This window comes from Salvia splendens, chromosome 15, assembly GCF_004379255.2.
Source record: "Salvia splendens isolate huo1 chromosome 15, SspV2, whole genome shotgun sequence".
Taxonomy (NCBI): domain Eukaryota; kingdom Viridiplantae; phylum Streptophyta; class Magnoliopsida; order Lamiales; family Lamiaceae; genus Salvia; species Salvia splendens.
Window position 1 is genome coordinate 25863048 of NC_056046.1, and position 144179 is coordinate 26007226.

General features: G+C 38.1%; 4 protein-coding genes and 5 long non-coding RNA genes across 14 annotated transcripts; 5 read left to right on the forward strand and 4 right to left on the reverse strand.

The window, feature by feature from the left end:
• The first annotated feature begins 21270 nt into the window (after nt 1–21270).
• LOC121767508 (SRSF protein kinase 2-like) lies at nt 21271–24373 on the forward strand. The gene is made up of 4 exons (XM_042163792.1): nt 21271–21643; nt 22326–23120; nt 23464–23511; nt 23592–24373. Exons 1-4 carry the CDS (start codon nt 21455–21457, stop codon nt 23841–23843), a joined length of 1284 nt encoding a protein of 427 aa, XP_042019726.1. The 5' UTR covers nt 21271–21454; the 3' UTR covers nt 23844–24373.
• Nucleotides 24374–24487: 114 nt separating this feature from the next.
• LOC121767509 lies at nt 24488–25092 on the reverse strand. Its single transcript, XR_006043128.1, has 2 exons — nt 24821–25092; nt 24488–24740 (listed from the first exon to the last, which is right to left on the reverse strand). It is a non-coding gene; the product is annotated as an uncharacterized LOC121767509 (long non-coding RNA).
• Nucleotides 25093–53330: 28238 nt separating this feature from the next.
• LOC121766922 lies at nt 53331–54009 on the forward strand. Its single transcript, XM_042163150.1, has 2 exons — nt 53331–53627; nt 53701–54009. Exons 1-2 carry the CDS (start codon nt 53331–53333, stop codon nt 54007–54009), a joined length of 606 nt encoding a protein of 201 aa, XP_042019084.1.
• Nucleotides 54010–56261: 2252 nt separating this feature from the next.
• LOC121766923 lies at nt 56262–57374 on the reverse strand. Its single transcript, XM_042163151.1, has one exon. It carries the CDS (start codon nt 57372–57374, stop codon nt 56262–56264), a length of 1113 nt encoding a protein of 370 aa, XP_042019085.1.
• A 22182-nt stretch (nt 57375–79556) lies between these two features.
• Nucleotides 79557–81419, reverse strand: LOC121767377. Of its 6 annotated transcripts, none has more exons than XR_006043081.1 (4): nt 81025–81419; nt 80124–80821; nt 79913–80030; nt 79557–79806 (listed from the first exon to the last, which is right to left on the reverse strand). It is a non-coding gene; the product is annotated as an uncharacterized LOC121767377 (long non-coding RNA). The 6 variants fall into 6 exon arrangements; XR_006043082.1 differs by having other exon boundaries at nt 80124–80829; XR_006043083.1 differs by having other exon boundaries at nt 80124–80338; nt 80668–81419.
• Nucleotides 81420–82132: 713 nt separating this feature from the next.
• LOC121767367 lies at nt 82133–83812 on the reverse strand. Its single transcript, XR_006043075.1, has 2 exons — nt 83066–83812; nt 82133–82367 (listed from the first exon to the last, which is right to left on the reverse strand). It is a non-coding gene; the product is annotated as an uncharacterized LOC121767367 (long non-coding RNA).
• Nucleotides 82374–84691, forward strand: LOC121767368. The gene is made up of 3 exons (XR_006043076.1): nt 82374–82743; nt 84069–84137; nt 84655–84691. It is a non-coding gene; the product is annotated as an uncharacterized LOC121767368 (long non-coding RNA).
• A 4335-nt stretch (nt 84692–89026) lies between these two features.
• On the forward strand, nt 89027–90439 carry LOC121767822. Its single transcript, XR_006043210.1, has 2 exons — nt 89027–90104; nt 90184–90439. It is a non-coding gene; the product is annotated as an uncharacterized LOC121767822 (long non-coding RNA).
• An 11929-nt stretch (nt 90440–102368) lies between these two features.
• On the forward strand, nt 102369–104739 carry LOC121767352. The gene is made up of 5 exons (XM_042163609.1): nt 102369–102617; nt 102687–102731; nt 102801–103034; nt 103148–103314; nt 104414–104739. The coding sequence occupies exons 1-5, from the start codon at nt 102458–102460 to the stop codon at nt 104654–104656; spliced, it is 849 nt and encodes a 282-aa protein (XP_042019543.1). The 5' UTR covers nt 102369–102457; the 3' UTR covers nt 104657–104739.
• Nucleotides 104740–144179: the final 39440 nt, after the last annotated feature.

Genomic DNA, 144179 nt, shown 5'->3' on the forward strand with positions numbered 1-144179 from the left:
GTTGTTGTACTGATTTCCTGGCCCTTGATTCCCCTGGTAAGTGGTTTGGGAATTCTGATAATTTCCAGGGTTGTTCCTTTGGTGTGGCGGTACATAAGAGTTCCCCTGGTGGTTTTGATTCATGTTTCCTCAATTCGAATAATCTCCCTGGTTCCGGTTGCTCCAGTTGTTCTGCCCCTCCTGATTTCTCCCAGACCAGGTAGTCTGCCTTTCTGGTTGATGTGTCAACTGGGCGTTCTGTTGTGGAGGTGGCTAGTTCGGATCGTTGTCAGACCATCTAAAATTGGGATGATTTGTCCATGGCCAATCCCTCTGTCTCCCTTGATTCCAACTTCGATCTGGGTTCCAACTCCCCATCGCGTTAACTTAGGCCTGGTAATCTCCCTCTTGAGGGCCATAATATTGTTGGGGTGAAATTTCTCCTGGACCATGAGGCTTCTCTTTCTCTTGTGAGGCTAGTGGGTTAGTCTTCTCGATTGCATTCAAGAGTACTTTCTCAAGCCTATCTATTCTCGTCTCGACTCTTTCGTCATCTTGCTCTCGCAGAGCATTTGCTGACCCTCTCCTCACAATATTCCTCGGGCTGTCGTATGCCTTTTTGGCCTCTATCAGCTTTCCCAAGATCTCTCTCGATTCACTTCCCTTTTTCTTCGTTAAATCTGCCCCGCTCGAGGAATTTATCAGATCCTTGGATTCAGGGTTTGCCCCTTCATAAAACAGATAATAAATTTCTGCCTCGATCATTCTATGATTCGGGTAAGCATCCAACAATCCCTTAAATCGTGATCAATATTGACTCAGAGATTCATCATACTCCTGTTTACACTCTACGATTTCCTTCTTAAGAGCGTTTGTCTTGTTTGAAGGGAAAAAGTAATCCAGAAACTCCAACTTGAAATCTCTCCATGTCCGGATGGAATCCTGAGGCAGCCTTAGCAGCCATGTGTTAGCCTCTCCCTTGAGAGCAAATGGACTTGCACGTAGGCGATAATCTTCATCTGTTGTGTCGTTGGGCCTTTTCTGAATACTGCACAGCTTGCTAAACTCATTTAGAAACTCATATGGACACTCGTTCCTATGCCCGGAGAACGTTGGTAGAATGCCTAGCACATTTGTTTTAATATCGATGGCCCTCTGACGCGGATTCATAACTATAGCCTGGGCTGGCTCACCATCTAAGTGGGCAGTGAGCGAACCGATCTCTGGATCTGGATCGACTACGTGTGCCATGTCTCTGATCCTCGCCTCCTCTGTTTCTATTTCTGAAGACGACGTGGGATCTTCCCTTCCTGACGAACTCCAATCCTCGTCACTTTCTGAACCAAACGGAAATGGATCTCCCGTAGATAATCTCGATCTGGTGGTGACTGTAGATCCTGTCTCTCTGACTTGCTAAGTAAACCGATCGTTCCTCCACCCAGATGAGTTACCTCAGTGTCCAAACCGTGAGCCTCTGCTCATAAACTGAGAATAAAGAGAAAGAAAAAAAACAAATCAAAACTATTACGCCAAAATCTCTAAACACAATCACAAACTATGCCATCCATCCCCGTCAACGGCGCCATTTGAAGAGTCCTCCGAGAACTGTGTGTGCTTTTGTGCTAGGTCAAGCTTCGCAAACCCAGAGAATCTACTAGATCACGAGGTCTAGGAACTCAGAGGATCTCAGAAGTCTCGGTCCTCGGACACACAATTTCCGCCTTCAAAACCCTCAACCCGCTATACTATGAATTAGTACAGGGAAGTAGGGATCGATCCCACGAAGATGGATGCGTATGGATGCATTTAGGTGATTCTGGAAAGGTGAATTAGCTGTTGCCACGCAGTTTTGGGTTGAGTAAAGCTATTACTAGACTTAGGAATAAAATTTAACACTAGACCTAGGAAGCTGAAAACATCGTGCAAACACGGATCATCATCTCAACCTCAACACCTCGAGCAAACTTCCTTGACCTAGTAAACGACTACCTAATTTAGCTAGTGTCATGACCGCCCATACTAGGGATAATAAAACGAGGAGGTCGTGACCACGGGAAAGCAATAAAGGACAACATTTCAAGGACGACAGTTCATATGAAAGACCCAATTAACTTAAGAAGGAGAATATTTTAGTTCATTGAAAAGTTAAGCAATGGATTTTAGTTCAAAATACTTAATGTCATAATTACAATATCAAATAGTGCGGAGATTTCTAGTAAACAATTTTTCAAAGAAAACAGCGGAAAAATAAATATCAAAAATCCAATTAACTCCTAAAAGAACATTTGTTTTAGTTTACGAAAACCATTTTAGAGTAACGAAGTAAGCAGCGGGTTAAAGTCTCAAAGTATTTGACAAGACAAAAATCGTACGAAATAAAATAAATTCTTGCGACACAGTTTCAATATAGCAGCGGAAATAGGTTATCAAGAGAGTCATAGGATGATGCCTATGTATGGAGACACAACGCATCCAAAATTCCTAGGCCGACTCAACATCCATCGCAACATCCCGCTCAACCTGCACATAGGGAAAACATATGCAGGACTGAGTACTTGTTGTACAAAATGGGCTCATGCCGAAAACATTTTATAACAGTTATGTCATCCATACCAGTGATCTCTAGTTTTACATATAGTTAAGAAATATCATCGAGAACACAAAAATGTTTCATAGACTGGCCAGTCAAACAATCTCCCCATTTTCTCAACAATCCATCAATCACAATCATCGTTCCACAGTGCGACGAAAGTGTGGCCACACTATTCGCCCACGAGACCGGCCGACTAGCAAGGACGGCTCACGATCCCACCAGTGTACACAGCCTGATAGGGTTTGCGGCCCTACTCAGACCCGAATTCATTTCACAACGAAGCCATATAGCTTAACGGAGCAAGCTCATACGAACTAGGCATCAGGCAACAATCTCATAAACAAAACATCTTGGCATGACATAACAAGTTAAACCACCCTTATAACACCACATCATGATTTCAGAAAATAAAAGATTTGTAAAAGAAAATCCACCTCGTTTGCTTAAACAACACAATACCCAAGTCAAAGAAACCCTCGTTCCTTGTGCTCACGTACACACAATCCCCTTGCCAACACCACAACACAATCAGCCTTCCATCAATACAAATTATCATGCATGTCCTATCGTTCCTTTCATCGTTCTCTTAAATTACCCACCCCAACATTCATCAACATAAGGAAAAACATGTCATAATATTTCTCAACTTATCACACATAATCACGTCATAAGATACATTCCTTGATCATACATGCATCATATAATTCACCCAAACTTGGCAACATGTATTATTTTAACATAACATAAATCTAGCAGAACTGCGCAGTCGTTTTGTAAATATCACCAAAATTCCGTCCGACCTCATATGAGCTAAATTTTGGTCACTACACAGTAGACACATTCAAGCACGTCCATTTAAAATTTCACACCGAAATCATATCATTTGGTCAGTCAAAACAACAATGCAACCCTCTGGTCAGAACATAAAAATTCTGGCAGTATTGTGCAGTTCAATTGATAAATTTGTCAAAACTTCATCCGATGTCCAATGAGGCTGAAATTTTCACACAACACAGAAGAGACTTAAAATTTCATCCGTTCAAAAATTCACATCAAAATAAGGCCACTTGGTCGGTCAAATCAAAAACGAAACTCTCTGGGCGAGAATACAAGTTTCTGGCAGAATTGCGCAGTCAACTTCAAAAATTTATTAAAATTCATCTTTCGTCAAAAGGGGCTGAAATTCATACACAATACAGATGACATCTCAAAATTTACTCAGTTAAAAATTCGTATCAAAATAAGATCGTTTGGCTGGTCAAACACACGTCGGAATCCACTGTCCGAACACCACAGTTTTCATGCTTCACAATTTCGAAATTAGGGTTTAGTCATCATTCATCCAAACACATTTATTCATGCTTCCAATACATAATCATGCTTCAAAAAGCTCACACACTCATGTTCTCATATATTCACACATCATTCACCAATGAATCATCCAAACTTCACACATATTCATTCAAAATCGCACATCCACAAATTTTCTCACACAAACATAAATTCCCACCAATTAATTTTGCGATCTATGATTCCTTCACTCACTATATGCATGAGGGATTCAAGAACAACGATTCAATGGAAAGGATGAGGAAAAGATTTTAAATTATACCTTCTTGAATCAAAATCAAACGGTAGAAACAAGGATTGATGCGATTCCTCAGAAACTCTTGAAATTCCAACTCCAATGGATGTAAGAACAAGGATTGAAGGAGAGTTTTTGGGAGGGGGGAGGAGGCGTGTGAGAGTGAGGGTGAGAGAGGTAGACGGTTGGGAAGGGAAAAAATATGGGGGCTAGGTTAGGTTTAGGTGATTTTATAGTGGGTTTAATCCCCAACTAAATTTATTTATTAATTAATTGTGGAGGAATAAAATAGAGGCCAATAAATAAAATCCCACAATTAAAAGAAGGAATAGGCGTGTGATATGGGGGAAATTAAAAGGAAAATATTCACATCCCCAATTAATTAGACATAGGTATTAATTTGGTATTTATTTGAATAGAAGGAATTCTACAAAATAGGAAACAAATATATTTCATCTACAAATAGGGAAGGCCGAAAATTGGCTTTAATTGCCACAAGGAAAATAATTCAAATCCTAATTTAATTAGGGTGAGGAAACAAAGTGTGGCACGATTTAATTGGATTCAAAATTAAAAGAAGGGAATCAACAAGGCACCAATTAAATCAAAGAAAATACTTCATCCTCCTAATTAAAATAGGGGATTTTCGAAACTCACAAGATTAGGCTAGGATTCGAATTTCATGTAGCACAAATTAGGGATAATTCGATTTGGATTTAATTTGGATAAATATCCCAAAACAATCAATTAAATCCAAGAAGAAAATATTTTCAATAATTGAAGGGGCCGAAAATTCCCAATGAATTTGGCTAGGACAAAATGCATGATCTCATTTAATTAATTCCCCACATTGTAAAATATAATGTATATAATATTTCATTCCACATCGCTCATAACAGTTATTTCACATAATCAACTCAATCACATAGGAACGAATAATTTCATAAAAGAAAATTTTCCACTCGACATCCATATTAAAACAAAAGTCGCAAAAAATTTTGGGATGTTACAGCTAGACATAAAGTAACATGCAGTGGGGACCATCTTCCAAAAATAGCAAAATACGGATTAAAAGCTGCAAATAACAAACTATGAATTTAACTAACAACGACCTGCATCTTGTTACCTGAATTAAACGCGAACATGGAGAAAATAGAGTAATAATCCAGATTCAAACAAAACATATAGATTCGGTCGTCGGAAACTGACGATTAAACGGAAACCAACAGAACTACTTCTACTAGACGAAGTAAATAGAAAACAGAAATGAAACATCAAACTCATGCACAATCAACCCACTCTGCTTCAGATCCAAATGACGGACGCTTAATCCACTCCGGATCCAAGCAATCCGAACCCAATTACGACTAAAATCAACTCCATAAACTTTGATCCAACAAATCTGCTTCGATCAACGATAATCCATCCACGATTCTATCTCAACTCCACAGATCAAGTACGAAAAGCATCCATTCAAGCAAATAACTATAAACTCAGAAACAAACATCATCCGTACTCGAAATCAACATCGCCTTAACAGAAAATAGAAATTGCATAGAAAGGTTCAACAGTAATTCGACAGTCAAACAAGCCGAGCGAAGCTGGGTGAAATTCGCAGCAACAAACGGAAATGAAAGCAGCAATTTTTTCTTCGCCCTACGTGAGGACGGTGTTACACAACAACTAACTGAAAGTAAAACCCGTACCCTCCTGAATTCTGAAAACCAAATGTGTAGAAGTGTGCATGTGAACTGAGAGACGAAAAAGATTTTTTTTTTTTTTCGAGTTGCATGCTCTCTCCCTTATATAGATGCGGAGTTGATCTTCTAGAAGCCTTCGCATGAAATCTCTGTTCTGCCCTTCAGCTTTAGCGATCTCCTCCGTCTAATCATTTTTTCTTCATAATGTTCACTTTATCGCCGTATTTCCTTCGCCTTGTAATTATCATCCTTTCTTCCTAGGTCTGGCGATACCTTCTACACACCTGGCTCAAAAAGATGTGTTAGACCCCATAAATGCACGAAATTAATCCCCTAACCAATGCATGAATTTAGCCTTATTAGTTCCGCATTTGCTGCTACTAATATGTTCACCGTTTCCTCCATTCGACTACTCCAATCGTCAGGTACAGCTGCCTCCTCGTCATCCGTCTCTGTCAAATCGTAGATCTCTCTGATGGGATCCTCTTGGGGCTCCCTGCTGACCACGCATGTAGGAGCTTGTAGTGGCTTTCCCAATTCCTATGTTTCTATTGACTTTCCATTCCTCTTCCTCTTGATTTCATGCATCTCCCGAATCACCTCAGACGCGACCTCTTCAAATGTTCGAATGGTTCCCTTCTTCCCCTGGTCTTCCTCTGCTTTGCTTTCACAGTGTGTGCTTAGTCTGGGTGGGGAAGACGATGTAGGACAAGTGGTTTAGGTGTCCGATAGGGTTGCGGCTTCACTTAAACTCTCGATAGAGTTTGTCTCTCCCTCCTCAATTTCGTCATGATTGGGCTTGGCCATTGCCTCCTTGATGATCCTCGAGTACAAATTGCCTGCGGACGTCTCCGGTGGCTGAGATGTACCGACCTTTTGGAGTACCGTAGGTCATGAGGTGGGAAGTGCTATGCCCTCTGGCCTGGGAGTTGCGGGAATCATCCGAACTCGACGTCCGGTGGAAGGTTTTTGTTATTGACCGGATGAGGAGGATTTTTCCATTTTTGGCTGAAAAGATCGGTTGCCAAAGGTTGGGAGAAAGGGATTAGGGATTTGAGATTCAGTGGTCAGAATTGGCTAGAATATGAAAAAGTGGGAGAAGTATGTTTAGATAACAGTGGAGGGGGAGGAGATGAAACGGTAGCCATGACATCAGTGACTGTACGCCTTCCTGCGCCAAATTTCAAATTTCGATAGTTATTAAAATTCCTTTTTCTCTTTTTTACTTCTCTCGGTTAAGAGACAAAAGTACACAGTAATTTTCTATTTCATTTATTTAGCTAAATCCATGCTTAAAATAAGATAGAATCAACAAAATAAAAGGATTTGTGGAGTACTGGTCGAAGACTTCTAAGATTTTGAGAATATTGGGTTGAAATTAAGATCCCTCCCAGATACATCCAAAATTTTTGAAAAGTATTTTTGCTATTTTCTGAAATTGATTTGTTTGGAAGTTTTCTTATAATAAGAACAAGAGGTAAATAAAAACTTTATTCCAAGTTGTGGGAAACTCTCGAAATCCACTTGATCAAGTGCCTTGCTCAAACATGTATATTGAGCTGAGTAAGTGAATCTTCGAGAATTGTCCAGCGACCATTTATTTACTTTATCAAGCTGAGTGTATGTAGTGGGATTCCTCCTGCTACACATACTGCCGATTTATTTACCAGTATCCCTTTTAGGTGGACTAATAAGAAAAAGTTATAGAGCAGGATACTTCCCTGAAACTTTGCGATTCTTAGGATGTGGTGGATTGATTCACTTGCAAGTTGTTCCTTGCCTGTCTGAGCTTGATTTGCTTTGATTTCCATCAAGACTGGAGGAGTAGTACTTTCTGCCCTACTTGTAGCCATCGCATCTTCGTGCACACTTGTCGGCAGCTTCCTTCCTTCTTCACAGTCATCCATCATCTGGTTCTCGTTGCCCCTTTCACAGTTAACTAGATCAAGTGATCTTGAATTTCCTTTCAACTTGATGAGTTCAGAGGTTGACAAACTGTTCTAGGAACAATTCTCAGATGGAGATCTTGACTTAACTTTTCTTCTAGCAGTTCTTCCTGTCCACCGATTTTTCGGAGGGTACATCACCGTCATGATTGCCCGCTTTTTCTTGGGAATCTTGTAAGTTCCCTGAACTTTCCTCTTTTCCTTGGGGCGTTATCCAGAGTTAGGAGGCTTTCTGACCTTAAGCGGCTCAGGCCAAGATCCCGGCTGCTCGCAGTAGGTAAATCTTGCAGCTCCTCTTTTAGGTCTCCCATCTTTCAGCTCTGGTCCTTCTTCTTCGTTGCACCCACCCATCCGGTTTGTCTATCATTGGAGGAGGTCTTACTACAAGTGCATTCTCTCCTCCCACTCCAGATACAAATCTCTTCATTTCTTCTTCGAAGACATGCCCTGTACTTGCTTGGAGATAGAATAGTGTAGCGCCGAGTCCCTCACAATGATTGATTACTTCTTTTTCCTTCCCTTGAGGTTCATCCTTTGCCCCCTCTGAAATTTTCTGTGACATTTCATCCTTGAGAGGTGCGGCGGTCAACTCGCTTTCAGCTTGGGATTCCTCTTCTGCTGGTTCTCCCTTAACAGCTCCTACCTCTTCTTGCTTCTCCAGTGGTGCCTCCAACTTTTCCTAAGTATTTGATGGTTCCAATTGAAACTCGCTTACACCTTATTCATCTACCCTTTTCTCATCCACCCTAGGCTTTGCTCTGTCCTCTTGTATCTCCTTCATAATATCAGCTAGTAGGGAGACCTGCTTGATCATTTCATCCATGTTGGATTTCTGCTCATCATACGTGTGCTGCATTTCCAGTGTCAGTCGTCATTTGATTTCAAGCAACGCCTCATGCTCTGGTGGGATGCGATCAATCCATCGATCCTTTCTTCTTTAGAATTTGTATGCCAATCCCTGTCCAGGGGTGACCCATAATCTTGTTGAGGATGACAGTGATATTGATTTTGACTGAGATGGATTTGGTTCTGTTGAGACTGATGATTCTGAGCTTGCCAGTCCTCACTTGACCATGGTGGATAGATTTGATATTGAGAAAAAGGATAGAGGCTGGGGTAGTTTGCTTGATAAGTCGGTTGACGGGACTCATAGTCTTGAAAGTCGGGGTAAGGTTGGTGGTCTGGACACCCCATTTACCATGTGGGTATTTGGGTGGCAATTGGATATGGTTCTAACTGGTATGGGAAAGGTGGGTATCCTTCTGTTTAGCTCCATTCTCCGTAGTGTGGGTATTCTTGTTGGTGCACCTCTACTTGCCCTCTGGGATTCCAACTCCTGTTTGAATTCCATATCTCACCCGTATTATGACGATGACTCACTTGATCCGTCCGCATGTGGGTTTTTATTGGAAAGGTTTGTGGCTGACTTGACTCAATCACTGAACTGAACGCTTCCTCAAGCTTGTCGATCTGGCTCTTCAGCTGATTGTTGTTATCCATCGTGGAAGTACTCATCACATTCCTTTGGGGTAGAGCGATTGATGCTTCATCATGTTTTCATTTTGCACTTATAAACCTTTCCATGACAATCTTGGCCTCACTCAACCTGAGTTTGGAGAAACTTCCCCCGCTTGATGAGTTCACCAGGTCCTTGTTCTTTGCATTCATCCCCTCATAGAATCTTGAGTAGATCTCCACTTCTAACATGTTGTGGTTCAGGCATGCATCCAGAAGACCTCTGTATCTATGCCAATATTTACTCAAGCTCTCATCATACCCTTGAGTAGCTTCTTTGATTTCCCTCCGGAGTGCATTTTCTTCGCCGCTGTGAAGAATTGGTTTAAAAATTCTCCCCTGAAATCTGACCATGTCTTGATGGTGTTGGGCTCCAATCCCCTAAACCAAATATCCGCTTCCCCTTTTAATGAGAGGGGAATGGCTTTTAGCTTGAAATCCTCCTCACTTGACCCGTTCGGCCTTTTTTGCACTCTACAGATTTTGCTGAACTCATGCAAGAATTCAGTTGGGCTTTCAGCACTAGCTCCCAAAAACACAGGTAAGATGGCTAGTAAATCTGGTTTTACATATACTGTTTCCTGTCCCCCGGTGCCGGTTATAGCAGGTGTTGGTTCATTCTCCGAGTGGGCATAGAGTGAACCTATCTCCAGATCATCTTCCTTATCACAAACCATGGTGGTCTCTTTCTCGTTTGGGTCAGCTATTGATCCAGACGGATTATTGAAGGTGATGTCCTGACTTTCTTCACTGCTAGCATCCGAGTTGGTTGGCGGATTGGGAAATGATTTGGATTGGGCAGTGTTTGGTTCCACTCCCTCTTCTGCTTGCCTCCTGAACTCGGTGCTTTCCAACTGGGGAAAACAAAAAACAACAAAAAGTTTATTCACAAAATTTACACTAAATTTTTTAAGTAAAACCTGAGACGCTCCACCCATCTATGTGTTCTTTTGCTCCTGTAGCCCACTTGGTCCACACCATCGGGTAAAATAGTTGATCCACACAGATAAGGACATTGATTCTTTACTGTTGTCTCCCTAAGCTGTCTCTCAACTGAAATCAAAAGGAAGAAAATATTAACAATATTTACACCAAAGTGTCTTGCAACAAATGTATGATAAACGCCATCATCCCCGGCAACGGCGCTATTTGAAAGCTTCTTGATTTGTTGTGTTTCTCTCCTGTCGTTGTGGACTGCTCAAGTTAGGTTGTCAAACTGATCCAACTGGTTAAATGTATGCCTTCTACCTGCGAATGCCGGTGAGTGGATCCAGTGGAAATTCAAACTAGTCAACTTGACTTAATCCGACTTGAGTGCGCCAGTGGAGGAACTCAGAGCGTTTCAAAACCTTAACCCACAATACTGTTAACTAGTATAGGGAAGTAAGGATCGATCCCACAGAGACGATGTGTTTTACATTTGTTGCGGACAAGATGGGAATGGCTACTGCCACGCTTTACAGGGTGGGTTAAGTAAGCTACGAACTGAAAGACTAAACTAACTAAACTGATCCACTTGCAAAACGGGACTAAAATCTACTTGATCAACTCATACTGCAACTTCCTGAAATGGCCAAACAGAATAAAGCGAACGACTGTCAGTCTACTGGAAAACTTACGATAAAGTAAAACTTTTCTAACAACTTCATCTTCTTCACCACATCAAAAGAAAACAGAGTATAATTAGATCTGAACATTTCCAAACACTCGTGAATAACAAACTTAACTTAATAAACTTGTAACTTCAGATCTACGCTAAGGAATTAAACTACATCTACGTAAATAACTACCCAACCATAATCATGCAGAAATCACAAATCAACCTAGATCTATTCTACGACACTACGAACAACCAGATCTAAACAACTTATCCATAATTTCTTCGCAATCTAGCAGAAATCGTAAGTTAAAACTCAGATCCAACAGATTTACCAGTAGTAAAAACACTCAGCTAAGCCATGTAACATACATCAGAACACAAAGGTGATCAGAAAATTTATGCATGGTAAACAGAACATTTCAACTTGTGCAAAAATCATAACACTAAATTTACTGAATTAAAAACATCCAGAGTCTGCAACCAAACACAACGTAAGCCAAAAGAAAACAAACTAAAACAGAGATTGTTTCATCGTCCCTTCTCGGAATAGAATTACAGAACCAAAATGACGAAAGTGCGGAAACCAACACCCAACATGTAACACCCCGAAAAAAAAAGAAAAAAAAATCAAATTAATCTAATAATATATTTTCCTCGTTGACTTGGTCACCAATTATTCCTTAGTCCAAATTTAAATAAAGATTCTGTTGAGATTTTCCCCTCCTCCGGTGATCAGCAAATAAATTCGAAAATAATTAAATTAATGAATTTCACGCACAAAAAAAAGAGAACAGATCGTCCCACCCCTTTCCCCACGTTGAAACCGCCCTCCCCTCACTCCATGAATCTCTCCCATATCTATAAACTACCTTCTCTCTATGATATTCCCTTCACAAATCAGCTTCCTCATTCTACCAAAAATCTGGAAAAAAAATAGAGAGACATAGCTGGAGCTTGAAGGAATCTCGGAAAAGATGGGGCAGGTCGTGAAGAAGAAGAAAAAAGGGAGACCGGCGGAGCCACCGCCGCCGCAGTGTGAAGTGTGTCTTCGACCTAGACGACTACTTCGACGAGGACGAAGTGTTTGCGGACGAAGAGGACCAGCGGTGGAGGAAGAAGAAACTGAAGTATCTGGCGACGAGCCGGAGCAGACTAATCGGCGCACGCAGCAGGCGTCGTGCTCCTCCGACAGGGAGCCATCAAAGAAGCGGAAAATCGGCGTGAGGGAGTGAGCTGTGGAAAAGGCGATGTGATGCGACGATGCAGGAGAAGAGCAGACATGCGGCAACGGCGGAGCGAAGCTGATCGGAATGGCCAGCGACTTAGCGGCTTTGCGATTAGAAATTGGACACGGCATGTATCCTCAACGGTGGCTGCTCGGCAACGACGACACAAACGGGCAGAGGCGACGTCACCGCCTGTGCGTCTCCGGCAGTGGCAGAGAGGGCGACGAGCAGGGGATGACCGCGACTTCGATGCGGTGGCGCGACGGGCAGAACAGCGGTGGACAGCAGCGATGATGCTGGAGAATTTAAGTGAGGCAGCGCTTTGACAGCAGTGGAGCGGAGGAGACGGCAGCGCCAGCGGATTGTCAGAGAGAGAGCGAACAACGACGAATGCCCCGTGTGGAAGAGCTGCTCGACGGAGAGCTGTAGAAGAGTGTGAGAGAGAGATGACAAGGTGTGCTTGTTAGAGAAGAGGATTTCAATTCCATTTGGAATTTCACGTTAGGTAGGGAAGATTAAGGTTTTGGAGCCTTGTTTTATTTAATGTTTTGGGCCAAATGAATTAATTTAAATTTGTAGGCCCACTGTTTTGATAAAGGAGATGGCTTGGAGTTAGTTTGGTTTGCTCCAAATTAATCGAATGGAAGATTGAGTCGAAGTGGGTGACTTCACGCACGCTTTTCAAAAACCGGACGAAAAAAAAGTTAAGGCTTTAAACGAACGAGGTGGGCTTTCGAACTAAAGTGTTTTCAAGAGCTTTCAATTTAATATATCGGTTCGAGCATCATGTTATGTGTGATTGATTTATTATATTTATTCCAATGAAGAGGCGAGATATGTGATCAAAGTGAAAGTGTTGTTACGCATGTTATGTGGTGCTATGTGTTGATTTATTGGGTGATTTTATAAATTGCTTGGCTTTGTTGATGTGATGTGAATTGATGCTCGACCTTGACAGAAAAATGATTTATGTTTCAAATACGTTTTTTAGGAAAATAAAGTTTGCAAAGGGAATATCATGCCATGTTTTTGTTTTGAGAAATGCCTATCTGTTTGTTTAGCAAGGGAGTTGTCCCTACTAGACCTATTGAAATTGAATTCGGGTCTGACTAGGGAGTAAGTCCCTACTCAGGCTAGTGTACACCAATGGGGATCGTGAGCCGTCTTTTGGGTCGGCCGGTCTAGTGATCGAGTTTGCGGCCACATTCTCGTTCACAGGATGTTGATGTTGAGGAGATTGATGTTGATGTTGATGTTGATGTTGATGATGTTGAGGTTGATGTTGATGTTGATGATTGATTGGTGGGGAGTGAGTCCCTACTATGAGTTTAATCGAATTCGGGTCCTAGCAAGGGTGCGTCCCTACTCGGACTAGTGTACATGATGAGGACCGTGAGTCATCGACCGGGTTAGCCGATTTTCGTGCTCGTGGGAAGTGGCCCCCTTACACGGCACCCTAAACAACAGATATGGCAGTTTCTTAAATAATTCAAGGAGAAGTGGTTGTGTTTTGAAATGATGAGGAAAAAAGGATTTGAAGTTGAGTTGAAAGTTTGTGTTTGAGATATTTTAGTGTCTCGGGCCTTTTCAAGTTAAAACCCTGAGGTCGCTCAATAGTGGCATGATATAACTGTTTTTTTTAAATTGCTTTGGCATTTGTTCACTGAGTACATCAAGTACTCAGCCCTGCATGTGTTTTCCCTATGTGCAGGTTGAGCGGTGACGAGCGCGGTGGGTGTTGAGCATAAAAGTGAAGAATATCTATCAAATGTCTAGAATATGTTGTGTCTTCATACATAACATTATTCTACTCTTGAAATGCTTCCACTAAATATTGTTTCTTTTGAGCTCGTGTATTGTTGAGATATTTTCATTTGGAGTTTTGATTGTCGAAATGATACTCCGATTTTTATTCGAGCTATTCCCATTTGTTTCGAGCTATGGTCGAGTTGTGTTGTTTTCCCCTTTCTTCCCCGCTTCTTTAATCCTCCCTAGTCGCGATCAACTGTGTTTTCTATCCTTAGAAAATGCGGGCGTGACAAAGTGGTATCAGAGCAATTTTTCTTTCCGCTCTGGACCCGAATGTCTTTTTCTGTCTTAGTCTAGACTTGTTTCGCTAGACTAAAATAAGGTTAAATTTGGAAGGCTCAACATCCCGCTTCGCCACGCTCAACCAAGAAAGAGGTAATATATTAATATGTGAAAATTTTTATGAGAAGGTTTCAGAGATAGGACAACGAAAAATTTTTGAGAAAGAAAGAGGAGAAAATTTTTATAAGAATGAGGAAGTAGAATCTTTCCGTAAGGGATTGATTTCAAGTTGAGAAGAGTATTTGCTGATGTTTGAGAAAAGAACAAGTTTTGATGAGGGACGATGGATTGTTTGTTTTTACATGAAAGATGAAAGTTGATGTTCAAGTATGTTTTGAGTTTTGAGTCAAAACTTGTACTTCAAAGTTGAAAGTGTTATGTTGAAATTTTTGAGAAAAGTGTGAGTTTTGAAGAAAATGTTTGTTTTGAAAGTAGATGTGAAACGTGAAAGCATTGTGTTTGGGATGTCAAAATGTTGTGTGTTATACTTGGTTATCTTTAAGTATGAATGATGATGAAGTATGTTGCGAACATAGAGTGCTTACGTTGTAGACTAGATTGAATACGCTCGAACCGTAGTTTTAAGTTGAGATAATCTATCACTTTCCTGAGTGACGAAAACGAACGACAATCTGAAAGTGCGGGGCGAATCCCTAATGTGTCAAGGCACGACGAGGCAAGGAGAGCAAGAGTGCGAATGGAGGTCGGTGGACCATGAAACTTTTCTTGGAATGGAGCGAGACGTTGGAGCAAGCTTGATGTGTGAACTATTTTACAATTTCCTACGTTTTCCCTGAACGACAAGAACAAAAAGAATAAGAGGAAGATTTCAAGAAGATGAGGATAGAGAAGACGAAATGAAGCTTCAAACACGAAAAAGGTGCAAGACAAGAAGAGTTGATGCTAAGTGATGTAGCTATACAATGACAAGAGATCATACTCGCGATGCAAATTAATATAACATTATCTTGCATAATTTTGCTAAAAGTGGCGACATGATGGAGACGACCTTTATAGCAGACAAAGACGCACGAGGATTAAAATGTTTTACAAGAAACGCGCTTACAACATGCCAAGAATATTATTAAAATACAACTTGCAACTACAGTTATTAATTTTAGCGATACGAGGAAGCTGCTTGGAAATTAGAAGACAAGATGATAGAGAAATTCTATATTCGAAGGACGTAAGCAAATTTCAGGACGAAATTTTTGTTAAGATGGGTAGATTGTAACACCCCGAAAAAAAAAGAAAAAAAATCAAATTAATCTAATTAAATATTTTCCTCGTTGACTAGGTCACCAATTATTCCTTAGTCCAAATTTAAATAAAGATTCTGTTGAGATTTTCCTCTCCTCCGGTGATCAGCAAATAATTGAAAATAATTAAATTAATGAATTTCACGCACAAAAAAAAAGAGAACAGATCGTCCCACCCCTTTCCCCAAGTTGAAACCGCCCTCCCCTCACTCCATGAATCTCTCCCATATCTATCAACTACTTCTCTCTATAATATTCCCTTCACAAATCAGCTTCCTCATTCTACCAAAATCTGGAAAAAAAATAGAGAGAAACAGCTGGAGCTTGAAAGAATCTCGGAAAAGATGGGGCAGGTCGTGAAGAAGAAGAAGAAGAAGAAGAAAGGGAGACCGGCGGAGCCACCGCCGCCGTAGTGTGAAGTGCGTCTTCGACCTAGACGACTACTTCGACGAGGACGAAGTGTTCGCGGATGAAGAGGACCAGCGGCGGAGGGAGAAGAAACTGAAGCACCTGCTCAAGCTCCAGAGTGGCGACGAGCCGGAGTAGACTAATCGACGCACGCAGCAGGCATCGTGCTCCTCCGACGGGGAGCCGTCGAAGAAGCGGAAAATCGGCGTGAGGGAGTGAGCTCTGGAAAGGGCGATGTGATGCGACGACGCAGGAGAAGAGCAGACATGCGGCAACGGCGGAGCGAAGCTGATCGGGATGGCCAGTGACTTAGCGGCTTTGCGATTAAAAATTGGACACGGCATGTATCCTCAACGGTGGCTGCTCGGCAACGACGACACAGACGGGCAGAGGCGACGTCGCTGCCTGGGCGTCTCCGGGTGGCAGAGAGGGCGAGGAGCAGGGGCTGACCGTGACTTCGATGCGGTGGCGCAACGGGCCGAACAGCGATGGACAGCAGCGATGATGCTGGAGAATTTCAGTGAGGCAGCGCTTTGACAGCAGTGGAGCGGAGGAGACGGCAGCGGCGGCGGATTGTCAGAGAGAGAGCGAACAACGACGAACGCCCCCGTGTGGAAGAGCTGCTCGACAGAGAGCTGTAGAAGAGTGTGAGAGAGAGATGACAAGGTGTGCTTGTTTTGAAAAGAGGATTTCAATTCCATTTGGAATTTCACGTTAGGTAAGGAAGATTAAGGTTTTGTGGCCTTGTTTAATTTAATGTTTTGGGCCAATTGAATTAATTTAAATTTGTAGGCCCACTGTTTTGATAAAGGAGATGGCTTGGAGTTAATTTGGTTTGGTCCAAATTAATAGAATGGAAGATTGAGTCGAAGTGGGTGACTTCACGCACGCTTTTCGAGAACCAGACGAAAAAAAGTTAAGGCTTTAAACGAACGAGGTGGGCTTTCGAACTAAAGTATTTTCAAGAGCTTTCAATTTAATATATCGGTTCGAGCATCATGTTATGTGTGATTGATTTATTATATTTATTCCAATGATGAGGCGAGATATGTGATCAAAGTGAAAGTGTTGTTGCGCATGTTATGTGGTGCTATGTGTTTATTTATTGGGTGATATTATAAATTGCTTGGCTTTGTTTGTGTGATGTGAATTGATGCTCGACCTTGACAGAAAAATGATTTATGTTTCAAATACGTTTTTGAGGAAAATAAAGTTTGCAAAGGGAATATCATGCCATGTTTTTGTTTTGAGAAATGTCTATCTGTTTGTTTAGCAAGGGAGTTGTCCCTACTAGACCTATTGAAATCGAATTCGGGTCTGACTAGGGAGTGAGTCCCTATTCAGGCTAGTGTACACCAATGGGGATCGTGAGCCGTCTTTTGGGGTCGGCCGGTCTAGTGATCGAGTTTGCGGCCACATTCTCATTCACAGGATGTTGATGTTGATGAGATTGATGTTGATGTTGATGATGTTGAGGTTGATGTTGATGTTGATGATTGATTGGTGGGGAGTGAGTCCCTACTATGAGTTTAATCGAATTCGGGTCCTAGCAAGGGTGCGTCCCTACTCGGACTAGTGTACACGATGAGGACCGTGAGTCATCGACCGGGTTAGCCGGTTTTCGTGCTCGTGGGAAGTGGCCCCCTTACACGGCACCCTAAACAACAGATATGGCAGTTTCTTAAATAATTCAAGGAGAAGTGGTTGTGTTTTGAAATGATGAGGAAAAAAGGATTTGAAGTTGAGTTGAAAGTTTGTGTTTGAGATATTTTAGTGTCTCGGGCCTTTTCAAGTTAAAACCCCGAGGTCGCTCAATGGTGGCATGATATAACTGTTTTTTTTTAATTGCTTTGGCATTTGTTCACTGAGTACATCAAGTACTCAGCCCTGCATTTGTTTTCCCTATGTGCAGGTTGAGCGGTGACGAGTGCTGTGGGTGTTGAGCATAAAAGTGAAGAATATCTATCAAATGTCTAGAATATGTTGTGTCTTCATACATAGCATTATTCTACTCTCGAAATGCTTTCGCTAAATATTGTTTCTTTTGAGCTCGTGTATTGTTGAGATATTTTCATTTGGAGTTGTTGATTGTCGAAATGATACTCCGATTTTTATTCGAGCTATTCCCATTTGTTTCGAGCTATGGTCGAGTTGTGTTGTTTTCCCCTTTCTTCCCCGCTTCTTTAATCCTCCCTAGTCGCGATCAACCGTGTTTTCTATCCTTAGAAAATATGGGCGTGACACAACCACTGCTAAACTAAAAGTAAACTAAAAACCAAGTGTGCATGTGACGGAAATCAGGAGTTTGGAGTGTTGGGAGCCCCCATTTCAACCCTAGAAGAGAGCTGAAATCTAAGTGAGTGCTAAGAGCTAGAAGCTGCCTCCTTCCTCCTTCTCTATTTCCATTTATAGGAAAACGTGAGGTCTTGATCCCTAGGGTAACTGCCCTTCGAAAAGTCTTTCTTACCCTTCACCCTTGGGGTTCTTTCTTGTGTGACGCTCAATCTTCTAGTCGGGTGCTCCTGCCGCATGTCATGTAGTCTGACTTGAACCGTTTGCGCAGCAAATTGACTCCTTCTCCTTGATCCGTTCGTCTGCCCAACTGATCCACTCGTTTTCAGAATATGGCGGACTTTCACACACACCTGGCTCACAATTAGACGTTAGATCACAGAATTGGGTGTTGTTTTATCACAGAACACATGCATGAAATGTGCCTTATCAAGGACGTCTCTGATCGTTTGGAAGATCCATAGCCGCTGCAAAGCAATTCCGCTTTTCAATTCGTTATGGATCAAGGTACGCTTCCGTTCTACAGTTTAAGCTCCCACTCCATCATTCTCGGTTAATCATCATTGAGAACTTTATGTAATTGTTCATTCAATTATTCCAACCAAGACTTGTTAGGAAATAAAATTTAGCAGCTTGGCTTAAATTTTATAGTCTTATTGTAAAATCCAGTTGGTCTAATGTAAAGCTTATGACTGATATGTTTGTATTTTTTAAGGGTGCACCCTATTTATTTTAGTCTTACATAGGCTTTTGTAAATCTATCACTACAATATACGGAGTATATATCTGTTCTATTCTTCTAAAGCTGTGATTCATCCTTCAATGCAATTAGTCCCTGAACAGATTAATAGTATATTAGTATTCATATTTAAAACTTATCATGAATTATATATTTGAAATTATAAATGAAAATCGTTTTTTAAATAAAAAGGGAGAGAGTGGGACAACCTATTAAATACAAAAATCTTCCTGCAAAACATTTAGTAATTAATTAATCTGTTTTCAATGCAATTTATCCCTCAGCGAAGGTAAATGTATATTAGTATTGATATTTAAAACGGATTTTTGTAAATAAAACTGTAGAAAATGGGACAGCCTTACAACAATCTTGAACTGCAAATCATTTAGGAATTAATATTTGCAATAACATATATTAATGTTTATATACTCAGTTTCATGAAATTGAGTAACAGAATGTATTGTTGATGATTACCTGCAAACTTAAAAATCTGTTATAAATGCAATCCTACTGTACTAAATAAAAAACCTTGCAAGTACATAAATTTTAAATGCAATCCTACTGTACTAAATAAAAAACCTTGCAAGTACATAAATTTTAAAATTTATTTATTGAATTTGTTTGTGTAAAAAAATGTGAGATAGAAAAGATCCTATTAAATATGATAATTTTATTTGCAAAGAGTAGTAATTGTAATTGAAATCTGACTACATTATCCTCATTTAAGTCAGATATGAACTATGTTCTCAAATATAGATATAGATGATAAAATGTGTAGCTTATTACAAATGGGTCATTCACCTCTTAAAAGGCCTTATAAGGGGAGGGTTATCCACACTTATATAGATTAGATGGGATCTTCACCAAGTTGATATGAGACAGAACTGGTATAGGAATTAATATGTATCCATTAGAATGACATTCTAAACCTATTTATGAAAGTCCTTTTGCATTCATAATTTGAAAAGAAAGAATTACATACTTTTTTTTATATCCTGATATCTTGATGCATTACAGTAGGTGTTGTAGCTGCCCACGCATACCATGTCATCTTTTTCACTATGTAATCATAGTATAGTGAAGAGAGAGAGACGATTGTTGATTTTTTTTTTTTTGATCTTCCTTTCCTTCTTCTCTCTCCTTTTCATAAAGTGTGGAGAGTGAGAGGCAGCTATAATGTTTTTAGGATTAAGTTTGTTTTTTAAAACTCAATAACTCACATATATATAATACAAGAATAAATTGATAAAAAACAAACTGAAATGAAGTTATATGATTGCAAACTTATGAAACTAAATGGGCCGAATTTATGTGAATATGATTCTGTAATATTTAACTTATATTCATGTTAAGTTCCTAAAACTAAAATATGAAATTATTTATTTTTGTTTCTTAACTTAATAATTCTTTATTTAATTTAAATTTTCAATTTTATTCCTGTAAATAGTCACTGACCTCTTTTTACAGTTTATGTTCAATGAATTTCCTTTTTTGTCACTTCTACTTGATATCTATTAGGATCATTTCCTGAAGGAAAAAAAAAGCAATTAATATAGTAGATAATAATGATTGCAAAACAATCGTTTAATATCAGGAGTCGATGCCAAATTTTAATGTGTGTCAATACACAATAAAGGCAATAAGAAAAATGATTTGTCCTATTTTACACTAATTATGACTCAAATCTTCTTAGAAAAGATTGTTAAGAGTGTTGTTGTAGCATTAGATTTGAATTTTGCGAACTGCTACTTCGTTTTAAAACTTCTAAACTTTTTATTGAGGGGAGTTTAATCGAAGATAAGATCAATCTAGTATTACATACAAAAATTATTGAACAATTTGTTAGCGTTCGATTCATTAGACAAAATAGTAGTGAGATAAGCCACAATAAGATTTGTTTAGTTAGAAGATGAATTGAAGAGGGAAACATTTATTCCATTATAAATGTTAATTGATGGTTTGGAATTTCGTTTAATTGATGGTTCCAAAATTGTTTAACCGAATCTCATGCAATAATAATACTCCCTAAATGATATATTTTTCTTTTTGGGATGTCCCACTCGATGATACATTCTAAATATAGAACATTGATCTTTCTATTTTTTTGATTTTTCTTAACTTATTCACTTCAATTTACATAGTACAAAATAGGATGAACGTAGTAATAATAATAGTTATGAGTGTTATGAGAACTCAAAAAAGAAGAAGTAATCCATTGACAATTCATAAACCCAAAAAAATAATCATAATATAAAACATATACTCCGTAAATAATTTATGAAGAAATGAAAATACCCAAAGAAGAGGAAAAAGTGGAGATAGTTATGTGATTAGAGACACATCTCAAAAAAAGTAAATATGATTATTAACATTCCTTCTCCACTCCTCCCTCCATTGCCTCCCAATCTCAACATCTCCCCTGGCTTCGGAAAAATCCTCTAACCAATAAAATTGTTTTCAACCGATCTCCCTTGTTGCTAACAAATTTTGGATTTCAAATTACCTTTGGATTGCCATCATCATGTCTGGCTCCCCGTCGTCGTCGTCGGGATCGGAAGATGAGGATGAAGGATTCGAATCCTACCGTAAAGGAGGCTACCACGCCGTCAGAATCGCCGATAATTTCTCCTCCGCTCGCTACATCGCGCAGAAGAAACTTGGTTGGGGACAGTTCTCCACCGTCTGGCTCGCCTATGATACTCAGTCCTCGGTATGCACACTGTAAACCTCTTTTTTTTTTTTTTTGTGTTTCGGATTTCATTAGCGTCTCGTCTCAATTTTGTTTCATTCTTCTGTTGATGCGCTTCGTAGGTTTCATTTTGGTTGCTGTATTTATTTATTTGGATAATTGTTGAATGGATCAATGTTTAGCGATTCATGACCGGATCATAATTATTAATTATCTATTCAAAATGATTCACTTAGCTAATAGCTTGAAGATTCTTATAGTCAATAACTCTTAGTTTCTGCTAAAGGAAAACCAAAACAAGTAGAGCATTCAGTTTGAACACTATCTCAGGAGGGAAATTCATTTTAACGATTGATGAATATAACGATCATTTAGTGCATCAGATTTAGTTCAAATGAAATTAGTTGTTTCTGGTGCCTCCTTTGCATAATTGAAGCAAATATTTGTTTTTCAAGCTACATACTAGTATACAAGAAAGCATGCCTTTGGCATACAGATTATTCTCTCCATTATATACTCTCTCAAAAATTGATAGAATCCTGACTCTTTGGCATGTTCGTTTGGCTCTAGTTACTTCGAAGAGTGCTAGAGCTTTTCCTAATTAATGCTCTCTCAGATGATTGCTGTTGTCATGACATGCTCATTTCTTACCAAACTGGTGGGATTTTCGTAGTGTCTTATTTGTGATTTGTTTGGTTTTTAGAAATATGTTGCCTTGAAGATCCAGAAAAGTGCACCTCAATTTGCTCAGGCGGCAATGCATGAAATTGAAATTCTTTCTGCTATTGCTGCTGGTGATCCCTTAAATAGCAAGTCAGTTGTACGCTTAGAAGACTCCTTTAAGCATGCAGGCCCAAATGGGCAGCATTTATGTATGGCTCTGGAATTTCTTGGTGATAGTTTGCTTCGTTTGATCAAGTATAACCGGTATAAAGGTCTTGAGCTCCATAGAGTTAAGGAGATAAGCAGATGCATTTTGACTGCTCTCGATTACTTGCATCGGGAGCTAGGAATCATACACACTGATCTAAAACCTGAGAACATTCTTCTATGTTCCACCATTAATCCTTCAAAAGATCCGATCTGGTCAGGATTGACTCCCATCCTTGAAAGGCCTGAGGGAAACCCAAATGGAGGAGTCTCAGTTATTAGTAAAATTGAGAGAAGACTAAAACAAAGGGCAAAAAGAGCAGTTGCAAGAATCTCAGAAAGGAGAATTGGTATAGGAGACGGGGTAGGCAGGACTCCAAAGCCTCCTAGAGACTTGGATGGTATAGATTTCACATGTAAGGTTGTGGACTTTGGAAATGCATGTTGGGGTGATAGGCCACTTGCTGATGAAATTCAAACAAGACAATATAGAGCACCAGAGGTTATACTCCAGTCTGGTTATTCTTTTGCTGCTGATATGTGGTCATTTGCTTGTACGGCTTTTGAACTTGCAACGGGAGAGATGATGTTTGCTCCCAAGAACGGACAAGGTTTCAGCGAGGACGAGGTAGTAATCTACACTTCATTTCTCGTCTCTTCAGTAATGCTTTAAATTTGAAATCTAAAAGTTTAAGATATACAAATATGACTTTTAGGATAAATATTGGTGATTAAAATTAATTAGTATTCCTATCCCACCTCCTGATTTGATGACAACACCAGTTAGCTATGCCACTATAATAGTACTGTATTTGTGCAGTTTTAATTACAAACAGTTTTAGGATAGCAAAGTAGTGGCTATTGAGCAACCTCAAGCCCTATAATTTCCACCTTTTTGGGGTGCTTTTACACAAGTAGTTTGCCAGAAGTGGTGTCAATCGATGTGTCATATGACAGATTTCCTTTTACAGGATCACCTTGCTATGATGATGGAGCTCCTTGGAAAGATGCCACGCAAGGTAAAGATGCACATCTCATGTCCCTATAAAAATTCAAGTTATAAGCAATATTTGCTGACTCTCATTGGTTAATGCTTAAGATTGCTACTACTGGTGCACGATCGAAGGAGTACTTTGATAGATATGGGGACTTGAAGAGGATTAGAAGGCTGAAGTATGGGTCCCTTGATCGATTACTTGTTGATAAATACAAGTTCTCTGATGATGATGCACGTGAATTGGCGAGTTTTCTATGTGCCATACTTGATTTTGATCCTGATAAACGACCAACGGCGCAGCAATGCCTGCAGCATCCATGGCTTATTGCTGACAGTCAGACAAGTGAGGTGTAGAAGTGATGTAGGAACGAGGGAAAAGTTCTCCACACGCATTGAGTTTTGTTTGCGGTAGTTATTTGATAGATTTTGATATGATAAGATTGTAATATAGTAGTAGAATGTGAAGAAGTTGAGAGTGGGGAAACTGCTCATCAAGTGCCCGGTGCTGCAGATTTTAAGCGTTGACATTCTTTGTCGTGCTTTTCCACTCATGGTAGAAAAGTGAATGGAATAGGTGCAGGCGTGTGCTCCATCTCCATCTCCATCTCCATCTCCATCTCCATCTCCATCTCCTTTTATGGCATGGGGAATCTCCAGCAAAGCGAAGTGCTTAAAGGAAGAAACACGACTATCGTCAACAACTTTGAAGCTCAAGTGGTACGACAGCTATTCCATAACTGATTATTTCGGTCTAGAAGTTTTAAGTTTCTCTCTTTGTTTGCTTTTGGTGCTCCAAGAGTTTTTTTTTTTTTTTTGGAACTAATCTTGTATTTTGATTTTTCTGAATTTTTAACTCTGCTCCTCTTTTGCAATTTTCTTTTAAATTCTTTTGGATTTCGCAAGTATGGCTACGTCTTACTAACATCTACTCCCTCCGTCCCATTGAAGATGGGAGAAAAGGGAGAAAACACAGTATGTCGAAATTGTTCTGAATCGTATACAACACAAGAAAACACAGGTGTCCATTAGGATAGACAGTTGTGGTTCGAAAACATGAAAGATTGAAAATATTACAACCCAAAAATAAAAGATTGGCTAGGAAATCAAGTACGTGGACAATATATTAAAACCTTCAATTCAGAAAGAGAGCAAAAAAATGTTAATGAGGTATGAAGCAAATGCAGCTCTCAGATTGTCGTGAATGTGTTTTGTATGGCGCAAAACCTTTTCTACAATCAACCACATGCTGCTCTGCAAAAGATAATACACAATTTCCTCAGAATCAATCAACCATTCACTAAAACACCGGTGCGGTGCCAATGGCTCCTTACCTTCAATTTTCCTCCACCAAGTTTCAAGGCCTCGAGGAACCCCTCTCGTGCTCTTCCTCACTCCATCTTTCCCTTTGTTAAGAGAAAATTCGAATTTTGAAGGAAAAAAATCCGACTACTATATCTCATTTCCTCTTTTGTACAAAAAGTGAAATATGAGCAAAAATATTGGAAACTAATGAAGGAAATGGTGATTAAAGTGAGAAGAAGCAGATATTGTTGCTCGGATTTCAGGTAAAGATGAGAAAAATTAATATGTGGAGAAGAAGAATGAAAAGAGGAGGTTGAGGCCGCCACGTCAGCGTGAAATATAATTAAAAAATTAATGTGGCTGGAATTCAACAAGCGGCGTGGCATGTAGATGCTTGCGTCTACTCACCAAAAAATTTCCACCCACTTGGCGAATTTCTAGTGGAATTCTGAGTGCAACATATATGTTGACCGATTTCATTTTCACAATACTCATGGATGACCAATTTTATATTTCATCGCACGTTTCATTGCTCACTTCCGACCATCCATAGTTGGGATTAGGGATATCAATCGGGTTGATCTAGTGGTTTCCGGTCAGCCTTATGGGTACGGATCAATTGGGTGTGGGCTATCGGGTTGTGATTTTTCAAGTTATAAAAGTTCAATTCTAACCTTAAAAGCTCGAGTTTTGGACTAGCCCAACGAGTTAATCAGATTGCCAACGATAAAATTATCATGTGATCAGCCCAACAAATAATGATAAAAATTAGTTATATTTATAAGATGTAAAACATTTAATTATGGTAAATTTGAGGTATATGCTTAAACTAAACATAAACATGATCAAATACTAATATTTGAGATTTATGCAAATAAAAATAAACATTAAAATTTTTTAAAGCTTGTTTTAAAATTTAAAATATTTTTTTAGTGAATTTTAAATTTTAAATTTATTTATCTATTATTATATTAATTAAAGTTTAATGTATAATTTGTATTTAATATAAGATTGAAAGTTACATTTTTTTAGTTATCTATATAATAATAATAATAAATGAAATGTCGAATTAAGAGTCAAACAAATAGAATAATAGAAATTTTACCATGCTTTCAGGTCAGCTCATCGGTTTTCGGGTCTAACTTAAACGGGTTGCGGGTTAATCGGATTGTAATTTTATCGGGCTATAATTTTTCAACCATAACCCTATTAATTTGGCGAGCTATTCGAGCCAGCCACGGGTTGCATGCTACATTAACATCCCTAGTTGAGATGTTTCTTTTCTGTATGAAAATTAAGAAAAAATGTTTGTTGTGTTAAATGAAGAGAAAGAAAAGTAAAAGAATAGAAAAAGTAGAGAGAACAAAATAGAAAAGCGAATAAAGTAGGAAAGGAAAAGTGAGTTAATTACAATATAGGGAAATGACTCAACTATGAAGGAACTTTTCAGAATGAAAAAACGACTCAATTATGGTTCCACGTACTTCCCCAACTGAGAGCCATGGACTTGATTGTTCAACAAGCTTACTACAACATTTACCGAGTTGCGAGATGGGATCCTAACTTTGCTGGTGCGGGACACTATAGAGACGTGTATCGGCTGGTCACGGATCCCCAAGATTTGGGTACCCCAAGAATGCATGACTCCACCATTAACCCAACGATGATATCCTTAAACACCGACTACTACAAGATTTCAGGCATGGAGCCATCACCTCCCAATGAGGCTACGAACTCGCCTGAAAAGGGGAAGGGAAAGTAAAGGAGGTTTCACCTAGTTGGTTGCAAGGTCTATAACCTAGAGGAGATGATGGTACAGACTAGATGCTGCGTCAACATCCCCAATCTTTGCGAACAACCAAAAGGTCAATAAAATCTAGGGTTGTCTCTTGAAGAAGTACCACTAGCTGAAGCTCGAGTGGGGAAAGGAGCACAAATTGGACAACCTCCGCAAGCACTTGAGCAGGGTCCAAATGGATGTCTCCAAATTTATCGCCATCTACCACAACACCAAAAGCATGTGGCCCAACTTCCAAAGTTTGGAGACATTCCGCGGCATAGTCACGAAGACGTACTCCAATGACAATATGAGTCTCAAGTTCAAGTACAACGGCGTCTTTTTCCTCGTCAAGAATTTTTACAAAATTCTAATCAGGTTACGAGTGTAGCAGCCTGAAGAAGACCAAGGTCAGTGTCAATGACAGTTGCACCATCAGCGGTGGCGATGCCTTCGACTTGACTCTCCTATGGTGGAGAATTTTGGCACACAAGTGCTAAGATAAAGTTGTCTCATGGCCTAAAAGTGGCCAATAGAAAGTGGAAGGCCAAAGCGACCGAGCCACACGAAGCAAGTCCACATCCAGGGGCGGCTGATCAATGCACTATTGTCGAAGACGTTGCTCGCCACCAAGACCAACTTCGAGGAGACCCGAGGCGAGGGTATGAAGAAAATGTATCAAAAAATGATCAACATGCTTCACCCACGATTAGGTTTCTTCATTCTATTAGTTTTTTTAGTTCCTATGTAATGTTTTTCCTTTTACGTTTTTTTAATATGTACTCCCTCCATCTCTTTTGTCACACTTTGACGGGGCACGGATTTTAAGAAATGTAACGGAAAGTGAGTTGAAAAAGTTAGTGAATAGTAAGTCCTACTTTTATGTATTAGTTTTATAATAAAATATGAGTTGAAATGAGTTAGTGGAATATATAGTCAATTACCATAAATGGTAAAAAGTGAAATGTGACCAATTTTATGGACGGACAAAAATGAAAAATGTGGCTAAAATTTAAGAGACGGAGGGAGTGAGTTTTAGTATTGTGTTTAATTTATGTTATTTTGTTGTTTTTAATTTTTCATTAAATATTAAAAATAGTGAAAAAAATTGTGGCTGATTTTGGGGCTGACGCTATTGCTGGGGTTAAGATTGGAATTTTAAATATTGACGTGGCAACTACAAAATAGGTTGCGGAGAATCTGACGTGGCTAATATCACGAAATCTGATTTTTAGCAACTACAAAATGTGACTTTAGAATATAACCTAAAAAAGATATCCAAATCTTGAAACTAGAAAATATAGAAAATTAAATAAGACACTATAGGTAGATCCCAAAATTCCCATGCAGACATTCGGTAATACATGTATAGACATTACACTTTCACTACTTAGATAATAGTTATAGAAATTAGAAAAAAGTAATCCTTCTATATATAATGCCCGAGTGTAAAAAAAGTTTAAAGGCTCAAGAGCAGTCGATAATATTGAAGAGGATATTTCTCAATTGACAAAATAAATTAGTAAGTCTCTCTCTATTTTTAAATGGACTAACACAAAGAATAAGAAATACTTTGTTGTATACAGTGACATATCTTTTTTTTTGGTGAATCAATGAATGGAATATAAAAGAAAGAGGTACAAGCAAACACGGGTATACCCGAGGGATACAAGCCTAAGAGCCGAAGCTATATAGGCCGATGGGGAGGAAGTAAACTCTTGGGTAACGGAGCCCTAAGAGTTGGTATTACAGCTCAGAAAACAACATGTAATATAAATACATCCCCAAAATAAAGCTATACTTCACATCGGTTGATGTCTTCACGATGGGATCCACTTGATCGGCTTCGATGCTTGTAATCAACATGGTGTGCTTGTACTCGTCGCTACCGTCCACGTTACCCCGATGGAGGTAGGGGTAGGGCCTCGTTAAAACCTCCTAAGGATAAAACCAAGTGGGAAAAAATCCCTAGGAGGAAAAAGAGTACCCCCGTGGTCGAGTGCAACGCTAGACTCCCAAGTGCTCGGTCACTAGCTCATGCGGATAAAGGGAGTATAATATTAAATATGTTACCTTCTTCACCTCAAATACCAAGTGCTTGGGTTGAAAAGCTGATCCGTAAAAAATGAGGGCATTTCTGGCTCGCCATGCTGACCATAAATAATGTTATTGTTGGTAATTGTTGGTACTTTGGATTTTATTGGCAGTGGAAGGTGATTGATGAGTTGTCTATTATTCTGTCTCACCATAAATATGGGTTTGGCCAAACCTTTCTGCTCTTTTCCGCCACGTCACAATCCACCCTCCTCCTATTTCCAGATGCTTCGATATAAATTATAATTATATTTTAATTATAATTAGGATATTTATTCATTCTTAATTACGCCCTGCTGTCATGAGATCAATCTAGATCACAATATTAATTTGATATTTAATTTTGAAGATATATACTCCCTTGGTCCATTCACTAAGGATTACTTAATACATTTACTAATATATTTATTAATACACCGTTATAAACTACACAAGTATATATCGTAAGTAACTCTTCTTTTAACACCTCTCTCCTCCTTTTTCTTTCTTATTTTTTCTTTCTTTCTTTTGAAGAAATATATAAATTATTTTATATACTATTTTTATTTATATATCTTGTTTGTATATAAATTAGTTTTGTTTTTATTTCTTGTAAACTCTGTTACAATGAATTACTTTTTTAATGTATAAATTATTTTTTATATATCTTATGTTCTTTTCATCTATAATTTTTTTATTTCTTTCGGTATTCCACCATTCACCTTATTATTTTATAAAATTTGTTATAAAAATATAAATATTACTACCATTAAACAAATGTATAAATGTAATTCATGTTTATCACTTATTTAATAAATTTATCGATATTTATCATTGAAAGTAACAATTTTAAATGTAAATACAGTATTTATGAAGTAATTAATCTTAATAATTAATTATAATCAAACAATTTGTATAAAACAAAATATAAAGAGTGAAATGTCTCATTAGTCCCTAACGTTCGGGGTTGTGACACCACAGACCCCTAACAAAAAATAATAGCGCCAGATGATCCTAACGTTTATTATAATCATGGATGCAGTGTTTTTAGCCACTTTTTCAGACGAAAATGCCCAAATGGCTTGAAGGGCAATTTAGTCAATTTACCACCAACCTGCACTCCTACTCTGCACACACCTGCGCATGACCTACAGACTTTTGTTTAGAAACAGGTTCTCTTACCACATCTGGAGCCATTGTCTGAACAACATCGTTTGGATCCTGGAAATCTGGCGCAATCATGTCAGCAAGCAAAAGACGCGTTATAGCAGGGAATGGAGCAACTCCATCGAATTGTCGGGCAAGCCATAGCCAAACTGTTGAAAAAGTAATTTGTAGTAATGGATCTCAGTGAAGAGACATGTACCTTCTTGAAGAGTCATATACTTTGATGAAGAGTCATGTACCTTATTGAAGAGTTATGTCCCTTAGTAAAGAGTCATGTCCCCTTAGTGTAGAGTCATGTCCCTTAGTGAATAGTCATGTATGTATCTATAAATACCATTGTAATCTCCACCATTTTAATCATCCAATAAAAATATCATATTCACTATTTAGTGAAATATATCAATATTCATATTCTCTCCAAGTATAAAAGTGTCACAACACTATTATCAATTCTCATACCCAACAAAGTGGTATCAGAGCCTTGATTTTAACATGACATCAAGCATTTCCATGTTTTGTTATACTCCAAATCAAGTTCCTATCTTCGAAGGAGAGCACTTTGATTATTGGAGTAATCAAATGGAGACTATATTTTTGTCTCAAGATCTATGGGATATTGTGCAAGATGGATTTCAAGAACCACCACAACAATAAACTAATGGAGAGGAATGGAGACAAATTCAACAAAATGACTTAAAGAAAAATGTGAAAAGAAACGCAACCGCCTTGAGATTTATTCAACAAGGGCTGAGTAAATCCATATATCCAAGAATTCATGGTATCAAACGATCTAAAGAAGCTTGGAATATAATGAAGGAAGGATTTCACGGCAATGACAAGGCAACTTCTATCAAACTACTATCTCTTTGGAGAGAGTTTGATAATTTATCAAAAGAAAGATGGTGAAACCATACAAATCTATCTTACCCGAGTTGCCGAGATCGTGAATCAAATTAGAAGTCTTGGAGAAGTAATTGAAGAAAAGAAAATAGTTAAAAAGTCCTTCGGAGTCTTCCACCAAAATATGATTAAATTGTTGCCGCTATTGAAAAGTCTAAGGATTTATCAACTTATACTCTACATGATCTTACATGCTCTCTTCAAGTGCATGAAGAAAGAATTGGAAGGTCTTCAAATCAGCCTCTAGAGCAAGCATTTGGGTCGATGAATTTTTCAAACCCAAAACTACAAAGCAAAAGAAAATTTCGAGGACAAACATTTCAAAATAAGGGTGATCATTCCAAGGAAGAGGAGGAGATCAGTCGAGGAATTTTAGTCTTTATTGCAAAATTTGCAAAAAGACTAATCATAACACAAAGAGTGTTATTTCAAATGCCAAAAATGCATGAATTCAAATCATTCCAGAAGGAATGCTACCATCAAAAGAAAGAAGAGAAGCAAAATGAACCACATTTTTCTAAAGATGAAGGTGAGCAACTCTTCTCTTGTATGATTTCCCAACATCAATCACAAGAGAAATGGTACATGGACAGTGGTTGCAACAGTCACATGACCGAGAACATAAATATCTTGTCGAACTCGATCAAGATTTCACCTCGGAAGTAAGGCTTGGTGATGGGAAGATCCATCATTGCGAAGGAAAAGGAACCATCGTCGTTCACACCTTAAGTGGTAACAAAAGATTTATAAGCGATGTACTTTATGTTCCAAATCTAACAAGCAACCTTCTGAGTGTTGGACAACTTACACAAAGAGGTTATTCCGTCGTGTTTGATATGGAAAGTGCAACATATTTGACAGGAATAATAGTCGCTCTGTTGTTTCCGTTCCAATGAGTTCAAACCGGGTTTTTCCCTTATTCATGCCTATAGAAGAAAAAGTGGCTCTTGCTGGAGAAAGCGTTGATCAATCTGGAATATGGCATTTGAGATATGGACATCTCAATTGGAAAAGATTGCAACTTCTGAAGAAAAAGAATATGGTGATTGGCCTTCCGGAGATTGAATCAAACAATCAAATGTGTGAAGGATGTATCTATGGGAAAATGCATCGATTTCCATTCCCAAAGACTTCGTGGAGAGCTAAGCAACCATTGGAACTCATTCATGCAGACATTTGGGGTCCTTCAAGAACACTTTTTCTCGGAGGAAAGAGGTACTTTATTTTATTTGTTGATGATTTCACAAGGATGATGTGGATCTATTTTATTTGTTGATGATTTCACAAGGATGATGTCTGCATTCCTCAAGTTCAAAATCCTTGTAGAAAAGCAAGACAATCATCAAATAAAGACACTCTGAACTGATCGTGGGGGTGAGTTTATCTTTACACCATTCATGGATTATTGCAAGAATAATGGCATTCACAGGCAGCTCACTATTCAGAGGAGTCTCCAACAAAATGGAGTGGCCGAGCGGAAGAATCTCACAATCATCGAATGGCCAGAAGCATGATGATTGAAAAAAACTACCAAAGATTTTTCAGGCCGAATCTGTTCATACATCTATCTATATTCTCAATTATGTCCTACAAAAGTTGTTTTGGATCAGACTCCATTTGAAGCCTGGCACAAGAAAAAGGCTGATGTAGATCACTGGAAGATTTTTGGGAGCATTGCGTATTCTCATATCTCTACTCCAAATAGAGATAAATTTGATGAGAAAAGTGAGAAACTGATATATGTTATAATCCGATTACTCGATAGATCGTGGTTGAAAGAGATGTTATCTTTGATGAAACAACATCATGGAGTTGGGAAGGAAAATCAGTTGAGCATCTATCTCAAGATGATTTTTATGAATCATCAAATGTAGACAATGAAAGACTCGTTCATTACGAGAAATATAGGAGGTATCCGAATTTGCTCTTTATACTAGTGAGCCTGGAAATTTTGAAGTTGCAAACAACAAAGAAATATGGAGGAAAGCTATGGAGGAAGAAGTTGCCATGAGAGAAGAAGAACACTTGGGAGTTGGTCGATAGACCAATACATAAAGATGTCATTGGATTGAAATGGATCTATAAAACAAAATATCAAGAAGATGGAAGCATTCAAAAGCATAAAGCCAGACTTGTGGCGAAGGGGTACTCGCAATAGCCGGGAATTGACTTCATAGAAACTTTTGCACTAGTTGTGAGGATGAAGACTATTCGTGTTGTACTTGCACTTGCAGCACAACTTGAGCTTCAAGTATTTCAACTCGATGTCAAGTCAGCTTTTCTAAATGGAGAGCTAGAAGAAGAGGTGTTTGTTGAACAACCTCAAGGTTTTTGTGTTGAAGGAGAAGAAGCCAAGGGGTACAGATTAAAGAAAGCTCTATATGGCCTTAAACAAGCTCCAAGAGCCTGGAATAACAGAATTGATGGATATTTTCTCAAAGATGGTTTTCATCGTAGTCCCAATGAGCCTTCTTTATATGTGAAAAAAGAGAATAATGACATGATGATTGTTTGCATCTATGTAGATGATCTTATCTATATGGGTACCTACACACATATGATAGAAGATTTCAAGAAAAGAATGATAGAGGAATTCAAAATGACAGATTTGAGAATCATGAAGTATTTTCTTGGAATCCAAGTGAAGAAATCTGGAGGAGAAATACTCATATCACAAGAAAAGTACATTGAAGATCTCTTGAAGAAATTTCACATGGAGAACTGCAATCCAGTTTTCTCTCCTCTCCTCTAGAATCAAGTGCTAAATTACAGAAAGATGATGGGTCTGAAAAAATTGGTGCACAACTCTTTAGAAGCCTTGTTGGTTCGCTTATCTACCTCACCAACACAAGGCCGGATTGTCCATCCTGTGAGTAATGGTAAACAAAAACACCGAAAACCGAATATCTGGACCAAACCAAATTGAAATTTTAAAATTCGGTTTGTTTTTTCGTTTTTTCGGTTCGGTTCGGTTTTAAAAATACAAAAATTTTGGTTTTTCATTCGGTTCGAGCGCAATAAAAAACCGAAACACCGAATTATATTTTAAATAAAATATTATATATATTCTATTAATTTAATATTATATATATATTCTTTTTTAATATATTCTATATAATATGTAGTATTATATTATACTCCCTCCGTCCCGCACTACTCGCACGTATTTCCTTTTTGGGCGTCCCAAGTTACTTGCACTCTTTCCATTTTTAGTAAAAAATTTCACCTATAGCCGTCATTTTTTACTTTCCTATACACTCATTCCTTAATCTCCGTGCCGAAAAGGAAATGAGCGAGTAGCTCGGGACGGAGGGAGTATTATACTATTAATTTTATATTATGTATATACGTTCTATTAGTATATAGTATAAATTAAAATATTAATATATATAGGGGGCGTTAAAATGATATCCATATTTATGGTGATAACCTAATAACCTATCATTTTATGGGTCAAAAATATCATTTTTACTAAAAATGATATTTATACACTATAAAATTATATTTTTTCAGCATGCATAGAATGATACTTTTAATCTATAAAATGATATTTTATTTTATAAAATGATATATTTCGTCCATAGAATGATAGGTTATTAGGTTATCACCATAAATATGGGTTATCATATGATCACATCCCTATATATATATATATATATATATATATAGGGGAGCATTAAGGTCCTATTGCCCTGTTAGTGTTAAGTTCCTACTTAATATCAACCATTAGATTGATGGAATGGACAGACTAGATTAAGAGGAGATATGTGATCTCGTGTTGCATTATTAGTTCAATTTTATACATTATAAGGGTATAACTGTAAACAAACAAGGGATTCCACACGTTTCAAAATGGAAGGCACGATAATTCAGTGGGATATTCATTGAAACCAATTGACCTACCATCCAATCACTCTCTCTCACACAATACCTCTCTCATCCCTCAACCCACGATCAAAACCCTTTCTCTCTCATTTCTAAACCCTAACCGCTGCAAAATCGGAGAAACTTCACTGGAAAAGTCGATTTCTGCCGGATTAACGCCCTTCGTTCGAAGCAGCAACATTTTAATCGATGGAAGATTTACAATCGACAACAAGGCAGGGTTCCAAAGTTTCGACTTTCGGTAATAGAGCAATCCTAGAGTCGATTTTATCCGTAAAAATACCATAAAGTCAACGATTCAGAGTTTTCTACTAAACGCGGTCACTATTCTGGCAAACAGTTGGTCGATTTGATTGGTAAATCATAACAACTTGTTCATTTGTTATAGGTTTCACTTCATTATTCACCCCTTTTAGTTCATTGTTGCTTTAGATGTGTGTATTGGTCGATTTTCGTTATCCGACACACTCTTACAATTTTTTAACATATGCTGTCGATTTTTCTGTAAAGCATGAAATCGTGTGCATTTTTGCTAGGGTTCTGTCCATTATTGAAGTTTAGGTAATTAGTAGTTTACAATTGTGTATTGGGCGATTTGGTAGAGAATATCTTATCCGGTTTTGATTTTTGGTTCGTCTCACAGATCCAGAATGACGAAAAGAGGCCGACCTTTCAAAAGCCAACCCACCCAGACTGCAGGGGAGCAATCTCTTGCATTTGCCTTTTGAATTCTTGGAGTATTTGTACATTATTGTAGGGAGTGGTGCACATTATGTTTTTTGTTTGAAGTTACATCAATCGGTTTCATAAAATGCCTGTAATTGAGTTAATGTTATAGTCATTTGTGCATTATTTGCTGCCATTTGTACATTATTGTAGGGAGTGGTGTATATTATGATTTTTGTTTTAAATTACATCAATCGGTTTCGTAAAAGGTCAATGGTTGAGATAATGTTATATTCATTCGTGCATTATTTACTTCATTTTGTACTCCCTCCGTCCCATACTACTCGCACTTTTCATTTTAGGCCGTAAATTTGGGATTGATTTTTTTGTGTAATTAAAAAAGAATTTTAGGTGTAATGAGACATCACTTAATAAAAGAGCTCTTAACTTAAACTAACATATTAATTAAATGCATTAATTCTAACTTAAATTATAAATAGTGTAAGGACTTTGTGACGAACCGAAAAGCAAACGTGCGAGTAGCACGGGACGGAGGGAGTACATTATACAGTTAGTAGTGTGCATTATATAATATTAATGCGATACATTATTAATTTTTGGACAATAACGAAGCAGCCTAGGTTGGACATTGACGAAGCGGTGGATGATGTTCTTCCAATTGCGATTGCGCAAAAGTTCAGGTAGAGATTGGCTGAGCAAAGGGCCGAGACGAGTACCTCTCATGAAGACACAGAGAAAAGGAAGCTGAGGGGGAAGAAAGTCAACCATCTCTACTGTCGACGGACCCCAACCGAGTTCCTGAACTGTTTAAAAAGCCTAACTCCACGGCAGAAGGAAGTCGTTCATGAACTGAGTTTCAGAGCTATCCTCTATTTGAACATAAAGGAGATTCCGGGATACATAGCCGACTTGTGGTGGATGATGTTTTTGATAACTCATGTTAGAAGGGAAAATAGCCAACTTGAGGCTTGGTCTGTTTTGAACAATATCTAATGTGCTGAACTTCTTGCAAAAAGAATCATAATTTGGTACTAGTGTATGATGTCATTAACACGAAACATATAATGGATGTAAAGTACCGAATAATGTCACATTACTGCTTAATAATGTAAAAAAGGAAGAAAATAATGTAGAACAAGTTAACTAGATTTTAATATTAATGTACAACAAAATGAATAGAAATTGTATAATGGATGTAATTAACCGAATAATGTACAGAATGTGCTTATTAATGAACTATACTTGAATAATAATCTACAGTAAGTTAAGTCCTTGTGAACAATAATGAACAACTTCATGAATAATAATGTACGTTAACAGTTTAATAATGCAATGTTATTATGTATAATGTATAGAATGTGTCTAATAATGAATTATACTCGAATAATTGTGTACAATAAGTTAAGTGATTGTAAACAATAATGTACAACTTCATTAATAATAATGTACATTAACAGATTAAAAATGTAAAATTATTATGCATAAAATGTTGACAGTGGTAGGACTAATAAGACTAAGACAATGAATTGAAAAATAAGACTAACCGAAAAACAAAATATATCAACATTTCCTTCAACACCTTAAAGGTAAGTGTGGGGCCTATATTAGCCTTGGAACAGTCAAGAATGAATTTATGATGTACATCATCCAACTTTCGATTAAGTTCCATAAAATGCTGATGCTCTGACTCGACCATATAATGGTTATGAACCTCGTTGAACTTCTGAATAATATAACCTGGAAGTCCTCCTTCGGAGAAGAACTTGAACGATATACTCGCTTTACAACCACAACGCTTGGATAACCGTCTGCGTTTCATAGAAAAACCAGAACGTGCATTCAATTGGTCATCCTTGTTCGACTTCTTGCTGTCTTCCCTATTGCATACAACATAATACCAAGTGGTAACACCGTCCATCTTCCTCATTCCTTGTTTGCGCGTATCAAAACCAAAAGCGCAGGCATATACATCGTAAAACGCAAAAGCAAAATTTAGTGATTGGAATTTCTGACCAACGACGGGCTTCAATTATGGAGAACATTCAGGTACAACCACCACTGTATAAAATCACAAAAAAAACGGCTCAGCAAACATATACATTACAGATCAGAAATCGTCCATTAAAGATTCAATAAAAACCATTACACAGTAATATATGTACATTATGTTTATCAGTTAAAACTACTCCCTAGCCGAGATGATATCTAAACCCTAGAGGAATGACTGAAATTTGTTCACTTTGGCGACGGTTGTGTTACTTACTACGTACTACACCCTAGCCCTAAGAATTGCTAAACCCTTGGGGAATAAATGAAACGTGCGCCAAATAATCAAAAACTGCCAATCTTATATTACTCAAGAAATTGTGTAACACAACCAAACTAAACGAATCATAAAACATATACATTGCAGTTCACACATCGTCCATTACAGAGTCAATAACATCCATTACCCAGTAATATTTGTACATTATGTTTATCAGTTAAAACTACTCCCTAGCCGAGATGATATCTAAACCCTAACGGAATGCCTGAAACTCGTGGACTTTGGCGACGATTGTGTTACTTACTACATACTAGATCATAGCCCCAAGGATTGCTAAACCCTTGGAGAATACATGAAACGTGCGTCGAACAATCAAACTGTCACGACCGCACTTCCTAAGGATAGGAAGCACGGGAAATCGCGACCAGTGGGGGAATTAAGAAGCGGGAAAGAAGGGGGAACAATCAAGGCAATACAACTTATAACGATTTAAGGTGCAAAACCATTTATTTAACCAACGTTTAAAATCCGAGTTACATAATGGAAACAACTAGAGTTCGACAATAAGGAAAAATAACAGAGTTCTTAGGACTTTGAGTAGCGGAAGCAATTTGAGAGTTAGCTACTACTATGTATGAAGACACAATAGTAACCAGATCATTTATTGAATACTGTCTCTGTCCAATGCTCAACATCCTCGGTCCTCCGTCCACGCTCAACCTGCACATAGGGAAAACATATGCAGGGGCTGAGTACTTGATGCACTCAGTGAACTCATGCCCGAAATACATTTATCATTTAAGACATGTCAAGCCATCATCGATTGAATCTCGGGTTTTACTTTAAAAAGGCCGAGAAACACTACATCATTCCTTTAATAAAATAGTGCCTGCGCAGGCAAACATCATCCCCCATCATGTACCATATCTGAGCTATCATGTGAAACGAGAATGTGGCCACAAACTCGATCACTGGACCGGCCGACCTAGGGGACGGCTCACGATCCCTATCAGTGCACTAGTCCGAGTAGGGACTCTCTCCCTAGTCAGACCCGAATTCGTTAACTATCAAAGTCTAGTAGGATATTATCCCAGTAGACAATCAGATGGCAATTCAAAACATAAAAATGGCATGACATACTATTTTAAACCACCCTTATTTCACCATAAACATATCATTTCAAAATAAAAGAACTTAAGTAATAAAGCCCACCTCAAAAGCTTAGGATTTCCGTAAAATTCCTCGTTCCGACTTTGGCTTGCGTGCGAACCACCTTTTCAGTAAATACATAAAGTACACATCAATCTCGGTAACGAAGACATTTTAGAATGGATGCACTCTATTTAAAATCTTTTAATTCTCTTTCTCGGTTTTTTGTGCATTTTTGATTATTCGGCGGCCGCCCAAGGCGTCGCGTGCGATGCCGGTCAGCCGCTTACGCTCGTTCTTTCCTTCGTTGGCTCCTCGTATTTTCCATAACGTCGAAAATAATTTCTAAAAATTATTTAAGCGTATACTTTAATTATCGCAATTATTTCTCCTCGAAATTATTCCATCCTTAGGATAAAATTATTCATTCTTCAAAATTATTCCGGGAATTAAATAAATAATTTCCCACAATTTCATTAAACCCATTCTTTGCGATTAAGTTATCGGCCCACACCTTAACCACATTTCCTCTTTATCTTCAATTAAATTTTAAAAGCCTCAAAGAAAGGCCCAACTCAAAACAAAACACTTGGCCCAATCTTTTATCTCCCTCTCTATCACACTCTCTCGGTCAACTCTGTCTCTCTCCCTCATTTTAATGCATCCCCAAACATTTCTTTTTCCTTTCTTCTTCATTAATTCGAGATCCCCAATATTTCGTCGCCTTTCGTCGCACTCCGTCGCCAGTTTGCTGCCCTCGGTCCAAACATCGCACCGCCGGGAAGTGCGGTTGTTGTCAGACGGAACTGCTGTCTGGGTCAGCCTTCGCTAGCTTCGCCAGGTTCCGTCGCGCGCTGCTGTACCGTCGCCAGAGGGACGCTGCCGCTGTCGCCGTTGCTCGCTGCTGGTGGTCAACGTCTAGCCACCGTCTCGGCTGTCTGAAGTCAGCCGCTGCTGCTGCCATTGCACAGAGCCAGGCTGCTGTTCGTTGCTGCTCCGTCGGTGGTCGTGCAGCCCCGAAACCAATCCGAACCACCCCGAAACGTTCCGGAACTAACCCGAACAGCCGCACAAGCCCGAAACAACCTTGAATCACCCCGATTCAACCCGCAAGATAAGTTTCTTTTACAATTATGTTGATTCGATTATTCACAGCGAGAGTTCCATTATTGATGTCCGATTGGTGTGTTCGATTTGTTTGAATTATAGGTGTATGATGTACAAAATGCTAAAAGCATGACTTGCAATTTGGGAAAGGATTTATACCTCGTTGCTATGAATTTGGTTGTGAAATTGGCAGGAAAGAATAGCTCCTTGAATTGGCGAGTCTGTTTCTGTCGCAGATTGTACAGATGTTTTGAAATTGGAATGGAATTGAGTAGCTTGATCTATGAATTTGTGAAAGAAATTACCTTGGCTTGGCTTGTATGAGATTGAAACAAAAAGGCAGCAGTTCCTCCCACTTTCTCTCTCTCTCGGCTCTTTCTCTCTCTTTTTTTTTTCTTGCTTAGATTGTAGATTGTGTTAGGGAAGGAGAGGAAGTGAAGGAGCTAATGTATTAACTTGGGTGACCTTTGATTTGCAGAATTTAATCCGGAAGATGGAGGGTGAAAGGTCACTTGAAATGGAGAGTCTCCATGGAGTGGCGTTAGGGAGGGAAAGGAAGAAGAAACTTGTTCACGTGAAAAAGAATTGGGTTCAAAGACATCTCCCACAATTTTAATTAAATTGTTTGGGCTCATTTAGTTTGGACTTTTGTTTTTATTGTCATGGCCCAAAGCCATTTTTATAAAAACATTTAGACTCAAATTTTAATTTGAGAAGCCTATATGTATACATACTTTACATTCTCGCATTTCTTTCAAATAATTAAAATTCACGGAACTTTAATAAATTTCGTCATCTTGTTTCCAACAAAGAATTAAAATCGCCCAACGCAACAATTAATATTTGGTGTTGTTCCAAATATAAATTCCTCCACCGATCCTTGATTTAAACGCGCCAAGTACTATAAAAAGTCCGGGTGTTACATTCATCCACCTTAACAAAAATTTCGTCCCGAAATTTGCTCATCTCTAACGAACAACTCCGGGTACTTCTCTTTCATTTTATCCTCGAGTTCCCACGTAGTCTCCTCATAACCAAGTCGGGATTCAAAAACATTTCCTCATCATCATCACATCCAACATCAAATGCATAAACCTTTCTCATTTCAAAACATTTTACCTTCTCTCTTGTTGAGCGCGGCGAGACGTCACGCCCGCATTTTCACCACATTTTGTTGCTCAAGATCCAATATCTAGAGGTATAGCATAATGTTCGATCCCTTAGCAACTCGCTATTAGCGGTATGTAAAAGCTGAAAAAAAATTTAACACCTCGTGTTCGTGGTTATATCGTTGCCTCTAGTTGGTGTATCACTTTTACGCATTTCTGATTATGGAAATTTATTCCCCCGTGTGCATTCGAAAAGCTCAACCTCACTCTTTCCTCCAATTCTAGTATCAAGAACTCGAAAATTGATCAAACAGTCTTACTTGGATATAAACTGATTTCAAAATTGTAGCAACACTGCTGAAAGTGTCTTAATCAAAAAAAGCTGCAGAATTGATCAAGAAAACAAGAACAACATTTCTAGCTCGACTCTTCTTAATCTCATCACCAACTTGAGAAAATTGGTTTGTAAACAAAGCAAGGACTAAAGCCATTGAACTTAACACATCCATTCTGAGATTTAAATGGTTTAAACGGTATCAAATAAAATCCATAGAGCTTGGGAATTTACTTCTGATAAGAGCTCGAAAGAATATGAGATAGGTCATGAAAACATGATGAAACTGAATTAAGTCTCAAATTCCATAGTAGGCTGCCAAATAAGATATTCAATAGTCAAATCAATGTGCAAAATATCAGCATCAATGAATGATGGCTCAAACATGTCATGACATGAGATGATCAATCGTGGGAGGGTTTAGAAGCATAGACAAATGTCATGATGTAGCACTGATCATGGTTCGACGACATCAGGTTATTGAATAATGAAATCACATCAATGGATTCACAGGTTTGCAACCAACGTGAAGTGAACTTTTTAGGAAAAACGGCTAGATCAAACATATTAAGGAAAAAGAGAACATGATAGCCTTCACTTGGTGTTGCAGAAAGAAAAATCATTGAGCATGAAACAATATATGTAGTGAAACTGAGCAAAAAAAATTTCACCTCTGCAAGAAAGAACTTGCCGCATTCATAGTTAGGAAATAAAAAGGTGTACAAAAGTTCCAAGAAGAATATTCCATCTTTTGAAGAAACATGTATGGAGATGTGATCATACTGAAGGTCATAACTGCAAACAACTTTAGGAATGAAGTTCAATAACGAAAGCTCATAAGGTCAAAATATTGTCCTTACGAAAGATGAATCAAAGAAGACTACTAATCAAGATGTCCAAAGTTACAAAGGCCAGCACCAATTTTTAAGAACTGCAAGTGAGTCATGACTCGATATAGGAAAAGAAATAATGGGCATTACTTGCGATTTGTGAGTCAAACAAGGTCTTAAATAGACAAGGGCTCTCCGTTAATTGAAAGGTTCCAAAAAAAATATTTCTTAGAATCCAAGTAAGTACTGTTGATTAAAATCATTCATTCTAGCTACGAAAGTCACACTCCCTCGCTCGTCTTTCTGAGGCCGAACATGGTAACATCGTTTTAAGAAACCGTGGATTCCAAGTTGACATTCATCACGTCATTACAACCGAATAATTGTAGTCAATCAAAGGCCATATCTTCTTAATATTCTTGCATATTATAACAACCATTCTCTTAAAACATTTTCATCATCCGTGTGCTTCTCTGCCTCCAATATAGGTCGTCTCCATCGTGTTGCTACTTTTAGCAAAATTCTGCGAGGTAATGTTATATTAATTTACATCGCAAGTATGATCTCTTGTCGTTGCATAGCTACATCACTTAGCATCAGTTCTTCTTGTCTCCCACCTTTTTCGTGTTTGAAGCTTCATTTCATCTTCTCTATCCTCATCTTCTTGAAATCTTCCTCGCATTTTTTCCTTATCGTTCACGAAAAACGATAGAAAATAGTAAAATGGTTCTGCTCTAACGTTTCGCGTCATTCCAAAGAAATAACAAAAGTTCACTGGTCCACCGACCTCCATTCGCATTCTCGCTCTCCTTGCCTCGTCGTGCCTTGACACATTAGGGATTCACCCCACACTTTCAGATTCTCGTTGGTTTTCATCGCTCGGGAAAGCGATGGATAAATTGTCAACTTACAACCATGGTTCGCGCACGTTTCATCTAGCTTAGTCTTAGGCACTCTAAGTTCACAACACATTTCACCACCTCATAGATCAACAAATATCACATTTAAAGTCATTCATACCTCAAATAACAAGTATAATACATAACATTTCGCTTCCCAGAACCCAGTGCTTTCACATTTCACATCTACTTTCAAAACAACCATTTTCTTCAAAACTCACACTTTTCTCAAATATTTCAACATCTCACTGTCAACTTTGAAGTACAAGTTTTGAATCAAAACTCAATATATACTTGAACATCAACTTTCATGTAAAAACAAACAATACATCGTCCCTCATCAAAACTCGTTCTTTTCTCAAACATTAGCAAATACTCTTCTCGAAATCAATCTCTCACAGAAAGATTCTACTTCTTCCTTCTTATAAAACTTTTCTCCTTTTTCTTTCTCAAAAATTTTCTCGTCTTTCTTTCTCCAAAACTTTCTCATAAAAATTTTCACATAAAAAAAATATATTACCTCTTTCTTGGTTGAGCATGGTGAAGCGGGATGTTGAACCTTCAATACACAATTATTACTTTAATTTATTATCATTTTCGTCTAGCGAAACAAGTCTAGACTAAGACTGAATAAGACTCTCGGGTCCAGAGCGGAAAGAAAAATTGCTCTGATACCATTCTGTCACGACCGCACTTCCTAAGGATAGGAAGCACGGGAAATCGCGACCAGTGGGGGAATTAAGAAGCGGGAAAGAAGGGGGAACAATCAAGGCAATACAACTTATAACGATTTAAGGTGCAAAACCATTTATTTAACCAACGTTTAAAACCCGAGTTACATAATGGAAACAACTAGAGTTCGACAATAAGGAAAAATAACAGAGTTCTTAGGACTTTGAGTAGCGGAAGCAATTTGAGAGTTAGCTACTACTATGTATGAAGACACAATAGTAACCAGATCATTTATTGAATACTGTCTCTGTCCAATGCTCAACATCCTCGGTCCTCCGTCCACGCTCAACCTGCACATAGGGAAAACATATGCAGGGGCTGAGTACTTGATGCACTCAGTGAACTCATGCCCGAAATACATTTATCATTTAAGACATGTCAAGCCATCATCGAGTGAATCTCGGGTTTTACTTTAAAAAGGCCGAGAAACACTAAATCATTCCTTTAATAAAATAGTGCCTGCGCAGGCAAACATCATCCCCCATCATGTACCATATCTGAGCTATCATGTGAAACGAGAATGTGGCCACAAACTCGATCACTGGACCGGCCGACCTAGGGGACGGCTCATGATCCCTATCAGTGCACTAGTCCGAGTAGGGACTCTCTCCCTAGTCAGACCCGAATTCGTTAACTATCAAAGTCTAGTAGGATATTATCCCAGTAGACAATCAGATGGCAATTCAAAACATAAAAATGGCATGACATACTATTTTAAACCACCCTTATTTCACCATAAACATATCATTTCAAAATAAAAGAACTTAAGTAATAAAGCCCACCTCAAATGCTTAGGATTTCCGTAAAATTCCTCGTTCCGACTTTGGCTTGCGTGCGAACCACCTTTTCAGTAAATACATAAAGTACACATCAATCTCGGTAACGAAGACATTTTAGAATGGATGCACTCTATTTAAAATCTTTTAATTCTCTTTCTCGGTTTTTTGTGCATTTTCGGTTATTCGGCGGCCGCCCAAGGCGTCGCGTGCGATGCCGGTCGGCCGCTTACGCTCGTTCTTTCCTTCGTTGGCTCCTCGTATTTTCCATAACGTCGAAAATAATTTCTAAAAATTATTTAAGCGTATACTTTAATTATCGCAATTATTTCTCCTCGAAATTATTCCATCCTTAGGATAAAATTATTCATTCTTCAAAATTATTCCGGGAATTAAATAAATAATTTCCCACAATTTCATTAAACCCATTCTTTGCGATTAAGTTATCGGCCCACACCTTAACCACATTTCCTCTTTATCTTCAATTAAATTTTAAAAGCCTCAAAGAAAGGCCCAACTCAAAACAAAACACTTGGCCCAATCTTTTATCTCCCTCTCTATCACACTCTCTCGGTCAACTCTGTCTCTCTCCCTCATTTTAATGCATCCCCAAACATTTCTTTTTCCTTTCTTCTTCATTAATTCGAGATCCCCAATATTTCGTCGCCTTTCGTCGCACTCCGTCGCCAGTTTGCTGCCCTCGGTCCAAACATCGCACCGCCGGGAAGTGCGGTTGTTGTCAGACGGAACTGCTGTCTGGGTCAGCCTTCGCTAGCTTCGCCAGGTTCCGTCGCGCGCTGCTGTACCGTCGCCAGAGGGACGCTGCCGCTGTCGCCGTTGCTCGCTGCTGGTGGTCAACGTCTAGCCACCGTCTCGGCTGTCTGAAGTCAGCCGCTGCTGCTGCCATTGCACAGAGCCAGGCTGCTGTTCGTTGCTGCTCCGTCGGTGGTCGTGCAGCCCCGAAACCAATCCGAACCACCCCGAAACGTTCCGGAACTAACCCGAACAGCCGCACAAGCCCGAAACAACCTTGAATCACCCCGATTCAACCCGCAAGATAAGTTTCTTTTACAATTATGTTGATTCGATTATTCACAGCGAGAGTTCCATTATTGATGTCCGATTGGTGTGTTCGATTTGTTTGAATTATAGGTGTATGATGTACAAAATGCTAAAAGCATGACTTGCAATTTGGGAAAGGATTTATACCTCGTTGCTATGAATTTGGTTGTGAAATTGGCAGGAAAGAATAGCTCCTTGAATTGGCGAGTCTGTTTCTGTCGCAGATTGTACAGATGTTTTGAAATTGGAATGGAATTGAGTAGCTTGATCTATGAATTTGTGAAAGAAATTCCTTGGCTTGGCTTGTATGAGATTGAAACAAAAAGGCAGCAGTTCCTCCCACTTTCTCTCTCTCTCGGCTCTTTCTCTCTCTTTTTTTTTTCTTGCTTAGATTGTAGATTGTGTTAGGGAAGGAGAGGAAGTGAAGGAGCTAATGTATTAACTTGGGTGACCTTTGATTTGCAGAATTTAATCCGGAAGATGGAGGGTGAAAGGTCACTTGAAATGGAGAGTCTCCATGGAGTGGCGTTAGGGAGGGAAAGGAAGAAGAAACTTGTTCACGTGAAAAAGAATTGGGTTCAAAGACATCTCCCACAATTTTAATTAAATTGTTTGGGCTCATTTAGTTTGGACTTTTGTTTTTATTGTCATGGCCCAAAGCCATTTTTATAAAAACATTTAGACTCAAATTTTAATTTGAGAAGCCTATATGTATACATACTTTACATTCTCGCATTTCTTTCAAATAATTAAAATTCACGGAACTTTAATAAATTTCGTCATCTTGTTTCCAACAAAGAATTAAAATCGCCCAACGCAACAATTAATATTTGGTGTTGTTCCAAATATAAATTCCTCCACCGATCCTTGATTTAAACGCGCCAAGTACTATAAAAAGTCCGGGTGTTACACAAACACAGCCAATCTTAAACTAAACCCTGAAATTGTATAACACATATAAACAAAAAGGCTCAAAAAACCTTATTGCAATGAACGATTACTCCACCAAATCGGTTTTTAAGTGAACAAATCAGTGTAATAATCAACATAGGAACAAATTAAATTACCTTCTTCCATTGTTGAAGAAAACGAAAAGGATGCACCACTGCTCCAATAAAAGCGATTTTTTACAGCGGAAAGAGAAGAAAGATTTGTGTAATTCCAGAATGGAGAGAATGTGTAGAACAGCGGTTGTCTTCAATGGAGAATGTTTGGAGAAGAAACGATGAAAGAGAAGAAAGATTTGTGTAATTCCAGAACAAAAACCGCTGCAATCTTTTGATGGAGAAAATCAAGCAACTTACCATAACCAACTCAAATGTGTATACCAAAAAGGCCCTTTTCGATTTTTTTAATCATTTAAATTAAATTCATGAGGCATTATTTTCGGCCATCAGATCTTGAAAATGAAGGGCAGAGATTCAGTTGGACAATAGAACAAAAAATAGAAAACGAATATGAATACATCCCTATATATATATATATATATATATATATTTTGGTTTTTTTCAGTTTTTTGGTTATTTCATATAATTTCAGTTTTTTCGGTTTAGTTCGATTTTTGAAGTTTGGTTTTCGATTTTTTGGTTTTGGTTCGGTTTGGGTTTTGAACTAAATTCGGTTTTTAGTTTAGGCAAAAAACCAAACCGATACGTGAAGCTCACCCCTAGCTGTGAGTATGCTCTCACAATTCTTAAATGAACTAACTAAACTTCATCTTGCAGTAGCCAAAAGAATAATGAGATATTTGCAAGGAACAAAGAAGATGAGCATCAAATATGTGAAAGAAGTTGATTGGAGGCTGATTGGCTATACAAATAATGACTGGGGAGGTTCTTTGGATGACCGAAAGATCACTTCGGGCTACTTATTTTCACTTGGAACTAATGTAGTTTCATGGAGCTCAAAGAAGCAAAAGTCAGTGGCATTATCATCTGCTGAAGCCGAGTACATAGCCGCTTTAGATGCTACTTGTGAAGGAATTTGGTTGAGATGGATATTGGAAGATTTACAACAAGTTCAGAAAGAAGCTATAACAATCTACTGTGACAATATGTCAGCAATAATGATGACAAAAAATCTTGTGTTGCATTGAAGATCAAAGCATATTGATTTGTGTCATCATATCATCTGAGATAAGGTGAACAAAGAAGAAATCAGTTTGGAATGTGTTGGAACAAAAGAGCAGCTTGCGGATTTCCTTACTAAAGCAACTCCAGTAGAGAAATTTGAGAAGTCTCGTGATATGCTCAAGATTGCAAATTAAGAGAGGGTGTTGAAAAAGAAATTTGCAGCCATGGATCTCAATGAAGAGACATGTACCTTCTTGAAGAGTCATATACTTTGATGAAGAGTCATGTACCTTATTGAAGAGTCATATCCCCTTAGTGTAGAGTCATGTCCCCTTAGTGAATAGTCATGTATGTATCTATATATACCATTGTAATCTCCATAATTTTAATCATCCAATAAAAATATCATATTCACTATTTAGTGAAATGTATCAATATCCATATTCTCTCCAAATATAAAAGAGTCGCAACACTATTATCAATTCTCATACCCAACACAAACAACTCGGTGAAGGGATCTCCCAATGGTTAGTGCTGGATGATCTGGTAATGTGTAGGACTCCTTTTTTCGATTTGAGAATCGATGATGAAAGATTGGTATTTAATTCTTGATGATGGAAACATGCAGACCATCTAATGCAGGAAATTTTGCAGGCAGCTCGAGGGCTTCTTGCTTTGGGTGAGTACTTTTCAGCGTCTCCGGGCATTGAGCTCGCTTTGGTCATATCGGCCTCGTGAATCATCCTATGTGTTGGTGTGTATAGTTAGCTACCAAACCTCACTTGTGTCTGTTTGCACATTTTTTATTTGCTCCCTGTCATTCAACAGTTGTAAATAGTACATGGTTTATAAGGAAAAAGTGTGTGGTTACATTTTTTTCTTTTCTTACGAATAGATTTTTTTTCCTTTATGAGGTAGATTCAATATATAAATTTAGAGGCAGGTTTTGTGGATTTGTGTTAGGAACAATAGAAGCAGGTTTGTGGTAGAGTCGGCAGTGTCATCTTTTTTCGTGGATTAACAAAAATGTCCTTTTAGGACCTGAGGATGTTTTAGTCCAAAAAATCACATTCGTGAATATACTAAATGTTAGGATTATATGGCGCTGTTGTTTTTAATTAGGGGTCCGTGGTCACAACCTCAAAAGTTAGTACTAATGAGGAAGTTCACTCAAATATAAAAAAATATAACAGTTAACTCAAATTGAATAAGGTTACTTATTCATAAATTAATTAATACTATTAGTATATGGTTATTAAAAAATAATATAATTATTTAGAACAAAATAAATAGAAAAACAAAACAGGCAGAGAAGATGGAGGCTAAAGATTGTGTTGGAAATGGTTTCTTTTATCTACATAAGATCCACTAGTCTATTTTATAAATCATGTATTAGTATATGTTGTAGATGATCCCTTTGATATTTTTAGTGTTAGTTTTATAATGGATTATGAGTGTAAAAAGTTAGTGGAATATGGTATCCACGTACTAAAAGTGAAGAAAAAATAAATGTTTTTTTAAATAATGAACAACACAAAATGACAAAATGACTCTTTAAATGGTGGATAGAGTGTGTAGTAAGAAATTGGAAAATGAAAATAGAAATCTGTAAATATAGAAATGGGGAGTTTTGTAAAATTATGGTACGTGAAGTACCATTAGAATAAGCGCACGAGAGAAATGAGCTAAATAAGTGTGCATGGGAATCAGGCACACGTGGATCGAATGAGATTAAATCACACCGTAAGCGCGAAGTAGAGGATAGATAGTTAGTTACTTGTTGATCGGTTGTTAGATCTAGCATGCACACTCCTTATATGAGCTGCATTTTGGATGTATTGTTTTCTCAGATTATTAATTAATGCAATTGTCTTCTTCCCCTTCTCTCTCATCTGCTTCCAATAACTCTATTCATGTAGGTGCAATTCCGGTCTCCGTTCTGATCATCGGAGACCCCAATTCGGCACCAAGTGGTATCCAGAGTCCTCTGATTCCTATGGTGGACACATGCTCCAGGGACTTGCGTCGCATTGAGGAAATGTTCGCAGCGGCCATGGCTGATTGGTCGACGCGAATGTCTGAGGCGGATCGCCGTCGTGATAAGCTACGCGATCAAACAGAGGCTACGCGTGATCTGACTTTCAAGGAGCTGCGTGAGGAGTTTTTAGCTCTTCAAGTTCAACAAAATGAGATAATGTCTCACTTCATGGCGAGTGGATCCAATGCTGCTCCGCCAACTGGCGGATTTCAACAACGTCCTCAGTATTCTGCGACGCGACAATCGAAGGTCAGCTTTCCGATCTTCAATGGAGAAGATCTAGCTGGATGGATCATGAGATGCGATCACTTCTTCACGATGGATCTGACACCGGAAGACTCGAAGGTGCGGCTGGTGATCATTAATTTCGAAGGTCGCGCGCTACAATGGTTTCAAAATTGGTCTCGATATCAGGATCAAGCTATGAGTACACCTTGGTCTCTGTTTCTTCAAGCGTTGGAAGGCCGATTTGGTGACCATCTACTGGGTGATCCAATGACAAAGTTGCTCAGCCTTAAACAATCAGGTTCGTTTGCTGAATACCATGATCATTTTGAGTTGCTCCTAGGTCATGTTTATATTCCAGAGTCGTATGCTATTAGTAATTTTATCAACGGATTGCGTCCCTATGTGCAAAAAGTTGTCTGTCTATTCATGCCACAAACACTTGTTCATGCATTGCTAGACTCCAGGAAATGTCTACACCGTCAAGGGAAGGTTTTTCTCAGGGTCCTAAAAAGGTTAACTCGACTGCAGTGGTGAGTGAATCCACTGGATCCCGTTCCTCTCCGTTGCTCCCTACTCCTATGGTACCTAAATTTAAGAATAGGCAATTTTTGACTCCTGAGGAAATGGCTGAGAAGAGAGCTTTGGGAATCTGCTATGGCTGTGATGAAAAATTTGATAGGGGCCATAGATGTGTTAAGAAACAACTCTACCTACTAGAAATTGATGATGGAATTGTGGAACCAGATACTAAAGTTAGTCAGGAGGAAGTGGATGAAACTACAGAGGATGAGAATCCTCTCATATCAATCCATGCTATTAGTGGTTCATCATCTAGAGGGTACAAAACCATGAGGATCACTGGTAGAGTCGTCCGGAAGGCTTTACATAGCCTCATTGATTCTGGGAGTACACACAACTTCTTAGATATTCAGTTGGCTAAGAAGTTGGGACTTCAACTCACAAGGGTGAAACCTGTGATGGTGGATGTTGCAGATGGCAACAGTTTAGAGTGTGATTCAATGTGTAAAGGCTTAAAATGGGTACTGAGGGGTGCTACCTTCACTACTGATGTTCTGCTATTGCCCTTGGGGAATTGTGATATGGTCTTAGGAATTCAATGGCTGGAAACTTTTGGTGCTATTCAATGGAATTTTAAAACTCTGACTATGGATTTCAAGCTGAATGGGAAGAGATATGTACTGAGAGGAGGTCATGTGAACCATAATGTGGCTGAGGTATCTGAGAAAGAGATGGATAAATTACTCTCTCAGAATGATGGCATTCAGTTATGTTGTATTCAAGTGAACAAAGAAGGTCACTCTGAGCTACTGTCCATGACCAGTGCAGATGATGCCTCTCAACCTATACCACACTTTATTCACTCCTTTATTGAGAGTCAGACTGAGGTTTTTGCTGAACCTACTACACTTCCACCCCTAAGGTCTCATAATCACAAGATTACTCTTACACAAGATGTTTCTCCGGTTAACTGTAGACCTTACAGACACACGGCTATTTAGAAAAACATCATTGAAAAACAAGTGGTTGACCTATTACAACAAGGTTTTATCCAGCCAAGTACAAGCCTATTTTCCTCTCCGGTGGTGCTTGTGAAGAAGAAGGACGGGACTTGGCGGATGTGTGTGGACAATATGCGATTGAATAAACTGACTATTAAAGATAAGTACCTTATTCCATTGATTGAGGAGCTATTAGAAGAGTTACGTGGAGCCACTGTTTTCTCCAAGATCGATCTTAGATCTGGTTACCACCAACTTAGAATGGAGTCGAAGGATATTCACAAAACTGCCTTCAAAACCCATGATGGCCACTATGAGTTTGCGGTGATGCCATTTGGACTTACCAATGCTCCCGCGACCTTCCAAAGTTTAATGAATGATGTTTTTCGACCTTATTTGAGAAGGTTTGTGTTGGTTTTCTTCGACGATATATTGATTTACAGTGGGGACCACGAGACTCACCTTCTACACTTGAAGCAAGTCTTTACTAAACTAAGAGAACATTCACTCTTTGCCAAACAGAGTAAATGTGAGTTTGCGAAGGAAAGGATTGAATACTTAGGCCATATTATATCTCGAGAAGGGGTGGCGACTGATCCTAAGAAGCTCAAGGCCATGCAAGAGTGGCCTATACCAACTGATGTTTCTAAACTCAGGGGATTCCTCGGGATTACCGGATATTACAGGAAGTTTAGCCGCAATTATAGAATAATTAGTCAGCCTCTCATTGACTTATTGAAGAAGGATGCTTTCCACTGGAGTGAAGAGGTTGAGCGGGCTTTTCTCGAGTTGAAAGAGGTTATGATGTCTCCTCCAGTAGTGGCTCTTTCGGACTTCTCACTTCCATTTATCATTGAAACCGACGCTTCAAGTTATGGTATTGGTGCAGTATTGATGCAGCAAGGGCATCCACTTGCTTTTATAATCATTTCTTCTAAACACAGGATCCTCTCAGTTTATGATAAGGAATTGTTGGCCATTGTTTTTGCGGTGACACATTGGCGCCATTACTTGAGCAATAAACCTTTTGAGGTGAAAACTGATCATAAAACCTTAGCTCACCTACTCAAACAGAGACTTTCTACTCCTGGCCAGTTGAGTTGGTTATCCAAACTCATGGCTTTCGATTTTGAGATCACTTACAAAAAGGGTACTGAAAATGTTGTGGCAGGTGCTTTATCTAGGATTCATTCCTCCGAGATCTTCTGTATGGCTATTACTACCATCTCTACTGACTTGTATCCACTAATTAAGGCCACTTGGAGCTTTGACTCTCAACTCCATGCCTTAGTTCAGGAGTTACAGCAAGACCCGGGGAAAAAATCTAAGTTTTCTTGGTTGGGAAATCAGTTGAGGAGGAAAGGACGATTAGCGGTGGGAAATGATGAGAACTTGAGGTTGAAGCTCATTCAATTATTTCATGACTCTAGTGCTGCTGGACACTCAGGGATATTAGCTACCTACAAGAGACTTACTGCTCTGTTTTATTGGCCTCATATGGAAAAGCATATTAGGAAGTATATTGGTGAATGTGATGTATGCCAACGCTTCAAGTATGACAATAGTGCATACCCGGGATTATTACAGCCCATGCCCATTCCTGCTGAAGCATGGTCTCGGGCCAGCCTCGATTTTATAGAGGGTCTTCCATTATCTTTTGGAAAATCTACTATTATGGTGGTGGTATATCGGTTGACTAAATATTCTCATTTTTTTAGTCTCACCCACCCTTATACAACCTTCCTACCATTCTCATCAGTGACAGAGATAAGGTTTTTATGAGCATCTTTTGGTCGGGCTTCTTTAAACTTCAAGGGGTGGAATTGCACATGTCCACGACATACCACCCTCAATCCGATGGCCAAACGGATGTGGTGAATAGATGTTTGGAGACTTATTTACGTTGCATGTGTGGTGATTAACCTACTATGTGGAGTAAGTGGTTGTGCTTGGCTGAATTCTGGTACAACACTTCTTTGCATTCGGCCATTGAGACAACACCCTTTGAAGCTTTATATGGGTATCCTCCACTGGTTCATATACCCTATTTTAAAGGATCATCAGCGGTGCATGACGTGAATGTGAGCTTGGTTGCTCGAGATGCTATGATTGAAGTCTTGAAGCACCATCTACTCCGTGCACAACAACGTATGAAGCAGCAACATGACAAGCACCGTTCGGAGAGGAAGTTCGCCATAAGGGGATTGGGTTTATTTGAAATTACAGTCATATCGTCAGAATACCTTGCGCGGTCGTCAGTTCTAGAAGTTGAGCCCTCATTACTTCGGACCATTTAAGGTGGTGGATAAATTTGGTGAGGTTGCATACAAAATCCAGCTCCCACCAGACTGCAAAATCCATCATGTCTTCCACGTTTCCCAATTGAAGAGGAAGATGGGGCATCTGACTCAGCTGCAGGGTTCCTTACCAACGATGGGGAATTCAACTTTCCTCGAGCCTGTCCAGATTCTGGAGAGTAGGTTGGTCAAGAGAGGCAATTGCCCAGCTACTCAGGTTCTTGTTCATTGGGCGAACTCTTTCCCGGAGGATGCTACTTGGAAGTACTTGCATGATTTGGAGAAGCGATTTCCTCATTTTAAACCTTGAGGTCAAGGTTGATTTGAATGAAGGGAGGTTTGGTACGTGAAGTACCATTAGAATAAGCGCACGAGGGAAATGAGCTAAATAAGTGTGCATGGGCATCAGTCACACGTGGATCGAATGGGATTAAATCACACCGTAAGGGCGAAGTAGAGGATAGATAGTTAGTTACTTGTTGATCCATTGTTAGATCTAGCATGCACGCTAATTATAAGAATAAGAAGAGTTAGTTAGAATAAAATAAAATACATTAGTCTTCTCTTCAATCTATAATAAATGCTAATTATAAGAATAAGAAGAGTTAGTTAGACTTTTACTCAATTTTATTGCACTATAAAAATCAAATCTCTATAAATACTCATTCATAAAATAATTTTTTTATCAAAATTCGAACAGACAAGAAATAAGAAAGAAGGATTGGTCTTGCTACATATCCTCCAAAGTAGTTTGATGGAGAAGATAACGCCGATGCAAGACGATGAAAGTGCGTAAGAGGCTAACCAGAAGAGATAAAGACTACTGGAGATGGAGATAGATGGACGTGGAAAGTAGAGGTAGGGGGAGAAGATAAGATGAAGGTATATTGGAGCAAAAGATAAGATGGAGGAGGATTTGGGTATTGAAGTGAAGGAGCAAATGGAGGCGAATTCGTGTATTAGAGCATCTCCAACAAGGAAAGGTAAATAAATGAGGTATATTATCTATTTACCTTCTCAAAAAGTGAAATATACTCTTTCAAAAAGTAACACATTCCAAAGGAAAAAGATATATAGAAAGGTAAATTATTTTTAAAAAATAAAATAATAGTAGAAAATGCATTAAAAACATAAAGTGTAATACCTTCTCAAATACCTTCCCCATTAGAGAAAGGTTTTTCATGAAAAGAAGTCGAATATGATAGTTATCAGATTTTATCATTTCATTGATGGAGAGGTAAAGATACATGTATAATACATTCTCAAATAACTCTCCCATTGAAGAATAATTTTTCATTAAAAAAGGTAAATATGGTAGTTATATGAGGTCTCCTCTAGCAGAAGATAAATGGCGGCGGATTCTTAAACGAATTCTATACCTTTTTTTCATTAATTCTAATTAGTTGACCCAATTATTTAATTTGAGGAGTTTAGTCAATTATTTTTCAATTTCATTTAAATGAATTTATTTTTTTTAATTTAATAAATTGTGTTATTTAATTATATTATCTTATAGTACTAGAATTTTATGGACCAATGAATTTAATTGGCTTAACATAAATTTGCATAATATATTAAGAAATTTAACAAAACACTCATTAGAATAATATGAATAACAAAAAAGATAGACAATGCATAAATCCTAAAAATAAAAAATAAAATGAACTGCATGGGTGTGATATAAGTTAAAATGCAGTGTTCAATCGAGAGTATGCAAATAGTGTATCGGTCAAGGACAGTGGGATTCCTCTCGAAAGTCGACCATAAGATTAACCCCAATTCAACCATATCATCTTTCCCCACATTCAACAAAACCGATTAACAATCTCTTACGCAACGATTTACTAATCTAAATATCAAATCAATATGACCCCACCCTCCTCTTAATATTAGTAATTAACAAATCGAGCTGTCAAAAAACATACTACCACTACAAATGGAATATAGGATTTAAGATTGCATATACAATCTTCTTCACAAACATAACAATCACATGTATTTTACAACACAGCATACAAGTTACTACTATATACTACTAACTGCTGAAAATACTCAAGAACAAAGATTGCTCAGAAATTTCTACTATTATAATTATAACTAAAAGCCATTTTGCAAATCTAGAGGTATTTGATGAAGTGAAATGAAATTGCATTCATGAAAATATCCCATGGGGCAATAAAGCACATTGAATGACATAGGAAATTCAGGATGTATATCCCAAAATAGAACATCTAAAAATTGGAAAGAAAATCTTGACTAACCTTTTATAGGGTGGTTGAAAGCATGTGTCTATGAACTATTACAATATTCTGTATTTCTTCACATCAAAATTAGACGTGAGGCATACTAGTTTCTCCGACTAATCTGTCTACCACACAAAGAAAATCCGCCTCCACCATGTCAGGACTTGATCAATGAAGGAAAAGTTAATAACATAATCTCCCGAGAAACTAACACAACTGCAGCGCGCGCGATATTGGACCTCAGGAATACAAAAATATTGGTAATCCCTAAAGAACCTTATATCCCTCCATGATGATCAATCTTTTGAACAAAATGTGATCACTGGGGTTTCTGATTAGATTCAATGAGCAATGCGTTCAACATTATTTGAAGGGCAGTATTATAGACAACTTCATCATAATGCATTCCATCAGATGTACAGCGAGGGCCACAAAATTCACTTAACAAACCAATATCGAGTTTCAAAAGGGGACTGCCTGATTGGCGCAAGAGATTACTTCCAGCAAGCTCGTTATCATAAGAACTGTACATTGCAGTGGTCATTCTTTCCTTCTTCTCAGCAGTGTTCAACATCGATGTTATCAGCGTCGGCATCCCAACCCAAAACAAATGCAAAAGGTGAGAGGCTTTAGGCTCACTCACCCCTCCACCGCCAGCATCCAAACTCGAAGAAACTGGCAAAAGAGCCAACACATTATCCCTCAAAACCCGCAGCGATACACCAAACTCCGTCACATTGTTCACGTGCAGCATGTCCCACAAGCCCGCCCCCATCATCAAGATGTCTGGGAAATCCTTACTTCCCTTATACCTCAACGTCAATTGAGTTAAATTCGCAACGTAGGGAGCCCAAACGAAATCCAATCGCATCCCGATCTCCTCCACCATCACCGAGTAATCACTGTGCCTCTTGAACAAATCCCCTTTAACCTTCTCCACACCCTCAGACCCCATAATCAACTCCAACAAAGAAACAACCATCAATCTCGACTGCGAGTCCCCGGCAACAACCACCCACGATCCGTTCAACAAATCTGACGCATCGGATTTCTTCAACTTCTGAAACTCACACTCATCAATCTCACCGTTCCTAATCCAATCCCACGACCTCTTACAAACACTTTCGATATCATCAAAATTGGAATCAACATCACATTCCCTAACATCTTTATACACAACTCTATGAAGCAAAAGCACGCAGGAATCATGATACAAAATAGCCGGCGTGGAAATTATTACCTCGGATGCGGAGAGGAAAGCGGAAATTGAAGGAAAATAGGGCGTGAGATGCACGCCGACGGCGAGGGTGATGAAGAGGGCGCAGCTGAAGAATAGCATCTTATTGCGGCTCAAGTGCCAGCCGGCCATACCCATGGGAACAAACAGAACAACGCAGGCGGCTAACAGTCCGAGCTGAACGACCCCTAGCATCTCTGGCAGTCAAGGTATTCGACGAAATGTCTCTGCCACTTTTTTTCTCACATTTGGGGATTTGGAATTAGGTTGGAACAGCGAGAAGTTTCCTGCCAGAAAGAGGGGTTTGGAGAGTGATGGTGATGGACTAACAATTCATAGCTCCGAAATTCTTAGGGCGAAGGAGGGTTTTTCAGGTCAATTTGGGAATTGAAAGAGAGAGAGAATTTGGAGCTTGTTGATGGTACAATTAAAGAGTATAATTATCACATTTTAAATTTTTTATGGAATGTTATCTACTAGATTTGCAAAATTTGTTTTAAACTAAGTTTAGTGTTTGGAAATATTTTTATGGAATGCTATCTTCTAGATTTGCAAAATTTGTTTTAAACTAAGTTCAGTGTTTGAAGATGTAAAAAACATGGTAAATGATACAAGTTTTAATGTGCAATTAATAAAGTAAGATAAAAAAAGAAATATGGTGAAGTTGTGTTAGTGGATTGCATGGTCTACATTTATATTGATGTATAGATTAGTATTGATTTTAAACTTTTCATTTTTAGAACTAGATTAAACTTTGGTGAATAGCTGAAAATGATAAAATTAATCTTTTTTTTTGGCACCAAGGTAGTAGGATATTGTCGAAACTCTTTTATTTGAAATTACAAATGCGCACGCACACATTGATTGTATTTTTAAAACGTGCTAAATACATTTTTGCGACAGTAAATCATTTTACACAGTGTAATAAAACCTTTAGATTGATCTAGACTTGAACTAACTGGTGTTTGGATTTGGACTTCCATTTTTTATGAAGTTTAGATGCTATAAATTAATTATAAAACTAATATCGATTTCCTAGTCACATCTATCATAATCTTAAGTGTCAGTTTGATGAAAAGACAATGATACCCTCTTTGGAGGGAAAATGAAGAGATAAAGTGGCTTTTATTTCTTTATTTTATTTTGAGTATTGTTCAATAAAATTCTAGCTTCTTGACAAAGTTTTGAAACACTTTTAAATAGAGTCTGCCATTAGTTGAATCTACATTTATGTATCATGAACTAATTTTCTAATTTTCTGATTGCAAAATAGGGGGTGGTTCTGCTTGGAATCCGGTGATGGCTCCGGCGAGAACTCCGGCAATGGCTTTGGCAAAGGAACAAACATATCAAATTAGCAAAAATCTATGTAGAATATTTCAATTTATACATTTCTGAAACTTTGAATAACTTAATATTGGTTTTAAATTCTATATTCTGAAACATGAAAAAGATACTTCATCGGGGATGAGGCCAGCGCCGGAGATGCATGGCCGGAAAGTGAAGGCAGCAGCGGCGTTGCAGGAACTGCAACTCTGCAAGAGCCATCCGGCGACACCATGGCCGACCAAACAGACAGTTAAGCAGGATGGAAGGAAACCGGGCGAGCACGGCGGTGGGCGTGGCGGCGTCGATTGGCAGAGAGAGGGAGGTGGCGAGGCAAGGCAACGAGAGGGAGGTGGCGAGGCCGATTGAGAGAGAGTGTGGAGGTGCAGGAGAGGAAGAGAGAGGTGTGATTGGGAGAGAGATAGAGAATAGGGAGGCGCAACTTTTATCGTAGGGTTGGTAGGGTTTATTTAGGTTTTTATTGAGTTGAATTTTTGGAAAATTTTATACTCCATTGATTGATTTTCTTTTTAATTGAATATAGTCCTAAATTAGGTATTATTGTGTCTTAAAAGTTAGATTTAATTTGGACTATTAATTTATTGGATTTAGTATATACTTCATATATATTTTTCATTTTTTTTACAATTTAGTTATAAAAGTAGTAGTATATGTTAATTAGTCTTATATTTGGATTAAAATTGGAATTTTGCTATAGAGTTTAGTTTGCCTTCCATTTATTTAGGTTAAAATTACAATTTAATCCTTTATTGTAATTTTTTTTCTGAATTAATTCACATGCTAAACGACAACACAAATATGTAATGTGTACAATTTTCATCCTATAATTACTCAATTAAAGTTTTCAGTTCATATATTTTAATTAGTCTCTAATTAATTAAATAATACTACTAAAGAGTTGTATAAATTACGGAATAAGATGAAATTATATATATGTAAAATTAAATCTAACTTATAAAGTTTGTATAACTTCTAAATATAAGAGTAGTGTAAATTTCATATTATTCAAAACAAATAAGATGCATAAAATATTATCGTTATTTTAAGTGGCAATTTACTTTTTATACGTGTATGTGGTGGGAAGTAAGAAATTTATTCTTTCCAATATTAACAACTCATTTAGTCTTTGGCCATATATATCAAGTTATGCTACAGTCTGAAATTAAACGGAAGAAATAAATAGTCAACTAAAATGTGATTATCAGATAATACAAAATTTAGTATACATAATTCTACAGTTAAATTTAGTATACATAATTCTAATTGAGTTGATTTTATTTTATCTATTATAAATAATTACTATGTATTTAGTTTTTGGCCATACATCATAAGTTATGCTAAGTCATTGAAACCTATAGTGTTAAAGATCCATTTGGTACTTACTATTATAATATTTGTTGCGATTTAAGTATTTTTTTATTGAGACATTTAGTTTTTTTATAAGTTATTATTAAGATAGTATAACTATATAAAATTTTATTATAATTTTATTTTGGATGAAAGAAAAACAAATTCTCTAAACTTGCATAGTACATATATTCAAGAAATGTTAAAATATTAATTAAGTACAATGATAGTGTTTGGGTGATGATATTCATAGGATGAGATTGTGACAAAATAATTTGTGTCAAGAGATAAGATTGTGGACACTACAGGTAGTATGAAAAAGTACAATTTATTTGATTTTTATTTCTTTTATGAGATAATATTTTGTTCTTTATAACTTTGATTCCTAATTCTCTTTTATGTTTCTTAAAATATTATATTTATGTACATTACTCTCTTCATTCAATAAAAATATAGGCATATAATATGCTATCGAAATTAAGATAAAATTTGTAAAGTGTGAGAGAGGGGGAAGAGTGGTTGAAGTAATGTTTTAATGGTGGTATAAGTTGTTAGGGTTTGTATACTAGAAATCACCTTTCGAGTGATTGAATACTGTAAAACTCTAATAATTATTTTCCAATGAATACAACAGATTATTTTTGTCGTAATGTTGTTATGTTTTACATTTAATGGATGTTTAATGCATATTTAAATGTATAAATCAACATAACAAAGTCTAAGTCTTTGTTTTAGTAGACCGGTTGTGGGCTGCGCTCAATTTAAGGTACGCGGTCAGTTCTGAACAAAGAAAAATAAGAATTTCACAACCTAGATAGGCCTAGACTACCTATTGTGAAAGGTTGCAATGTCAGTCCGATTATTTCTAAGCCTTATTGAAATATTATGACATTGGTGTGGTATAGCACTGAATGGATCTAACAGCAAGATGAGTCTTTATGCTATCTACAGAAAGACGAGGTCTTGATAATTAATTTCTTAATCAATGTACGTTAGTATTGAGCATGAGATATTGGGTATCTACTACTTTGACTTACCAAAGGTGCGGGTTTTCGTCACCCAACGATCCAGGTATATTGGGTAGTGGTGATCATTATCTGGCGGTGCTAGGATTGCTATTATATTGAATCACGCGCTAGGAGAGTCTCGTTTGATAACATCCACAAGAGGAGCTCGAAACAAGGTTTTATTATTCGGAACTTAGCTAGTTGGAGTTTGATTACTCTATGAATAATAAATAAGAGTTTCTTGCTAAGTCCACTCTTGGAGATTAAAATATGTTAATTAATTAAGTCCGTAGCAGACATTAATTAATTAATGGATGTTTCTATCTTAAGCGCGGGAAATGAATTAAACAAATTAAAGGAAACCCGGAACACTTGTAATATCGGATTTGGAAAGGCAGTGCAATATTACTTCTGTAGTGGCTGCTTGTAATATTCCAATATAAGCTTGTATTAAATTGTGGGTTTAATTTAATTAGTAAAAAGCTAATTGGGTGAGCCCATGTCCAAATTCTACCTTAGATCCCTGACTGGGCCCAATATGTGACTTAATATAAATAGGAGAATAAAGGAAACAGAAAACACAATTATTCTCATTAAAATTTTCGTCCCCTCCCTTTTGAGAGAGAGAGTGCGAAAATTACTCCTTCCGTGAGTAGAGTTCTGTCTTCGTTATTCGAGTCCTTGTATTCTGGTGAGATTTGCCCACACAAATATCAGTATACAGTCCGGGACACCAGTCAGAAGATCTGAGGTTGAGTTCTGAAGATCTTCACGTGGAGAAGACGCAAGCCATCTTCGATTCTTTGGAGAATCAACAAGGTAAATTGGTTGACTCCGTAGTATGCATGTTTTAGGATTTATTTGTTCTAAAGCATGATTTAAATTCAAGTTACGAGCATGATACATGTGATAATTGCGCGAATAGAATTTGTCTAAGTAATCTGCTAAATAGATCAAATTCATGTGATCGTTTTTATTTATGCACGCTTCCGCTGCCAACCTCTTCAATTGGTATCAGAGCCAGTCTTTGGCTCTGATTATTTAGATTTAAATTTCGCGAAATTCATGTATGCATGTATTATTTGATTGTGAAGCATGTTCTTGGTGTTTTGTTTAATTTATTATGCATGATGAACTCAAGAACTGTCGAATCAAAGAACTTGAATTACTCGACCGTACGAGACGTGCGATCTGTCGGTGCTCGCGCCGAGACGGATTGCACCACGTGTGATCGTGAAATAGGGTTCTCGATTGAGTGGGAGCCGAGGGATCGCGATCAAGGGGGACGCGCAGTAGAGCAAGGGCTCGAGCACGACGGCGGCCGAGACTGCAACCCTGAGGCGGACCCCGCACCAAGGCCGACGTGAAGGCTGGCACGGAGTGGTGGTTCGTTCGAGAACCACCGAGACACCAGGCGCCGAGAGCTGGAACCCTAGGCGGAAGGAAGGGTGGTCGGAGCTTGCAAGGAGCGGGCGCGCCACCGTGCGCGCCGCTGGCCGAGAGCTCGCGCCACCCCGACGGCTCGGATGGCCGAGACGGGCGTCGAGACGTTGGCCGAGAGGCGCGCGCCGCTGCGTGCGCGCCTGGCCAAGAAGCGTCGACACCCGACGGATCAACGCGCCGAGACGGTCGGGGCGCACCTGGCCGAGAGGAGCGGCACCGACGTGTGCGCTCTTGGCCGAGAGGATGCGACACCCGACGAGCCAGGCGGCCGAGACACTGGCGCTCCACCTGCGTGCCACGGCCGAGACGCTTCATGCGTCGTGATCCGACGACGAACTCGTCGGATTTTCGTCGTTCATCGTTCGTGCGAACCTCGTGCGATGAGATAACGATGAAGGATTATTTTAATGATTATTTAATTATTTTATTAAAAGATATCATTTAAATATTTATTATTTAATGGAAATAAAATCTTTTTGAAAGATTTACCTAGATTTTAGGAATATTTTTATTATTTTCTATATCTATGGAAATAAATAATATTATTTTGATTCCTAGATGATATGGATGAGAATAATTTAATAGTTTCCTAATATTTATATATCTAAGATCCTAATAAGGATAGATATGTATGAATACATTAAATAATAAAATATCTCTTCCTAATCTTGAACAAGGAAATAATTTGAATTTATTTTTCATGTCTTATTAAGGATTAAATAATTTATTTATTTTAGATATACCTTATAGTAGACATGAATAAGAATTAAATTCTAGAATAATAGTTTCCTAAATGAAGATAACAACATAAGTATAAAAGATTTAATTATCCAGCATATTAAATACCAACCGAATTTAATCAAGCGTTAATCAGCCTCAAGACTAAGGATAATTGAATAAAAACCATAACCCAAAATATCTAAGCTGTAATTACGAACTCAACGTTTGTATATGGTCTCCACCAATTGGTCTGTAATTTCTGAAGTTGTTTCCAATATTATCGTCACCTGCACTGTGAGGACAATAATCCCAAGAAATGGCGAGTTCATAAGGCGGACTTCTCAAATATAAATAGTATGAACTAGAATGTGGTTTCCAATATTATCGTCTCCTGCACTGTGGGGACAATAATCCTAACAAACTACGAGATTCAGAAGTTCACACAGAATTTATGGGATAACTTGATCTTGTTAGCAGCGCATGAGCATTGTTATGGGAGTGTGTTGTAGAAATGAGATTCTGTAATGCTAAATTCGGTGGTCTTGCTTAGGCAACATTAGGCGGCCATGCCACACTTGTGGTCTCTGGACTATTCGTCGATGATTGTGACTAGTAAAATTGTAAGATTTTAATGAGTATTGACCTCCTCTGGAGGATACAAAATTTTAATTTTACTGTTGTAAGATTTTGAAAAGTTTTATGGTTAATCTAATCAAACTTCTTACATAAGTTTATGACAAATGGTAAATATTCTGTTTTGCAGTGCAAATCAAATCGTCAATATGTCGTTCAATTCTCTTTCTGCAATACTTAAAGAAAACAAACTCGAGGGCCAAAATTACATAGAATGGAAGTAAAATTTGGACATCGTTCTTACAGCAGAAGAGTACAACTTTGTGCTCACAACCCCGCGACCTCCAGTGCTGCCAGCCAACGCAGCGGCAGGAGTCAGAGATGCACACAGACGGTGGCATAAGGTGAATGAGATGACTAAGTGCTATATGTTGGCATCTATGTAATCAGTACTCAAGCATCAGCATTCAGCCATGGAAACTGCCGCCGAGATCATGCAGAATCTCAAGAATCTTTTTGGTACTCAGAATCGAATGGCTAAGTCTCAAGCCTTTCGGAGTATCATGTCGAAGACTATGAAGGAAGGCTCGTCTGTGAGGGACCATGACCTCGAGATGATGGGCAACCTCAACCAGATTGAGGTCTTGGGAAGGACGATCGATCCCGAGTCCCAAGTGACCATTATCCTTCAGAGTCTTCCCCCTAGCTTTCCAGCAGTTCAAACTCAACTTCGAGATGAACAAAAGGAACTACACCTTGGCGGAGCTGTTGACTGAACTTCAGTCGGCAGAGGATCTTATGATTCAGGCTAAGGCGGTCATGATGACTTCGGCGCCTCGTTCCTTTGGCTCCAAGCCTAGCGCAGGAAAAAGGCAGGCACCGAACTCAGGACCGGCCAAGATAGCTAAGGGAAAGAAGAAGAAGAAGAGGGCTAACAAGAAGCCCACGGGGAAGTGTTTCAAGTGTGGAGAAAAGGGGCATTGGAAGCCAGGCAAGGCTACAGGTATGCACCAAGCTTTAGTAGTCGAGTCATGTTTGGCTTCGAAGTCTACTTGCACTTGGATTATAGACACAGGAGCTACTGATCATATTTGTTTTGATCCTGACATAATGCAGGTGACAAGACGGCTACGTGATCGTGAGATCGAAGTCCAGCTGGGCGACGCTACAAAAGTGGCGGCCGTTGCAGTGGGAGACTTTTATTTGCGTTTTAGTAGTGATAGATTTTTGATTTTGAAGAATGTTTTGTTGATACCTTCTTTTAGAAGAAATTTAATTTCAGTTTCTAAATTAGTTTTGTATGGATATTCGATTTCTTTTAATGACAACTGCGTTATTAAGAAAGATGGCTCTTATATCTGTCTTGGTATCATGGAAAACAATATGTACACAATCATATCTACACAGTTTAATAATCGCAAATCAGAACTCAATACAACATCGAAAATTTCAAAGAAACGAAAAGAACCTTCAAGTTTAATGAACGAAACGTACTTATGGCACCTTAGACTTGGTCATGCCAATGAAAGGAGGATCCATTCTCTTGTTCAACAAGATCTTATTAAAGGTCTAGAGGAGGAACCTTTTCATAAGTGTGAGTCATGCTTAGAAGGCAAGATGACCAAAAGGCATTTTCAGGCTAAGGGCAATAGGGCCAAGGAAGTACTTGAGCTCGTTCATTCCGATGTGTGTGGACCAATGTCTAATAAAACAAGAGGTGGTTTCGATACTTCATCACATTCATTGATGACTTCTCGAAAATTGGATACGTCTATTTGATGACCCATAAGTCAGAGTCCTTTAGCAAATTCAAAGAATTTAAGGCTCAAGTGGAAAGGCATCATGGTAAGAGTATCAAATGCCTGCGATCTGATCGTGGAGGCGAATACCTCAGTGATGAGTTTTTGGACTACTTATCGGAGTCGGGAATCCAATCCCAATTGACTGCGCCGGGCATGCCCCAGCAGAACGGCGTGGCTGAAAGAAGGAACAAGACCTTGTTAAATATGGTTCGATCGATGATGAGTTATGCACGGCTACCTATTTCATTTTGGGGATATGCCTTGCTTTCTGCAAGCCATATATTAGACAATTTACCATCAAAATCCGTACCTACTACTCCTTTTGAGTTGTGGACTGGGCGCAAGCCCAATCTAGCACATCTCAAGATTTGGGGTTGCCCGGCTCATGTATTGGAAAAGGATCCAACTAAGCTAAGATCTAGGACGAAGGTATGTATGTTTATAGGATACCCCAAAGGGAAGAAAGGTTATGAATTCTTTAGTCTCCGAGATAAGAAAGTTATTGTGAGCACTCACGCCACGTTCTTAGAGGAAGGCTATGTAATGAATCATAAACCCAGCAGTGAAGTGGCTCTTGAAGAGCTAACTTCTGTCACAAGTTCCGTTAACCAAGAACAAGTACCAAGTGTACAAACAATTCCCGAAACTTCAACTTCTACACCAAGAATTGTAGAGTTGCGCCGCAGTGGGAGGGTCTCGCATAAGCCCGACAGATACATTGGTTTGGGGGAATCCATGGATCACTCCTCGGACAGCAATGTATTAGATCCTTGGAACTTTACGGAGGCGCTGGCAGATGTCGATCATTGCGAATGGGTGAAAGCAATGGATTCGGAACTACAATCTATTATAGACAAAGACGTCTACGATTTGTCCGTCCTACCCGAAGGTTGTACTGCCATTGGGAGCAAGTGGATATATAAACGTAAACGTGGACCCGATAGACGAGTTAAAGTCTTCAAGGCAAGACTAGTGGCTAAGGGGTATACCCAAAAGGAAGGTGTCGATTACGACGAGACTTTCTCCCCAGTGGCCATGCTCAAATTGATCCGGATACTATTGTCTATAGCAGCTTACATGGATTGGGATGTATGGCAGATGGACGTTAAGACTGTATTTCTAAATGGCAGTCTTGAGGAGACCATCTACATGGAACAACCCGAAGGATATGCCATAGAGGGCAAAGAACACATGGTTTGGATGCTTAAGAAGGCCATTTATGGCCTTAAGCAAGCATCTAGATCGTGGAACCAGTGTTTCAATCAAACTGTTCGCACGTTTGGATTCGAAAAGTGCCCAAATGAAAGCTGCGTGTATAAGAAGGTTGAAAAGGGGAATGTAGTGTTCTTAGTATTATATGTAGATGACATTCTTCTAATTGGAAATCATAAAAAGATGTTGTCATCGGTCCGAACATGGTTATCAAACCAGTTCGAGATGAAGGATATGGGAGACGCGGGACACATCCTCGGGATCAAGGTTCTTCGGAATCGAGAAAAGAAGATGTTGTACTTATCTCAAGAATCTTACATCGACACAGTACTTAGTCGTTTTAGCATGCAGGACGCCAAGAAAGGTTTCTTACCTTTTAGACATAGCATCCATCTATCTCAAGAGATGTGCCCTAAAACGCCGTCTGAGATACAAGCAATGAGAAGGATTCCATACGCTTCGGCAGTTGGAAGTCTCATGTATGCTATGCTTTGTACAAGGCCTGATATTTGCTTTGTTGTTGGCATGGTGGCAAGATATCAGTCGAATCCGGACCAAGGACATTGGACTGCCGTAAAGAACATACTCAAGTATCTTAAACGGACTAAGGACTATGCTCTAGTTTACAATGCAGTCGAGCTCTGCCCTTTGGGATATACTGATTCAGACTTTCAAGCTGATCGGGACTCGAGAAAATCTACTTCAGGATATGTGTTCATCTTTGGAGGTGGAGCCGTAATTTGGAAGAATGTGAAGCAGAAATGCATCGCGGACTCTACCATGGAAGCCGAGTATGTGGCCACTTCGGAGGCTGCAGAAGAGGCAGTGTGGTTCAAGAACTTCCTTATGGATTTAGGTGTGGTTACGAATCTGCCCAAGAGCATCACGGTTTATTGTGACAATTCTGGTGCTGTGGCAAATTCGAAGGAACCGAAAGCTCACAAAGCGAGCAAACACATAGAACGGAAGTATCATATAATAAGAGATATAGTGCAGAGAGGAGACATACAAGTGGTCAAGATTGCGTCAGAGAACAACCTGGCAGATCCTTTTACAAATGCATTGGCGGTAAAACCGTTCGAGAGCCACGTTGAAGGGATAGGAGTTCGACTCATTCAAGACCTCAACTCGTTTTCAGTATAAATGGCAGAAATTTGACGTGTGCACTACTGTTTTGTATACTCGGAAGCTGTTTTGAATATAAGTGGGAGATTGTTAGGGTTTGTATACTAGAAATCACCTTTCGAGTGATTGAATACTGTAAAACTCTAATAATTATTTTCCAATGAATACAACAGATTATTTTTGTCGTAATGTTGTTATGTTTTACATTTAATGGATGTTTAATGCATATTTAAATGTATAAGTCAACGTAACAAAGTCTAAGTCTTTGTTTTAGTAGACCGGTTGTGGGCTGCGCTCAATTTAAGGTACGCGGTCAGTTCTGAACAAAGAAAAATAAGAATTTCACAACCTAGATAGGTCTAGACTACCTATTGTGAAAGGTTGCAATGTCAGTCCGATTATTTCTAAGCCTTATTGAAATATGATGACATTGGTGTGGTATAGCACTGAATGGATCTAACAGCAAGATGCGTCTTTATGCTATCTACTGAAAGACGAGGTCTTGATAATTAATTTCTTAATCAATGTACGTTAGTATTGAGCATACGATATTGAGTATCTACTACTTTGACTTACCAAAGGTGTGCGGATTTTTCGTCACCCAACGATCCAGGTATATTGGGTAGTGGTGATCATTATCTGGCGGTGCTAGGATTGCTATTATATTGAATCACGCGCGAGGAGAGTCTCGTTTGATAACATCCACAAGAGGAGCTCAAAACAAGGTTTTATTATTCGGAACCTAACTAGTTGGAGTTTGATTACTCTATGAATAATAAATAAGAGTTTCTTGCTAAGTCTACTCTTGGAGATTAAAATATGTTAATTAATTAAGTCCGTAGTAGACATTAATTAATTAATGGATGTTTCTATCTTAAGCGCGGGAAATGAATTAAACAAATTAAAGGAAACCTGGAACACTTGTATATTCAGATTTGGAAAGGCAGTGCAATATTACTTCTGTAGTGGCTGCTTGTAATATTTCAATATAAGCGTGTATTAAATTGTGGGTTCAATTTAATTAGTAAAAAGCTAATTGGGTAAGCCCATGTCCAAATTCTTCCTTAGATCCATGACTGGGCCCAATATGTGACTTAATATAAATAGGAGAATAAATGAGACAGAAAACACAATTATTCTCATTAAAATTTTCGTCCCCTCCCTTTTGAGAGAGAGAGTTCGAAAATTACTCCTTCCGTGAGTAGAGTTTTGTCTTCGTTATTCGAGTCCTAGTATTTTGGTGAGATTTGCCCACACAAATATCAGTATACAGTCCGGGACACCAGTCAGAAGATCCGAGGTTGAGTTCTGAAGATCTTCACGTGGAGAAGACGCAAGCCATCTTCGATTCTTTGGAGAATCAACAAGGTAAATTGGTTGACTCCGTAGTATGCATGTTTTAGGATTTATTTGTTATAAAGCATGATTTAAATTCAAGTTAAGAGCTTGATACATGTGATAATTGCGCGAATAGAATTTGTCTAAGTAATCTGCTAAATAGATCAAATTCATGTGATCGTTTTTATTTATGCACGCTTCCGCTGCCAACCCCTTCATAAGTTATAAATAACTTGGTGTATATGGGTAATAAATTGGGATAACTTTTCATAAATGAAAATGACCATATTTTTGTGCGTACTAATGTAATAGTTGGGTGAAAGATATAACCATACATGGTTTATGGTTTATATATTCATTTAATTTGTATTTATAATTTGAAACTTTTATGTCCCGTGCATAGCACGGGTATTAATACTAATTTAAACAAATTGTTTATATTTGTATTTTCCATAAAGCTGTCTTGATAATATTTCTTACTTACCTGCACATAACATGCAATAGGCTAAATTGCAAAAATATAACGCTAACAAGTTAGTTAAATTTTGGTACGAGCTTTAATGGTATTTTTACCACTTTGCTCTCTCCATCTCATAATAAAAGTCATGTTTTACCATTTCAGTCCGTCTCATAATAAGAGTCATATTTCACTTTTACCATAAATGATAAATAGGTCTCACATTTCAGCAACTTATTCCACTCACATTTGTTATAAAACTAAGGACAAATTATCTATAAAGTCATGAACTTTCAAAATAGTTTGGTTTTTCCCGTAAACTTTAAATGTTGCATGAAAAGTCATGAACTTTATCAGACTGTGCAAATTTCTCATCCGATCCAACCCGATGGATTTCTGACACAATTACTTATCCTACGTGGAGCGCCAGAGGCGTGACTTGGCAAAACTCCACTAATTCTGACTGTTTCTCTTCTATCTTTGCAATCTCTGACCCTGAACTTTCACAAACATACAAGTAGCACAAATGAAAATATACAAATCGAATTGAGTATACAAATCGACATAAACATACAAATCGAATTCCACAAGTCGAATTTAGCATACAGTTCGAATTGAACTTTAAATTGTCATATGCCAATTCATGCCTCCAGCACGCCACGTGGATAAGTTTGTGTCGGAAATCTATCAGGTCGGGCCGGATGGGAAATTTACACAGACCAGTAAAGTTCATGACTTTTCATGCAACATTTAAAGTTCACGGGAAAAACCAAACTATTTTGAAAGTTAATGACTTTACTGACAATTTGCCTAAAACTACTATCTATAAGTGGAACTTATATTCCACTAACTTATTCAATTCACTTTTCTTTATATTTTTAAAACTCATGTAATAACTAAATAGGACTCCTATTTCGAAATGGAGGGAGTAATTCGATAAAATACAAGTATTCACAATACATTACTCTTTAATAATGCAAAAATCATACTTATATGACAAATTTACTTATTTAAGTTATAATTTTTGTGCGTGACCATTCAACTAGCAATAATATAAAGGAGAAAAATGTAGATTCTTATCATTCACGTTCACTTAAGCTAGAAAAAGTAGATTCTTATCATTCACATTCACTACACATTTCTTATTAATGACATAATTTGATTCCTTTTTACTCGAAAACTAGAAACATTGGTGAATATGTGACTGATATTTAACAGTAGAAACTTTAACGAATATGGTTCTCTTATGACAAGATTGCACTAATTTTAAAATTTGGATTGTGACATAGTTGTTGTACTTATGATTTTGGTCTAGTTTCTAGACTTATGCCAAGCTTTGATTGACACAATATTTCGAAAACTTAATGAATCAATTCTTTTCTCCTATATTTTTACGGGGAGTGATAAATTGCTAACTCATTATTTAATTACTAATTACAATTAATTTAATACCATATGATTTTAGAAAACTTATGGTTTACAATTTGTCACGTGTAATTTTTATTTTTAATAATTAAATCGAAAAAGATAAAAAAACTATCAAATTAGGGTTTTTGATGAAAATGTCAATATAGTGTTTCGAAAATATCAACACAATGCTTTGAAAATGTCAACACAATGCTTATATCGACATTCTACAAATATTATATTGACATATTTTATATATCATGTTGACATTTGTTGGTGTAAGAAAAAATTAAAAATTTTCAAATTTTTTTTCAAATTTTAACATCTGAACATATGCAAGTGAGATCTCGTTAGAATCCTTATGAAATTATCTTTAATTTGATATATGTTGTGCAAAAAAATAATTTAAATCGAGAAATTTATATGTGTTTTAAAGTTATGAGATATTTTTCAAAAGTTAGTTACAACTAATTTGTTGTAAACTGACCTTAATACCCTTATTGACGTTTTTTTTAATCGTATTGATATTCCGAGGCTAATGATCTAGGCCCTTAATAGAATATCTAATGGCTATTATTTAGTTATAGTTAGCAATTAAGTATTGAGTTAGCAATATAACACTCCATTTTTTATGTCCGTCATTTAATATAATACTTTAATTTATATCGTTAGGATTTTTTTAGTCATTGTATATAAGCAGCTAATCACTGGAGTAGAATTTCGGTACAACTTCAAAAATAGATCTCCTAATGCGGAAAAAAAACCCCTAAAGCATGTGGGAGTGAAAATGTTGAGACGTGGAGACATAAAGTTGGCTGAATATAATCGATCATACACAGATCGGCACATTTCATAATTCAAACATGGATTTTAATATGATAAAGTGTTCCATTTAAGTCAATAGATTAGGTAGATATTTTGGGTTCAAATTCTCTATTTTTACTCTCTTATGAAGTGGACAATAGTGCTTATTTAGTAGCCTAGATAAGGCCAAGATATATTCAAAATAACATTGTGCTAAACACACATTATAAAAAATACACACTATACACACACCGCATACTAAAACAAAATACAAACGCTACACACATTATAAATAAAATGCAAACAATATACAAAAAATACACGCATTTGGTTCGGTATGAGTTTTAATGCATAATTGAAAAGGCAAGAGGGAGATATAAAAAAGGTTTTAAAGTATTGTTAGTAAAGAATGAGTCTTATCTTATTAGAGAAAAAAAAAGTTTCTAAAATTAGAAAATTCATACTTTTCAGGGATTGATTAAAAATAATATTGTTCATATTTTTAGGGGACGGATATTAGAGACTAAAATCATTAAAACATCAAAGCTGAATTGATTATATATTCCGACATTCCCTGACCAAAATCTAAATAACGAAACGCAGCCGTATGTAGGGAAAGTTTATGCATTTTCATTTTCATTTTCATTTTGATTTTGATTTATATATGTATATGCAGATCAAGGAGAGAGAGAAAGAGACGGCGGCGACAATGGAGCAACAACAAAACCATAACTTGAACTCTTCTGATTATGATCACCCACGTCATATGGGAATGGGATCCTTCAACAAAAGGTATGCAATAAATACTAATTTTATTTCTAAAAATTTGAATAAATAGAGTTGGTCAAAATTTGATGGTAATGTTGATTGCATACACAGCAATGAGATGTAACGAGTTGAAAAAGAAGGTGCAGTTGGGGGGGGGGGGGAGTGAGTGTAACACAACACCAAAATCAATTTTCGAATCCGGCGGTAATGCCGCCGTGGATGCTACACTCATACACATGCACATCACACACACTACAAATACTTCACACACAAAGAAAAAATACAAACAATTCATACACTACACAAAATACTCACAATTTATACATTGTATAAATAAAAATACACTATATTCTAAATATACATTATTACACTACAATTTAAATACACACATTGTGCTAAACACATTATACAAAAAATGCACAATACACGCATGCACACTAAAACAAAACACATACACTACACACATTACACAAACTACAAATAAAATGCAAACAATATACCAATAATACATGCCCTGCACGTACACATACACATACACATTATACACACTACAAACACATCACACACAAAGAAAAAATACACACTATATAATGCACACACTACACCAAAAGTAAATACACTATATTCAAAATATACACTATTACACACTATATTTAAAATACATACATTGTGCTAAACAAATTATATAAAAAATACACAATACAAACATTGCACGCTAAAACAAAACACATACACAACACACATTACAAAAACTCTAAATAAAATGCTAACACTATACAGATAATGCACGCACTGCACGTACATGTACCCATGCACGTACACATGTCCAGAGCCTTTGTCCTAGCGGCAAGGAGCTTAGACATTATTGCATGAGGTGCCGAGTTCGAGCCCTCTTGACATCAGTTGTAATTTCCTCCTATCTATAGTGTAGGAGTTTATTTGTAATTTCCTCCCTTATATAGGAGTTAATTTAAATATATATATATATATATATAAAAAAAAACCCATGCACGTACACATACACATACACACACTACAAATAATAAGACAAAAACACACTAAACTAAAACACATACACTACACACTATAAATACACACACTATACACAAAATACAAATAATACATATAATGCGCACAATACACACCAAATATAAATACACTAAAAATTCAAAATATACACCATTACACGCTATATTCAAAATACAGATATTATGCTAAACACACATTCACATTATATAAAAAAATGCACACTAAAACAATGGTATGCAATATTTAAGAGCTCCAGAAGATAAAAACAATGGTATGCAATATTCAAGAAGATCAAATTTGGTATAGAATGAATATTATCTCTTGAGAAAATTATATGGAATTGATCTCACGCATTATGTATAAGTCTATTTCTTCATGTAGCTTGAGAAAGCACGACTGGGATGCAAGGCCAAAGATGAATCTTTAAAAAAGGCTTGAAGAAAATCTACAGGACCTTGAAATCAAAGCTAAGGGAAAGGATCAGTTTTTGAAAAACCATTGGAAGAAACTAAAAGAGTTCCAAGTAGAGTAGAACTCATCACTGCCAATCAGAGAGAAAGGTTTCACATCTTTTGGAGAAGTTAAAAGGGAAAGAAGAATCTTGTTCCAAACTTAAATAGAAGGTGATAAATCGACTCTTATGTGCATACACCAACTCGTATGCTTAGAAATTTGAATTTAATCTCTGTCGATTTTTTCGTGTTTGTTGAAGGTCAGGGAGTTAGAGAACAAGCTAAATATAGGTCATTGCAGAGATAATTTGGGGCGCGAAAAAGGGATCTTGTCCTTTTTATTTGAAAGCATAATTTTATCATCACTGTTCATGCACTACTCTATCACAGATTCTTGATCCATAAGAAATCAAATGATGACCTACATGAGAGCTTATGCCACACGTAACCAAAACAGGAATAAACCATCTTAACAATCGAAGCATCAAAAGGTGATAAAATGTATGTCCTTGCAGAGGTAATTTGGACATAAAACCTAAGGAAATTATTGCACATTTGCTATACGTGTATTTATCTTTAAAAATGTACTTGGGTGGATCACACTTTTCTAAAAAATGAATGCATTAACAAATGCAAGGAACCTCGTGTTCAAGTGTTTGAGAACTGGACTCACAAATTTTTGTATTTGATTGTTGTATTTGCTCACCCAGCTTCTTCTCAGACCTTTTGGTATGTTGTAAAATGATTCTCCTCATGCTATTTCAGCCTTTTTTTCTCTCGTTTTATTTCAGCTAGTTCTCTAACTCCTTGACCTTCAACAAACACGAAAAAATCGAAAGAGATTAAATTCAAATTTCAAAGCATACAAGCTAGTGTATGAACATAAAAGTCGATTTCTCACCTTCTGTTTAAGTTAGGAACAAGATTCTTCTTTCCCTTTTAACTTCTCCAAAAGATATGAAACCTTTCTCTCTGATAGGCATGGCAGTGATGAGTTCAATGTTGGGAAATAAACACAGGCAATCACGAATATGAAAGAGAATGAACACAAGAAGTTGTTTACCCAGTTCGATACAATGTGTATCTACGTCTGGGGGCGATGCCAAGCCAGGGATTTCACTATATAATTTCAGGATGATTTAACAATGAGGGAGCACCTCTATTTATAAGTAACTAGAGAGCCCTAATTCTAGTCAAACTAGGAAACATATTCCATAAGGAAATATCTTTTAAGAAATAAATCTATCACAAGGAAATATACTTCAAGGAAACAAATCCTAAACATGGTAGGAGATATTTTAGGCTCCATAATTAACAATCTCCCACTTGGAGACTAACAACTCCTAAACAACCATTTCCTCGTGATCTCATCCCTTCATCCGCTTAGCATCGCCTAACATTCTCTTCAAGTTCCAAGGCCAATTGAAGCTATGCATAGCTTCAATTTCTCTAAGGTCACCACCTTAGTAAACATGTCTGCAGGATTCTCACTTCCAAGTATCTTCACAAGTTGCAGGATTTTCATCTCCACTAGGTGTCGGATGTAATGATATTTCAACTCCACATGCTTTGTCCTAGAATGAAACGCTGGATTCTTCGCCAAGAAAATAGCACTCTGACTATCACTGTAGAGTATGCTACTCTTGTTCTCCTTCCCAAGTTCATCTAAGAAACTCTGCAACCACACCATCTCCTTGCTTGCCTCTGTCGCAGCTACATATTCAGCCTCCGTAGTAGACAAAGCAACAGTCTTCTGCAACTTAGAAGTCCATGAAATAGCAGCACCACCATAAGTAAATACATGCCCGGTTGTGCTTCTTCTCCCATCAAGATCATTGGACGCCAAGTCTACATCCACATAACCTGCCAGCTCGACATTCTTGCCATTAAAACATAAGACGCTTTCTGTAGTACCTCTCAAGTATCGAATGATCCATTTAACTGCTTCCCAATGTTGCTTGCCCGGATCACCCATGAATCGGCTCACTACTCCCACTGCTTGTGCAATATCAGGCCTCGTACACACCATTGCATACATAATACTGCTAATTGCTGAAGCATAAGGAATTTTCTTCATTTCAGCACGTTCTTCTTTTGTACTCGGCGACTCCTTCTTCGACAGCTTAAAGTGACTGCCCAAAGGCACACTTACTGGCTTCGAATTATCCATGTTGAATCTTTCCAAAACCTTACCAATGTAAGCAGCTTGCGAAAGATACAATTTTCCTGCCGCCTTGTCACACTCGATTCTCATGCCCAAAATTTGATTAGCCTCTCCAAGATCTTTCATGGAGAATCGTTCAGACAATTGCCTTTTCAACTTATCCATCTCCTTTTGATCACCTCCTGCGATCAACATATCATCAACATATAATAATAGAATAAGATAGCTCTTGTCAAACCTCTTGTAGTAACAACAATGGTCAGCGTAGCATCTTTTATAGCCAATCTCCATCATGAATCCATCAAACTTCTTGTACCACTGCTTTGGAGCTTGCTTTAAACCATACAAGCTCTTCTTCAACTTGCATACAAGGTTTTCCATTCCTTTTACTATGAATCCTTCAGGCTGTGTCATATACAACTCATCCTCCAAATCACCATGAAGGAATGCCGTCTTTACATCCATCTGATGTAACAATAGATTTTCTGCAACTACCATACTCAACACTAAACGAATAGTAGTTAGTTTCACAACAGGAGTGAACACATCTGTATAATCAATACCGTATCGTTGCTCAAATCCCTTGACAACCAGCCTAGCCTTGTAGCGCTTGCTACCATCAGCTTCACCTTTGATTCGATAGACCTACTTGCAATGCAATGCCTTTTTCCCTTTAGCAAGTTCCACAAGCTCCCATGTGCCATTTAGGAGAAGAGAGGCAAACTCGTCATCCATGGCAATTTTCCACCTTCGTTTATCAGGGCCTTCTCCTGCCTCTGCATAACACTCGGGCTCACCACCATCAGTAAGTAACAAATAGAAATTAGAGGGCGAGTACCTATCAGGTGCACGTCGCTCTCTAGTCGATTTAGGCAGCGGAATAGTCGGTGGTGGAGTGCTTGGTTCTTCTTCAAGCACCTCTTCAGCATTCTGACTCTCCTTGCTCCCACTCGAGTTTGAGATGTCTAGCTCGACCACTTGTGGCTCAGAACTGCTGGGACTTGACGCCTCCAATCTATCCTTGTACAATACCTGTTCATTGAAGATGACATCTCTACTGCGAATAACCTTACGGTTCTGCTCATCCCAGAGTCTATAACCGAACTCATCGCCTCCATAACCAATGAACGTACACTTAATAGATTTAGCATCCAACTTACTTCTCTCAACGGAACTAACATGAGCATAAGCAACACAATCAAAGATGCGTAGGAAAGATAGATTTACCTCTTTTCCTGTCCAAACCTCCTCGGGTATCCGAAACTCCAAGGGAACTGATGGACCTCTATTAATTAGGAATGCAGCTGTGTTGACTGCATCTGCCCAAAAACTCTTTGGCAATCCACTTTTCAACCTCATGCATCTTGCTCGCTCATTCAACGTTCTGTTCATGCGCTCTGCGATTCCATTCTGCTGTGGAGTTCCTTTCATAGTTTTCTCCATGCGGATTCCATTCTCGGCGCAGAATTCCTTGAACTTTGCAAGTTCATATTCTCCTCCATTATCGGATCTTAGACACTTCACCTTCATCCCGGTTTCAGTTTCAACAAGGGCTTTCCATTTCCTGAAAGCGTCAAACGCATCGGATTTACTCTTCAGAAAATAAACCCATAGCTTTCGAGTAGAGTCGTCGATGAAAGTCATATAATATTCAGAGCCTCCTAGGGACTTCACAGGTGCTGGTCCCCATAGATCAGTGTGGACCATCTCCAACTTCTGTGTCTTCAATTTTCTGCCTCCTCTTGAGAAACTCACCCTTTTCTGTTTCCCAAACACGCAATCCTCGCACAGGCCAACTTCAACAGTTTTCAAGCCAGGCAGTAAACCTCTTGAGCACATTATCTTCATCCCTTTCTCGCTCATGTGGCCAAGACGACAGTGCCACAAATCTGCATTATTTGCCTCACTTGCAATATCAATGCAATCTTTGGAGTTAGTTGTGGTATACAACGTACCTTCCTTCTTACCTCGAGCTACTATCATAGCTCCCTTGGTAATCTTCCAATTATTGCAGCCAAACGTCACGATGTACCCTTCTGCATCAAGCTGCCCAATCGAAATCAAACTTCTCTGCAATCCAGGAATGTGTCTGACTCCATTCAGTTTTATTACGGATCCATTGGACGTCACTACCTTCACGTTTCCCTTTCCCACGATATCTAAGGGCTCGTCATCAGCCAGATGTACCTTCCCAAAATCGCCAGAAACGTAGTCTTCCATTATCTCCACATTGCTGCAGGAGTGAAACGACGCCCCAGAATCCAATACCCACGATTCCATCGGACTACTGACGCTCAAGACCAACGCCTCGCCATCGTCATCAGACATGGTAGCGTTTGCTGTCTTCTTGTCCTTCTGATCCTTATTCTTATACTTCTTCGGTGCCTCACATTGATTTCTAAAATGCCCAAACTCATCACAATTCCAGCATTTAACTTTATCCAAATCCTTCTTGGATTGACTCCTTCCTCTGGAATTTGATCTTCCACGATTTTGCTTTCCCTTCGATCTGCCTCTCTGTTCTGTATTCAGTGCTGATCCCGAAGTAGAAGATCCTGATTCTCTCCGGCGAACTTCCTCACCAATCATCAGATCTCTTACTCTGTCAACTGTTAGTTTTGTCTCTGCAGCAGTAACTGCTGTCACTGTGCTAGCCCAACTCTCAGGCAGAGACGATAGCAAAATCAGGGCACGAATTTCATCATCGAATTTTATATTAACCGAGTTCAGTTGCGAAGTAATCATGTTGAACTCGTTGAGATGTTGTTGCACCAGCTTTCCCTCTTGCATTCTAAAATTAAACAATCGTCTAATCAGATGTACCTTGTTTGCCGTTGATGGTTTCTGATACATGTCCTCCAAGATCTTTATCATCTCCTTTGTTGACTTTGCTGCAGTCGTGTGATAAGCCACATCCTTGGACAACGATAGCCTAATCGCGCTCATCGTTTTTCTGTCCAGCAGCTCCCACTCCTCATGTTCCATCTTTTCGGGTTTGGTTTTTAAAGGCTTCCAGAGATCTTTACCGTACAGGTAATCCTCAATCTGCATCTTCCAAAATCCGAAATCAGATCCATCGAACTTCTCTACAGCAATTTTCTCGTCGATCCCCATCGTGATTTCTGCCTCTTAAACCCTAGGCTCTTGATACCAGTTGTTGGGAAATAAACACAGACAATCACGAATATGAAAGAGAATGAACACAAGAAGTTGTTTACCCAGTTCGATACAATGTGTATCTACGTCTGGGGGCGATGCCAAACCAGGGATTTCACTATATAATTTCAGGATGATTTAACAATGAGGGAGCACCTCTATTTATAAGTAACTAGAGAGCCCTAATTCTAGTCAAACTAGGAAACATATTCCATAAGGAAATATCTTTTAAGGAATAAATCTATCACAAGGAAATATACTTCAAGGAAACAAATCCTAAACATGGTAGGAGATATTTTAGGCTCCATAATTAACATTCAACTCTACTTGGCCTTCTAACTCTTTTAGTTTCTCCCAAATGGTTTTTGTAAAACTGATCCTTTCCCTTGGCTTTGATTTCAAGGTTCTGTTGATTTTCTTCAAGCCTTTTTTAAAGATTCATCTTTGGCCTTGCATTCCAGTCGTGCTTTCTCAAGCTACATGAAGAAATAGACGAATACATAAAGCGTGAGATCAATTCCATATAATGTTCTCAGAGATAATATTCATTCTATACCAAATTTGATCTTCTAGAATACATACCATTGTTTTTATCTTCTGGAGCTCTTGTATATCAACTTGTTCTCTAGCAGGACCAACTCAACACCTCTAACTAGGGTCGCAAAATTGAATAAACGGGTCAGCATTGAGTTCCTGAAAGCTGCAACAGTTAGACACCAATGTCAGGCTTCATATACAGAGGTGTAACAACTCTAGGAAAAATGAAAAGACCTTTTTCTTTTGCATCACCAACCTGTATGATATGTGGCTGCTTTTATTTGCTAAGGCAGATATTACATCTCCGAGAGCAGAGAGTGACCTATTGATGTTCTGAGCTTCTTTAAGCCGCATGCCTTGCATATCAGTTTTTGCAAGCCTCTCACTTCCTACTAAGTCCTCAAGCCAAAGTTTGCTTTTCGTGAACTCTCCGGTGATTAAGTTTTTGTTCCTTACCATATACAGAGCATGCTGAGAGAGAGAGAGAGAGAGTGAGTGGGGCCATACAATAAATAACAGGCGATAAAGAATCTATACAAGGCAGCAAAAGAGCTTGCAGCAACATCACTAATCAAGCCATGAAGGAGTTCAAAAAATGCATATAGCCGTTTTCAACTTCGTACTACTACTAAATACTGAACTTTAAAGGGCAAAGAACAAAATCGACATTTCATCTCATCTCAAACCAAATTAATGAAAAGGTTAATGATGAGAATGCTAAAACAAGAATAAAGTCGACTATGATTGAAAAAATATCAGCAAAATAAAACAAACCCGGCACAGCAAAAAATCTACCGAACATGTTTCAACTGTCCTCCGCGCTTGGAAATGAGCAGAATCTGCTCGTTGAGAGTTTGCCACGCGCCGGCTTCGAAGCATAGCTACAAAATATCTGTGGCTGCCTCCGTGTGCCAGCGACGTAGCCAACTTGCCTCATATGCTTCTCACAATGCCCTAGCAATCTCACAATCAAGAATTTCCACAAAATTGCTAAGAAGACTGAATCTTGAATGATGCACATAACTGGTTATTTATGTGATTACAGACGAACACCTAATCTAACTTGCGTTAGAAATAACACTGCAATGACCAAGTAGACAACATGCCAAAGCAGGGAAGCACAACGAAAACCAGCAAATAGCAAGCAGGATACTTACTTTGGGAAATAGAGCTCGACAAGAAGCGCACCACAGCCTGACTAAAATTCAATGCGTCTACAAATTCTTGTCACTGACGAGATTGCATTGCTCTAAAAAACTCCGAATTCAATCCCATCTTCAGGTCACAGAGCAGTCATGATATCTATAGGCTCACCAAGGAACTGACACTGGTGTCTCCGTAATGGGTTTAGGGTTTAGAGAATAAGCATTCGGGGTAAGAAATTGGCCGAGAGAGAGGGAGAAGATGATGTGTGTTGCTGGTTTTGTTGAAAATGGGAAATCCAATCGGATGGAGAAACCTCCATTGAAGGAGGAGAAAGAAAAAGAAACTGCAAGAGGAAGATATCGAAGTAAAGATGGGAGAAGAGAAGGAAAATATCTTTATTGACTAAATTGTGAAAAGGGTTGACTGCGGCTCACAATAAAATGCCTTATATATAGATTGGAACTAACTAATAAAATATCTAATAAAATGCTAAACTAACTAATTAAAAGCTAACTAATCACATTTTAATTTTCTATTTCAACAGCATCCCTCAAGATGGAAGAATATCAAATGCAACTTGACAATAACATTACTACAAAAGGAAAAGAACTACTAACATCTCAATCTTAGTCCATCTTGAGCATTTGCAATCCACCACATTGCTGCTGGAATTATGGTTAAATCTTGATGCCTCAAAACATTCACTATCATCAACTAAAACAAGATCACCACACAAACCATACAACTTCAAATCCTCCAATATAGCTCAACAAGAGCTTTCTGTAGTTTGAGCAGTAGCAACAACTAAGAACAATCACAACACCAACTCTCAATCTCTATTTCCATACCAACCACAACAAATAATTGATCAATCCAAAACCATCTCCTTGCTTGAGAATCACTGCCAAAAATTCACCATTTCTCTTGGATCGCCTTTCCTCATCCAATGCAAACAACAAATCCGGCTATACATGTAACAACCCGAACTTTCGTACCTTATTATTATTAGCCTAAAGATAAATAATAAGTGATCGTTGTAGTATTCGAAATCTGTCATTTTCATGTATAATAATTGATCTTGGAATTATAAATAATCGTTGCTTCGTTCTCGAACGAATATTTCAAGTAAAAAAAAAGTAACACCAAATAAAAATTTATAATGTCCGACATTTCTCCGAACTCTGCTAAATTACTATTATACAAATTTATCAAATCCATACAATTGGGGAAAAGTTCACGCAGCCCGTTCAACGGTCATGCTCGTACTCCAAGAAAGTCCGGTACATCATCAGGGAAGACTATGGATGTTATTTATTTTCCTACACCAAAGCCACGAGCTTAAACAGGGTTTTTCCTACACCAAGTTAAACAAATAAGTAAATAAATATACAAATAATAAAATTTAATAAAACAAATAAAATATAAAAGAAAGGGGTAGGCAGATCCGATCCTGAGGATCAAATTTTCAGCAGCAATTGATACGGCATTAAATGAAATGTCAGAACAATCATCAATTCTCCGACAAGAGAATATTTGGAGGATCATGTCAGACCACTTGCTACTCACATATACATACCAGCAAGAACATATTGTTCATCACTTTCACTACCCCACCTCGTACCAAACAATACCCTCCTCCCAAAATACTTCCAACAAAGCAGGAAGGCAAAGGAAGAGGACGTTCACATCGTAGTGGAAATTTCAGCAAAGTTTATTCATCACATATGAAGGTAAGTAACAACAACATTTTTTTTCTTCTTTCAACATACGCATATAGGCAAGATTTAGCCTCTGCCAAATACGAACTTAACAACTATAACAAAGAACATAGAAAGCCATTTCTTGCAAAGAACTCATGTACTTATCTTAGACTAAAATATAAATCTGCCGGAGAAAGATTCTCGGCAGCCCGGAGACAACCAAGGACAACCCCCACCCCGATACGTCACTAATTTCACAACCTTCACAAATTAATTTCCAAAACTCTTAGATCTAAGATTATAAACTTTTAGAAATTGAAATAAAAGGGAAGAACAATAAATCAACTCTTACCTTTCGGGAGTCCGGCGAGGAGGCGGCAGATTCGGGAGAGAGAAGGGGGGCTGAGGCGGTGGAGCAGCGATGATGTGATGGCGGTGGAAATCGAGAGAGTGAGGTGGAGGGCTGCGACGTCGAGCCGCCACGCGTACAGTAGCGGTGGCGGTAGCGGTAGCGACGGCGTGAGCATAGCCGAGAAAGAGAAGAGAGAAAGAGAGGAAAAAGGGAGAGGAGAAAGAGAGGAAGAGGGAGAACCGAGAAAGGGGGAGAGAGGAAAGGAGAAGATGATGGAGGGGAGGAAACTGAAACTCTAAATTAGAGAAGGAGTTTTCCCTATTTTGTGCAATTTGGGGGAAGAAGAGTGAATAGAGATAGGGAGAGAGAGTGAGGGACGAAGGAGAAGGTGGGAGTATAAGATGGCCTCTGTTGTTTTTTTTAAGAATTGGCCTTTGTTTGTTTAAAAAAAAAATCGGGCCTTATAAAGCAAATAGGATGATTTATTTGATTTGGGCCATTCTTTTTAGTTAGGCATTACTAAATAAAATGGAGAGATAAGGATGAGTTAATAATTGTTTTGGGCTTTAAAATTTTAAGTTGGAGATATAAGGTGGGAAAATAATTAAGTCTTGGGCCTTTTAAATAAATCTTTGGGCCGATAATTAATCAAGACGAATTATTTAATTAAATCCCGAAATAATTTTGAAGTATGAATAGTTTATCCCAAGTCCGGAATATATAAATTTTTCTTAACGAAGGGGAATACTTGCGATAATTCGGTTAAGCGCTTATATAATTTTGGGATTTTAATTCGACATCGTGGTTGAAAATACGAGGAGCCAATGGAGAAATTTTGGGCGTAAGCGGCCGACCGGCGTCTCAAGTGATGCCTTGGGCGGCCGCCGAATAATCAAAATACGCGAAAACCAAGAAACGAGATAAAAGATTTTAATGAGAGTGCATGCATTCTAATTAGTAGTTTTCTCGCACTGATTGTTGTGTTATTGTTATTTTTTAAAAGGGAATTGTTCCATGAGACTCTAATCCGGAAAGAGGAAATACTCAAGTGCGACACCTTTATACGATCAATGTGAGCTTTCCTATACTAAAAATACAAATCGTATTTTATGAAAACACGAACACATGTTCGTGATTCTTAAAGATGTTGTCTTGCCATAAATGTTTTTGTATGATGCCTATCTGTTTGGCTAAGGCCAAAGGAATTATGAATGATGATATAAGTCGAATTCGGGTCCCAGTGAGGGTGGTGTCCCCGCTCGGACTAGTGTACACAAGCTACATCTGACATGTTGGGCAGAGCAGGTGACCGAGGAAGGTGGCCACCTTCCCGGCACATGAATGTAAGGTGACCGTGGGAGAACACCATCTCCACGGCACAATGTGATCAGATATGACAAAGAATGGAAAGAACTTAGACTGCGCAGTCGAATAAAGATTTTTAGTAAACTCAGGTCTTTTAAATAAAATCCCTGGGTGTTACTGTGATGATGGCTTGACAATATTTTCAAAAGTATATTTGTATTTTCGGCAATGTGTTCACTGAGTACTTTTTGTACTCAGCCCTGCATATATTTCTAAATGTGCAGGTTGAGCAGCGAAGTGGTGGAGGAAGTGCTATTGAGACAAGACATTTAATTCAGTCAGATTTTAACTCTCGGAGGTTCATGTCTTCATACATGGAACCGCGTTCATTTGCTTCTGTTGTGCATTTTAAAAGACTCAAGTCTATTTTGTTCAAAACTCTGATATTTTGAAATTTTTATAAAAAAATACTCGAGTTTTCATGATCGGGTATCTTTTCTTCTATGTATCAGCACTTGATTAGTCATGTCTCGCAACCAATGTTTGATTTTATTTTCCCTTAATTCTTTCCCCGCTTCTTATACCCCCACCCCTAGTCAAGGTTCCCCGACTATGCTATCCTTAGCAAGTGCGGTCGTGACAATACATCAAAATTCTCAATGAAGAGCAAAATCACATTTCATACCAAGCATAGAAAGAATCACACTCTGTCATAGACTATCAAAACTGACAATAATCAGTGAAGACAATCTGGTCTATTGGATCAGAGAAGGATGAACCGAGATAAATTGGAAACAACAAATTTGAGATTTACAAATCTCAAAACTGAATAGAGATTTACAGATCTCAAAACTGAATAGAGAGATACACAAAACCAAAGATAGAATCAACCGATTAAAATCGAAGACTAAAAGGAGAGAAACAAACTTGGATCATACAAATCTAATGAACAAAGGATACAAACTTGGATCATACAACTCCAATGAGTAAAAGAAAACGAGAGAGAAAACAGATATGAACCGATTCAAACAATGAGCCGATTCAAACAACGAACCAATTCAAATCGATTCAAACAATGAACCGGTTCAAACAGACCTTAGATTCAAAGCAGAGACGATCGATTATGATCATAATTGAAAAAAATACAGATATTTGAAGAGAGTATATTTGAAGAGAGAAATGGAAAAAGCTGGAGCACCGGTGAGAAATAATAGACGAAATTCAGAGAATTGCGGCAAAACTACGGTAGATTATCACCGATCCAAAAAACAATTCTAAGGACAAACCCTAACTATGAAGATTCAAAAGAAAAATTAGATAGAGGAGATAGAGGTAATCAGAGGCAATCACAGGTAATCAGAGCGCAATGCGCTCTGATACCATGTTGAAAATGGCGAATCCAATCGGATGGAGAAACCACATTGAAGGAGAAGGAAGAAGAAAGAAACTGCAAGAGGAAGCTGTCATTGTAAAGAGGGGAGAAGAGAAGGGAAAATATCTTTATTGACTATAGTGTGAAAAACTCACATTAAAATGCCTTATATATAAGAGCATCTCCAATAGCGAGCGGACAAGCCATAGGCTAGCCACAAACTCCTCCTGCCACATCATCAGGACTAAAACTCCTCCTGCCACATCATCAGGACTAAAACTCCTCCTGCCACATCATCAGGACAAGCAACTGGACAAGCTATAGGCTAGCCACAATAAACAAAATTATAAAAAATAAATAATTAACAATCACACAAAATACGGAATTAAATTTACGACACAGATACGAAAAATTCAATAATTTCATTTAAATTAAAAAAAGTACATTAAAAATTACATAATTAAAAAAACCCCTCTTCCACACACGAATTACGGAATTACATAATTAAAAATTACAATCACACAAATGCGAAATTAAATTTACCACACATATACGGGAAAATGCAATAATTTTATTTAAATTAAAAAAAGTAAATTATAAAAAAAATTACATAAATAAAAAAAATCAGCTAGCCGATTCCGAGCCTACAATGGCGGCTAGCGGATCGGCTAGCGCCCGCGAATCGGCTAGAGCTCACCGATCGGCTAGCCTAAATTGTCGCAATGAAGGCTAGCGGACCGGCTAGCGGATTGGCTAGCGCCCGCGATCGGCTAGCCTATCTGCTAGCCTCTATTGGAGATGCTCTAAGCTGGAACTAACTAATAAAATGTCTAATAAAATGCTAAACTAACTAATCACATTTTATTTTTCTATTTCAACAAGTTTGAGTGAGAGAGAGAGAAGTTGCGGCAGTTTTTTGGGTCGGAATTTGGGATCCGCTCCGTGAGAAGAGAGAGGGGAGTAATGTTACACCGGTCGTCGGCGAGAGAGAGAGAGTTGAGAAGTTAGGGGTTTGAGTTCCAATTTGGGGAGTTCGAGAGTATACGCGTGATTTGGAATGGGAGTATAATCATGTTTTTTTCATTATTAGGGGAATTTATTTGGAGTGTTTGGCCAATTTCAGTTTTTTTACTTCGGGCCAGGTTGTTTTTATAAGAAGTGGGCCAATTTGTTTATTTCTTTGGGTCAGCTTTAATCAACTTATGTTGGGCTGAACTCTTCATTTCTTCAAGAAATTATTTTCGTTTTGGGTCAGAGTTGAAGATTGAATTTATTTGCTCATGACTCGGTAATTTGCGAAAATGTTGGGGACATGAGTGGCCGACCAGCGTCTCCAAGACACCTTGGGCGGCTGCAATTAATCGATATGACTAAGTTTATTTCTTAAATATGTGGAATTAAATATTATGACTCAATTAGGATTTAATTCCGAAAGTTTCTACAACCAAGGAAAGAATTTCGAAGCCTTAGATGCATGCATCATAACTTATTTTATTTGATTACTTGTGTTGATGATTGTATATTATGAGTGAACTACAAATAATACCCGAAAGTAGGGTTTGCACTTACCCAATATTTATAAAATCACATTTTAAGTTTTTAGTAAAAAAAATATACTTTCTTTGAGCAACATTCATTTAATTATAAAATTGATAATCTTAGAAAGGTATCTTACAATTTAGGAGAAGGATCCTCTGCTGTCTCAACCACAGCAGCCTCTGCTGTGCACCAAATACGGCAGCGTTTCATTACCAATTCTTCTTCAATTTCATTTTTATTGTATTATGAAGTAATAGATACTGTCTTTTCTCATTTAGGTATTATTTTTTGTTTCTTTACTTATTTTTCCACCTACAAGATTATCATGCCATGGGAATAAAATTAGTTGTCAATTGTCACGCCCAAAAATTAAATAAAATTCAAACTTTTACTTTACCTTTATTTACTTCTAAAATAAAATATAATAGGGAATTATTGTTGGGAAAATTCAAACTTTTCAAACGAACACCTTTAAATGTCTTCATTTATATAAAGTATAATTCAGAATGAAATATCTAATCCTAAATAATCACTCTGAATAATCATTTAAAATTTTAAGTGATTATAATTCAAACTATAATGTTATATGCTGCAAAATTAGGAAAAAAATGTGTGATGAGCATAATATTAAAAAAAATCCCACACTAAGATTTCCCTATAATTCACTTTAATTCTTTGTTATAATGTTAATAGATTTCATTTTTCTTCTCAATGTGTTGTTAATTGTTAATTAATTACTTATACAAATATGATACCAATTGGTACAATTATTGGAAGAATGCTTGCACCGATTTATTATAGTAGTAGATTATTGATGCCCGTGCTATAAAATGAAACTAATGGATAAAAGGTGATAAGAAAAATAAAAGAAATAAACGAAGTTGCAACTAAATTTTTATAAGAACTTTATTACTTACTTGAAGAATATTTGAAAAGCAGATTTTATACAATAAAGTAGAGTATGCGATAATAATGGGGAAAAGGTGATTTAAGGCAATTTATTCAATAAAAATAAAAAATGAATCTAAATGATAAAAGGCGATAACACTTAGCAGTATACAATAAAAATGAAATTGAAGGAGTGGCAATGAAACGCTGCCGTATTTGGGGCACAGCAGCCTCTGCTATGGTTGAAACACAACCACAACAGAGGATCCTCTCCCTCCAATTTAACTACAAATTTCTACTTTATCCTACTGTACGTGAACATAAAAAGTGAAGTTATGAAATAATCATTCTATTCCTTAACAATAGACCACATTTGTCATTTTAAAATACACTTTAAAAATAGACTAATTCTATTTAAGAATTTTTTTTATCTCTAATAAGGTGGGTCACATTTTCCACTAAAAATACTTCAATCACTTTTTTTTCTATCTCTCTTAATTTACTGATTGTGTATTAAAACTCGTGTCATTTCAAATGTTATCTATTTTTAGGGATGGAGGGAGTATAATTAAGTATATTTACGAAGACTAAACGAAAAAAATAATTTTTACCAAAAAAAAAAAAAAAGTATGACTGGATTAAACAAATCCAAGCGCTCAACTGGTGAGAAAAAAGAAAAGAAATCGCAATAAAAATGAGACATGCGAGCAATACGTAGATCTATTGATGAACCATATCTTCGTCTCTGTTTTACAACAATCCAAATAATTATTCAATTATCCATAACTTCTTTTTTTTTTTTATCTTCTCTTTTCCCCAATTCCTGTTGAAGTGTGGATGGCAGCTAAAATGTTTTAGCTAAGAATAAGTGAAGAGAGGAAGATGACTATTGAAGAGAGCCGTTGGTGACTATTATAAAATTAGTTAGGCAATTAAATAAGTATAAAACTTTTCATAGTTTAGTTTTAAGTAAGCTTTACTTTTTAGCCTATAAATAGAGACCAGTCAACTTTTGTATTTTTTAATCGTGTGATTCAATCAATAAAATTTCTCTCTTTTTCCCCAGAATGTGTGCTGTTGGTGAATGTTCAAATTCAATCGTTTCAACAATCCCAAATGTCTTCGATTTTGATGCGTGGAGTTACTTTCTAAAAGTGAGTAGTCTCAGCTTCGAATGTGCAATTTTTGTCTTTTGGAGCTGCTTGATTGTAATTCAGTATGGAAGAAAAATGGCGGCATGTGTGGATTTAAGTTTTTACGTCTTCGGACTGTGTTTGAAGAGAACAGGTTTTAGTTATTGTTGTGAAATAGGAAAGGAAGAATTAGTTTTGATTAAGCAAATTGGTTGGATTAGAATTGTGGGTGTGTAAATGGAGTCTGTAGAAATTGATAATATGCAGTCCATGAATGGAGGAAACAGAAGGAATTTTATTGATAGTAAAATGAGGAATACAAAGATCAAACTCATACATCACACGAGCTCTCTATTTATATCACACATGACATGAGCTCCAAATAAAATGGCAATAAGGAAGCTCTCGACTTTGAGCATGTTGGATTTAGGATTTACACGCAAACTTGATTTCTGAATTGCCAGAATATTGAGGAAAGAAAGCCCGCACACAATTAGTCGTTATGTTTCACTCAAGGAGCTTCACGCAGACTATATAATATAACCGGCTGAAAGCAGTAGGTCGGTCGGATTGACAGTTGCCTAGCAAACTTAAAGAGAGGTCGACGTTGAGGCTGAGAGCTTGTGCTTTGAAGATGAACATAAGTAACAATTTTGCAGACTTACAGTGTCCATTGGAAATCTTGAAATGCTAGAGGAGTTCTCCCGGATATGAGCAATAACAACCAGATAAGGGTTCTCCCGGATGTTGAAGGTTGATGGGAATCCTCTGACTGTGCCTCCGAGAGATGTAATCCACAAAGGTGATCAGACTGAAACCGTGTATCCATTTGTCTCCTCTTATGCACAAGCGCCTAAATAAGATTTTTTGTTGCCAACAAGGAAGTCAAGCAAAACAAATCTTGGGCACTGATGCATGGAAAGGGAAATAGTAGGATAAAGAATAAACGCCGAGAGAAGCTTGGAGAAGATGGACACGTGGCGTGAAGATTAGTTAGTTATGAGTTAGTTAGAACTTCCATTTCAAGTTAGTTACGTAGTTAGTTAGTTAGCTCACAGCTATATAAGCTGTAGCTCCTTCATTTGTAACTCTCAATCATCGATATTAATGCAAGTTGCTTCTTCTTCCTCCCTCCCATCTCCTTCTCATAGTTCCATACGTGTTGGTGCAATTCCGGTCGTCGTTTCTATCATCGGTGACCCCGATTCCGTACCAAGTGGTATCAGCCTACCTGATCCGGCTCCTGTGATGGTGGACACTCGCTCCGGAGAGATGCGGCGGTTAGAGGAGTCAGTCAAGGCTACAATGGCTGAATTCTCTGCGAAGCTCACTGATTCTGATCGGTGTCGAGAGGAATCGAAGGAGGCGCGCGATCTCACTCTGAAAGAATTTCACGAGGAGCTTCTAGGTCTTCAACTGCAACAAAATGAGATGATGTCTCGCCTTGTTCCGCCGACGCGAATGGGGCTCCTAACGCTCAATTTGCTGGAGGTGTTCCACCTCGGCAACAATACTTTGCTACTCGGCAATCTAAGGTCGGTTTCCCTATTTTCAACGGAGAGGACTTAACTGGTTGGATCTTCCGTTGTGATCACTTCTTCGCGGTGGATCTGACACCGGAGGAATCGAAAGTACGTTTAGCAGTGATTAATTTTGATGGCCGCGCGCTTCAATGGTTTCAAAATTGGGCAAAGTATCAGGAAAGGGCAATGACTACGCAGTGGCCAACATTTCTACGAGCCTTAGAAGGTCGATTTGGAGATCAGTTACTTGGAGATCCAATGACCGAACTCCTTGCCCTCAAACAAACAGGTTCGTTTGCTGATTACCATGACCGTTTCGAACTATTGCTTGGTCGTGCATCTCTATTTGAATCATATGCTATTAGTCACTTCGTGAATGGATTGAAACCATTTGTGCAAAAGGCTGTAAGAATGTTCATGCCACAAACATTGGTACATGCTTATGCTCTAGCTAGACTTCAGGATCTATCTACTACTACTAGAGAAGTATTGCCTCAGAACTCTAAAAGATTCAGTAGCAATGTCTCTAGATCTACATCTAATTCTACACCATTACTCCCCACACCTACTATGCCTGTTGTTAAGACTAGACGTTTACTAACTGAGGAAGAAATGGCTGATAAACGAGCCAAAGGATTGTGCTATGGTTGTGATGAAAAATTTGAGAGGGGGCATCGTTGTTCTAGGAAACAATTGTATATACTGGAAATAGATGATGTGATGAGAGACTTAGATGTTACTGATGAGCTTCAGGAGGATGAAATTGTTGAGGAGGATAATCCACTGATCTCAATTCATGCTATAAACGGCTCTCCTTCACGAGGTTTCTGCACTATGCGAGTCACTGTCCGAGTGGGTAAGAAAGCTATACATATTCTTATTGATTCAGGCAGTACTCACAACTTTTTGGACTTGCAATTGGCTAAGAAATTGGGACTTCACCTTACATCAATAAACCCAGTAATGGTGGATGTTGCGGATGGAAATCGTTTGGAATGTAACTCTATGTGCAAAGGTATGCATTGGCTACTGATGGGTACTCCATTCACCACAGATGTTCTGCTTCTTCCCTTAGGCAGCTGTGATATGGTGTTCAGCATACAATGGTTAGAGACATTGGGAGTAATCTAGTGGGATTTCAAAATTTTAACAATGGATTTCACCCTTAATGGTAGAAGACATCTAGTGAGAGGAGGCCATAATGAGCTGAAAGTCCATGCGGTTTCAGAAAAAGAAATGAATAAACTTCTCACCCACACTGATGGAATACACTTGTGCGGCATTAAGGTGATTGATGAAGGGAATTCTACCTTAATGGCTGTGGAGAAACTTGAAGAATCTGAGCTTCCTGTTCCTGCCAGTATCACAGTGCTCTTAGAGGAACACAAGGCTATCTTTAAGGAGCATACATCTCTACCTCCCTTGAGATCTCATAATCATAGAATCACTCTAATCCCAGGCTCTTCTCCAGTGAATTCTAGGCCCTACAGACATTCAGCTTTACAGAAAAATGTCATTGAAAAACAAGTGTCTGATCTACTCAAGCAAGGGTTCATTCAACCAAGTTCTAGCCCATTCTCTTCCCCGGTTGTTCTAGTAAAGAAGAAGGATGGAACATGGAGAATGTGTGTGGATTACAGACACTTGAATAAGATCACTATCAAAGATAAATACCCCATTCCCCTTATTGATGAACTTCTGGAAGAATTGAAGGGAGCTACGGTTTTTTCTAAAATCGATTTGAGAGCTGGTTATCATCAGATTCGAATGGAGGCTGAGGACCTAAGACCGCTTTTCGTACTCATGATGGCCACTACGAATTCGCGGTGATGCCTTTTGGACTCACCAACGCACCAGCCACATTTCAAGGTTTGATGAATGATGTGTTTAGACCTTTCTTGAGGAAGTTTGTGCTTGTCTTCTTTGATGATATATTGATATATAGCAAGAATGTGGCTGCTCATGTGGATCATTTGAGGTTGGTTTTTCAGAAATTACATGATTATACTCTCTTTGCTAAGGAGAGTAAATGTGAATTTGCTAGGAGCAAGGTTGAATACCTCGGCCACATCATTTCTAAAGAGGGTGTCTCAACCGATCCTAAGAAATTCCAAACTATGAAGGATTGGCCTACTCCAACTGATGTGTCGAAGCTCAGAGGATTCCTTGGACTTACGGGTTACTACAGAAAGTTTATCAAGGGATATGGCATTATTTGCAGGCCTTTAACTGATCTACTCAAGAAGGATGCCTTTTGTTGGGATGCTAAAGCTGATCCAGCCTTTACAGCCTTAAAAGAGGCTATGTTATCTCCTCCAGTGCTAGCTCTACCTGATTTCTCCTTGCCTTTTGTGGTAGAAACGGATGCCTCAAGCTATGGAATAGGTGTTGTTTTGATGCAAAACAACCAGCCCATTGCTTTCATTAGCAAGTCACTTTCTCCAAAGAATAGAGCTTTATTAGTTTATGATAAAGAATTGCTAGCTATTGTTTTTGCGGTTACACATTGGTGCCACTATCCAAGTACTCGACCTTTTGAAGTCCGCACAGACCACAAGACTTTGAGTCACTTACTGAAACAGAAGCTCTCCACTCCAGCTCAGCTCAGCTGGTTATCAAAGCTGATGGCTTTTGACTTTGAAATCACATACAAAAAGGGAGCTGAGAACGTGGTTGCTGATGCACTCTCCCGTGTGCATTCTTCTGAAATATTTTGCATGGCTTTAACAACAATCTCTACAGATATTTACCCTCTGATTCAAGCCACATGGGAATCGGATCCACAATTGAAAAAGGTGATTTCTGAGCTACAACAGAATCCTGATGCCTCTCCTAAATTATCTTGGATTGGCAATCAATTAAGGAGGAAAGGAAGACTAGTAGTGGGTGATAATCAGGATTTGAGGCTTCAAATAATTCAACTATACCATAACTCGAGTGCAGGGGGTCACTCGGGAGTCTTAGCCACTTACAAACGCCTCTCTTCATTGTTCTATTGGGTCAATATGGAAAAGCAAATCAGGAATTTTATTCGAGAATATGACATATGTCAACGCTATAAGTATGATAACAGCGCTTCCCCTGGCCTTCTTCAACCGTTGCCCATCCCTGAAGCAGCTTGGTCACAAGTCAGTCTATACTTTATTGAAGGACTTCCCCTCTCTCATGGGAAGTCTACTATCTTGGTTGTTGTGGATCGCCTTACAAAATATGCACACTTCATGGCCCTTACTCACCCTTATTCGGCCCTCACCGTAGCTCAAGCTTTTCTGGACTCTGTCTTCAAGCTACATGGTTTGCTGAATATACTTATCAGTGATAGAGACAAAGTGTTTATGAGCAAATTCTGGACCGATTTCTTCAAGCTTCAAGGTGTGGAATTACACATGTCGACAGCTTATCATCCTCAATCGGATGGCCAAACTGAGGTGGTTAACCGCTGCCTTGAAACTTACCTTCGTTGCATGTGTGGAGATCAACCAACCCACTGGAGTAACTGGCTTAGTTTGGCTGAATTTTGGTACAACACTTCCTTTCATTCAGCTATTGAAACTACCCCTTTTGAGGCATTATATGGCTACCCTCCACCTCTTCACATTCCTTACTTCAAAGGTGATTCCATGGTGCATGATGTGAATGAGAGTCTGATGGCTAGAGAGGCAATGTTGGAGGTTCTTAAACATCATTTGGGTCGTGCTCAAAAGCGCATGAAACAACAGCACGATAAACATCGGTCTGATCGCAAATTTGCCTTGGGATATTGGGTCTATTTGAAGTTACAGCCATACCGACAAAATACACTACGCGATCGACAATTCCATAAGCTCAATCCTAGATACTTCGGTCCCTTCAAGGTTATTGATAAGTTTGGTGAAGTGGCATACAAGCTCTCCTTACCAGCTGACTCTAAGATCCATCCCGTGTTTCATGTGTCCCAATTGAAAAAGAAAATGGGCCCTCTATCACAGCTCCATGGTACGCTACCTGCCGTGGGAAACTCCACCTTTCTCGAACCAGTGCAAATCCTTGAACGATGCTTGGTTAAAAGAGGCAACAAACCAACAACTCAAGTCTTAATACACTGGGCCAACTCCTTCCCTGAGGATGCTACATGGGAATTCCTTCATGATATTCAAGAACGCTGTCCTCATTTTAAACCTTGAGGACAAGGTTAATTGAAGGGGGGGGGGGAGATTTGATGCATGGAAAGGGAAATAGTAGGATAAAGAATAAACGCCGAGAGAAGCTTGGAGAAGATGGACACGTGGCGTGAAGATTAGTTAGTTATGAGTTAGTTAGAACTTCCATTTCAAGTTAGTTACGTAGTTAGTTAGTTAGCTCACAGCTATATAAGTTGTAGCTCCTTCATTTGTTACTCTCAATCATCGATATTAATGCAAGTTGCTTCTTCTTCCTCCCTCTCATCTCCTTCTCATAGTTCCATACGTGTTGGTGCAATTCCGGTCGTCGTTTCTATCATCGGTGACCCCGATTCCGTACCAGGCACAAATATGCTTCTTTTCGAGATCAAACAAACGCAAACGCAAACGCAAACGCAATGCCCCATGGGCTATGATAACACCTAAGATGTTTCAGTTTGGAATATGCAGCATCAAATTTGTGGGTATTGTCATTCCATCATGAACCAATTAATGAATCCCATTCCACATCCTGAGTAAGTTTCAGTTTGGAATATGCAGCATCAAATTTGTGGGTTTTGTCATTTCATCATGATCCAATTTATTTGGGGGAAGTTTTCACATCCACTAAACTAGACAAGGTTTGTCTTCATATCATTTATATAATTACAGGTTATTAATATTTATTGTTTTTTCAAATTTTGCCATCTGTTGTGAAGTTGGAGTACAACTGGTTAGGACAAAGGGAAATTTGTATCTGTCAATGTTGATGTGTGAATTTGTTGTAAACATTGTTTGATTCTGTCATAGATCATGAAATCATCCGTCCATTCTTGTTGATTTGATACAGTCAGATGTCAGTACTTGATAGAATCTTGTGGTACTTTTGAATTTGATTTGTTTGTGAGTTAATAATCTTGACGTAGTGCAAAAATCTTCGGCCACTTTTAAAGTACTCCCTCCGTCCCGCACTACTCGCACTTATTTCCTTTTTGGGCGTCCCAAGTTACTTGCACTCTTTCCATTTTTAGTAAAAAATTTCACCTACAGCCGTCATTTTTGACTTTCCTATACACTCATTCCTTAATCTCCGAGCCGAAAAGGAAATGAGCGAGTAGCCCGGGACGGAGGGAGTATAAAACTATGTACAGTAGAGTTAGAAAAAAATTAGTGACATGTAGGTTCTACTTTTTATATATTAGTTTTATAATAAAATGTAAGTGAGAATGAGTTAGTGGAATGTGTGGTCTACTATTATAAATGGTAAAAGTAAAATGTGACAAATTTTTAGGGACGGACGAAAATGAAAATAAGTGACAAATTTTCTGGGACGGATGAAGTAGTATAAGTTTAATTGTGAACTTATTATAACCACTCGTGAGCGAAAGATGACGATAAACTTATATGTTAAATTACCTTATAATCTATTTGTCCAGAGCCTTTGTCCTAGCGACAATGAGCTTAGACATTATTGTAAGAGGTGCCGAGTTCGAGCTCTCTTGACTTCAATTGTAATTTCATCATTTCTATAGGAGTTTATTGGTAATTTCCTCCTTCTTAATATAGGAGTTTCTTTTTTTAAAAATACCTTGTTGGCATGTGACATTATTTAGGCTATAAATTAGAAAATCATAGAATCTTAATTAGTTCATAGATATGGAAAAAATATTGTTCATTTTTAATTAGTAAATCTATAAGTAGTACTCCCTCCATCCCTGAAATTTTGTCACATTTTTCTATATTCGCCCGTCCCACAAAATTTGTGACATTCGTGACCCAAATCATACATCATATGGCATAATTACATATTTTATTATATATTAGTTATGCAAATGTGTATGTGTGCTTAATACTAAGTGTCTTGTGCATGGAAAATGTGTGCATGGGATTTATAGTAATATGTAGTGAGAATAAGGAAAGAAAAGAAAGTAACTCTTTGTATTAGTTTAGCTTCTGAGGTAAGCTTCGTATTTAGCTTCTGAGGTAAGCTTCGTATTTAGCTTCTGAGGTAAGCTTCGGTTTAGCTTCTGAAGTAAGCTTCGTCATATATATAAAGGAGTTGAAAGAGGTTAAAAAAAAGGGGAAGAAGGGGGAAAAAGAGAGAGAAATTCTACACTTATGAATTTTTGAGAGGATCAAGGAACGTAGATCGGGAATCAAGAGCTAGTGTTCGACCAGGTTATCTATCCTAATCAGGTGTGTATAAATCACACTTTTAGTTTTACATGTGTTATGTGGTTGATTGTTATATGTTGAATTGGAGTGAATTATGTGATTATATGGTGTGAAGTTGATATGATTATGAATTATTTGATATTGATGGTCGAATATGATATGAATATTTGATTGCTGAAATGGACATGTTTGTTTAGATATATTGGATAATTTGATGGAATATGGTATGAATATGTTATTGGTGCAAATGATATGTTTATGATACTTATGATGTGAATCATTGGATTGAAAAGGATCTGTGACGGTTTTGCCCTGGATCTGAAATTACAGTGGATATATTGGGACCTTCGGGTCAACATATTGGGACCTTCGGGTCAATCATATTGGGACCTTCGGGTCAATCATATTGGGACCTTCGGGTCAAACATATTGGGACCTTCGGGTCATATTACAGTGGGACCTTCGGGTCAAATCATAATGGGACCTACGGGTCAATTATATTGGAAATCCCGGGCAGATACCAGGCTTGACTGTCACAGAATAATAAATTGATCAGAGAGGCATATGCATATGAATATGAAATGGTTTGTTTTTAAAGTATGATATGTATTGTTTCTGATTATATGTTTTGATAAAAGAGTATGCTTGATATTGTATCATGTGAGATTAAAGTGTTATCAGGTTTGGCGGCTGACGCATATTGGCAACTTTCTCCTCCTCATCAGTTTCGCATGTAGATAAATGTATAGTATATAGAGTTGTGAGAGGGTTCCACTACTTTACAGGATGTTTTGAAATATGTGCTGGATAAATGTTGAATTTTAGAGTTATATAATATGTGTGTTCTATGAATTAGACACGTGTATCGATTGCTTTTATGATAAGAAATTTATTTATAGTAAGTGCATACATCAGAGGGGTTGAGGTGCCACAAAATTTGTCACATTTCACTGTTTACTATTTTTGGTAGTGGACCTCACATTCCACTAACTTATTCTGACTCACATTTTATTATAAAACTAATACTTAGACTTTAAAAGTAGGATTCACATCCTATCAACTTTTTCAACTCACTTTCCACTACATTTTTTAAAATCCGTGCCCGGTCAAACTGCAACAATATTTAATGGACGGAGGGAGTAATATATAATGCTGTTATTAGGTTAAACAAAAGACAAAAGCAGATATGAATAAAGTGATTATGAATTAGTGATGTTTAAAAATTAAAACCAACAAAGAGACGGCAGATAACTGTACCTGTTCTCTGCCACCATTTAAGAACAAACTGCCTATTTTAAATTCAGCCTCAGATCCTTTTCGTGCCACAGATCGTTGCAACAAAACACAAAGCGATAATTAATGAATTATTACTACAAATTTATTTAGTTTATAAATATAAATCTCACTTATTTCATTACATATACTCCTATCGTAATGTAAATTTGTCTATAACTTTTGGTTATTACTTATTCGTATATTAAATGACGTTTAAATCTCACTATTAAGGTGAATTTGTCTATAATTTTGTGTATTAATAATATTATGTGTGCAAGTCCAAAACACAGGAAAGAATAGCAGTTCAATCTAACAATTAACGTCTAACAAGAATAAAGAATATTCTACCAAATTAAAAATTAAAATAATAAAACTCAAGTTATAATTGGGATATATAGTTGACAAAACTACAGAAAAAATCAATAACAGAAGGAAGAAAAATAAGAGTATTAAACATGAAACGAGTTCATTTATTTAATTAAAGCAAACGACGTTGTCATATAATTCCTCCGTCCTTGAAAAGTATGAACTCTTTCCTTTTTAGTCCGTTACTGGAAAATATAAACAATCATTTCTCTCTAATAAAGTAAAACTCATTCTCCTCTAATAATACTTTAAAAACTTTTTCTTTCAATCTCTTTTACTTTACCAATTATGAATTAAAATCTGTACCGAACCAAATATTCATAATTTTCAGAGAAGGGATGGAGTATATAATTGGTTCAACGAACAGCGAAAATCAGCTTAGTACTAAAGCGTTTGCACTTAATCATTAGCTTGAAGCTTCATGACCGTAGATGTGTGTTGTAACTAAAAAGAGTTGATATATTCAATTAAACAAAAAGAAAATTCGTTGATCATTAAAACCACAAGAATATTCCTAGTTTAATTTTACCTGATGACTATCAAAATTGAACCAAAAACATGAAAATAAGCTAACATTGATGTGTACTCATTATTAGATTGAATTCGAATTAGGTCGCATGCCTCATCCAATTTCTTCTTTTTAATTTCCCAACATCATGTGTATTCCCCTATCTTATTTTGTTTTGTCCTATGTCGTGATTTTCACCATATATAACATATTCCAAATGTCTTCACCACATCCAACCTTAATCAACGACTTTTCCTTTTCTTAAATTAATTTTCGGTTTGAATAATGTTTTGGAGACATAATGTCTAAGACATAATGAGGTTAAAATGGTAATTAAATATTATGTGGTATTTTTAATTAAAATTTTATTTTATGTGTTTACTTTACTACCCCTATATTAATTTGTTTATTTATTACACCTATAACCTATTTAAGGATATAAATGTAGATTATGCATATATTATGCATGCATTTAATAAACACGTGAATCATATATACGATTTTAAATTTGACTGGATAATATTTTTTTATCTATTCCCCTTTTATTGCATTTATTTAAAGAAAATTTTAAAATATAGAGTAGTACAATTTTACTACCAAATAAAAAATATTGGATTTCTTTACAAATTAGTTTTATAAATTTTAGTTTAAAATTACTAGCTAAAAAAAGATATTATTAATGGAGCTTATGATTCTTCATTTTCTTAATTCTTAATATAATTAGTTGATGTACGATATATTAAATAATCTAAAATGAGAAAAGTTGATTCATCCAATTATTTTCGTATTAAAAAATACAATAATTTTTTATTTTTGAAACGTTATAAAGTTAACTTTCTAAGCATAATTTTATAGAGTCAAAAACAAATATTACATGTGATAAAATTTAAGAAAATTAATACAAAAATACAAAAGATAACGCAAATAAATGATTCATCATAATAACTACTACTATTATTTAATCATACAATTCAAATTTGAATAAGAAATTTAACAAAAAAAATAATAAAACCGGCTATTAAAGTATAACATAAAAAAGAAAATAACTCATAATTAAATTATCAACTGATTATATAAAAATTTATTTGAAAAAATAATAATAGATGAAGCTATCAAATTATTTTATTATTAAATAATAATTTAGTATGTATTTTGTTAATTACTACTATAGTAACTAATTTATAATCTAAATTCATGATTTTTAAATAAATAAAATAGTATAAAATTAACATGAAAAAAATGATGTGTAAACATATAAAAAGTTTCGAGCATGATTGTAGTTTATCTCTAATCAAATCAATAAATATGCATTTAGATAAAGATATTTAATTTGATTTAATATTCGTTAATTAGATTTGTATCCATTTAACATGATATTGGGTAAAGTAGTCATAATAAAAAATATATCTATGTCAAAATGCCATAAGGGTATTATGGCATGGAATGTCTCTAAATCACTACCCTTTCGGTTTAATGATCCAACACAAATTTATATCTTTGGCGAAAGTAAGATATAATTGAATCTTGTTTAAATAACACGGAAGGATTAAACCTTCCGTGTAGACAACGTCACAACAAGCTAACGACGTTTACTTGTGAACATTGCATAGAAAACTATTTGAGGTAGGATTGGTTAATTGGTTGGTTCAGTTATTAATCGAATCGAATTGTTGGTTAATTGATTAAATAAAGGCACCAAAACGATAATCGAAATTGATATTGATATCAATTAGCAATCGGTTAGCCTACTATAATCGATCGGCTAAAATTGATCGAATAAACGGTTATCTCTATCAACTGAACTTAAAATTTTAAACTAATTATTAGTTCTTGTCATAACCATTCGAACCTCGGATGGTGGAACATTGACTCACTACTATATATAGATATCCCATTGAACCACCCATTCCTTTTATAACATTACAAATTCTTTCCCATATTCTTTGCTTTGACATGGTAAATAGGAGAGGCTGAAAAATAATTGAAGAAGTCTATTGTAAAACTGACTTGCTCTTCTTCCATGAGAGCCAACACAGGGTCGTCTCATAGGCGTTAAAGCGGCCAAGAGGAAGGGGAAGACAGAAAAGCCAAATCGCCTTAGTTTGAAGACCCGACTCTCACGACCTTTACAAAGGCGTCGATGCAGAGAACGATGTTGGACACCATTAGGTACATCCCTGTGTGCGAAGACGAGGAAACAAAAGCCGGTCTATAGAATCTCCTCAACGACGTCAAGAGACGATTGGGGTTGGGTCCAAGGTCTTGAACGAGACAACTCCTCCGGCAATTAGTTTTTTTTTCTTACTTTTTTTCTATGTATTTTTTTAAGTTGTAGTTCTTTTTTTCTAAATGAAGTAAGTTGGTTTTGGGTTTAATTAATTTATATTATTTTGACATTTTATTTTATTTGATAAACTCAAATTATAAAAAAAAAGAAAAAATGTGTTGACATGGAAATTGAAGATGAGCCAATTTATTGGGCAGAATTATAAAGCACTATTGCAGGTGTTGAGGCTAAAAGATAAAATAATGACGTGGCAGGAAAAAATAGCTAGAGGTGGACACATTTATATATTATAGGTTGAATTTATAGTCCATTATTGTGAAATGGCCTAAGCTGAAGTTTATCGATCATTGGAAGTAAATTTATATATTCAACCATGTAGTATTGTTTAATAATTTATCGTAGCACTTGTAACGATTATTTACAATGATATAATTAATTCTGTTTAAACTTAACTAATAAAAACAATGTCTAATTGATGAGTATGCATATGTTTTTTTTATAACGGAATAAATTCATAAAAATCTTACAATCATTTCAAAATTCAAACCATCTGTCATCTATTAGGGATTCTAGTAGTGTAATAATTCAATATCAGACAATTCCAAAAAAAAAATTTGGGAGTTTAGGCATAGATTTTCTCCTGTGCAGTAGATGCCAATTAGCGGCAATGGCATGGCCCATTATCTAAAAAGATGTATGCAGAAAAGGTTGCAATCAATGCAAGAATATGCAGTTTGAATTGCTTGGCCACATTTCAAACTTTATTTCAAAAAAAACATTCAACTTTTTTTGTATTAAACTACAAGTAGCAACTCTTTCAAAACCAAACAGAAATTTCAAATACTATAAAAATCAAGATCCTATTCTAAGCTAGAAAGAAGCATGGCTGAGGTGAAGCCTCAAATCAGCCCTCCTCGCCACACGAACGCGAGACGGTTTTCAGCATCAAATTGGAAGAGCTTCAGAGAAGATGAAAGGTCTTTAAGAACAACCGCTACAACAATTTCCAGCAGTGTGTCGTCTCCTGGATATACTGCTACAGGTAAATAAATAAATATTCTCTCTTACAAAATTAATTAAGCTTAACTTATACTCGTATTGTGGTTGGCAGACAAAATTGATCCTTCAACATATTCATTCACAGCAGCCATCAAAGGTAAGTAAGGAATAATGATGATAAGTATTTAGAGTATAATTTGTAAGAGCGGAATGCAACGCGATGCAGGATTGCAGAGACGAGGAGTGTGGTCGTGTGAATACATAGGCATAGGCGGGCTGCAGTCAAAATGGAGCGATGCTGAGAAATACATATCGAATCCGCTGTCAGGCCAAGTGCCCGTCGAATGCTTGTCGGCCAAAGCGTTAGGCGTCAGATCCTTCAGCACTCTAACTAGTAACAGAATCACCATTTCCGCGCCACTCCATTTTCAGACTTATAACCACCATTTCAAATTCCAAGGTTTGCTTTAAATTAAATTGTGTGTTAATAGCAACCCTCATATATATATATATATGAGATCTTTACCAAGTCGATGTAAGACAAGATTTATACATATATTCATTTCCTCTCAGAGAAGAAGAGGCCGCCCGCCGCCGTCACTCGAGATGTTGGAACACAGAGCGCGGATGTTAGTGTTAGTGCACCAAACACTCCTTCCATTCAAGAAACTTCGCCAAAACACAGCCGAGGAGAATCCGTAAATTCCTCTCTTTCTACTCACAAACAGATGCCACAACAGGTAGTCTCTCATTGCATAAGAATCGTGAAATATATAACTAGATACCGAATCTCAATCATCAGTTAAAAAATAATACTGAGGTTATTTTAAGATTGTATTAGTTCATGCCAGGGGTATGCACTAAAACAATTTAAAACAATCCACGGTTATGAACTAAATAGATGTATAAATGACTTTATTGTTTTCTTAATGATCTCTGTGTTTGGTTATTTGATTATGTACGAAGATTTAGTTTTTTTTTTCACTATCCTATATATAATATATATATACAAGTCTCCCTCCTATTCAAATTGCAAAGTCTTTTTTGCATATATATACTTAATACTATTACTTTAGATCAAAAATTGACAACCATTATATATAGAGTATGATTAAAACGGAAAATATCACCTTCCCTTGGAAATGAGAATATGAATGACTTAGAAATATGAATAGGAGGGTGACAGCTTAATTGTTTTATGGTGACTAATTATTATCTACTGTTTGTTTCATTAGTACCAAATATTGTGCATGCAATTATAACTATATATTACTCCCTCCGTATACCAATAGTGTTTCATTTTGTTATTTTCGTCCGTCCATCAATAAATGTCTCATTTGTTTTTTTATTTTTGGTAATGGACCTCACATTCCACTAACATTATTTCACTCACATTTTAATATAAAATTAATATACAAAACTATGACCCACCTTCCGCTAACATTTTCCACTCACTTTCAACTACATTTCTTTTTACCCGTACCCGGTCAAATTGGCTTTATATTAGTGGGTGGAGGGAGTATTATTATTATGTGCGGAATGAAATGGACAATTGAGAGGTTTTTGTTGTTGTAATGAGAATAAAGTGTGAGATTTACGAGAAAGAATTGATGTATTAAGAGAGCAGACAATTGAGATTTTATGGTAGATAGCCATCAATCATGATGGGTGTCCCTCTCGCATGTGACAAGTGCCCAACCCATATGTAAAGTGCTTATGTGGTCACACTTTGCTTCTTTCCTACACATGCATGCATATATGAAGTTAGAGAAATGTGGTCACAATTTTCAGCATTTTATCAACTAGTGTATGACCCATTTCTATGTCAATGGTGTGTAGGTGGGGGAGACAGAAAATAAGGAGAAAGAAATTAGAAATACAGAACACGGAAGAGAGAGGAAGAAGAAGGCAATGATGATGTGTAGCCAAGAAGGGGGAAGAAGAAGAGGAGGATGTTTGTCATTTAAGGGTTTGTGGCAAAGAAGAAACAAGTGCAATTGCAAACCTAAGAAAAACTACAATACTCATTCTTCCTCATCACCAACCTTTCTATATCATATTAATGCTTGTTACGATGTTTAATTTTATTCTTTCTATCACATACATTTTTAGACTCTCTGATCCTTTATTTTCATTTATATAATCAACTTGTTTGTTGGTGTTAATTGGAATATATGCCACAATTTAAAATCATACAATATATATATAATGCCGGATCATCTATTATAATACACGTACATTGTGATTGTTAAGTATGACTGGGTGCCAATATTAAAAGTGATGTCCCACCGAAATTTTTTACTACTAAACTCGAGTCCATATTTAAATATTTATAATAAAAGTATTAGAAACATGTGGAAAATGTGGGACATCTTTGATGTGGCCAAGACCTATGGCCTTTCATCTTAGGTAACCCCCAAATACCTAAAGAAATAACTTGATTGCAAGGCCTTTCAAGTGCTTTCTCTAGCCTATAAATAGGCTTGATCTTAGAGTGGAAGAACACACCAACAAATCATTCTCTCTTCTCTCTAGCTCTCAAGCATTCTAGTTCGCACTTAGGAGCATTGCATTGCTCGGTTCTCGCCTCCAATTCATGTTCGCTGGTGCCTACGAGTTTGAGGTGCTTCAACTCGGTAGGAGGAAAGTCGTTTCATCTTTGGGGACATTACGCCAATCCGTGAGCACTAGTCGGGGCGTATTTCGTCTTGCGGAGAGAGGGTCACCTCGACTCGACTTGAAGAATGCTATAGTTTGCATATCTTTACGTTCGTTGTAATTTATATTGTTACATTTACCTTACAGTTTTTGTTCTTTTGTAATAGCAAGGGTTGCCCGTGTAAAGGCTGCAATGTTTCCAACATTCGCAAGACGAAATATTGTACTCTTGCTAAAATCATGTCGATGCGCTATGGAGTGGTTAATTCCTTGAGATCTATTCTCTTGAGAATGATGTTTATCGTTTGTCATCTGACAAGCAAGACCAATTTAGATTTGGTAGTAGTAATTGGGATGCATGGGTTGATGAATATATCAATGCACATTCGGTTCAATATAATTGTGTACTTATTGTTGGAAACAATACTGAGCAAATTATTTGAACGTGCTGTTATAAACAACAAAGATTACGAGGTGGTCGCAATGGTCTCCGACGTGAACCATGGTAACAATCCAAATGAATGGTTTGTTCATACGGGTGCCACATGTCATGTGTGCTCCGAGAGAAGCGTTTTTTCTACGTAGAAAAGTATGCATGGGAAACCAAGCCTCTTCTAAGGTGGTTGGTGTGGGTAATGTGTTCCTAAAATTAGGATCAGGAAAGGTTCTTACCCTTAAGGATGTGCTGCATATCCCAGACATCCGAAATAATTTGGTGTCAGGCTCACTTCTAGTAAATCATGGATTTTCACTAGAATTTGAGTGTGAAAAGGTTATATTGACCAAGTATGAAAAGTTCATAGGTGAAGGTCACCTAGTGAATGGGCTTTTTGAGCTGAATGTTACGGTCATTCACCGTGGAAAAGGTATAAGCAATAAGGAAGATGGCACATCCTCTTATTTGCTTGAAAGCTCTGATTTATGGCATAATAGATTGGGACATGTAAATCTAAATGCTATAAAAAAATTAGTGAATCTTGATTTACTAAAAGTTCACGAGTTTAACTCACAAAAGAAATGTGAAGTCTGTGTTGAAGCAAAAATGACCAAGCTACCGTTTCGTTCGGTAGAACGGAGCACAAAACCTCTAGAATTAATTCATACAGACGTATGTGATTTAAAATTTGTGCAAACTAGAGGTGGTAAAAAGTACTTCATCACATTTATAGATGATTGCACAAGGTACTGTTACATTTACTTATTAAGAAGTAAAGATGAGGCAATTGAAGCGATTAAAAACTTCAAAAATGAAGCCGAAAATCAACTTAATTGTCGAATTAAGTGTGTTCAAAGTGATAGAGGTGGTGAGTATGTAGCTCCGTTTGCAGAATTATGTCATGCAAGTGGTATAATTCACCAAAAAACGGCTCCATATTCTCCCCAGTCAAATGGAGTTGCTGAACAAAAAAATCGAACACTTAAAGAGATGATGAATGCTCTGTTGATTAATTCTGGTTTATCCCAGAACATGTGGGTGGAGGCCGTGTTAACAGCGAATCATATCCTGAACAAAATTCCACTAAAAAATAGGGATGTGACTCCTTATGAGTTGTGGAAAAGCAAGAAAACTTCGTATTCATACCTCAAAGTGTGGGGGTGCTTAGCGAAGGTAGAAGTGTCTCCTCCGAAACAAGTTGCAATTGGCCCTAAAACAGTCGATTGTATCTTTATTGGATATGCATTGAACAACAACGCATGTCGCTTTTTAGTTCATAAGTCAGTTATACCTGATGTAGCTGAAGGAACGATATTTGAATCTAGGAATGTTGTATTCTTTGAGAATGTGTTTCCTTGCAAGAAGCAAGATGGTCGTTTTAGTGATAGAATGGTGGATGAAGCCACTAGTTCTAATTCTCCAAAAGAAACGAGGTCAAGTCCTGAGAATGAAGAACCAAGACGTGGTAAAAGAGTTAGAGTTGCTAAGACTTTTGGTCCTGACTTCATAACTTTCATGTTGGATGGTGAACCAAAGTCATTGGCAGAAGCTCTGTCTGGCCCAGACGCATCGTGGTGGCAAGAAGCTATCAACAGTGAAATTGAATCCATTATGAGAAATAACACTTGGGTATTAGTAGACTTGCCTGAAGGCTGTAAGGCTTTAGGGTGCAAGTGGATTATGAAAAGGAAATATAAGCCCTATGGTACTATAGATAAGTACAAAGATCGTCTAGTTGTCCAAGGCTTTAAGCAGAAAGAAAAGTATAACTTTTTTGATACCTATTCACCTGTTACGAGAATCATTTCCATTCGGGTGCTTCTTGCGATTGCTGTTTTGCACAATCTTGAGATCCACCAAATGGATGTGAAAACTGCGTTTCTGAATGGTGATATGGAAGAAGAAATATATATAGAACAAACCGAAGGGTTTGTTCTGCTTGGACAAGGGCATAAAGTATGCAAACTGGTAAAATCATTATATGGGTTGAAGCAAGCACCCTTACAATGGCATTTGAAATTTGACAACGTGATGTTGGCAAATGGATTCGCTATTAATGAGTGTGATAAGTGTGTTTACATTAAGAACACAGATAACGAGTTTGTTATTATGTGTCTGTATGTTAATGATATGTTGATAATGAGCAGCAATAGTGCCATTATTAACGAGACAAAAAACATGTTGAAAAGAAATTTCGATATGAAAGATATGGGTCTAGCTGATGTGATTCTCGGAATCAAAATATTGAGGACTAATGAGGGAATTGCCTTAACGCAATCTCATTATGTTGAGAAAATGCTTAAGAAATTCAACTCGTTTGATTGTAAGTCAGCAAAGACTTATTTGGAGCTCAATGTCCATCTGAGTAAGAATATGGGTGATTCTGTTGCTCAAGAAGAGTATGCAAAGGTCATAGGAAGTTTAATGTTTATCACAAACTGTACTCGACCTGATCTTGCTTGTCCTGTAAACAAGTTCAGCCGATTTACGAGCAACCCAAGCAAGGAACATTGGAAAGCTCTGTGTAGAGTTTTGAGATACTTGAAGTATACTATTAACTTTGGGTTGCATTACACAAGATATCCCCAAGTACTTGAAGGGTACTGTGATGCAAATTGGATCTCTGATTCAAAAGACTCATTCTCGACAAGTGAGTATGTGTTCACTGTGGGGGTGGTGTTGTCTCGTGGAAATCAATGAAACAGATGTGTATTGCTCGTTCCACCATGGAATCTGAGTTTATCGCATTGGATAAAGCAGGGGAAAAAGCCGAGTGGCTCAGAAATTTCTTAGAATGTATTCCATGTTGGAAGAAGCCAGTGCCCGCAGTATTGATACACTGTGATAGCAAAGCAGCTATAGGTAGCGCACAAAGTGACTTTTATAATGGTAAGTCTCGACATATTCATCGGCGACATACTACCATAAGGCAGTTGATCACAAGTGGCATTATCTAAGTTGACTATGTAAAGTCAGTGGATAACTTAGCGGATCCGTTAACAAAAGATTTAAACCGTGATCAAATGCATAAATTGCTAAAGGAATGAGATTGCCACATCTTAAAAGATGAGTATAGTGGTAACCCAACCATACGATTGGAGATTTTAATCTTCGCCCATTCTTTAGAAAGCATTGAGTGCTGTAACCTGCACGTGGTAAGAGGTTAAGTCTTTTGACTTTTAATGATTCTTGAAATCTCAAGCAGATGCAACATTGCAGGATACTCATGAAAGAATCACCTATGTAAGTGAGAAGTGAGGCCGCTTCGTGTGTGTGAGTCACTTATGAATTCCAAAGAGGTGTTCCAAGGCCGAAACAGACACAAACGTGAGAACTGATGGAGTTGAGACAATATTGCGTTGATGCTATTGACTAGGCATACACTAAGGAGAAATAGTTCAAGGCATCGCGTCCACTAGCCCGCCGGCATGTCCTATAGTGTTGACTATGGAAGGTTCAAAATCACAAGTTACCTCTCCAAATACAGTATCGTTTCTCGAGAACTAAGCAAAGAGTCCGCATACATGCATTTTTGTCTGGTGTTGGATTGAGCTTGCAGCGCTCTAACCAATGTGGGGATTATTAGAAACATGTGGAAAATGTGGGAGACCTTTGATGTGGCCAAGACCTATGGCCTTTCATCTTAGGTAACCCCCAAATACCTAAAGAGATAACTTGATTGCAAGGCCTTTCAAGTGCTTTCTCTAGCCTATAAATAGGCTTGATCTTAGAGTGGAAGAACACACCAACAAATCATTATCTTTTCTCTCTAGCTCTCAAACATTCTAGTTCGCACTTAGGAGCATTGCATTGTTCGGTTCTCGCCTCCAATTCAAGTTCGCCGGTGCCTACGAGTTTGAGGTGCTTCAACTCGGTAGGAGGAAAGTCGTTTCATCTTTGGGGACATTACGCCAATCCGTGAGCACTAGCCGGGGCGTATTTCGTCTTGCGGAGAGAGGGTCACCTCGACTCGACTTGAAGAATGCTATAGTTTGCATCTCTTTACGTTCTTTGTAATTTATATTGTTACATTTATCTTACAGTTTTTGTTCTTTTATAATAGCAAGGGTTGCCCTTGTAAATGCTGCCATATTTCCAACAAAAAGTCATGCTGCACAACAAAAACAATAGTGTATTTGTCACGACCGCCATTGTAGGGTATAATAAATGCGGCGATCGCGACTTAACAGGACTTAAATGCAATCAAAAGGGCTAGGGTTTTATAAAAAGAGGTTTGACCAAGGGCATAAATGAACAATAAATCAATTAAATGCAATCAAGAGAAAAGGGTGACGCTTCGACAGATAGACCAAAAGGAGAAAAACAATTATTATCATTGGTATTCAAATTAATACGGGTTCAGCGTACTCCAAAACGTATCATGTCTTTAGATTCTAAAACGGAACTCAAAATAGTGTCAAGATTAAACAATACGTAAAACAAGTTTCAGTGGAAGCATCCAAGAGAAGAGTGAAGTTATGTATGAAGACACAACGACACTCACAGATCAAAGATAAACAATTCATTCTTTAATTAACTTGCTCAACACCACCATACTCTCGTCGCCGCTCAACCTGCACATAAGGAAAACATATGCAGGGCTGAGTACTATAAAATACTCAGTGGACTCATGCCGAAAACAGATTATCAAAATATTATTTATCATGCCTTTTTCAAGTATCCATCGGAGTTTTTATTTTTAGAAAGGCCCGAGGTACCAAAATATTTCATCGTTCAAAAGTCGACTGATCAGTCATTTTCCCATAGACGTTTACCATATCTGCCAATACATGACTTGGAATGTGGCCACAAACCAAGTCACTAGACCGGCCATCCCGTACGCTAGCACACAATCTATCATAGGTGTACACTAGTCCAAGTAGGGTTTGCGGCCCTACGAGGACCCGAATTCGATTTAAATAATAATGGCATAAAGCCATATCAGATAGGCACGTTAAAATCAAACAAGACATGATAAACACAGTTTCATTCCCATCGATAAAACATTTAGGACATCGCCCTTATTTAAAAGAAAGCCCACCAGATAAACTCGTATTTTAACTGTTTTATTGGGCCTTAAACGTGATGATAATTGATTTTTAAATGCATATTACTTGAGTTTACATTCATATTTCACTATAAAGGTGCTTTGATGAGTTTATCCAGTTTTGAAGTTAATATAGGTAAAAAAGGGTCAAAATGAGCCAAGCCGTGACTGGGGTCTGCTTCAAACGTTAATCTGCCTATCAATATGGGGTCCGAATCCTATTTTGAGAGTACCATTGTCTTCATCATTGAAAGAGCTTCGCAATGGTACCTCACACGCCCCAATCGGAGTTTGGATGAGAGAGATATGGCCGATCTACGAAAGCCGCGCGGACTGCCGGGAGATACCCGGCCGGGTGAATTTTATGTGCAATAATTCCACCCGGCCGGGTGGCCAATTTTGTTCATAAAGAGTCCAGAGACTTCTACCCGACCGGGTGGATTTTATGTGCAATAATTCCACCCGGCCGGGTCCGTCCGACTGACGATTTTTAGCCCAGACGTGATTTTTCTGAAGGAAATAAAACGAGAAAAGCTAGGGCAACGGAAAATAATTCTTCCCCAGCCGTGAAAATACACTTTCTCTCTCTCTCTCTGAAGAACTCTTGGAAGAAGATTGAAGATTCAAGCTTCAATTCCTCCGCCAATTGTAATTCGTATCATGGTTTTTCTTGTTTTTCTTAGTTTTTGTCTGATTTCCGCCATGAATATGAGTAACTAAACCCTTTATGTGGAATTCTTGGTAAAGATGAATTGATTCATAGTTTTAATCCAATTGATTTCGTTTTTATCTTGCTCTTGTAATTGTTTGAATTATTCTTGTGCTTTTTTTCCTATCAATTGCTTGATCACCAATTGGGAGTGTTAGGATTTCTTAGAGTAATCGGGAGATGAAATATTTAATCTTGAAAGAAGAATAATTCACACCTTAATTCAATAAAACTCGGGAGAGTTGAGATTATGAGTGGGATCTTTAATCTAATCAAACATTTGGGAGTTAGGTCTAAGATTTAGAAGGGGACTTCACTAATTACACCTAATCTACAGATTTCACACCTCGGGAGGGGGTTTAATCTACAATTGTGATTGACTCGACAATTATGGAGACTTTAAATGGTAAATCGGTTTCAATTGGGTTAGGCTATGAGTTGTGCATCGGATCCTTGAATTCTGCATATTTCTCCATCATCTACACAACTTGCTTTATCGCTCTCTTGTTTATTTGTTCTAATTTAATCTCTGCATTTACATGTTTTCAGTAGTTGTTAGTTTCAAAACCAAAATTCATGATTGTCTGGATAGTAGTTGAAGTTTGTTCGTGGTACTTAGGTTTACACTTAATTGTCTCTGTGGGATACGATATACTCTTGCTTGCTATTTGCTACGATAACCCCGTACACTTGCGGGTATTATTTGGGTAAAATAAAGTTGAGTCAAGTTTTTGGCGACGTTGCCGGGGACAATTTTGTGTTATATAGCTTGATATCGTGATAATAATCAAGATTACTACTTCAGTTTTTACTGCTTTATTTTTCTATTAATTTTTTTTTTACTTTTTCAAGTGTCATATTTGTGTTTCTTGTTCAGGTGTATGCACACACGTTCTAAAGGCTTGCCTCTAGAACCTTTCGATTCGGAGATCGAAGCAACAAACCGGAAGAGGAACGCCTATAGGAGACTCACACAAAAAATTCAAGCTTCTTCGCCTAACCGCATAGGAGCATCCTCAGTTCAAATGGACCTTTCACCCATCCGATCACCAGTTCAAGACCATATTCTGTTTGATCCCGTTTCTCCTAGTCTGATGGAGTACGAAGAAGGTAACAACGGTCCACCACCCCCTCCTCCCAATTATGCTGAGCTTCTACGACAACTGGAGGAGTTGCGTCAACAGGTCAACCGTGGACCACCTGTGCCTGAGCAGAATCAATATGTATACCAAGGCCAGGCAAATCCAACTGTTCATAGCAACATCGCGGCTAATACTTTTGAGCTGAAAAGAGGACTAATCCAGATGGCAGAGAACATTGCTTTTAGGGGCAAATCCACTGACGACCCTAACAAGCATATCACCAAGTTCATCCAGATTTGCAACACAACAAAGATTAATGGAGTTACATATGAGCAGGTTCGACTAAGGCTGTTTCCTTTCTCATTAGAGGATTCAGCAAAGGATTGGTTGGAGAGTTTGGCGCCAGGATCGATTAGAACATGGGATGCTATGGTGGAAATTTTTTTGGAGAAATTCTACCCCCCTAGTGCAGTTATAAAGAGGCAACACGAGATCATTGCCTTTCAGATGACTCCTGCAGAGAATATCAGAGACGCATGGGGGAGGTTTAAATCTTTGATGAAACGGTGTCCCAACCATGGGTTAACCCCGACAGTTCAAGTCATTACATTTTTCAAGGGATGCGTGCCTGAAGCACAACGGGAGTTGAACTTGAGCTCAGGCGGTAATTTTCTCAAGAAAGGAGTGAATGAAGCCATGGAAGTGATTGAGGAGCTCGCATCTAATGACGAAGGATAGAGCAACGACAGGAGTAAGGTGCATAGGGTGGCTTCTACTACAGATCATGATCCTAAGAGCGCCCTGTCCGACAAGTTGGATGCGCTGACCATGAAATTCGACTGTATAGCAATGGGGCAACCATCTCGAGAACCCCAAGGAAAAATGGGGGACGTGAACTATGTGAATCAAGGGGACAACAACCGGTACTTCAATAATCACCGCCCCAACTTTCAGGGTGGAGGATATAATCAGTTCGGGAACAAATGGCATCCCAATCTCTCTTATGGAAACCCAAATAATGCTCTGCAACCACCCCCGGGGTTCACAGTTACTGATGGAGTGGTTAATGATCCGAAGAAGATGACCACGGAAGACATACTCAAGTCTTTCATGCTACAGTCCAACAAGCTCATGGAACAGAACAATCAAAGGATGGAGAAGGTTGAGACAGATGTGCAAAGTATGGCCACTCATCTGAAGAACATTGACACACAGATCAGCCAGATTTCCCAGACTGTGAGTACTATTACTCAATCGGGAAAATTCCCTTCGAACACCATCATAAATCCCAAAGAATGCAAAGCTGTGCATCTAAGGAGTGGCACTGTTTATGAAGCTCCCTCACTGCCTGCGACCACATCTGATACCGTTCTTGAGCCCAAGGCTGCCGTGGCAAAGAAGGAAAAGGAGGCTGAAAAGGAGAATGCTGGCACCACTTATGGAGTAAAGGTGTCATTCCCGCAGGTACTGAATCAGAAGAAGAAGAAAGATGAGCAGTTCACTCGATTTCTGGACATCTTCAGAAAGGTGCATGTGAACATTCCTTTGATCGAGACACTGCAGCAGATGCCTAAGTACGCTAAGTTTCTGAAGGAGGTGATAGCCCAGAAGACCAGTTGGGGGAAGGTTGACACTATTAATCTAACTGAAAAATTGCAGTGCTCTGCTGCAAAGGAAACTGCATGCCAAGCTGAAGGATCCTGGAAGTTTCACTGTCGACTGCCTCATTGGGGGCTATAAGGTGGAGAATGCTCTCTGCGATCTAGGCGCGAGCATTAATCTAATGCCACTATCGGTGTTCAAGCAAATGAACATTGGTACTTTGAAGCCCACCTCAGCCACACTACAGATGGCAGACAGATCTGTCGTGTATCCAGAGGGCATCGTGGAAGACCTACTGATTAAGGTCGGGGAATTTATTTTCCCATCGACTTTATGGTCTTGGACATGGAAGAAGACAAGGGAATCCCCCTACTGCTAGGACGTCCCTTCCTTGCCACTGCCGAGGCAAATATAAACGTGAAAAAGGGAGAGTTGACAATCTTCATGGGAGAAGAAAGCCAAACGTTTTCCCACAAACCGAGAAGCATGGATGGAAGAACTGAGGAGTGCAAGGTGGTGCGTCTGAAGCACCAAGAGACTACTGAAGATGGAGGATCGAGTGCAGTCAGAAAAGTGAAGCAGAAAGACTTTTATGAGCTTCACATGGAGATGATGGCTTCCACTGACTCGGAGCCAATAGCATGGATCGATGCAGACCATAGTCGCCCTTCACCGGTGCACGCGGTGATCACTACTGAACCCCCTAGGATGGGGGGTAAAATACCAACTGATGTCAAGGGAAGAAAGATAACTACTCCAACACTGAAGGAGCCTATCCCGAGAGAGCCTGAAAAGTGGTGGCTCACCAAGACGTGGAACGATCTATTTCCTCATGGAGGAGGAGCCAAGCGATCACCTGGAGGCAACTCTGGGATGAAAGGGGATCTCGGTTGATATTTGAAGACGTCGGGCACACGACGATAAAAAGGTGCGCTGCATGGGAGGCAACCCATGGAAGGTATCTTGTATTGTTTTATGTATTTCTTTTAGTGTGTTTGCTCAGTAGGCATCGCCTCTCCACCAACGTTTCAAACTTATTTCTTTGCATAGCGTTGAATAAGTTTTGGGGGGTGATATGGTGGATGGTGAACCTATGAGCATGTTTATTGTTTTCATGTTATTTTTGGGTAGTTTTAAAATTTTTGCTTAGGATTTTAGTTTAGGATTAATAAACTCCCTTGGATGAAATTGAATGGGGTCAGAGCAATTTGAATTGAATTCAAGCATGTTTGTTGGATGAGTTGTTAATGATGCTATATGTTAAAATGTTTGTGAAAACTTGTTGATATGACCAAGCATGCTTGTATGTCCTTATTGTGATTTGCCTAAAGTGAATTGCTCGTTGCATTGTCCTTTGCCATAACCCTGTGAGACTTGAGCCTATATATTTCTAAATGTGTGATTATCGTCATTGTGTTATATGTTTCTAGAACTTGCTCGCGATCTTCCTTGAGTCTACATAGTGAGTATAGATTTAGGAAGTGACGTTAGGCCATCCGTTCTAGCCTTGTCTTTACTTTCACCCTAAAATAAAAATCATAATCCTTTGTTAGCCATATTTGAGCCTAATAGCCTATTATTTGATAACTTGGGGTTGTATATATGCTTGAAAATAAGTTTGGGGGAAAAGAACACTTTTGGATGATAAGAAGAGTTTAAAGATGAAGTGTTGACTTGAATATCTTTGGGAAAGTGGATGTATGCTTTTAGTTGTGAAAAAAAAGAGTTGTAAAAAAAAAAGAATAATTTGGTGGTATAAGCCAGGTGAAGCCTAGAGGGGGTATAAGCTAGACGAAGTTTAGAAATGCGTAAGAAACCAAGTTTGGGGGAGAATTGGTAGATGAGAAGAGTCTATAAAGACTACTAAGGAGTTGAGTTGTTTTAAGAACGAAGTTATTATAGTTTCGAAAGGGATTATAAGTCACTTTGGCCAAATTTTCCTCACCTAACCAAAAAGCCTACATTACAACCTACGAATAAGACCTTTCAGATCCTTGATTTATAGTCACAAAATAGTAGAGGAGAGGTTAGATTTCGAGCAAGCCTATGATAAACTATGCATGATTGATTGATTTGAGAGCTTGTATTTTACCTATACACTTTGAGAGTGGGAGAATTACACTACATATCTATCTTGTGAGGGCAAATTGACAAGGTTGCATACGTGTTAGTAACTTGAAGCAATGATCAGTTAGTTTACATGTGTGTTAAGTTATTGGTGCATGCTATTGTTTATTAACTGAGGCAATGATGAGATCCAACTTATGTGTACGAGTTTATATTTGATTGTTGTCTGCTTCTTGTTTGAGGACAAACAAGTGATTAAGTATGGGGGAGTTGATAAACTCGTATTTTAACTGTTTTATTGGGCGTTAAACGTGATGATAATTGGTTTTTAAATGCATATTACTTGAGTTTACATTCATATTTCACTATAAAGGTGTTTTGATGAGTTTATCCAGTGTTTGAAGTTAAAATAGGTAAAAAAGGGTCAAAATGAGCCAAGCCGTGACTGGGGTCTGCTTCAAACGTTAATATGCCTATCAATAGGGGGTCCGAATCCTATTTTGAGAGTACCATTGTCTTCATCATCGAAAGAGCTTCGCGTGGGTACCTCACACGCCCCAATCGGAGTTTGGATGAGAGAGATATGGCCGATCTACAAAAGCCGCGCGGACTGCCGGGAGATACCCGACCGGGTGAATTTATGTGCAATAATTCCACCCGGCCGGGTGGCCAATTTTGTTCATAAAGAGTCCAGAGACTTCTACCCGACCGGGTGGATTTTATGTGCAATAATTCCACCCGGCCTGGTCCGTCACACTGACGATTTTTAGCCCAGACGTGATTTTTCTGAAGGAAATAAAAAGAGAAAAGCTAGGGCAACGGAAAATAATTCTTCCCCAGCCGTGAAAATACACTTTCTCTCTCTCTCTGAAGAACTCTTGGAAGAAGATTGAAGATTCAAGCTTCGATTCCTCCGCCAATTGTAATTCGTATCATGGTTTTTCTTGTTTTTCTTAGTTTTTGTCTGATTTCCGCCATGAATATGAGTAACTAAACCCTTTATGTGGAATTCTTGGTAAAGATGCATTGATTCATAGTTTTAATCCAATTGATTTCGTTTTTATCTTGCTCTTGTAATTGTTTGAATTATTCTTGTGCTTTTTTTTCCTATCAATTGCTTGATCACCAATTGGGAGTGTTAGGATTTCTTAGAGTAATCGGGAGATGAAATATTTAATCTTGAAAGAAGAATAATTCACACCTTAATTCAATAAAACTCGGGAGAGTTGAGATTATGAGTGGGATCTTTAATCTAATCAAACATTTGGGAGTTTGATCTAAGATTTAGAAGGGGACTTCACTTATTACACCTAATCTACAGATTTCTCACCTCTGGAGGGGGTTTAATCTACAATTGTGATTGACTCAACAATTATGGAGACTTTAAATGGTAAATCGGTTTCAATTGGGTTAGGCTATGAGTTGTGCATCGGATCCTTGAATTCTGCATATTTCTCCATCATCTACACAACTTGCTTTATCGCTCTCTTGTTTATTTGTTCTAATTTAATCTCTGCATTTACATGTTTTCAGTAGTTGTTAGTTTCAAAACCAAAATTCCTGATTGTCTGGATAGTAGTTGAAGTTTGTTCGTGGTACTTAGGTTTACACTTAATTGTCTCTGTGGGATACGATATACTCTTGCTTGCTATTTGCTACGATAACCCCGTACACTTGCGGGTATTATTTGGGTAAAATAAAGTTGAGTCACCACCTCGCTTGTTTAGATAACACAATACACAACTCAAAGCAACCCTCGTTCCTTGTGCTCATGTACGCACGACAACCCTTGTCAACACCACAGTACAATCAGCCTTTCATCACAAAAATTATCATGCATGCCCTAACGTTCCTTCCATCGTCTCTTTAATTTACCCATCCCAAACGTTCATCAACACAAGGAAACACACCATAGCTTACATCAACGAACAACACATCACTTCATCATAGAATGGGTTCCTTAACGCATATGCATCATTGACTCAACTTTATTTTACCCTAAATAATACCCGCAAGTGTACGAGGTTATCGTAGCAAATAGCAAGCAAGAGTATATCGTATCCCACAGAGACAATTAAGTGTCAACTTAAGTACCACGAACTAATTTCAACTACTATCCAGACAATCAAAAATTTTGGTTTTAAAACTAACAACTACTTAAAACATGTAAATGCAGAGATTAAAGTAGAACACTTAACAAGAAAGCAATTAAGAAAGCTGTGTAAGATGATGGAGAAATATGCAGAATTCAAGGATCTGATGCACAACTCATAGCCTAACCCAATTAACACCGTTTTACCATTTAAAGTCTCCAGAATTGTTGAATCAATCACAATTGTAGATTAAACCCCCTCCCGAGGTGAGAAATCTGTAGATTATGTGTAATAAGCGAAGTCCCCTTCTAAATCTTAGATCAAACTCCCAAATGTTTGATTAGATTAAAGATCCCACTCATAATCTCAACTCTCTCGAGTTTTATTGAATTAAGGTGTGAATTATTCCTCTTTCAATTATTTCATCTCCCGATTACTCTAAGAAACCCTATACTCCCAATTGGTGATCAATCAATTGATAGGAAAAAGCACAAGAATAATTCAAACAATTACAAGAGCAAGATAAAACGAAATTAATTGGATTAAAACTATGAATCAATGTATCTTCACCAAGAATTCTACATGAAAGGTGCTTAGCTACTCATGTTCATGGTAGAAAACAAATCAAAACTAAGAAAAATAATAGAATTCATGATACGAATTACTGTTAGGGGAGGAATCGAAGCTTGAATCTTCAATCTTCTTCCAAGAGTTCTTAAGAGAGAGAGTGTGTGTGTTTGGCGGAAAGTGTAGAATACCCCTTCGTTGCCCTAGCTTCTCTCTTTTGATTTCCCTTCAGAAAAAACAAGTCTGGGCTAAAAATCGGTAGTCAGACGGACCCGGCCGGGTGGAATTATTGAACATAAAATCCACCCGGTCGGGCAGAAGTCTCTGGACTCTTTATGAACAAAATTGGCCATCCGGCCGGGTGGAATTATTGCACATAAAATTCACCCGGCCGGGTAGATCCCGGCAGTCCGCGCGGCTTTCGTAAATCGGCCATATCTCTCTCATCCGAACTCCGATTGGGGCGTGTGAGGTACCCACGCGAAGCTCTTTCGATGATGAAGACAATAATACTCTCAAAATAGGATTTGGACCCCATATTGATAGGCAGATTAACGTTTGAAGCAGACCCCAGTCACGGCTTGGTTCAATTTGACCCTTTTTTACCTATTTTAACTTCAAACACTGGATAAACTCATCAAAACACCTTTATAGTGAAATATGGACGTAAACTCAAGTAATATGCATTTAAACACCAATTATCATCACGTTTAACGCCCAATAAAACAGTTAAAATACGAGTTTATCAATCATGTATATCATTCAAAACTTAACAACATAGATTATTTTTGTATGATAGAAATCTGGCAGAATAGCGCAGTAATTTTGTAAAAATCATTAAAAGTTCATCCGACCTCCGTTGGGGCTGAAATTTTACCACAATACAGTAGACACATCAAAAATCATCCAGTTAAAATTTCACATCAAACACATCTTTAGGTTGGTTAAATCAAAAATGAAACTCACTGGACGAGAATATAAATTCTGACAGAACTGCGCAGTCGACTTCAAAAATTCATTAAAAGTTCATCTTTCGTCCAAAAAGGCTGATATTTACACACAACACAGAAGACACCTTGAAGTTTACTCAGTTAAAATATCTCACTAAAATAAGATCGTTTGGTCAGTCAAACACACGTCGGAATCTACTGTCCGAACACCACAGTTGTCATGCTTCTAAATTTCGAATTAGGGTTTATCAAATATTCATCCAAACACATATATTCATGCTTCCAACACATAATCATGCTTCAAAAAGATCTCACCATCATGTTCTCATATATTCACATAGCATTCACCACAAATCATCCATAAGTTCATTCATAAACAACCATAAATGCATATACATAACTTTTTCTCATGCAATCATCAATCCCTCCCGATTAAATCTTAGATCTACGATCTCTACACTCATTATATGCATGCAGGAATCAAAATCAAGGTTTCAATGGAGAGGATGAGGAAAAGAAATTCAATTATACCTTTCTTGATCGAAACGATCGGTAGAAACAAAGTAAAATCTTGATTCTTCAACAATTCTTGAGGTTTCAACTTAAATTCTACTCAAAAAGATGAAGAATTCTTGGAGAAAGATAGAAGAAAAAATTGAGAGAGAGTGGGAGAGTGGAGAGTGGCGTGTAATTAGTGGCTAGGGTTAGGGTTTTCCTCCCTTATTTATAGAGATAATTTCCAATATTTGATTCTCCATAATTAATTAAATGAATAATGTGGAGTTAGAGAAAGAGAGGGAGAATGACGTGAATTATGGGAGAAGAATAAGGAGGAAATTCAAAATCAAGGCTATTTAATTAGCCTATGATTTAATTTGGTATTTCACGAAGTATAATAAAATAATACGGAGCAGAATAAAATAATAATTTCCACCATTAAAATAGGGAAGTAGGCGATTTTTATTCCTCTGCCACAAGGAATTAAATTCAAATCCTAATTTAAATAGGATATGGCAAGATCTCCTTAGATATGGTAAGATTGCTAGGATATTTGTATTTATTCATGGAAGAGAATAAATAAGGGATCAAATAATATAATAAAATAATTTCCTTCTCCCATAAATAGGAGATTTTTTGAAATCTCCCTTGGAACAAGCATATGGGTCGAATTCTCATGGAGAAAAATAAGGAATAATCGGGTTTTGGATTTAATTTGGATAAATATCCCAAGCAATTAATTAAATCCAAGGAAAAATAGGATTTCTTCTCCAATAATAACAGGAGTCGAAAATGCCAAATGAATACTGATGCTCCTATTTAATCTCACTCATCCCTTAAGAAATAATACGCCACAATATATTTTAACCCACATAGATTATTCACACAGCCACGTCACAGTTTCAACCATTTTCACTTCCACCACATATTCTCAACACTTTGACCTTTCAATGGCCACGTCATATGTTCCACATCTTTGACTATTCAACAACCACGTCATATGCTCAACGGATTTGACTAATCAAATCAAATCTAAATTCCAAAACGCAATTAGGTCACAAAAAAACATGCTATTAATTCACTCATCATTTAATTTACATACTTCACGGCATTAAAAGCATTAAATGCAAAAATTTTATGATTCGCAAATTAGGGTTCCGAAAGTGGGGCGTTACAGTATTAGTACTTGATATTAGTGATTTAGTAATTATAAGTGTTTTATGCCACGTAAAATACCTTTTATTATTCTTATGAGCTTATAATATAAGATGTGTTTATAATAAAACTATTAGCAATAGAGTTAGTAATATAACAACGTGTAGTAGATTAATTAATTCAACTACGCCATACATCCAACAAATTTAAGTTAATGGTATATTCTAGCATAAACCAACAAAAGTAGATTAATTAATTCAACTACGCCTTACATCCACCACATTTAAGTTAATGGTATATTCTAGCATAAACCAACAAAATTAGTGGTAGTGGTGGTTAGTTATGTAACATCCCAATTTTTTTTTTGACTTTTATTTTAATATGTCGATTGGAAATTTCATTTATGAAATTTAATTATTGCTACTTGATTGAGTTGACTATGTGGAATAAATTGTCATGAGTGATTTGGAATGAAGTGTTATTTATATTATCCAATGTGGGGAGTCAATTTAAATAAAATCATGCATCTTGTTCTAGCAAAAAAAAAGTGGCTATTGTCGGCCCCTCCAATTAATGGGAATTTTATTCTTTCTTGGATTTAATTAATTGTTTTGAGATATTCATCCAAATTAAATCCAATTAAATATTGCCACATTTTATTCCCTCACCCCAATTGAATTAAGAGTTGAATTATTTCCTTGTGGCTAATTAAGCCAATTTTCGGCCTCCCTATTTGTAGAGGAGAATATATTTGTTTCCTATTTTGTAGAATTCCTTTTATTCAATATCAAATTAATACCTAAGCCAAATTAATTGGGGATGTGAATATTTTCCTTCTATTGTGTCTCCATCCCACACGTTTTTGGCTTAACTTCCTTGTAGAAAACTTATTTAATTGTTGCCTATTTTGTGGGAGTCTTTTCCTATAAAGAAATTACCAAATTTAAATCATATTCTATTTAATTGAGGATTTAAATAATTTCATTGTGCACACCATCAAGATTTTCGCCCCTCCCTCATTATTTCCTACTTGGAGATTTAATTTATTTTGTTCTCTTTTTTATGGAATATTCATCGTTTTATTTCCTAAATTGTAAATCTATTTCTCTCCAAGTAAATACCAAATAAATTCCTTATTGAATTTCTAGCCATAATTTTCGAAATACTTGCCTTCCTTTTAATTGTGGGATTTTATTTATTGGCCTCTATTTTATTCCTCCACAATTAATTAATTAATTAATGGGATTAAACCTAGGACTATATGTTCACCTAAACTAAACCCTAGCCCCCATCTCCCTCATAAATTTCGTGCCTCTCCTCTCCCTCTCCATATTCTCTCCAAAAATCCTCCATTCATCCTTGTTCTTGCATCCGTTGGAGTTTATTTTCAAGAGTCTTCGACGAATCGCCTCCATTCTTGTTTCTACCGTTCATTTTCTTGATTCAAGAAGGTATAACTAAGTTTTCTTCTCATCTCCTTCATTGAAACTTTAATCTTGAATCCTACATGCATATAGAGGGTGTAGGATTGATAGATCGCAAAATTAATCGGTGGGAAAGTGTGATTGCATGAGAACTTTGATAGTTATGAGTTTTTGATTAAGTTTATGTGAAGTTTGATTTGAATCTTTGGTGAATGATGTGGGTTTATATGCAAACATGATTATGAGGAACTTTTAAGCATGCTTGTGTGTTATAAGCATGAAAAATTGGTATTTGTTTGATTGAAGAAGAAACCCTAAATTCGAAATTATGAGCCTGAAATCTGTGACGTTCGAACAGTGGCTTCTGATGTGTGATTGACCTATCAAACAAACGAAGTTTGATATGAAATTTTTGCTGAGTGAATTTCAAGGTGTTTTCTATGTCTCGTGTGAATTTCAGCCCATTTGGTCGAAAAATGAATTTTTAATAAATGTTTGAAGTTGACTGCGCAATTCTGCCAGAAACTTGTGTTCTCGCCAAGAAAGTTTCGTATTATGTTTGACCAACCAAATAACCTCCGTTTGATGTGATTCTTGAACTATATGAATATATGAAGTTCCTTCTGAGTCGTGTAAAAGTTTCAGCCTTTTTGGGCATTGGATGAATTTACGGTGAATTTTTCAAATGAACTGCTCAGTGCTGCCAGAAATTTTATGTTCCGACCAGAGAGTTTAATTATTGATTTGACTGACTAAACGACGTGATTTCAGTGTGAAAATTTGTCTAGATAAACTTGAATGTGTCTTCTGTGTTGTGACCAAAATTTAGCTTCATATGAGGTCGGGTGAATTTTTAGTGATTTTTACAACACGGTCGCGCAGTTCTGCCAGTTTTCTGCCTTGATAAAATGACACTTATTTTCAAGTTTAAAAGTATTATGTGATGTATGTATGTCCAAGGAACGTGCCTAATGATGTGATCACGTGTGATAAGTTGAAATATATTACGGTGTGTTTTTCCGTATTTATGACGAACGTTGGGTTGGGTTAATTGAGAAAAACGATGAGAGAGAAACGATAGGACATGCATAGTAGTATGATTTTTGTGGAAGGCTGACTTGTGTTGTCGTTGACAAGGGTGATTGTGTATTCGTGAACTCGAGGAACGAGAGTTGCCATAAGTTGGATTGTGAATTGTTAAGCGAACGAGGTGGGCTTTCTTTTCAAATCTCTTTATTTTTCCGAAAATACTATGTGGCGTTATAAGGGTGGTTTAACTTGTTATGTCATACCATGGTTTGTTTTGATTGAGATTGTGTATCTGATGCCTAGTTCGTCTGAGTTTACTCCGTTAGGCTATATGGCTGTGTTGTGAAACGAATTCGGGTCTGAGTAGGGCCGCAAACCCTATCAGGCTGTGTACACTGGTGGGATCGTGAGCCGTCCTTGCTAGTCGGCCGGTCTCGTGGGCGAATAGTGTGGCCACACTTTCGTCGCACATGGAATGATGATTGTGATTGATGGATTGTTGAGAAAGTGGGGAGATTATTTGACTGGCCAGTCTATGAAATATTTTTGTGTTCTCGATGATATTTCTTTAGTACATATAAAACTCAAGATCACTGGTATGGATGACATAACTGTATAAATGTTTTCGGCATGAGCCCATTGAGTACAACAAGTACTCAGCCCTGCATATTTTTTTTCTTATGTGCAGGTTGAGCGAGATGTTGCGGAGGATGTTGAGTTGGTCTAAGAACTTAGGATGCGTTGTGTCGTCATACATAGGCGTTATCCTTGACTCTCTTTAAACCTTATTTCCGCTGCTATATTTTGAAACTATGTCTCAAGACTTAAATCTTTTTCGTACTGTGTTTGAGTATGTTTGGTCGTGTTAGGTTTTAAACGAGTGTTTACTTTGTTATCTGAAAATGGTATTCCCGTGAATTAAACTTAATGTTTTTCTTAGAAGATGATTGGGTTTTTAATAATTATTTCTCTTCGCTGCTTTCTTTTAAAGGTATTTATTATGAGTCGTTTTTATTTAATAGAAAAGTTATAACTTTAAACTTCTTTAAACCAAAATGTTTCTCTTCCTTTAAGCTAATTTAGTTTTCATAAATGGTTATACTTGGTTAATGTTGTCCCTTGGTCGCGATCGTCGCGCTTGTTGTACCCCTAGTATGGGCGGTCGTGACAAGTTATAATAAAAGTAATGATAACAATATCATTCTCACTTTCAAATGATCATTCTGTGAGATGGGTTAGTAATAGGGTGATAATGTGGTATAAAGGTTATTGGGATATTAGTGAAATATACACGACGGAAGACATGCATATAAAATAAATCTGATGAAGAATATATTTGATCAATTATGTGATTAAATAAATTTACATGCTAAACATATATTGCAGAACACAACTAATACACAATAATAAACTTAAATCATAAATTGTGAATTTTGCAGTTTAGAAATTACAGAACTATTATCCAAAAGAGTGAAAATTGCTTGCGACTTCTCCACGTGATGATGTAGAACGACCTTAAATCTTTCTGACTGTTTCTGAACTCAGAGTTTGATCTTTGTCACGATCGCATTTTATTAAGGATAATAAAACATGATTAACTGTGATTAGGGGCGGAAATCAAGAAGAGGGAATAGAATTGGAGAAAAGATACATGGAGAATTCGTATGATTACAAAGTATCTCAGAGTGAATACTTGAATATGATACATTGGATCATAAAAATTCGAGTTAAGGGTTCATACAATACGATTTATTAAACGTTAGAATCTCAAGGGAAAGTCGAATTTAACTTGTTTGAATAGCACAACGGTAACAATTGAACACAATTCCATGTATGAAGCCATTAACCTCTGAAAGTACTATATAAACACAAGAGTAAGTCCACTTGGGACAGCACCCTCCGCTCCATCACAGCTCAACCTTATACATTTAGAAATGTATGCAAGATTGAGTACAAAAGTACTTAGTGGGCATTGCCAAAAGACACAATTATACATTGAAAATATTATCAAGCCATCATCACAGTAATACTCAGGGTTTTTCACAAAATCCTAAGCTTACCAAATTCTCTTACTTACAAGTTTGATTGCACAATCTAAATTCTTTTTGTAATTCGTCATATGTGAACATCTTGTGACGGGAAAGTGGCCACTTTCCACTGTCACCGGATCGGCCAACCCTTAACATGACACTCGGTCCACGTGTACACTAGTCCGAGTAGGGATTCTCCCTTGCTAGGACCCGAATTTGATTTATAAATTTTGGCATTACATATTCAGTATAGCCAAAATAGATAGGCATTATGCATAAGACAAATTATTTATCGCAAGACAACATTATTTGCATAAATAAATATTATCTCAAATATACTTCATATTTTTATCCATATTTGTATGTAGGATAGAAAAGTTCACTTCGTATGCTTCTGAACTCCTTAAAACAATATTAACGTACTTCGAGTTAAATTCCTTGCTATGGACATTGTCTAATAAAAGATAATAATCTATTTAGCTTTGAGAAATAAACAAATGATATGCACCAATGATATGCATCAAATATTAACTATTTCGCTTAAATCCGGAGATTTAATTATTGACATTAATTAATTGAGAGATTAATTAATTTAATAAATTTAAAGATTAACTTGAATCAAAATTATACAAGTTCACTTAATTAAATTAATTCAACAAACTTAAGTCCAAGCATTTAAATTAATTTATACTCCATAATATTAATTAATCTCAATCTAAAAATTAATTAAATAGAGTTCAAGAAATAATTAAATTAGCCCACAAATAATTAAATTTAAAGTGGCTCCAGTAAAATTTTTGGCCCAACATAATTAAACAAAGATTTGGGCTCATATTTTGGCTATTTCGGCCCAAGTTATATATTATCAGCCCAAAAGAGATCTTTAAACACAAAGACCCAAGTTGTACTATTTTTTTATATTTTAAACCCATTCCTTATATGCAAAGACACGCCTCCGACCTTTCTTTCTTTCACTACCTACGGCCCGTGGGCGGATATACGTGGAGGGGTGGTGGGGCATTTCTCAAAAATTTATTTCAAGCATTTTTCTTCAAATTTATAAATTATTTTAAATTCTCCTTTTAATGTCCCTTCTCCTTACAATAAAATTTGTTTATAAATATATTTTTACCCGTCCTCACGTCAAATCTTGGCTACGTCCTACGCCTCTTTCTCTCTCTCCTCTTTCTCGTCGAGGAAGAGATAGTCTCGGTTTAATTTACGATCAGATGTCCAAACATTCCGATCATCCCGAAATTATACGCGAAGGTAGATGACTCTTAAAGCATCATTTTGGATGAAGGAAATCAAAGTTTAATGGTTAGATCTTCCGTTACTAGTTTCCGAAGTGGTTGTTGTTTGCAACAGTAGTAGCGTCGGTTTTCTACACGATCGGAAGTTCAAACGTTGTCCGATCGTTCTTAATTTTAAAGGCAGGTAAACAACTCATCCAACTTCATTTTCACTGAAGGAAATTAAATTTGAATTGTTCGATCTTCTGTTATTAATATCCAAAGGTAATGCCGTTTTAAAATGCTTATTTTCAAAAAGATCAAAAGATGATTGTAAGAACGAAAATTGGATTGTTTTGTACTAAAGTGAGCATGCTTGGCTTTAATCTACTCCCTTCGTTCCGTAGTAGTGGAGTCATTTTGCCATTTTGGTACGTTTCATAGTAGTGGAGTCATTTCTCTTTTTAGTAAAAGTCAACATATTTCTTCTCCCTTACTTTATTCTCTCTTACTTTATTCTCTCTTCAACTTTATACCTTATTCATTTCTTACTTTATTATTCATTTACTTAACCTAGTTAACACAGTTTTAATCTATGTGTCAAAAAGAAATGCCACCACTATGGAACGAAGAGGAGTATGTTCTAGAGATATTTTCTAAACATGCTACGGGGTTTCTCTTTTGAAAAAAACGCATGCTTGAAGTAAAAGATTTCTAATAAAAGACTTACTTAAATGAAGAGGTGCAAAAACTTGTTGAAAGTACTTGGTGCTTGCGTGGAAACTTGCTCGTGAAAGAGGTTTTAAGGGTGTAGTGTTTGAAAGTGTTCGAGTGATGATTGGTGAAGAAAAAAACTCCCTTCTTTATAGTAAGATTTCCTCGACAATGTACGCAAGGAAAATAAATGTGGCGACCGTAGAAATCTTCTCTTTTCCAAAACCATATACTCCATTTGTCCCAGCATAAGTTACTTAATTTTTTTCGCACGCGTTTTGTGAAAATGATAATAAATAGTTAAAGTGAAGTGAAAGTAAAGTAAGAGAGAGAATAATGTAGATAAGAGTATGGCTGGGAAAATATACCGAAATACCGAAATACCGCACTTACCGTACCGAAAATTAGGGATGTCAATGTAACCCGAACCCGCGGGCCGGCCCGAATAACCCGATAAAAATACAGGGTTAGGGTTGTAATTTCACAACCCGAATTTAAAATCGGGCCATTCGGGCTGACCCGTTCGGGTTGTCAGGCTAGGCGGGCTGACCCGTTCGGGTTACGGGTCGGCCCGTCGGGTTGAAGGCTTCTGCACAACGAGCAGTTTTTGTAATGGTCATAACTTTCTCTACAAAGCTCCGATTGAGGCGTGCAATATATCCACGCGAAGCTTTTTCGAAGACGAAGAGAATGATATGTATTAGAGGTTTATCAGACTTCAAAATCGCGAGAAACATTGCCTCAAACAAGGCTGCTGCACATCCACATATTTTGTGTACATTTTCTAATCAATTTTCTATCATTTCTCAACAAACATGTAAACATATCAAAATATAGAAATATAATCAAAATCATCCAAGACAACCCTCTAAAACTATGCAAAATCCAAATACGTCAACCGACTATATAAGATCACGAAAAAAATCACCATGTGGTTCATGGATTCATAAATACTCGTATATAAAAGCTTTCTTTTAATATATTTCCAATATAATAGTGCAAAGTGTTTTGACGCCGCTTCGTCATTGAATTATGCGTACTTTGATGATTCTTAAAACAAAGATAAATTATTATTTGACTTATTTACAGCTGGAATAAATTAAATTTGACCAATCATAATTCAAGAAAACTTAGAGTTACTCCAATTAGCTAGCATCTTGATAATTCACTCTTTAACAATTCAAAATATTTTTGTTACATCTACGATGCACCTCTCACGTTATGAAAATTTTATTTAATTTTCTACGAATTGATTTATGTTTGAATTTTGAAACAAAGTGTTGATTTATGTTTTAAATACATAAACATAAACATACTATTGATACATATTTTGTAAATAATTATGTAATGAATAAGTTATTTAAATTTAAATAACTTAATCTTTTTTAAAAATATTAAAGAAAATTAAAAATATGTATTTCATTATTGAATGATTAATTAAAAATATGTGTATAATTAAAGAAAATTTAAAATACGTATTATTTTTTGAAAATATTAAAAGAATTAAAAATACGCATTGGCCCGAATAACCCAGTGGGTTAGCCCGAAACCCGAAGGGTTAGGGTTAGGGTCGAACTTTTATAACCCGAAAAAACCATAACCCGAATAGCCCGTACCCGAATGGCCCGACAACCCGAACGGGTTGGCCCGAACCCGAACGGGTTGGCCCGATTGACATCCCTACCGAAAATACCGAATTTTCGGTATACCTACTTTTCGGTACGGTATCATACCGTACCGATAGTTTTAGGTGCGGTAAAGGTATGCATTTTGTATATACTGCGGTATACCGCGTTATACCGCATCATACCGCAATTGCGGTATATACCACAAATAACACGGTATACCGCAAATACGGTATATACCGCAATTGCGGTAATACCGATAATCACGGTATACCGCATATTGCGGTATATCGAAATCACGGTACGGTATACCGACAAAAGCGGTACGGTAACGGTATCTAAATTTTGGTATACCGACTTTTCGCGGTACGGTAAATGTATGGTTTTTTGTCATACCGCACGGTACGGTACGGTATGCGGTATGGCCATTTCGGCGCGGTATACCGTACCGTTCCAACCCTAGATGAGAGTCTCTTCTATATTATTATCTGTTTTACTTTACTTTCCCTCCACTTTAACTATTATTTTTTTATCATTTTCACAAAATACGTGTGAAAAACATGTCACTTAGGCTGGGACCAATGGCAGACACATGATTTTGATACTGGGCGGTCCAAATTACTAGTACTTCTACTTCTTTCGTCCACAAAAAAGTAGTTTGATCTTTCTATTTCCGTCCGTGTACCAAAACTAGTCTCATACTAAAAATGAAAAGTCATTCATAATTTATATACTTTACCTATTACAAATTAAATCTCGTGTCTTCCATTAATGAGAATATTTTCCACGAATGGAGGAGTATTAACAATTGTTGTATATTTTTAGTATCAACTACGTCACAAACAGTCCTACAAGAACATTATAGAGCTACGAGATAAAGATGGATAATGAGAGATAAATAATTTAAGAATGAGCAATACAAATTAAAGATACATTTCTTTATAATCTTACAATAACAATATTTACATAAAATTACTAGATTGAGAAAATAAAAAAATGTATAAAAGTGCACGAAAAATGAAATTGGTGTTGGTGGTGTTCGATCCCATGCTCTATTGGTTCCGAGGCCGCTCCACAAACCAACTAAGCTAGAACTTATTTTTTATTATATGTATATGTATAGTATAGTAAAATCCAAATTGTTGGGGTTTCCAAGGATCTCCCATAAATCAACGTAGGTCCGCCTCTAGCTGGGACGGATGGAGTATATTTTTGCATGGGATTTCTCATTATAGCATGTTTGATACCATTCTGCATGGAGATGAATGGCTGATACGCTCAGATTTTGCACTGTTTTAAGGCCTTTATTTGGTTTGTTTTTAATGTCAAAATCACAATTCATGACCATAATTTGCATGTTTTATCAATTTTGGTATTTTGACGTGTTTTGTGAGAAATGTGCATATTTGAGCCTAAAAAGATAGCTAAAAGTCAAAGTTGGAAATCTGGAGCATTCGAGAAGCCCAACGGTCCGCTTCAACACAGCCAGCGACCGCTGGGGCCCAACGACCGCTGAGCCAGTAGCGGTCCGCTCTGGAGAAAGTTGTGTTGAAATGAAGGACAAGCCCAGCGACCGCTCCAAAAGATCCATAAGCTACGCGACGATTGCCAACGACCGCTTGAATGAAGTGTAGCGACCGCTACCCACGAGTCAGATGCTACGGATCAACCCACAGCGACCGCTGGCCAAGGTGCAGCGGCCCGCTGGGAAAACGCGGCGCACAGAATTGACCTACTTTCTCCCCAAGATTTACCAAACTTAGCCACCTTTTTCCTTAATTGATGAGGAACGATTTTAGCACTATATATACCCCTTCAAACCTCTTCATTAAGGATCTTCTTTTTGCCAATTAATTAAAGAGCATAAATTTGAGAGTTCTTCATAGTGCAAGGGGTTGAAGAAGGAATCAAAAGAAGATCAAGGCTGCAAGGATTCAACCTTTGGGTTTTATTGCTTTAGTTCTTAAGTTCACTTTGTTTTCCCTATAATCTATGTTTTTAGATTATTCTATCATGTGTAACTAAACTCATAGGATTCTAGGGATGTGTTAGTAACTACTTTGGCTATACAATTTCGTTTTGCTATTTAATATCCATTTTGTTTTTTACTTCGTTTCTTCCCTAAGTGATATTTTTTATAATCGTCAATTAAGAGGAGACATTTTTTCCATTTTTGTTATAACTGTTGGATAATGTTTCATGTTTGAGTGACACATTCTGTGATGATTTAATATAACTTGCTACATAGTCGTGAGAGGAGGTTGGCGAGTTAGGTCCACTTAGTAGACACTACAATTAGCTTCCCTTAAAACGACACTGCTAATTGAGAGTGAGGACTTTTCAAGGGTCTTAGGAGATTTTAGGAGTTACGGATCTAGGATAGATAACCCTAGTGTAAGTAATCTACGCTCGTGCAGCATGGGAAAAACTTAGGTGACTCGTCCTCCTGAAGTAAGAATTGTGCTAGGGTATTGTAGTAGGAATTTGTATAACCATAACTGTGAACGCACATCCCTAGAATTCCCTTATCTCTCATATTTTATCTCTGTGATTACTTGCAATTAGTTGTTTACTTGCTTTTAAATTGTTTTTATTTTCAAAAACCCAAAATTTCCTCGGTTTTCCAAATAGTGAAAGACGCTTAGTAGAAGGTAGCCAATTGGTGATTGTTTTCCCTGTGTTCGATATCCGATACTGACCTTTAGTTATACTATATATACTCTGTATACTTGCAAGTTTATTTAGTGCTAATAAAAAGTACATTAATGGCGTGTTGCCAAAATCTTTGAACATTGTGCATAAATCGGGGCAATGATGAGATGTAAAAGATGTCAAATTAATTCCTATTACGCCCTTTTCACATGCTTCTGAAAAAGAAGAGCAATAGTGCTTCATCATGTTGGATTTTGAAAACATTTCTTTATTACACGTAAGTAACTATTCATCGCATTGTTCACAACACTATTCGTTTGTACTTTTTTATCGCGTACCGATATGTCTTTTCATTTGTAGGAGCATGCTTCGGAATTAGTGTTTTCCCGAAAATGATACACTGACTGTCATAGCTCGTCTTTGTAATAGCATAGATATACTTGGAGCATTTTCCACTTGTAAGAAATGTCCCTATTTTGTAAATGGACATTTAATATCCATTAGAGCTATAGTTGTACACGTTCAACTATTTGCTAACTTGTACTCCCCCTGTCCTATTAAAAATGAAATGTTTTCCTTTTTTGATTGTCCCATTAAAAATAAAACGTTTTCTTAACTGAAAACAACACTATCTCTACCTTTTCATCTCTTACTTTACTCTCACTTCATTAACTCACAAAACAACGCTTAGGGCTGGCAATCTTTGGCACGACACGATAACACGACACGAACCCGCACGAAATTAATGGGTATGTGTCAAAGCTTATTGGGTTCGTGTCCTTATCATGTCGACACGATAACGACATAAAAATTTCGTGTCGTGTACGTGTTACATGTTAAGAAATAATATTATTATTTTATTTATTTTAAAATTTAATTAGGTTTAGTCTAATGGAGCACTAGTATTAGTATAGTGTCGTGTTCTTGTTACACGTTAAGAAATGGAGTAATATTAATATAGTGTCGTTATTATGTCGTGTCATATATGTGTTGTTATCCAGTTTATTGCATCTGACCCGTCGAACCTAGGGGGTTTCATCTTTACGGATTGAAAAGAGGCAACATTTTTTAAAGTATTGCGATCAAGTGGTCTATGAAGATATAACCGATCGGGTGGATCAGTTTGTAATTGTCGTTGCGACTTGATCAAGGCGCCCCTCTCTCTTTCAAAACTATTTATAACTCCCTAACATGCAACAGTAAGCGGCAAGTACGGGGTCGATCCCACAGAGAAGCTGGTGCGTTGAGTGTGTGTTTAGTGAACAGGGTTTTGGTTGCGGCCACACTTTAAGTTGAGAGTTTTGTTTTTACCTACTGGATTAAGCTAGGCAGAATGCAAACTATCTACTTGATCAAGTGACCTGGAAGCAGTGAACTGATCAGGTGATCGACAAACTGAAATAAATAACTTAACTACCTAAGCATGCTACGAATCTATGAAATACCTTGCCATTCAACATTATGCAAGTTCAAACAATGGATCTGGAAATTTAAAACTGAAACTGAGTTAGAACAATTGACGAGATTTACGAAAACAAATAACATTGATTCAAAACAATATTCAGAACAGAACTTGGAAAGTGCAGAAAACAAACAAGAACGATTTTCCAACTACGTAACAAGCACGGAATTTAACTAAGTAACTAGAACTGAAATGTAAGAAAGCGATAAATCCAAAGGTCCTCGGTCGGAAACTGAAACTGCGCTGAACAGATCTGGGTTTCTCTGTCGCGCTCCCTTCTGTCGCACTCCTTCTTACCCCTAGCTAACCATTGCTAACTCTCTAAACGAAACTCAAAAGATAAAAGAAACGAAGAAGAAGATTAAAGGCCGGAAGGAAAAGAGCTCCTCTCTATGGCGATGCGTCCTCTATTTATAGACTCTTACAACGTCCAGCTGTGATAACAACTTTGGCAGAGAATATTCGTCCTTGATGGAATTGCGCGTCTTATCCGTCGAGTCAGCTTATACGTGTCCCCTTTTCTGTTTCTCCGTGGTCTTTGATAACCGATTGATGATCGTTTTCCAGCGCATCGGCTATACATGTCCTCTTTCAGTAATGTAGTGGTCCCCGGCTAACTGCTTGCACGTCACCTTGATCAAGCCACACTGTTTTTGGCCTTTTTCGCCTTCTGCGCCAACTTGATCAGTTTGGCCTTGCTGTCCTTGGTCAAGCGGCATTCCTGCACAATTAACACTCGATTTCCGCATGAAACTGATCAAGTAGCCTACATTTTACCCTACAAACCGATGCATGAAATAGGCCTTATCACGGATCTCTGGTGATCATTGGGTCGAAGCCCGTTCGACTAACGCCATGCCGAGTTATCCCACGACGAGAGATATCGGAACTGCCCCTGGTCAATCTCCGGTCTCCAATTGGGTATGGGAAAGTCGTGGTCAAAGGGGCGGTTGATGGCTGTAAAAACTTACCCGAATCCTGCAGTGTGTACCTTGCGTAGGGCTAACTCGATGTGGGGTAGGTTGGATGCTGTGAACCAGGCAGTATGTTCACCGCGGCATGCGATGCGAGAGGCGTCGAAAGCAGAGGTAACCCGCTCTGTCCAAAAATAGGCAGCCTAGAGGTGGCAACGGTTACCGATTTCGTGGGGATCAGGAACGATAGAGATTGTGGAAGAAAGTTTGTAAACCAGTGGTTGGGTATTATACAGGGGTTCCGGCTCTGAATGAGGCAGCACTAACCGACGATCGAATTCATCCATACGAGTTTCCATTCGCGCCACAGACGCCCCGAGATGCTCCAAGGTCGCGATCATAGGATTATCGACTGTCCATCTAGTGCAAGCTACGTATCTATGCCTCGAGTCACCATGGATGTGGGTAGCGTACTCAGATTCTCCGTTCGTCTGACACCGTATTGCTGGACAGCCATGAATTCGGTGAAAGCACCAGATGTTAAGGATATACTCCTTAACGAGATGCATGATAACTGATAATGTTCCTTGTGAGGGAATCCTTCCATGTGCCCAAGAAATACCCAAACTAGTGTTTGATTCCAATTTTTAGTTAAGATAAACAAAGATAGTTGAGCTAGCCACAAAAACTAGGCTCAAAATGGATTTTGATGGAGAGAAAAGAGGTGAGAAGAAAGTGTAAAGAGGGAGGAATCCTCTTTGGGAACCTATGACCTCCCTCAAAAAGATGAAGGCAATCCTAGGCTACTTTCACCCAAAGCAAATACTCCATTGGCTCCACATTCATGACTACACAACTATAAATGCATACCTATACTTGATCTAGTCTATTAAACATAAACCAAGCAACCTAACATGTAGGAATTTGGATAAAAATCTCACAAGGGAGATGCTCTCAAAGGAGTCTTCATAATTTCATTCATCAAAGTCTGCCAACTAAAGTCTTACAAAATGGTATTTATACCTAGGGTTGGAATCCCAAGACAAAGGGTTAAAACATAAGAAATTCGGCTACAAAAGTTGAATTGCCCGGCCGGGCGTTTTGGACATGTGAAATCGCCCGGTCGAGCGAATTCTCTGGACTCGCCACGGCTTTGTCGAACGCCCGGTCGGGTGTTTTGGGAGGGTGAGTTCGCCCGATCGGGCGAACTCTCTGGAATGTGGACGACACTCAGCGCACAAACGCCCGATCGGGCATTTTGGAGGGGTAAATTCGCCCGACCGGGCGTTCCGTCTGCCTCCTCCATTGCTCTCCCGATGAAGCTTGAAATGCCCTCCCGAAGCTTTTGTCTCATAGATCTCGTGACGGTCCTCCCGGGCAGCTTAAGGGGAGTCGTGCTCGGGCCAGCCCGTGCCTTGGACCTCTCGTTCGTATCATCCTCTCCCTCTTGAGAAGGATTTGTCCTCAAATCTGGGCCGTTCCCTACAAAATCAAACGGGCTCAAGTCAGCCACATTAAAGGTACAACTCACGTTATACTCACCGGGAAGATCAATGATATAGGCATTGTCGTTCACACGCTCTAGGACCATAAATTAGCCATCCCCTCGCGGAGCAAGCTTGGATCTTGCTTTGTCGGGAAAACGTATTTTCCGAAAGTGTACCCACACCCAATCTCAGGGGTTGAACAACATTTTCTTCCGCCCTTTGTTCACCCTTTGAGCTACTTGTTCTCCCATCTTGCGTCCGGGGTTGAACAACATTTTCTTCCGCCCTTTGTTCACCCTTTGAGCTACTTGTTCTCCCATCTTGCGGATTCGTTCTTGCACTCGAGTGTGCAAGTCTTGAACAAACTTAGCCTTCTCCATCCCACCTACATCAACCATATAAGACAAAGGCAAATTGGCCGTGGACAAATCCAACGGGGTGAGAGGATTGAAACCATATACAACCTCAAAAGGGGATTGTTGGGTGGTGGAATGTATAAGCAAACTCGGCTATAGGCAAACATTCTTCCCAAGAAGCTTTATTTTCAAAAACTAAGGCACGGAGAAGAGTACCCAATGAACGGTTTTCAACTTCCGTTTGACCATCCGTTTGGGGATGTGCAGTGGTAGAGAAAAGGAGTTTGGTACCCATCCTACCCCAAAGTGTTTTCCAAAAGAAACTAAAAAATTTGACGTCTCTATCACTTACAATAGTTCTTGGGACCCCATGGATTCTTACAACCTCTTTGAAAAATAAACTAGCAACGAATTTGGCATCACTTGTCTTCTGACATGGAATGAAGTGAGCCATTTTGGAAAACCACAAAGATGCTATCATTTTTTCTAGGAGACATTGGGAGACCTAGAACAAAGTCCATGGACAAGTCTACCCAAGGATGTGTAGGAGTAGGCAAAGGGGTGTAAAGACCATAATTGTTAGATTTAGACTTGGCTTGCCTACACTCTAAGCAACTACTACAAAACTTTTCAACATGCTTCTTCATGCAAGGCCAAAAGAAATGCTCACTTAGTATGTCAAAAGTTTTAAGCAACCAAAAATGACCCATTAGGCCCCCTAGGTGAGCCTCCTTAATCAACAAATTTCTCAAAGAGCATGAAGGTATGCACACCCTATTCTCTCTAAAAAGATAGCCATCCAACTTATAGTATTTATCAAAAGCACCTTTTTCACAAGCTCCGTAAATAGAAGAAAAGTCATGATCATGCTCATAAAGGTCTTTAATAAACTCAAATCCAACATAATTGGAGGCACACATAGCAAGCACACGTTTTCTCAAATACACGGTATCACTCATAAGTAAAGCACCGTCATGCAAGGTCTCAAAAGGTTTCCTAGAAAGAGCATCGGCAACCACATTGTCCTTTCCCTTCTTATACCTAATGACATAGGGAAAAGTCTCTAGGAAAACACTCCATTTAGCATGTTTTTTATCAAGTTTATGTTTCCCTCCTAAGAACTTAATAGACTCATGATCCGTGTGTATCACAAACTCTTTGTGCATCAAGTAGTGTTGCCAATTCTCAAGGCAACAAACTATAGCATACAACTCCTTGTCGTACGTGGGGTAGTTCAATTGGGCTTGATTTAGTTTTTCCGAGAAATAAGCTATGGGCTTACCCTCTTGCATGAGAACTCCCCCAATCCCCACACCACTTGCATCACACTCAAGTTCAAAAGTTTTATCAAAATTAGGGAGTGCTAGTAAGGGAGCATGTGTGAGGTCATTTTTCAAAGTATTAAACACTCTCTCTTGCTCCTCCCCCACTTAAACTCAACATTTTTTTCGACAAGGTGGTTCAAGGGTGAAGCTTTTGTGGAAAAATCCCTAACAAACCTACTATAGAAACTAGCAAGGCCATGAAAAGACCTAACCTCACTCACATTCCTAGGTGTCAGCCATTCCCTAATGGCTCTCACCTTTTCTTCATCTACCCGCATTCCGTCCTTTCCCACAACAAAACCAAGAAACACAACTTCCTCAACACAAAAAGTGCATTTAGGCAACTTGGCATATAAAACATGCATTCTCAACACTTCAAGCACATTCCGAAGATGACTAGCATGCTCTTCAACACTACGACTATAAATCAAGATATCATCAAAATATACCACCACAAATTTCCCAATAAAAGGATGAAGCACATGATTCATCAAACGCATGAATGTAGAAGGGGCATTAGTTAAACCAAAAGGCATCACAAGCCATTCATACAAGCCAAATTTGGTTTTAAAAGCAGTTTTCCATTCATCTCCTTCTTTCATGCGAATTTGGTGATATCCACTAGCCAAATCAATTTTAGAGAAACATATAGAGCCACAAAGGTCCTCTAACATGTCGCCTAACCTAGGTATAGGGTGTCTATATTTGATGATGATTTTGTTAATTGCCCTACAATCGACACACATCCTCCAACTACCGTCTTTCTTAGGTACAAGAATGACGGGTACGACACAAAGAGATAGAGATTGACGAATTAGACATTTGGCAAGGAGTTCCTCGACTTGCCTTTGTAGCTCTTGTGTCTCCTTGGGATTCGCCTTGTATGCGGCCCGGTTTGGGAGTGATGATCCCGGCAAAAAGTCAATTTGATGCTAGATCCCCCTCATGGGAGGGAGTTCACTCGGGAGTTTCTGCGGGAATACATCTTCAAATTCCTGCAACACACTTTGGACAATCAAAGGACACGGGTCAAGGTTAGTAGCTAAGCACAAATCCTTACGGACCATGAGTAGAACGGAGAGGTGATTGTTTAGTGCCCACCCAAGGTCGGTTTTACTAGCTAACAAACATTCATTTCCCTCTCTTGTTTGTGGGTGCTCTCCTTTGGACGTTTTTATTTTTCTCTCACCACCCCCACTCTCACTTGGCTTTTTTAGCTCACATTCTTTTACTAGCCTTTTTTCCTTATCTCTCTCTCTTTCCTTTTGTAGATGTTGGCTAGCCACAAACACGACACTAAGTAGCAATGGCTTCAAACGAACCTTCACCCCGTTGAGCATGTAGAAATACTCATTCGTGAAGCCATTTTTGTAGGCCCTTCTATCAAACTCCCACGGCCTCCCTAGCAAAACATGACATGCCGTCGTAGGAATGATATCACATAGGATTTCTTCTTCAACTTCCCCAATCTTCAATGGAACTTTGCATTGAGCCTTCACCTTCAACTCCCCGGAATCCCCTAACCATTGCAATTTGTAGGGGTTTGGGTGTTTAAGTACCTTCAATCCCAACTTGGCCACCAACCGGTCACACACCACATTTGTACAACTCCATCCATCTATGATGACCAAGCACGTCTTGGACTTCACCTTACACTTCATATGAAAGATGTTGCACTTTTGCTCCTTAGGGCACCCGCAACGCTGTGCTGTTGCGGTTCCTATGCCGTTCCGGCGGAACGGTTCCGCGGCGGCACGCGTTGCGGGGTGCGTTCCGTCGCCGTTCCGTGCCGTCGCCATTCCTATGCCGTGCCGCGTTCCGTTCCGGAGGAACGCGGAACGGAACGTTCCGCCACGCGCCGAGGCGACATGGCGGCCTCCCATTCGACGCGTGAAGCCCACTCGCTGCCCCGCGAGTGGGCTTCGTCCGGTGACGCAATAATTCATTTTTTTTTAATTCGAATTTAATAAAAAAATTTTTTTTTGCAACGGTAATGAGACCGTTTTTTTTATATCCATTTTTTATTTTTTTTTATTTTTTATTCTATTTATTTACTCTATAAATACTCCTATTTCATACTCATTTCAATCACAAACACACATCTATTCCTCTCTATTTCCACCCCAATTTTCATCTCAAATCAACTATATTTTCCTTCTCCCAAATTTAATCAAACTAATGGATCCTTATGAACAAATGCGTCAAATATTGGAACAATCACTTGAAGAAGATCGACGACGGGAGGCGGAAGAAGTCGCGCCGCCCCAACGACGCTCCCGTACGTACATCCATCGTAACCGGGAGGAAGCCGCCGCAAGGTTAGTACGCGACTACTTCTGCGATAACCGGTTTGGGGAGATACGTACTTCCGTCGCCGTTTCCGCATGGGGAAACCGTTATTTCTCCACATCGCGAATACTTTGGCAGCCCGGGAAGAGTTCTTCCAGGAAGGGTTCGACGCGGTCGGCCGTCCCAGCCACACGACGCTGCAGAAATGTACTGCAGCAATCCGCCAGCTTGCGACTGGACAAACGGCCGACATGTTCGACGAATACCTCCACATCGGAGACAGCACTGGGCGAATGTGCTTGCTTAAATTCTGCCAAGGCGTCCGGGCAGCCTTCACCGACGAATTTCTCCGAAGGCCAAGCACGACCGATTGTCAGTTCCTGCTCAACCTTCACGAAACAGTGCACGGATTCCCCGGGATGCTCGGCAGCGTCGATTGCATGCACTGGCAATGGAAGAATTGCCCGGTGGCGTGGAAGGGGTCCTACACGAGCGGCCACAAAGGCACCCACCCAACCGTTATGCTTGAGGCCGTTGCCGACTACCGCCTTTGGATCTGGCATGCGTACTTCGGGGTCCCCGGGTCGAACAACGACGTAAACGTGCTCCACCAGTCCGACCACTTGACCGAAGTTTTGGATGGTAAAGCGCCGGCCATCAACTTCGTCGCCAACAACCGGCTTTATAAAATGGGGTACTATCTCGCCGATGGCATCTACCCGAAGTGGCCTACCTTCGTGAAGACGTGCAGTGGGTCTGCGAACCCAAAGCAGGCTCTTTTTGCGCAGGAGGTTGCTCGCAAGGATGTGGAGAGGGCGTTCGGGGTTCTCCAAGCGCGCTTCAACATCATCAAAGCCCCGGCTCGTACGTGGTTCATGGAAAACATGGTCGACATCATGTATACGTGCATAATCTTGCACAACATGATTGTCCAAGACGAAGGACCCGAGGCGGAAAATTGGTTCGACGACGAATCCCCCGGAAGCTCAACCGCAAGTAGTCCGCCTCGAAGTGGAGCGCATCCGTCTATACAAGAACGGTTATCTATTCGTGCAAGGACACGCGACTCTAGTGCCCACACCCAACTCCAACATGATCTAATTGAGCACATTTGGGCAAATTTTGGCGGATGAAATTATTAAAATTGTGTACTTTTATTTTTTTAGGATTTTAATTGTGTGCTTTTTATTTTTTTAAGTTTAAGTTGTAATTTTTTTTAATGTTGTGTGTTTTTTAATAAAGTGTGTTTGTTTTTTAAAGTGTGTTTATTTAAATTGAATTGGGTTGGAAATAAAAAAAAAATGAAATTGAATGAATAGTAATTTAAGGAACGGTTAAGGAACGGAGGGTTGCAGGTTCCGTTCCTTAGTTAAGGAATGGAGTAAAAAAGTACAGTGGGGCCCTCAAATAGTGGTTTAAGGAACGGTATAGGAACGGTATAGGAACAGCGTTGTGGATGGCCTTATGCTCCTCAAGGTTGGGTTGTACATTGAGCATTCGGAGTACAACCATAGCCCTTAAGGGTGTATCTTCATCATCGCCACTAGAAAAAGCTATGTCGGTGTCCGGGCTCACTTCTTTAGTGCCCACACCCTCCCCTTCTTCTTCATCTTCCTCACTATACACGCTACCATCTTGCCCGATAACCATTACCCGTTGGTTTGGGCACTCACGTGCATAATGGCCATATCCCTTGCACTTGAAACATTGAACCTTCTTGTCTTCCATAGCTATAGCTTTAATAGGTTGAGTACCCGGTAAAGCCTTCACGGTCGGTCTCCCTTGGGTATTTGGATTAGCCGTGTTTTCCACCTTCTTGCTGGGAGCGCTCCACTACTAGTCCCCGTCCCTCCGGTTTGGCTAGACGCCCATTTAGCCCGGCTAGAAACCAACTCCTTACTCTGCCTCTCAAAAGTGTCGGCAAACCCAATCACCTCATCCAAGGAAATTCCCCTTAATGCTGCCACTTGCACCTTGTGCTTCAAGTTGATGTTAAGACCATGGATAAATCGATCTTGAGTCGCCTCTTCTCGCTCCTCCACCCCTACCTTGCTCATCAATGATAGGAGTTCATAGTAGTACTCCATTACGCTCTTCGTCCCTTGCTTCAAATCTTGAAACTCCCCTCGAAGTCGGAAGAAATAGGACTTTGGTACAAAGGTAGTCCTCATGAGCTCACACAACTCCGCCCACGATCCCACTTCTCTTCCCCTAACCATCCTTCTCCTCCTCATCGTATCATTCCACCATGTATCCGCATTGCCACGAAACTCGGCTATGGCCACCTTCACCTTATCACCTTCCGAAAAGTTATGGAGTGAGAAAATTTTGCCCATTTGGGACTCCCATTCCAAGTAGGCTTCGGGATCAAACTTGCCGTGGAACTCGGGAAATGTGTGCTTGATAGATTTGGTGGGATCATCATACCTCGGCTCCATCTCCGCCTCCTCATAGTTTCTCTTCCTTCTATACCTACCATCCCACCCATGGTCCCCCATGTTTCCATTCCCTCGTCCGCCCATCATGTTCCCAAACCTACCATTCCTATTCTCATTCCGTCCTCCTCCTTGTCCTCCACGCCCCCTATGATCGTACCAACCATAGGGTTCTTCCTCTCCATTACTCCCCTCGGAGGCATCATGATGTGTGTGATTGCTCCTAGGGGTGTTTGACCTTGATAGTCGCAAGGCCTTCAAAGCGTTGAGCTCGTCGTGGAGAAAAGTTTGGTTTTCATGGATGGATACTTGGTTCTCCTTGAGTTCCTTCAAATCCCCGAACATAGCATCTTGAGTGACATGCATTGTTGTTTGGCCTTCTTTTAGATCTCTCAAAGCCGTCATAATTTTTTCCATCAAGCTTTTCAACTCATCCCCCGCCACACTAAGACTCGTGCTTGCACCCGGTTGCAGATCCCCCATCGTGATGGATCTAGTACGAGGTGGCATTCACAATGGTACCTACAATAAGAAATAAAAATAAACTAGGATCTAGTCCTAGGGTTTAGTAAAATCCACACTCACACACACAAGAAGGGGGGATTTTAGTAAGAACTCACTTCCCAATGGGTAATCCCACCCCCAATTCACTCACTAATGTCACTCGGAACAAGGCTTAGAATATAGTGAGGGCTAGGTTCACTCACTCTCAATATCCAACTTCCTAAATGCAAGTGCTAAGACAAATCAATCAAGGTATACACATAGGCAATATAACCAAGCAAGTAAAGCCAATCAAGCATGTGAAAGTAAGGTTCAATGCCTAAGGAAGCTAACAAACAAACTTAGTTGAGTTGAAAATTTATGTAACTCTTGGCTGATCTTTAGGAATTTTTTTGATATGGCTACCCAACCCCAAAATTGATGAAACTCAGTAGATAACAAGATTAAAGGGTTTAGAATGAGGGAAAAATATCCCCAATATAGCAGGTTTTCGAGAAGACCCTCGATTTTATGTTTTCCCCAAATCTGTCAAACTAGGGCACAAAACAGGGCAGCAACTTCACACATTAATTTGACCTATCAAATGATGGAATTTTTGGCTGAGATTTTTCAGGAAAATAGTTCATATCTCAAGGTTCATGTACACCAAAAATCAGCTCAAACCTACAACAATTGATCAATAAACAAGCAAAGGCTAAAACAAAAGAAATAAGGAAAAACAAGGAAAATGAAATTTCATAGAGGTTTAAAATCAAACACTTGGTAGGCACCTAGGCTCTGATACCAAATGATAATGTTCCTTGTGAGGGAATCCTTCCATGTGCCCAAAAAATACCCAAACTAGTGTTTGATTCCAATTTTTAGTTAAGATAAACAAAGATAGTTGAGCTAGCCACAAAAACTAGGCTCAAAATGGATTTTGATGGAGAGAAAAGAGATGAGAAGAAAGTGTAAAGAGGGAGGAATCCTCTTTGGGAACCTATGACCTCCCTCAAAAAGATGAAGGCAATCCTAGACTACTTTCATCCAAAGCAAATACTCCATTGGCTCCACATTCATGACTACACAACCATAAATGCATACCTATACTTGATCTAGTCTATTAAATATAAACCAAGCAACCTAACATGTAGGAATTTGGATAAAAATCTCACAAGGGAGATGCTCTCAAAGGAGTCTTCATAATTTCATTCATCAAAGTCTGCCAACTAAAGTCTTACAAAATGGTATTTATACCTAGGGTTGGAATCCTAAGACAAAGGG

Bases quoted from the DNA above. Each gene is read 5' to 3' on its own strand.
- LOC121766923 (XM_042163151.1), bottom strand. From the start codon at position 57,374: ATGCTAGGGGTCGTTCAGCTCGGACTGTTAGCCGCCTGCGTTGTTCTG.
- LOC121767508 (XM_042163792.1), top strand. From the start codon at position 21,455: ATGTCTGGCTCCCCGTCGTCGTCGTCGGGATCGGAAGATGAGGATGAA. The intron at 21,644-22,325 runs GTATGCACACTG...TTTGGTTTTTAG, and splicing joins CCTATGATACTCAGTCCTCG to AAATATGTTGCCTTGAAGAT. The intron at 23,121-23,463 runs GTAGTAATCTAC...TTCCTTTTACAG, and splicing joins AAGGTTTCAGCGAGGACGAG to GATCACCTTGCTATGATGAT.
- LOC121767352 (XM_042163609.1), top strand. From the start codon at position 102,458: ATGGCTGAGGTGAAGCCTCAAATCAGCCCTCCTCGCCACACGAACGCG. The intron at 102,732-102,800 runs GTAAGTAAGGAA...AACGCGATGCAG, and splicing joins ATTCACAGCAGCCATCAAAG to GATTGCAGAGACGAGGAGTG. The intron at 103,035-103,147 runs GTTTGCTTTAAA...ATTTCCTCTCAG, and splicing joins CCACCATTTCAAATTCCAAG to AGAAGAAGAGGCCGCCCGCC.
- LOC121766922 (XM_042163150.1), top strand. From the start codon at position 53,331: ATGTGGAGTAAGTGGTTGTGCTTGGCTGAATTCTGGTACAACACTTCT. The intron at 53,628-53,700 runs GTCATATCGTCA...GGACCATTTAAG, and splicing joins TGGGTTTATTTGAAATTACA to GTGGTGGATAAATTTGGTGA.